Source organism: Barbus barbus, assembly GCF_936440315.1.
Source record: "Barbus barbus genome assembly, chromosome: 5".
Classification (NCBI taxonomy): Eukaryota; Metazoa; Chordata; class Actinopteri; order Cypriniformes; family Cyprinidae; genus Barbus; species Barbus barbus.
Window position 1 is genome coordinate 40,738,748 of NC_136733.1, and position 144,179 is coordinate 40,882,926.

General features: G+C 39.6%; 3 protein-coding genes across 4 annotated transcripts; all 3 read left to right on the forward strand.

The window, feature by feature from the left end:
• Window positions 1–3,515: 3,515 nt before the first annotated feature.
• Window positions 3,516–59,906, forward strand: LOC306870145 (histone acetyltransferase KAT6A-like). Its single transcript, XM_079417250.1, has 17 exons — window positions 3,516–3,655; window positions 5,456–6,693; window positions 25,123–25,231; window positions 26,260–26,375; window positions 27,240–27,321; window positions 27,474–27,588; window positions 29,038–29,393; window positions 31,950–32,065; window positions 33,653–33,768; window positions 42,468–42,609; window positions 47,484–47,645; window positions 47,845–47,938; window positions 48,457–48,688; window positions 51,240–51,429; window positions 53,017–53,718; window positions 54,714–54,972; window positions 56,595–59,906. Exons 2-17 carry the CDS (start codon window positions 6,073–6,075, stop codon window positions 59,768–59,770), a joined length of 6,588 nt encoding a protein of 2,195 aa, XP_079273376.1. The 5' UTR covers window positions 3,516–3,655; window positions 5,456–6,072; the 3' UTR covers window positions 59,771–59,906.
• A 3,250-nt stretch (window positions 59,907–63,156) lies between these two features.
• On the forward strand, window positions 63,157–72,917 carry LOC306869255 (AP-3 complex subunit mu-2). Of its 2 annotated transcripts, none has more exons than XM_079415940.1 (9): window positions 63,157–63,240; window positions 63,569–63,857; window positions 65,017–65,188; window positions 65,274–65,411; window positions 65,542–65,627; window positions 66,545–66,678; window positions 70,095–70,302; window positions 71,139–71,283; window positions 71,962–72,917. In XM_079415940.1, the coding sequence occupies exons 2-9, from the start codon at window positions 63,585–63,587 to the stop codon at window positions 72,060–72,062; spliced, it is 1,257 nt and encodes a 418-aa protein (XP_079272066.1). In that variant the 5' UTR covers window positions 63,157–63,240; window positions 63,569–63,584; the 3' UTR covers window positions 72,063–72,917. The 2 variants fall into 2 exon arrangements, with proteins under 2 accessions (XP_079272066.1, XP_079272067.1); XM_079415941.1 differs by having other exon boundaries at window positions 63,167–63,240; window positions 63,333–63,857.
• A 3,318-nt stretch (window positions 72,918–76,235) lies between these two features.
• On the forward strand, window positions 76,236–118,580 carry LOC306870146 (methylcytosine dioxygenase tet3-like; the record flags this gene model as incomplete). Its single annotated transcript, XM_079417251.1, has 11 exons — window positions 76,236–76,604; window positions 86,996–87,052; window positions 103,448–106,370; window positions 107,960–108,050; window positions 111,078–111,171; window positions 111,603–111,811; window positions 112,253–112,403; window positions 113,925–114,014; window positions 114,264–114,401; window positions 115,356–115,704; window positions 116,531–118,580. 11 exons carry the CDS (start codon window positions 76,236–76,238, stop codon window positions 118,237–118,239), a joined length of 6,180 nt encoding a protein of 2,059 aa, XP_079273377.1. The 3' UTR covers window positions 118,240–118,580.
• Window positions 118,581–144,179: the final 25,599 nt, after the last annotated feature.

Here is a 144,179-nt window from a genome sequence, read left to right on the forward strand (position 1 = left end):
GTTTGACAGAGGAGTATGGGTCTTTTAAAAGTTCAAGTACATACTAACAATAGGTCAGAGGATGTTTTTCTAACCTGAATTGTGCTCGCAGTTTCTCAGTGTATGGTTTGGAGCCTAGCAACACAGATGACCCCCAAAATAACATCATCTTCTCTAAAAGTATGTACAAATTGCAAAGGTCTGCTCTTTTATTCCACTACAAGTTGTGTGCTTGTTCTTCTTTTCATTTACCAAACAAACATGCTTTGATCCTAGTTAACACTTCATGCTTATCACAATGGGACTGACTCAACAGTTAAACTAAATGTTTTAATTAAACTGTGATGATCTTTATTTGATGAAGTCTGTGCTGCAGGGCAACTACAGCTCGCCCACATGTGTTATGAAAGTCTATCAGATGCCATTGCTTCCTCCTCATAGTACAGCTTTATTTATTTATATATGTGTGTGTTTCTATAGTGACAGTGCTGGTAGCGCTCGAAAACAGGACAACCCCCTCATTCCTTGAGAATGTTGACATGATGCTGTATTCACACTTTCACCAGCATTCAAATATTAGAAGGACTCCCAAAAATTGAGGATTTATTTCACATAACATTAATCAGGAAAAAGACTACCAGAATTTTAAAATATTACTTTAGAGGTGAACAACCCATAGGCATCAATTATATAATATTTGGTTGTTTTCGAATACTTCAGAGTATTAATAGTTCACCCAACAATGAAAATTTGTTGAAAATATACTCCCCCTCAGGCTTTCCAAGATGTAGATGAGTTTGTTTCTTCATCAGATTTGGAGAAATGTACCGTTGCATCAGCAATGGATGCTCTGCAGTGAATGGGTGCCGTCAGAATGAGTCCAAACAGCTGATAAAAACATCACAATCACCCAAATCGCCTCTGGCCAAAATATCACTACATAATCCATAATAGCGCTTCCTCCAGTGATAAGTCTATCCCCTGTTGTCCTCTTACATCAGAATCCACCAGCATATTGGTTTAGATCTGTTTTCACTTGTATGCATTGCCTGATCTGTGCAGATTTCTTTACTGATTCAGAAGAGTTTTCATTTTTGGGTGAACTATACCTTAGAGAACCCATTAAACATAAAGCCAAGCAAGAAACCAAAGTTAGCAAATACTGAAGGCTTAAAATCAACAACAACAACAACTTTAATCTGGTCAGATTGGTGCTTAAATGACTGTTTAACAGCACAATTGTTTACAGTGATAAGCGTTACTTAAGTCAAATTTACAAACAAAGAGTCAATCAAAGTTACTAGGAATTCTCAAATAAACTTAACTTAAAAATTTATATTTAAAGCTACTAATAATATGTTTAGGATTTTACTTGTCAAATTTGTGTAAATTAAAGCCTTTTCTGAGTGAAAATTGTTTCCAAGCTATTTCAAGTACATCCTACTCCAGTTTTTTTACAGTGTGGTTGAGTTATAGTACCTCTGAGTCATGTTGGCACAAATGAACCATGAAACAAGTTTATATATATATTTTTTTTACTGCAAGCGTTTAAAATGAAAGGAGAAGATACTGTGTGTGCTTTTCAAAGCATCATAGTGGTTTTAGTATGTGAAATTAGTTTATATAAATATCAGTGATATATTATTCAAAACGGAGTATGTGTTGTACAAAGTTATTATGTGCATGATGTCTCATTGAAATGTATGTTGAAGACTTCTCACACTCAACTTCCTTTTGGAAAGTTCAGATCTCTTCCTCATTTTCATCTTGTCCACCTTAAACACAGTGATAAAAAGAAAGCATATCTATTCCACTATATATGAGAAACTGCAAAGTGGGCAAATCTGTCTCCTTGACTGTGTATCAATAAAATGTCTAGATGATACTAACAGTAACAGTTGAGCATGGCGCTAGCGATGCAAGGTCATGGGCTCAGTTCCCAAGGAAAGCAAAAGCTGAAATAAAAAATTAATGCAATGTAAGTCACTTAAATGTGTCTACCAAATGCATAAAAATGTCAAAATGGAATCGTTTAATTTCTTTCAAAAGATAAATGGTCACAAATAGCTTAAATGTGATCTTTCTTTAATACAACGTCATCCAACAGGTGAGCCAAAAAGCTTGATTTATAAATACACACAAGCCTTGACCAAAACCTGATTTAAAATTCTGAATTCAGTTCCCTTTTAGTAGTTCCTGTTCTTAAAACAACACACCTGCCAGCTACCTCTGCATCTGACAGCTGTCCTTAAAAAGACTGCAACATTCAGAACTTCCTGACTGCTGTTTGTAAAGATGTATAAAGTATACACATTTAAAGCTGGCTGTCTAGATATCGTTCGAGTCCTTGACACCAGTGAGCCACACAGCTGCGGGGTGCTTTTCAGGAAATAATACATGCAAACATATGATATGAACATGCATTGGTCCACTGGCTCACGATGTGAGTTCATGGCAAATGCACCAAGCACTATTTTCTAAGATTCATTTTGGCTTTCATTTACATGTTTTGACTTATCATAGCATATAACACTGGTTTCTGCCATGGTCATGTATTTACAGTCAGCACTACAGTTACAGGTGATGTATCAATGCATGTCAACAATTAGAATGTTTTACATTTTAGAAAATAAATTTGAGGGAGGCATTAATGTCAAACTTATATTAAGTTTATATTTAAAACACCGAACAAATGGCTTTGATATGATGATCCATACAGAATTGTTTAATAGCCTAATACAGATGTGGCAAATAATAAAATCACGTTTATTACATAATCGCACTTAGGCTATTCTGAAATAATTACGAAATTCATATTAAAGTTTTCCTCTATTAAGATTCAAAGATGGTCTAGAGCATGCCCTGAATAGTAATTATGCATTCATAATATTAATATATTCACGCAGCTCAAACATTACAGCAATTACAACGCAGCTACATCATATCATAAATATTCTATTAATGACTTCTGATGGCATTATCGCAACAGATTCACATTTCCCGAGTGGGTGTTAAATTGAAAACATCTCTGGCGTGGGTCACCTGTCATCCCTGCCTCATACGGCACTGCGGGACATTTACATAAACCTCTCTATAGTGTCTCTCGCAGGCAACCCAAAATAAAAACATTTGCTTTGTCACGAGCGCTAATGCATTTTTCATTGCATTATGAGTCCTGTTGGAAACAGAAGCAGAAAGGCTACGCAGAAGCACGATGGGAGGTGTGGAGGGGCCGTCTTTGATCTTTAAATACCCTCTAACATTAAAATCTCACTCCGTCGCTTTGATTTCTCTCCGGCGGCTGCAACATTCAGACGCTCCCTAAGCGCGCCACATCGCCTTTTCTTTCTTTTTTTCTTCGCTTTACCATCTGTCCCTTTCTTCCATTTCACGCAGAAGCAACGGACATTCGCCCTTCAGATGTGTGCAGCCGTATCCCCCGCCTCTCTTTCTTCTCTCCTCCCGCTGCAGTCCCATCTCTGATTCGGATTCGCACTTCGCAGACGCTCCCTAGCGCCGACTGTTCCCCCTCCCCCACGCGCAGAGCTCCTGTTTCACTCAAAGATGGCGTCAGCTCTGGAGCCACTGCTCTCTGGCTGTATTTTTGGGCTTGTTGTTGTCTGTGTTTCGAACGCGTTCTGGCACCTTCTCCTCGTCCACTCGACCCAAAATCCCGGTGAGTACCACACAAGTACATGTAGCGATTAAAATGCTCTCGGTTAGTGAGACTCGTGGTTCTGTCTTTCAGGGAAGAAGCGGGAGAAGGTAGAGGGAAAGGGGGGGAACGTTACGCGGAGATGAAGGGGGAGGGTGGGGAGAAGCTAACGTTAACCGAGGCCTAACTACTTCCCTCACGGGCCTCGTCTGAGGAGACCGCAGATTTGGTTTACAGTAAGCGGGGAAGGAAGTGGGGGAGAAAAATGGTGGAGGAAGCGCGGAGAAGCAATCTAGCGTGAGGATTGTTATTTGTATCAAGCGCTTCTTCGAGGCACAGATTGAGGCAGAGCGAGGCAAGGAAGGATCTTGGCGATCTTTTTTTAACGGCTGAGGCGCGCGGTAGCCGCTGGCATTGTGTGTTCAGTTACACTGCGAGGTTTTTTAACGGAAAACAAGGATGGAAAGGTCTAGAAAAAGCCGTTTTCCGATCGTTATGATGTGAAATCTCAGGCTCTGAAGGGAACGTTGTCCTTATTCTCAGCTGCTGCACGTTGCTTGTGTTTTGAAGCTAACATCATCCGTCTAGTGCACTAGCCTCGGTACTTACTTAAAACTTTACATCGTTTGGAATTGAAACTGATGCTTAAATAATCGGCACTAAAGTATATTTTCACGTGTTTAGCCACTTTTACGCTGCTATGTGTAATACTGTTTACATTTTTTCCAGCGTTCAAGCTGTGTTGTTTACTATTAGCCATGTGTTGACATTTAGTGCTTTCCTTTTTGCAGTTTGACACGTGATTAGCACCTAATTTACACAGAATTTACCATGTCATAGTGTTGTGAAACTGCTAAACTTTTGTTTGAAGCTATAATAAGACATTGCATTATAACTGTGTACATTACATTTGGTTTCTGTTTGTTTTCATGATCTTTCATGCCTTTAAATTTTGGCAGACATCAACGACAAAATTATGTTAAAAGAATAGTTCACCCAAAAATGAAAATTAGATTTTTCCAGTGATTCTGTTTTCTCTCACTCATATAACTTTGTTTCAGGCACTTTGAGTTTTAGACATATTTTTAATATAAGCCTTTTGTGTGGAAATAGTGCATTTGAGTGTGTTCACAAGGCAGCTCTCTGTTTTTTGGGTTGCACTGTTTTAATTCTCTTGTTACAGTGTAATTACACATGTACTGACTAATATTAATTAACTACGGTGTTTGGTTTCAAGTTTGCTTTAGTAACATCAAATGACGCAATAATTAAATGCAAATAGAAGGACAGTAAAATAAAATGTATTGCTGATAATGGCTTTAACTTGTTTAAACTGTATTTTAACTGATTGTATTTGAATGCAGAACCTAACATGTGCATCAGTTGATGCATGTATTGTGAATATGCAATACTTGCATTTAAAATCATCTGTATGCTGTAATTAATTTCTGAAATTATATCTACTGCTACAGTTGACCCATCTTTAAACCTAACAATCCCACGTAACCTTTGCCTAACTTTAACCGTATCCCACCTCTATACCAGTAGAAGTGTTTAGCAGTACAACAAGTACATTGTACATAACAATTATTAAGGGCATAGTAGAAAAAGACTCCCAAACTTTTTTGAAGTGTAGTGTGGAGTTGTATTTCGCTGTTATTGTGCAGTAGATGCACGTATAATTGTTGCCCTTCTTTAGCGAGGCTTCTGTAGAACTGTTTTCTGCCCTTTCTATGGGCTAGATGATTAATATAGATGAGTGTTCAAAAATGTTAATGTATTTTGTATATTTTGTCTGATCCTTTCATGTTTTTCGTGCAGGTTGCAGGAGCTTCTGAAGAATACTTCTCTGTTGGATGATGGTCAGCCTGCGTTGCTTTCTGGAGTGAGGGATCTGCTCTGGACGGCTTGTTCCAACAGGTTCAAGCCAGACAGTATTTTCACACTTCCTTAAAAGAAAGTCTACAAAAGTGCTGCTACAATTCTTTTCAAAGATGCTCCATCTAAACGGATAACACTAATCGTCAGAATCAAGGATTCTACCAGACTGACAGCTTTTGAGACGGACGGATAAGACGACACCTAAGGCTCTTGCAACTCTACTTTCTCTTGGAGTAGTTGCTGTCTGTTGCATACCTCACCTCTTTGCTTTGGTGTGGCAGCCCTTCAGAAGGAAGGGTCACTGGGTTTGAGGGATCTGTTTTAGGTTGGGGGGGGGTTTAGGGAGCCTATGCTATGGTGATCGGCTCCCTCTCTAACAGCTCCTGCTCAGGCACAGAGAGACTTACTACACCTCCCCGGGACAAAGGATAGCCTCCTGGACGAAGAGAGAGGAGGAGGAGAACAACGACGAGGCAGCGCCAGGGCTGAGGCCACTGGGTGCTTCCTAACGGTTGTGAGAGTGTGTTGGGCCTCGGCCCATCAGTATTACAGCAGCCATGGTGAAGCTGGCCAACCCGTTGTACACCACCTGGATCTTAGAAGCCATCAAGAAGGTAAAAAAGCAAAAGCAGCGGCCGTCCGAAGAGCGCATCTGCAATGCTGTGTCAATGTCCCATGGGCTTGACCGCAAGACGGTCCTGGAACACCTTGAGCTCAGCGTTAAAGATGGCTCCGTACTCAAGGTGTCCAATAAGGGGCTCAACTCCTACAAGGACCCCGAAAACCCTGGGCGCTTGGGGTTCACAAAACCTCGGGCGGGAGGCAGTTCCAGCACCTCCAGCTCTGGTAAAAAACCCGGTCTGGACTGGAACAAGCTCATCAAGCGCTCTCTAGAGGGGCTTCACGAACGCGGCGGATCGTCCCTGAAGAGCATCGAACGCTTTCTGAAGTGCCAGGCAGATGTTGCAGGTTATCTGTCTGGCAGCGGCTCTATGGGGCCGGGCCTTTTCCACCAGCAGCTCCGACTGTCTCTGAAGCGGGCCGTTTCTCACGGACGGGTGGTAAAAGAAGGGCCGCTCTTCCGGTTGGTAAGCAGGAGTTCTCATAACGACGGGACGGGCTGCGTGTCTCTGGATTCTCTGCCTCCGGTTCGTCTGCTGCCTCATGAACAAGATCGGGTGAGTCAATGAAGCTGTTTCCATTGTTAGGTGGAAGTTTTGTGCAAAGCACACTTTCGGTTTCCCTGTCTGATGACCAGTATTTACATATTTCACTTCTGTTTCGAATAGCGGCTCTCACCTGTGACATGATTTGAGTAAGCAAACAGCTTTCCGAGACTCGCTAAAACGCCCAGAAATAATTGAAAGCAGGTCAAAGTGCATGTTAAATTTCTGAAATTTACTTTTAGGCCTTAACATGTTCACATGGCTTCCTAACAGACCAATTTGGAGTAGACGTCACAGTTACATCACTTGCATTGTGGCGACAGAAAAACACTGGTAACAAGTGGAGGGAAATAGGTAAAATCCGTGGAATAAGAAAACAAATATTTTTGTGTCTTTGGATGTCAGAATCGGAGTGCAAATTATTTTTGTAGACTACTGTCGTCAAAGACGCGACTTGAAGCTAAATGCAGACATTGAAATGGACAGACTATGGATGAAAACTGCTATGATTACTCTACTTTTAAAGCATAAATTTGATTTAATAAGTCTACATAATATATTCACACATGCAGTTCATAGGGGACATATTGTATTAGTCCTACAGTTACAGCATACAGCGTACAACCTATTTCTATTAACATTTTTCATAACATGCATCTATTTTATCTAACAATTCTGACTTTTTCTCGCAAATGCAAGTTTATATCTCCTAGTTCGGACTTTATAACTCAATTTAACTCAGCAATAGCGAGTTTGTCAATTCTGAGGGAAAAAAGGCAGAAGTGTGTGATATAAACTCATGATGCTGAGCCGAGGGGAAAAGAGAGAACGGCGAGCTGTTTTTCTTATCAGAATTGAGATATAATCTCCAAATTGTGAGAATAAAGTCAGAATTTCGAAATATAAAGTCAAATTTACCTTATTCTTGTATTCCATGGCTTCCATAGACTTCTACTTGAAAACTGTCATTTTCTGCCACCAGATAGGCTCCGCCCACAATAAAAGTCATCACTGTTTGCAAACACCGAATTGATCTGTAGATTTCCAACATTTCATGTTCTGAGTCTCGGAGTACTACAGATGTCAGTCTGAAATGTAGGGCTGGGCAATATGGCCAAAAAAATCATATATTGGTATTGTTTTAACTGAAATGCTATTATACGATACATCTCTGTATTTTCTACATTTTCTATTTGGATTAAAAATATTTATTTATTTTAACATCCTGTCCAATGAAACAATGTTAATATTAAAGGCAATGAAAACAAATATTTTGAAAGTGTAGGCTATGCTGTCCATAATGTGCAAAAAAGGGGCTAAAATCAAGCATTGTACATTTTAACATTGTAACATTACAGTCTAAAAACAAAAATAATGCTTTTTAAAGCAGAAGCTTAAATCACTAAACTAAAAATGAAAGCAAATAATCACAAGAGCACAGGTTAATTGCATTATATTTTGATTACCCCGTTACTGCTATCTGCCATCATAAAATACAACTTGGCACATGAGTCTATCAGAGCATCTGACGGCCCGAGCCGCTTTAAACTATGTTAACTATATCTTACGAGTAATTTTAAAGCCCTTAATATAAAGCAAGTCTCATGCTCACTCCATGTTCTCTGTTATTATTCAGATGCGCTCGCATTAAACTACTGTACTACTGCCTCTTACCATATCGCTTAAACTCGATCGTACAAATTCGATATACCGCCCAGCCCTACTGAAATGCTTTGAGATGGTCTGAAAGAAAACATGGCAGAGATGGTCAAGAATGGGCGGTCACGTGAGTTTTGCTCCCTGCCGAGGCTGCCAGCTGCAAGATGTGCCGCTGTTGGTGGGGAGAGACAGAGAAAGAGACCACGTGTGACTGAATGAGAGGGCGTGTGTTCGTTTGTATGTTTGGAAATGTAAGAAAAAACAAGGGCTTATGTGTTAGACCAGATGGGAGAGGTGAACTGGAAGTGTGTAGTGGTAGACTCCATACCATCCTGCACGAGATGGAGCGAGGGATGAATAGAGAGAGAGAGATAGATAGATAGAGGCTGAACTGCAGACATACAGGAGGCAAGAGCAGCACAATACACACCCACTTTTTTGTAACCTGATAAATAGCAGCTCTGCCTTATGCTCCCCAGAGGCTAAACACACACGCATTCACACCCACCCACCTACCCCTCCTATCACATCTGATATGGGTCACATCCATGATGTGCACTGCAGGGTGTTGCTGTCAGAATGATGCCATGCTAAATTTGAGCTCGGTTTGCGGCTGTTCATGTCTGTGTTTTGATTCGGGAACTTGATGTTGAAGTCGTTACGTGCAACCAAGGTTCTCCAAGTGTGTTGTGTCTGGCTCAGGATTCAAGGCTTCCACAAGTGGCCTGAAGTCACATGACAACTCCAGGCGTCTGCAGTAGAAGAAAAGGCTTAGAATTTGCCAATGGCTTGTTTTAGATTAGATCACTATTGTGATGACAAGTGTTTTAAGATGCATGCACAGGATGCATTTTTTAGGATGCACGGGATTTTACATTTATTGTAAATCAAGAATTGCAGGAAAAAGTAGAGGAAATGTTGGGCCTAGTTGTTGATGCGATTTTTATATTTATAACATGGAACATTTTAATACTTCTGGTTGTGCGTAATTTAAAGTTTGATTGTCTTTCTTCCTCCTGCTGGTTTTTCCAGACGTCTGTGCTTTCTTCCCAACTGGGATGTTTTTGTCATCTATATGAGTGTTATCAGCAACTGTGTTATAGCCTTTGCCATACATGGCATAAAATGGCATTTCTAGGCTATTTGCTTTTTTTTTTTTTTTTTTTTTAAGTTAAGTTAAAACTGTAAAATGTTATTGGCTAAATATTCCTCATCACGAGTCCAATCTCTACTAAATGTTTAAAGTCATTGTCCAGCAGTGAAGCCTGACAGGAAAAGTCATTGAAATTCATTGGTCAAGAAGATTGGGAACCGTGAGGTTCATTAAAAGAATAGAACAATAGTCACGTCACTATATCTCATTATATTTTTGAACACAATCTGAATGCTGTACACCCATGCCTGCAGTGAAGCTGCGTTATATGGAGAGAACATTATAAGATGAGAATGTGTTTAAGAATTGGCATTGGGTGATAAGTCCCACAAAATATATGTAATCGCAGTTTGAATTCATTTCATGTTCAGACCAGATAGTTTTTACATTGTATTGCAATTCACATGCAGCGTTTGTCATCATTGCTTTTTACGCAGCCTTCACTAGGGTTTTTAGGTTCATCTGGATCCAGGTTAAAAAAAATAATTTAGTGCAAACAAAACACTTTGGACATGTTTGCTTCTCAAAGTTGTACTTTTACTGCAGGAATTATCATTTGAGGGCATTGAATTGTTTGTGATGCACCTTTACATTTTATGCTTGAATTTAGAAGAATGCACTTGATTTTTCACCAGCAGGTGTGTGTTTGTCTAATATATAGGCGGCTGTCAGTGATGCTGTTTCCAGCTTGACTGTTTATTGTCGTATATTGCTGACTCTGCCCATGCAGCCAGTATACGATCATTGAGGGTTCTGCTTCAGTGCAGTGAGGAAGGGAGCAAAACAAATGGGTGAGCACTGGCTGTGACCCCGATATAGAGGAGAGATTTGTGTAGTCAACACACGAATGACACACTCCTCCATTTAAACATGATCACAGACTCACTCACATGTTCTTCCTCTAATAGAGGGTCATTGCCAGGGCATTTGTGGGGAGTAAGGGGGGGCTGGAGTCAAACAAGGGGCATGGAGGTATAGATGGGAAATCACAGAGCTTTTGGGGGGTTATTATGGGAGCGTGTGTATATAAGACATTAAGTGGGCTGGTCCTGATGAGAGGGTTTTGTGTAAGAGTCAGCAGTAAGAGGGATGGGAGCCTCGTGTTGCCCTTTCACAGCTGAAAGCGCAAGGGTTGAAGGAAAGTTCCTCGGGCGGTCATTCTGGGGACGTGTGAAAATTCAGATGACGCTCTGGATGTGAACTTGCCGCCTGATGACGTTCAGTTCATAGTCAGCAGCATAATGTGAGCATAGACCACTGTAATGGTGCTCAGGGTAAAACCTGGACATTTTTCTTCCTAATTATTCCTAGTAAGTGTGTTTTCTGCTATTCTAGTCAATTAAGTTGCCAGAAATATAATAAAAAGCAGTCTGCACTCCAGGATTTCATTGTAAGGTTGTCATTTCCAGGTCCAAATTAAATCTTTAGATATTTTTCACTTATTTTTGTGGAAAATCTGCAGAATTTGTTCAAATGTTTTAAGTTGGAGCTGAGTGTACTGCGCTCGTATTGGAACCTGAAAGCAGAATCAGATTATCCAGAAATATTTAATAAACAAAACACGATGGCCGAGTCCATGTATTAAACCCATCACCCACGTTATTTTAACTGTACTAAAATGGTCTGTTATGCTGCTTGATATCGCAAACTAGTATTTGTCATCATATTACTTTATTATCGTACTTATGAACACTATTTTTGTGATGCAGATAGTTTTACCGTTTACTGCACTTTGTTGCAGTTATTTACTTACAGCAGAAGTCTTCAAAGTCTTAAACATTCACAGAAAATAACTTGGGTGTTGCATAATAAGGTGGACACTCCCTCCAATCCTCTGGACAGCATTGTTGAAATGACATCAGTACATATAAATGTGTACTTTTTCACCTTTTTCTTGTTTCAAAGTGAAGCTGTAGAGAATACAGGAGACGTGCATACAAAACAGCACCGGACATTGATTATGTGTCAGTGTTAAGGAAGGAAGGTAGGTAAGGTAATCAGTGTTGGCCCTTTTGTCCTGACTGCCCTGGTGTGGCACGAGTTGACCAGAAATGCTACTAGAATGTAAAGAGGCTCACAGGACTTGAATGTTAACCATTAGCAATACCATTATCCCTCTGTATAGGTCTAAGAACACCTGAGGCATTAGAGCAACAGAATAGTTGTGTAACTAAACCAGGCTTTTATAGCCTTGTTTCTCTATCTATAGTTAAATTTCATTGGTATGAAAGCTATTTTTAATGGTATGCTGATGCAGTCTGGCAAATTATGTAATCTCTGATAAATATAAGGTGATGTAATGACAACATATGAGATGCACAATATTTGCAAGGCTATTGGTAGATTTTGGATCTTTTCTGTTAAACAGCCAAAATGCACGGTTATGAGCGGACTTTGCTTTCTCAATAGTTTAAAATCCAGCTGCATGTTGTGTATTAAACATCAGTTGTGTTCTGATTGTCTGTGTTTTGTTGATTTGCTTGTCTTGTGGTGGGGTGTAAGCAAATAGAAAGTATGTATTGTATTTGATGGTTTTGTTTCACGAGTTCACATTTTTTGCACCTTGGTTTCTGTACCACTTTACGCTGACCCTTGTATGACCTTATGAATGTTATGGTCGTCATGTCCTATGATGGGTTTGAGCTCTACAATGTTGAATGTGATTTATCACACACATGTTCTCTGCTTCATTACTCCCAGCTGTAACGTATTTGCAGCTGCATGTTGTTTGTGTCACTAGCATGACCTCCCTCACTTTAGTTAGTCTAACAGGAACGGTCTGCGTAGAACAATGGATTTTGGCTTGTTTGCCACTTCTGTTTGTGAAGCCATCCTGAGACTTGATAAACCAAGCAGTGGACTTCACTTCTCATTTCTTCTCAAGTCAGACTCAGCAGGAAGCTTTTTGTGTTGCACCTGATCTGAAAGGTGTTTAATTGTTTGTATTGCCATGAAAGGGCTTTTTTAGAAATAGATGAAATACAGAATCTGTCAAGAATTTATCCATCTGTCATACTGTTGTTGTTGTTCGATCTATCTTTCATTACATATATCTATCTGCACAGAAATGAAAATGCTTGGCTGAAGTCGAACAAAAGAAACACTGGGCCGAAGGCCGAATGCCAAACATGTTTTTTCTCCCATATATATTGCCTTTTTTTTTTTCCACCATTGTATAAATTAAATAGCCAAAATGTGCTATTCACTGGTTTGTCTAGCTTTTCAAAGAAAACATCTTAACACTTAATTTACTTAACACTGAACATTTTTTAACATTCTAGCAGACACTATACCAACAAAGCACAATTTAACTTAAACAAAACAAAATATAGCCAACACAATAAATCAGTGCAAATAATTTTAATAAAGCTCAAATAGTTTTCAGTCTACACTAGTGCGTGCTCGTTTTAAAACGCATAGCTCAGACAGAATCATCATTTCTATTCATGTATTCTAGGTTGTTAAAGACTTCAAGAAATTGAAAATCTTTATCCACTTTCATAAGTGGATGTTTTATTTTCTTTCACAATATGTTTTATTGTTATTAAATTCTATGTTGTAGTAGAGGTGTGCGATATGACGATTTTTTATCGTATTAAAATCTGCTTTTGAAGAAATATGGTAGTATCGTGCTACAGCACACATTATATCAAATACAGTTCTGGTCTCCGTCTCTATATACTGTACAACACGACATACAGCAGTAGAGTTACTCTGACAGGACACTGCACTTATTCACGATCGCAAAAGTACATTATTTGCACACAAGCCTTGCTGGTTAAATGTTTAATTCACGCGCTGGTCTGACGTGCGCTTGTTCTGAGCGCATACACCTGAAGCACACTAAAAAGCCTGATACTTTAGATAGATAGATGCGCTAATACTGTCAAAACACACAAGGTTTATATACAGACTCAGTTGGTTATCTCTAAAATGAAAGTAAATAGTTAAGAGAGAAACGGATGCGTGTCTGTATATTAGATGTGTGCAGCTCTTAAAGGGACAGGACACTAAACATGCTGTCGACTGTCATTGAAGGGATAGTTCACCCTAAAATGTAATTTCTGTCATTATTTACTCACTCACATGTTTCCCAAACCTCTATTAATTTCTTGTGCTGAACACAAAATAAGATATTTTGAGGAATGAGGGTAACCAATCAGTTGCTGGTCCACATTGACTTTGATAGAAAGAACAATCCTGTGGAAGTCACTGAGGACCAGCAACTGTTTGGTTTTCCACCTTCTTCAAAATAGCATTTATGTTCAGCAGAAGAAAGAAACTCATTCAGGTTTAAAACAACTTTTGAGTAAATGATGGTATAAAAATAAAACATTATGACAGAATTTACAGACAGATGACTATTTAGTTTTGGGGGGAACTATTAATTTAACGTTAACAAAAAATCAAACCGCAAAGAGAAAAATCACTCACTATTCTTGACTGAAAAACTTTAATACAGTTGCTTTAGGAATCAGTCTATCTAGTGTTTTATTTTTATATTTGTTCATTTAATTTAATTGAATGCTCTGCTAAATACACCTATTGTACCTGAAAATAAAGCACTGTTTGTGTTATTTGTATATTATGTGTATTTGTAATTTGTATCTTTGGTCTTATTTTTTAATAAGAAAGATAAAATGATGACAAAGATTTTTTTATCTTCGCCCACTTTGGCCTAAATATCTGCCATGTATCTTTGTCTTTCTAGTTTGGCTGTAATGCTCAGACAACTTGTAAAACCAAAATAGTAAATCTAACATGACAAAGAATCGTGATAAAATCGTGAATCGTGATGTTTCTAAAAAACAATCGTGATATGATATTTTTCCCATATTGCCCACCCCTATGTTGTAGTATGTCTAATTATTTGAATGCATAAAAACTACTTAGTTTATTCAAATTGATTCTTAAAACAGCTTTATGAAATGTTTTCTTTTTCCTCAGAAATTCTGTGTTCTGTATCTGGTTTTCAAATGAAGGCATAAAACATTAATTTCATTTTTCTTTTAAATTATTGAAAATAAAACTATTTATTTTGGCAAACAAAATTTTACTATTAAAATTAAAACATGGAAGAAATGTTGTGTGATCATTAATTAAAAATAGAGTTTTAATAATTTTAATAGTAGCAGTATGTACACTCTGCTGAACAATATTAATATATTTCTGCCGCAGTGTCTTCCAAGTTAAACCGAACTTTTATTTTGACGGGTTTCCGGGAATACCTTTACAGTTCTGTGTGTAGATGATGTGACGTTAGTTTTACTCAAATCAAACGGTAAAATGCTCATGAAGTGACTCTCAGAGCAGTTCTGGAGCTGTTGTTCATGTGTTTATGTCCTCATTTAGTGAGACGGCAGACGCTGAAATGTCCCGCGAGCTTCAGTCTGTGTCAAGTAAGCGAAACCACGCGATATAGAGAGCAGACTGCTCCGTATGCTTTATAATCGCTCTCGCGGAGGTCAAACACTGATCAATCAGCACCGCGCCGCTTCTAGTCAAACACACCTAGTGCTGCAGGATTATTGGCTCACTGACGTTAATGAGATTAACCCCTTAGGTATCCAAATTTGGTACCGAACGACAAGACGTTTTTCGATACTCTGTGGTATCGAGGCAATTCGGTCGGTGCCTAAAAAGTATCGAACTCGATACCCAGCCCTAGTTGATAGTGACATTCAAGTAGAAGTGTTGTATTAATTTCAATTGTCATGTGTAGCTTGAAGCTGATTGTAATTTCTCCGTTACCCATATACGATTATATTTCATTATGTATTTTATCAAAGCACAAGGCTTGAATTTCGGCGCGGGATTGCGGGGATCGCGCATAATTTAAACCATTCCCGCAAATTTAACTTTTATAATGCGAGAAATTCCCGCACAAAAATATTTGCTTCATCTCAGATTAAATACATCTACAGACGCGAAAAAAAATAAATGACTGGTTCAAACAGCCTGTCTTTTTTTTAAACAGCGCTGCACCGGCCTTCTCTGTCGTTGAGTCCTGTAGCAGAGCATCGGCGTGTTCTCCGCGGCCCGCGTCGCACTGATGCACACAAGGCTGTGTAACGCGCTCTAATATTCTGAGTCATAATGAGTTGCTTGTGAAGATGTTATCGGCTTCCAAATTATATTATTTTAATCCCGAAATTCAAACATCAAATGCTGTTTTGCTCTTTATAGTGTGTGAGTGGATAGAGCGCGCCCGCCGACTCAACACACGAGTAAATCATCATCTCCTTGTCTTAAAATGCGCATTTTATCGAAAGTTAATATGAATGAACATAAGAAAATAGACTCCTGTTCACTGATCGTCATCATCTCTCACGTAACGACCCATGTTTCAACGGCGAGAAGACGCCAACAGCTTGGTAGCCTATGCATGATATTTGTCCTTGTGTTATTTAATTTATGTCGGAATAAAGATCATTCACTGAAATGGTTTTTAATCTTTGTAGAGCTTTTTTTCTTAAATAAAAACAAAAATAATACTCTGATTAGATTATTTCACAACGCTTAAACGTTAGGGGGAAAAAAAATATTTGGCTATAGAAAGAGGAGACATTTCTTTTTTTATTCAGAAGGCACAAAAATGAAAGCCATCATCAAATGGAAAGAGATGAAGAGGAGACGACAGAGGAAAGAAGTCACAAAGTCACAAGCAATGGAAAAAAAGTGACTAAAATTTAAAAACTGAAACATGAAAGACACTGAAACTGAGATACATTAATATATAGTTTAAACAGTTCTTAACGTTAATTTGAAGGAGAGCATGACGTATTTTGTATGAAGTTTTGAAAAAGCAAAGAACTGAACTGATCTGAAACCCATGAAATACACTGAAATTGAGAGACCTTAATATATAGTTCTTAATGTCAGTTTGAAGGAGAGCATGGTGTATTTTGTATAAAGTTTTTTTTTTTTAAAAACAAAGAATTTGAACTGAAACTGGAATATACAAATACAGTGATTCTTAATATATAGTTTTAATACAGTTCTTAATGTCAATTTGAAAGAGAGCATGACAAATTTTGTTATAATTCTTTGAAAACCAAGATACATTAAAAACTGTAGTCATAAATAAATGAAGATGATTAATTTAGCCCGATGTGTCAATTTATCCCCCCCCCCAAATAACCTTTAAATCCCCCCCATGTGACCCATGTAAGGGGGGAGTTCCCCCCCAGTTTAAAAACCGAAACTCAGGCCCTGAAGCACATAAGTTTGTAAGAAACGGTTTAATTTTCCAAAAAGATGTTTAATTATAGTAATATAATGTAGCACGTGCTGATCAGAGGGATGTGGGTGGGATGTAATGCCAGAGTAAAGTAAAGCCACAAATTACACATCAGTGTTCAGATCATCTTTTTTTCCTGACAAAATCAATATAATGCAATATTTCTATCTGCTGAATGCAAGCTTTTCCATATTCCAAGCTTGCCTGCTGCACTGGGGACATCACATCACATCGAGTCGTGAAAAGTATAAAAATAAATTAGGAATTATTTGATTGTTTGGTTTTAAATCAGCGGGGTTGAGGCATCAAAAGTAACTAAACTGTTTTATGGATGATAACTGTAATATTATTACTGAAATCTTATTAGTTACACTACTAGTTACTGCAAAAAGTAATATTATTACAGTAACTAAATTACTAGTAACTAGTTACTGCCCAACACTGAAGTTCACACCTCTACAATCAGACCAATCTATTTTGCCTCAGATTTTGAAATCATGTTTTTTTTTTTTCTAGTTATATAAGGTTAAACTACATATTATGCTTGTAATTTATCTAAGGTCTACTAAAATGTGATTCCAATTTTTTTTCCTCATTTTGCGATATAGTATCGATACCGTCTGGACAGTGGAAAATACCGTGATATGAATTTTAGCTTGTATCGCCCACCCCTATTACCAACACTCTTCAAAATATCATCTATAAAGTCCCTTTTAGTTTAAAACTTAATCGTTGTAATCATAATAGCAATACAAATGATATCCAGTATAATTAGTAAAAAGTAACATTTCGAGTTTACCTTTTGTTGAAGGTACCATGCAATGTGGTAAAAACTCTTTAAGGTCAAGGCATATTCCCATCCAGAAGACATACGTATGCAGAACCAGTGGGGCTGTAAGAGCTTGTCTTGCCCTGTCATTTGACAGTACTGTTGCATCTGCATGTCTGCCATTTATTGTTTTCTTTGTTCCTTTCTCTCACCTGTTTGTGTTTGGGTGTGTTTTTAGTGTGTCCCGCTGTCTCCCTCTGTGTGTTGATCAGGGAGGTTCTTGCACAGGGTTTGTGGGTGATGGGTAAGGAGCTACACAGTCAGGTGAATGCAGAAATGAGTTTCACATGTTAATGAGAACCTTGATGGAGCCAGAGACAAGGACAGTAGGTTTTGTTCTCCCTTCCCCTGCCATTCCTGTTGTATCCTGTGTACTCATTCAGGTTTCCAGTGTCTGATTGCCCACGCACAACATGCACTCAGCTTTGCGTACATTAAGAGGAAATTGAAGGCTGCATTAGAATGGGGAAAAACTAGCAGATTGATGCATGTATGCGAGTGTGTGTGTGTGTGTGTGAGGGGGCGGCTTTTGTCCTGTCAGATGTGCTTCTGTAAAGAATCGTTTTTTCTCTCCTACATTAAATATTTTTAGATTTCCTGCGGTGGTCTTCTGCTTTGCAGCTGTGCTTTCATTTTGCCTTGTGAATAGTTTGCTCATCTCATGAGTTGTTGTGCTGGTCTTTATGAAGAATGAAAGAGTTGTTGTATGAACGCAAGGTGTGTCCACAAAACTGCCCGGGTTTCTCCACTAGTAGTGACTTGTTCTGAACAAAAACAATTATCAAGTTGTATTAACCCTTTAAGACCGGCTGTGTCGTCGCCGACACACTAAACCAAGCTGTATTCATGTTACCGTAACTCTTCAACCGTTTGCACCATCACAATAATTCAAATTGCTCCTGACAGAAAACTATATGCGCTTTTCGGCAATATATTGCTTATTACGGTAATTTCTTGCGCTCCGTCGACAAATGACGGCTGATTTCCGGGAGAGCGGGGAGGGAGAATTTGAATGGAGCGATAGGGAGCGCGGAGTTTTGGATTGCATAAAATAATAAACGAAACAAACAAAAACATGGTGAAGGAGGAGTAAACAGCACAGGAGTCGATTGGGATGATTTTTGATGAGACTTTGGGAGCAGTCTGAGTGAGACTTTTTCACATGTAGTGTGTGCATCGCTATAATGAGTCCGTGCGTGTAAATGTATGGGTGTATGCATGTGCACGCATTTACATGCATGTATAAATGTATGCGTGTATGAACAAAAAAGCCTCCTGAATGAAAACTGTGCAACCCAGTGTCCCAAAACTACTTGTATATATGTAATATAGTTGAATTTTGAAGTAAGAAGTGTTGGATTATTTCGATCACGATTTTTCTCTTTTTTATAAATAAAAAACAGAAAATATTTTACTGTTGTTTTTTATTTTTGTCTATTTAAATTCTGTTTACAAACTCAACACACGACATTAATGGTCAAAAACTGTACTTTTTTGAAAGCCGTCTGTTTTCTGAAAAAAATGACACCTTGCACTTGAAAATAGCACATTCTGTTAGAATTTTACAGTCAAATAAACAAAATATGTAAAAATGACCTATTTTACCCTTAGGTTTTAAAGGGTTAAGGCCAATACAGGTCGCAAGCTATCCTATGCTGTGCAGGTGTGTGTGTGTGTGTGTGTGTGTGTGTGTGTGTGTGTGTGCGTGTGTGCAAACTTAAAAAATAAATAAAAACACTACTGTTCGAAAGTTGGTGTCAGTAAGATTTTTTTTATTAATACTTTTATTCAGCAATCATGCATTAAATTGATGATAAATTACTATTTTAATATTATAATTTAATTTATAATATTATAAAAGATTTCATTTCAGATAAAATGGTTGTTAAACTTTTTATTCATTAAAGAATCCAGAAAAAAGTTTCCTTAAAATGTTAAGCAGCACAACTGTTTTAAACAATGACAATTAGAATAAATAAAAATAAATAAATATATATATATATACATACACACACACACGGCAAAAATCATATTCCAGTTTTGGGATGGTCGATATCTTATTGTTTGCAATATACTAGGGCTGAACGATTTTGGAAAATAATCTAATTGCGATTGCGATTTGATAATTGCGAATTTATTTTTGAAAGCTTTTTATAGTCTGTGTTATTCAACAAAGACAAGTAATAAATCATTGCATAGTATGCAGTGTTGGGCACGTTACTTTAAAAAAGTAATTAGTTATATTGCTAGTTACTTCTCACAAACAGTAACTGAGTTACATCATTATAAAAGAAACTAATTACCAGGGAAAGTAACTGTTACTTTTTTTTTAAATGTTCAAATATGTCAAATAACTTGGATGCCCCCAATTTTAAATATGTTAAATGAATGAAATGGTCACTAAATAGAATAAATTATTATTATAAAACATTGTACAATAATCTACACTATTTTAATGTTTCTGTGGGACAATGTGAGAGACACCGATCAAATTTAATTGATTATTGATAATATTATCAACCCTTTTCTTTGCAATTTAATCTCCATTGGCTTGTTTGGAAAATGGCACAGTTTTTTTTTAAATGTCTCACTTAGCATCAGTCAGTCAAACATTATATGATATTATGATAATTTAGCATTAAATGATGATAGAGCTTTAGTAATTAGAATAATCATGTATGAATGCATATTTGTCATGTTGACTGAACTTCGGTCTGGTGGTGGTGCTTAAGATATTGTTTGTCATTTAGTGTTTCTATAAAAAAAGGGGGGGGAAACTACAAATAATACTGATAAGATAAAACTACTATGAATTCTACTACTAATAAGAACAATATAAAACACTAAGGATTATTGAGCTCCTGGGTTCATGAATATTAATCAGGTTGTCTGCGTTCGCTCGAACTGATTCGCTGAAATCAAAACAAGGAGGATAATAGGTGAGCGCCAGCCAATGAGATTGCAGTTTGCGCATTAGTCCCGCCCACTACCGGAAAACCCGGCAGTTCTTAAAAGCTGAAGAATTCCAAAGCAACTCCGTTATTTTGACAGGAAAATACAACAAAGGATATCGTTTACATGTAGCGCGTTAATTCTGCATGAAATGTAAGACTGCAAACTGCGGACTTGGCAACATAGCGTGCTAACTTGATGCTTCCTCTGAAGACTGCTTAGATGTGTTGGACTTGAAGCAGCGCAGCGAGACCGATCGCTGTGTGTCATCAAATACTGCGAGAGCTATAAGAGAGCGGGCGTCTCCTTATGCTTCCTCTCGCCCTACTTTGATGTCATACACTGATCAATTTACAAGTCGAAAACACCTCTTTACTCTCGCGTGTCACGTGACCGAGTGTAATCGCAGCCTCTGCGGTTGAAAAAAAGCTCTCCAAAGATTAAAAACCATTTCAGTGAATGATCTTTATTCCGACATAAATTAAATAACACAAGGACAAATATCATGCATAGGCTACCAAGCTGTTGGCGTCTTCTCGCCGTTGAAACATGGGTCGTTACGTGAGAGATGATGACGATCAGTGAACAGGAGTCTATTTTCTTATGTTCATTCATGTTAACTTTCGATAAAATGCGCATCTTAAGACAAGGAGATGATGATTTACTCGTGTGTTGAGTCGGCGGGCGCGCTCTATCCACTCACACACTATAAAGAGCAAAACAGCATTTGATGTTTGAATTTCGGGATTAAAATAATATAATTTGGAAGCCGATAACATCTTCACAAGCAACTCATTATGACTCAGAATATTAGAGCGCGTTACACAGCCTTGTGTGCATCAGTGCGACGCGGGCCGCGGAGAACACGCCGATGCTCTGCTACAGGACTCAACGACAGAGAAGGCCGGTGCAGCGCTGTTTAAAAAAAAGACAGGCTGTTTGAACCAGTCATTTATTATTTTTCGCGTCTGTAGATGTATTTAATCTGAGATGAAGCAAATATATTTGTGCGGGAATTTCTCGCATTATAAAAGTTAAACTTGCGGGAATGGTTTAAATTATGCGCGATCCCCGAAATTCAAGCCTTGTGACAGCACCCAAAATACTATCAAACACTCAAACGCAGCTCCATTCTTCACGAAAGATGGATAAAAAGGCGCACAGGAAACAAAAACCTTGAGAAAAATGATATTTGACCCGCCAAATGCTGGCCAAATTACAGACATGGCCGATTCGCACGGGATTAAGATCACAGACAACCTCCGCAATTATTACAAATGACTGGAGGTCACCAGGTAATACTAATCCCGTGCGAATAGGGCTAATGTCAGTAAAGATTACGGCGACTTTTACCTTTTGTAAAAAGGTCCGGAGAAAATACCTCAGGTAATACTAATCCCGTCCGAATAGGGCTTTAGTCATTTGAGTCTTTCATAATTTTAGTCTAGTTTTAGTCTACGAAAAGTCATTGCATTTTTGTCAACTTTTAGTCAAACTGCAGTTACCAACATTTATTTTGGTAGCTATTTTATATGTAGTATTCAAACAAAAATACTCATAAATTCTTCTCTCTTTAGACCAAATCAATTAAGTTTATGAGAAATTTGAATCAAGGATTGAATTTGGAAAAACTGGAATAAATTTTCATTTTTTGGTAGATACACAAATTAAACTAATTTTTCAGACAGTAGGTTTACTTAAGTATACATTTAATATCTTTTGTTGGTTAGGCTAACGTTGATGACACAGATAATTAGGAATGCGGTCTATTTAAGACAGAAGGGATGCATGTAATACAGACACATTCAGTTTTCATCCACCTGTTTGCGCTCACTTAATCCCCCAATTTGAGTGATGGGGGAAGTCATGGCCTAATGGTTAGAGAGTCGGACTCGTAATCCAAAGGTTGCGGGTTCGAGTCTCGGGCCGGCAGGGATTGTAGGTGGGGGGAGTGAATGTCCAGCGCTCTCTCCACCCTCAATACCACGACTGAGGTGCCCTTGAGCAAGGCACCGAACCCCCAACTGCTCCCCGGACGCCGCAGCATAAATGCTGTCCACTGCTCCGGGTGTGTGTTCACTACTGTGTGTGTGTTCACTGCTGTGTGTGTGTGTGTTCACGGTGTGTGTGTGTTCACTGCTGTGTGTGTGTGTGTGTGCACGTTGGATGGGTTAAATGCAGAGCACGAATTCCGAGTATGGGTCACCATACTTGGCAGTATTTCACTTCACTTAAGCCATAACTGACTGTATTTACGTGAGGTACTCTGACTCTATACGATAGACATGTGGACTGCTGTGTGTGTATTTGAGCACTGAGAACTGATCGCGCGCTGTATGAGAACTGAAGAAGTGGAGCCTGCGAGAGAGAGCACTTCTATCAGCGTGATTCCGCCTATCCCGGCTTCGCTGACTTTAAGTTAAACGAATTGTGACTCCCAGGAACAACTGGACGTCTGGTCACCCACTCCCTAACCCTTCGGTTGCTGAGGCCATTTTTTCAGATCGCTAGTTCGCGTTTTGGTAGCCTATCCGTCCACTGCTGCTGCCATACTGAGACTAGATATGCAAACGCCCCTTATCCAACGACGCACATTTTGAAAGACAAGACAGTAAACTTAACCTATAGGATGTATTTTGAATGTCCGGTAGTCCTCAAATAACATTTTAGTCCTGTCTCGTCTTGTTAACGAAGACGCGGCATACATTTCATCATAGTTTTTATTATCAGATATTAGTTTTAGCTCGTCAACGTCTCATCTTAGTCACAGAAAAATTTTTTGTTGACTAATATTTTTCGTTGTTGTCTTTGTCGACGAAATTAACACTGAAACATGCCTATATTTGTCTGGCGGTGAGTTAGTTTGATACCCTATTGTGCAGATTGTATTATGTTTGTCAGTTAGTTATACACTGAACAGTTAGATCTTAATATATTATTTCCTCCCCAATGATTTTCATTCTTAATGCAATAACAGCAGATGTTGAATCAAAACAATTTTGAACCAGGACAGAGTACTGCAGGAAAATAAATTAGACCTTGAGTGACATTTGTTTTCGTGGGTGAATCATCTGTTGTAGATTGTTCCTGATTATAAACTGTGCAAAATCTTTCTAGCTCATTCTCTCTGGTGGATTTTGATTTTGTTCATCAGACATTAAATGGTTGAAGTATACAACAGTATTCTATGTAACCTAGTTCTGATAATGTCTTTTGGCTTGGAGAAGTGTGTGTATTGGGTTTGGTTTTCTTTCTTACACCCTTGAGTGTGTGGACCTGAGTCAGAGGAAAATGAACCCAATAAATCACACTGTCCTCTCTCCTCCCTGCCTGGACCTGCTTTCTTACACACACACACACACACACACACACACACCTTAGAAACACCCTCATATGCGCACTGACCTTTTTTTATCCCAGCCTAAATCTGCCATTTCTTAATTCTTTCTGCAGCCAGTCAAGAACACAATATCCTTGCGTCTTTCTTCACAGCTCCTCTTCAGCAGAACCTTTTCCACACATCTGTCTCCTTTCATTCACATGCATGTGTTTGTTTGTGCACTGTGTGTGTGGTGTATGATGCATACTGCGTCGTGGGTGGGTCTCTCTTGGACACACTGAAAGATTAATGGTGCTCCAGAAGCAAATGTCAGATGGTGTGGCTTAGAATAAGCATCAACACATGCTTTTGTGCCCACACCCTGACAGTAAACCCACCTCTAGCCCCACACATTCACTGTGATCACGCCCAGTACAGCCTTTGATCCTCAAAAATTGAGCCACTCTGGTTTGTGTTAGTAAGGTCTTTGGGGGCTTTTTGATGCCCATTTATCGACTGACTGAGAGCTTTAAAAATGCCTTAAAACTCCCATTGAGTGATGCCACTTTTTGTTGTAAAATTGTTGTTTGGAAAAAAATAAAAATCTAGTTTTGGGTGTAAATTTACCTTTAAGCACAATTTGTAACATTTATGCACTACGGGTCAAAAGTTTGGAATAAGATTTTTTTATGTTTTTGAAAGCCGATTATACTCAAGCCTGTATTTATTATAAAAAAATATCTGATAATTGATCATTTGGAAGAAAGAAAAAAAAATTGATTGTGCAGTAAATCAGTATATTATTATGATTTCTGAAGATCATGTGATGCTGAAGACTGCAGTAATGATGCTGAAAATACAGCTTTGATCACAGGGAATGCTTTTCATATTAAATTGTATTAATAGAAAACAGTAAGCTGTAATAATATTTCACAATATTACTTATTTTACTGTGTTTTTGAGCAAATAAATAGCGTACGAGACAAAAACCTTATTCCAAAATTTTGACTTGTAATGCATGCTGATTTTATATATTTTTTTCCTGAACCAGAATGTAAAATTCTGTCTTTTCTTCAGGATTTGCTAAATCTGTGAAGAGGTATTAGTCGTGTCCTCAGCTCAGAATTGAATGAAGCAGGCCTTAATACAGTTAATAAAGGGCAATTAATTCATCCAAACTGTCCTCAGTTACACAATATTCAGAACTCTGTTTTTTCACCATATTATTTGGATCTGTTTAGCCAATAACTCTGTCTTATTTGCTCTTTATCCCTGTTTTTCTCTCTCAGCCTGTGGCAGAGCCCATACCCATCTGTAGTTTCTGTTTGGGGACCAAGGAACAGAACCGCGACAAGAAACCCGAAGAGCTCATCTCCTGTGCAGACTGTGGGAACAGCGGTAAGGAAGTGGTCAAAGTTCATTCAAACTTAAAACATTTTCATTATTCATTTATATAATAAGACATTAAGTATACTATAAGATGTCACAGAACTTACTATGCATGTTTTAAGTCAAGAATATTTGCCAAAATCATGTTCCCTGCATGACCTTAAAGTTGACATGTTTTATCATGTTTTAATGTCATAAGACGGTACAACAAAAGTCTTGAAAGTCAAGATGCAGACACATTCTACTGGCTCAAAGTAGTTCGCAAACCGTGAATACCACACATTTATGCCAAGCTTATGATCTGCTGGTAATGAATTATGACTCTATTTACTTGGTCTTCATGTTATAATGTTGTAGATGGATGTAAGAGTGCATATTTTTATCCTAGTCTTTTTTTTTTTTTTTTTTTTTTCTGAATGAGCAGCTGGAAGTAGTAAATTAGAGACATTTAAAAATAAGACTCCCAGTGCATATTGGGCTTGTTTCTAATTAAAAGTCCCGCATTATAATATCTTTCTGGTTGTTATTGGTATTCTGGTTACACGATAAACTGTATGTGGCATTTAACGCAGTATAATCTCTTGTAGCTTCTCTTGGGGCCGTTCTGTCATAGGAAGGAAAAACATTACCACAGTCAATAGATTTCCAGATTATGGCACGATAATCTGTTTTTTGCTTTTATTTAAACTCAGTGTTGTTGAATCAACAAAATCCAATATTGTTTGGCCTCTAATTTGTATGTACATTGGTACATTGGTACGTAAACCAATTTCAGTGCATATGTATGTATTGAATAAAATATGTTTAGTTAAGTGAAACAATTGGAAATGCATGACCTATTATGGGTTTGTTCTGAATGGACATAGTGTTCATTTTATTTGTGAAGGTCTTAAAAGTTCTAAAGTCTTCATTTAGATTTTAAACTCTGCAGATACACTGGAAGTAACTAATGTGGGAAATTAAGAGTAGAGAAGTTGTTATTATTGGGATGAGGCTTTATTGTAGTTATTTAAGGCTGTCTCGTTGTGTTTTCTCAGGGCACCCATCCTGTCTGAAGTTCTCTCCGGAGCTCACAGCACGGGTCAAAGCTCTGTGGTGGCAGTGTATCGAGTGCAAAACCTGCAGCAGCTGCCAGGACCAAGGAAAAAATGCAGTAGGTTTTTTTTTTTTTCTTCTGTGGCCTGTCTTATTGTTGCTGCCAGATCATGTTAATTTAGGCTGTGTCCTCATTTACACTACCGTTTAAAAGTTTAGGCTTGGTTTTTAAAATGTTTTTGAAATAAGTCTCTTATGCTGAACAAAGCTGCATTTATTTGATCAAAAATTCAGTAAAGTAATATTGTGAAGTATAACTACAATTTAAGATAACGGTTTTATTTTTTAATGTTTCAAAATTATAATTTTTTCCTGTGAAGGCACAGCAGATCGCACCAGTCTCATGCTAATATGATTTAGTTCTGAAGGAACATTTCTTCTTATTAATTTTGAAAACGGTTGTGTTGTCTAATATTAGTAGAAACTGATTTTTTTTTTTTTTTTTTTTTTTTTTTTAATGAATGAATCGAAAGTTCAGAACAACAGCGTTTATATAAAATATAAATCTTTTTGTAACCATGCAAGTCTTAGCTGTAACTTTTGATCAATTTAATGTATTTTTGCTAAATAAAAGTGTTAATTTATTTAGAAAAATATCATTCTGGACATTTGAAGGGTAGAGCATATGCTTACATTATGCACATCAGATATGTACTGGTTATGGGGACACACTTTTCAGTGTGTAGTACAATAGTGGGTCAATGGGGACGTACTAGTACTACAATGTCTTAATGTCTCCTAATACCACAGATGTTTTTTTTTTATAATGCAGTTTACTTTTAAAATGTATTTTTTATTACTTAACTTTAGCCCTGCGATCCTCATCACTTCTCTTTAAGAGCAGTTATAATCTCCTTTAGTGTTCAAAATACATAATTAGTGTCCTTGACTCTTGTGTTGTCTGTGTGTTTGTATTTTACAGGACAACATGTTGTTCTGTGACTCCTGTGACCGAGGTTTCCACATGGAGTGTTGTGACCCCCCACTGATGCGAATGCCAAAAGGTGACTGTCCACACACTCAAATGCAAGCCTATTCTACGTCGTGTAATCATTGCATTTGTCTCTCGCACTCTATTAGCTGTATATTGTGTTGATGTATTCATTTACACAAGAATTATAGTTATGAGTAAGGATTCTTGATTGCTGTTCTGCAGGCATGTGGATCTGTCAGATCTGTCGACCAAGAAAAAAGGGAAGAAAGCTCTTACATGAAAAAGCAGCACAAATCAAGCGACGATATAATGCACCACTTGGGCGGCCGAAGGGCAGGTATTATAAACTGTTTGATTCTGTTTACAACCATATATGTGTCCCTGGAGCACAAAAGCAGTCATGAGTAACACAGGTATATTTGTAGCAATAACCAACAATACATTGTATGGATCAAAATTATACATTTCTCTTTTATGTCAAAAATCATTAGGATATTAAGATCATGTTCCATGAAGATATTTTGTAAATCTCCTACCGTAAATATATCACAACTTCATTTTTGATTAGTAATATGCATTGCTAAGAACTTCATTTGAACAACTTTAAAGGAGATTTTCTCAATATTTAGATTTTTTTGCTCCCTCAGATTCCAGATTTTCAAATAGTTGTATCTCAGACAAATATTGCCCTATCATAACAAACCATACATCAATGGAAAGTACCACATGGTGAAATTTGACCTATTATAGGTGTTGATGCCATATAAAAGCTGGGTTCATGCCATTTCCAAAACTGTTTTTATTTTTTTTTGGCTTGAACGTAACAAAACTTATGGCTATCTGAAGTTGGCTGATCACTATGATTTTTAGGAACAGAATTTTGAGAGAAACTGGTTTAAAGAGAGGCAATGCAAATAAAAGCACAACAGTCAAGTATCACTGTGGTAAAAGACTTGTTTTAGTCACTGTACATGTAAAAGATACAAAATGACCCTAAGGAGCACACAACACTCGCAAACATTTGAAAATTAAGTGTATATCTGTTCATATAACCTCACAGATTACAGCATGCAGCTATCTCCAATTATTCTCCTCTTCTACTACTCTGGATTTATAATACATAACCAGACACAGTTAAGAACTGTAACTTGTTTTGTGTTCTAAATTTGTAGTTTTATTTCACGCTGTCACCGTTTGAACTAACTGAAAGTAATACATAGTGTTAATATGAAAATGGTCCTGGCCTCTTTAAGAGCGCTATACTGCTTCATTACACAAGCAGACTAGCTAACGTTACCCCAAACTTTGCATGCCGTAGTTCACACAGGACTAGCAGAAAATTGGCATTGCTACACCTTTATTATATACGTTACATAGTTTATATTGATTGGTGAACTGTCTTTGTTGTGTTAAGGAAAAGCACCTTCACAGCGCGTGTTAGCAAACCGGAGAAAGACAGTCTTTTCTGCTTCCCACAAATAAATTGTGAATTTTGCCAAGATATTTTCAGAGATGATAGACAAGATGTCATAGTATAATAATTTAATGAAAACCCAATTTGACAAAAAACTGACTTTAAACCTTTTTTTTTTTTTTTTTATCCTGAAAATGTCCCCGCGCGATATCCGACGGGTTTTCCTAGATCGCATCGTTTATTCAGCTTTCAATTGATGAATACATCTCAATTTCAAGAAATTGTCCCTTATCACTGGTTTTGTGGTCCAGGGTCACATTTGCAGAACTCTGAAATTATATGCAAGACTACTACAAGTTCTCTTGTCCTCAGACCGGGCCGTCCCTTTAAGAAGCTTCGAGGTGGTGGGCGTGGCAGAAGAAGGCGGGGTGCTGGAGGCCATGACCAATGCTCACAAGGCTCCTCCTCCCCACACTCCTCCTCCAGTTCCTCATGCGAAGGCTATCCCGGCGACGATCGCATGCTGTTCTCTCTCAGAGAAGACGATTCTGAGCATGGTGGCCTGCGTTTTAACAAGAAAACAAAGGGTCTGATCGACGCCCTCAGCAAGTTCTTCACGCCATCCCCGGACGGACGGAAAGCCCGCGCTGAAGTGGTGGACTATTCCCAGCAATATCATATACGCAAGAAGAGCAACCGCAAGGGCGAACATGATGACCGGATAGGAGGTGAGACGAGTAAAGACCTAAACCTAAACTGTTTAGCTTTCAACATCTGTATTAGGTGATCCATGCTTGCGTGATAAGGAAGGTAAATGCACTTAGCAATGGGCATTTCTTCCAAAATGTCACGTGTGTGGTGAGATTAAAATTTAAATGTATTTATTTTTGTGCTTTACAAACAAAAGTAACACTTTTGCATGAGTGATATACATTACTGTTCAAAATTGTTTATTTTTTTGCTAGCAGTCTCTAATGCTCACTCAAGGCTGCATTTATTTTATCAAAATGCAGTAAAAACTGTAATATTATGACGTATTACAATTGTTTTTTTTTTATATGTACAGTGCCCTCTAAAAGTATTGGGACCGTGAGGCCAATTCCTTTATTTTTGCTGTAGACTGAAAACATTTGGGTTTGACATCAAAAGATGAATATGAGAGGAGAGATTAACATTTCAGCTTTTATTTTTATTCACCTTTTGTTTGAACCCACCCATTTTTCATGTTACCAAAAGTATTGGAACAGATAGAATGAACATAGATTAAAGTGAAAAAGACTTAATATTTAGTTGCAAATCAATAACTGCATCAAGCCTGTGATCCATTGACATCACCAAACTATAGCATTCTTCTTTTGTGATGCTTTTCCAGGCTTTCACTGCAGTCTCTTTCAGTTTTGGGGGGTTACTCCCTTCAGTCTCTTCTTTAGCAGGTAATGCATCCTCTACAGGGTTTAAGTGTGAAGATTGACTTGGCCGGTCTAAAACCTTCCACTTCTTGCCCCTGATGAACTCCTGTGTTGTTTTAGCACTATGTTTTGGGTCATTATCTTGCTGCATGATGAAGGATCTCCCAATCAGTTTGGTTGCATCTTTCTGTAAATTGTCAGACAAAATATTTCTGTAGACTTCTGAGTTAATTTTGCTGCTGCCATCATGTGTTACATCATTAATGAAGATTAATGAGCCTGTCCCAGAAGAAGCGATGAAAGCCCAAGCCATTGCATTACTTGTGTAATGTGTACTATAATGTACACCTGTGTACACTGTGTTTCAGATGAGCTTGTATGTTTGGGATCATGAGCAGATCCTTTCTTTCTCCAAACTTTAGCCAAAGTTAGCCATCACTTTGGTTCATAAAATCAGTCCATAAAACCTTGTCCCAGATTTTCTGAGGCTCGTCTCCTATTCTTCTTGCTAATGAGTGGTTTGCATCTTCTGGTGTAGCCTCTGTACTTGTGTTCATGAAGTCTTCTGCGAACAGTAGATTGTGATACCTTCACTCTGCCCTCTGGAGGTTGTTGCTGATGTCACTAACAGTTGTTTTAGGGTCTTTCTTTACAGCTGTCACAATGTTTCTGTCATTAACTGCAGATGTTTTCCTTGATCTACCCGTTTGAGGTGTTACTTAGTACACCAGTGGTTTCTTTCTTCCTCAGGAGATTCTAAATGGTTGTATTTGCTATTGCCAGTGTTTGTGCAATGGTTTGATTGATTCTTCATCTTCTCTCAGCTTCACAATTGCTGGTTTTTCACCCATAGATACCTCTCTGGTTTTCATGTTGGTTACACGTCTAACTAACTATAAATGCAGTCTGCACGGATCTGAAACTGAGCGCAGACATTCAGTGCTATTTATTGTTTGAACACACCAGGGCAACAAAACACACCTGTCAGTCACATGTTCCAATACTTTTGGTAACATGAAAAATGGGTGGGTTCAAACAAAAGGTGCTATCTTCTAAGTTGTGTATCAGATCCAGATGATACCTGTAATTAAAAGCTGAAATGTTAATCTCTCCTCTCATATTCATCTTTTGATGTCAAACCCAAATGTTTACAGTCTACAGCAAAAATAAAGGAATTGGCCTCACGGTCCCAATACTTTTGGAGGGCACTGTATATATTTTGAAATGGAATTTAGTCCCGTGATGGAAAGCTGAATATGTTTTTTATTATATTTTTTTTATGATCGTTCAGAAGTCATTCTGATAGGCTGATTTGGTGCTCAGGAAACATTTCTTATTATCAATTCTGAAAACAGTTGTGCTGCTTAATATTCTTTGTGAAAATAATATTTGTTTTTCAGGATTTTTAAATAGAATGTTTAAAAGGACAGCATTTATTTGAAATAGAAAATATTTTATGGTAACACTTTATTTTAAGGTGTCCTTGTTACACACGTTACATGTACTTTCTATTATAATAGCAATAAATTATGCATAACTTCATATAAGTAACCCTAATCCTAACCATATAGTAAGTACATGTAGTTAATTAATATTACTCAGTACTTTTAAATTAATAAGTACACTGTAACAAGGATTAATAAAATAAAATAGTGTAACCTCTTTTATAATATTATAAATGGCTTTACTATCATGTGATATTTGAAGAAAGATTAAATGGAAACCTCGGACAGGACATAGTGTAAAATGAAAAGCACAAATTAAATCTGAATGTGCGGTCTCCTTTATTAGCGTTTTTGCTCTGTAGCTTCATGGTTGTGCTCTCACTCACTCTTTGGCCGTTTTAACTGTCTTGGTGTTTTTTCTGAATCACAGACAATCAGGAGTGTGGAGACAACTGGCGGGAGGATGAAGACAAACTGCCAGGACACGAGAACCTAACTGAGAAAGACGTGGAGCTCTTTAGGCACATTCAGGAACTGGCACTACAGGTACAGAACGGGACATTTTGCCACACAAATACCAATTAATTTGCTTTTGTGTAATGTCCCATCTTAATTTCATTCATAAATAATCCTTTTTTAATTTGCTGAGAAACATGCTCCTTTATGGACCCGTGTGTGAGAGACACTTTAAGTTTGTAAAGTCACACAGAACAGAATGATACTGTTATAAAATTCAAATTTAATAAATGCATTAACAACATCAAAATTCAGCGTTAAACATATTTAATTAAACGCATATGCTAATGTGTAACCTTTGACGGATTTTAACATAAACAAAGTGAATCCTTCTTGTGGATAAACCGTATGCTTGATGGTAGTGGTGCCTGTTGTTTGTTTGCACTCACTGATTTTCTTTTGCTGTATTAGCAAAGACTTGGAAGCTGTGAAGGCCTTTATCTCTGTAGAATGTAATGTGGGGGATTTGAGAGTTTCCATTATCTTGACAGCTGGTGATACACACACAATGGTGCCTCTCTTAGTGATACACACACAAATGCTCATGTGAAGACTGATTGGCTGAGGTGTGTGTGTGTGAAGGTCCCAGCAGAAGCAGCCAGTGTCTAACTGCCTGAGGCCATCAGTCTAAGAAAAACACTCACTAACCCAGAGAGAGAGACAATCATATTCGCACGCAGCATCAGACAGATCCAGCTTGCTTTTGTTTAGCAGCCAGAAAAGAAAGATACCATGCTGCAGTCTGACAGTATTAACTGAATGCGGGCTCTATAACATTTAGGACATGTACACACTGCAAAGTTTACAGAGCGATAGCTGCACTTAAATATGGGATTGAATCACCATAAATTATTATTCTGTATGTGCATAGAAATATGAGTCATTCCCGAACTTGCGATGGCAGCAACAATACAACTTTAGCAATTCAAAAATGAGAGAGATGTGCAATACCAGCTCCAAAATATTGTATTGTATATTGTTATTGCTGTTATTAATATTGCAACAAATACATCTTGTAGGCTATTCGCTGAACATGCACATACACAAACTATTTCTATTGATCCATGTGCAGCCTGATTGCTAGCACTTGTTATATCAAGTGTGGACCTGCTCAGATTTGCCTTTGCTTTCATTTGTGTGTGCATGTTTGTTTCCTCTTTAACAGCACAGATTGCAGTAATTATTTTTGAACATGGAAATGCTACAATTCACAAACATTTATATTTTTAAAACCAACATGGCATGTTCTGAACGACGGTTCGTCACAAGCTGTTTCACCTCCACTTTGCGTATGTGTGTGAGATGCAGAGCAGTGTGTGATCACTACTGAGTGTCAGCAGGCTGGCAAGTGGCAGATGCTCTGAATTTCCACTTGGGCTGGGGATAAGAGCTAATAATAATCCTGTAAGCTTGAGTGTGGCACTGTATGCTTGTGAGAAACCGTTTGTGATTATTAGAACAAAAGGCAGAGCCTAGGCGTATTTCTTGTGTGAAACCGTTTTCTTTTGTGCGTGGCCTGATGCTCTGGGAAAAAGGCATAGTGGCCTAATAGTCTCTAAATTGTAAACGTACCCACTTTATCTGTCTTAACTCCTTTTTTTCCTTCATCTCTTATAGAAAGTCGGGGTGACTGGTCCACCGGATCCCCAAATGCGCTGCCCATCTGTTATAGAGTTTGGGAAGTATGAAATTCAGACGTGGTACTCTTCTCCATACCCACAGGAGTACAGCAGGTAACCAACAGCATGTGTCATAATCGTCCACAGACATTTTTTCATAAAAAAAAAAAAATAATATTCCCATTTAAGATAATATTGTTCATTGCAGCTTCAGCGTCTTAGGGTGCGTTCAAACTTGTAGTTTGGTTTGTTTGGTCTGGACCAAGAAAGAAAATGAGACATTTGGTCCTGGTCAGCTTAACGTTCACAGTGGCATTTTTGACAGCAAACCTAAAGATACGGAACCTAAAGGCAGAGTCATACATTCACAACCTGATTGGTTGGGTTGAATGATGTGTATTTCGTGCCGGAACTTACCGAACACCCCAAACAATAAATGTGTTTGACTTAAAGCGGTGCTGTGCAGACCGGTCGGTAGTGATGGGCGATACAGGCTTACAAATATGTCGTCGTTGTCATATCTGCGAGTCATCTGTGTCACGTCACCTGTAGCAGGAATGGACCCGTCCTACTCTGCCTCTGATTGGCTTAAATTAATGTTCTTTCCCTCATCCAACCAATCTCACTCCTGAAGCCTAACTTTTAGATGCTGCAGGCAATTGTCCACGGAATGCATTTGTATCTGCTGTAAATTATGGTGTTCCAGTTTAAATGGTGGTTATCACGTGAGGCTGCTGTTTTTTTGTTGTTTTTTTTGCGAGAGGCTGCTGTTGCGATATGAAGATTGTATGTTACGTTATCAAGATTCAAGATTTTTATTTGTCACATACACAATTATACAGAGTATAACCAGCAGTGAAATGTAGGTTCAGGTCCGCTCCAAGGACAGTGCAATTATATAGAATACAAATATTAAGAAAAAGAAAAGTAGAAAAAAATAAAAGATAAGATAAAAAATATAAATATAAATGTGCAGGTCAGTATGTTGTTGACTTAAATAGTAATAAAGAGGAATGTGCAAAAATAAGTTGTACAGGGTATTTAAATAGCAGCAATACGAGGTAGAGAAAAATTATGAATAGCTTATTGATATGGTGATATTTACATGGAGTCAAGTGATGTTATGACACAGAGTTAGAGTTTAGGAGCCTGATGGCCTGGGGGAAGAAGCTCCTCCTAAGTCTCTCAGTTTTTGCCATCAGGCTACGGAAGCGCTTACCAGATGGAAGCAAAGTGAATAGACGGTTACCAGGGTGATTAGAGTCCTTGAAGATTTTGACAGCTCTATTTTTGCAGCGTTTGAGGTAGATGTCCTGCAGAGAGGGGAGAGCAGACCCTGAGATGCGCTCAGCTAAGCGCACAACTCTCTGTAGAGCTTTGTAGTCCTGATTTGAGCTGTTTCCATACCACACTGAGATGCACTGAGTCAATACACTTTCTATGGTCCCTGAATAGAAAGTTTTCAGGATTGCTGGTGAGACCCTGAATTTCCTCAGCTGTCTCAGATGGTACAGTCTTTGCCTGGCTTTCTTAACCTGTGTTTGGATGTGTGTAGTCCAAGTCAGGTTCTCGGAGATGTTTACACCGAGGTACTTGAAGCTACTCACCCTCTCCACAGGTGTCCCACTGATCATAAGAGGAGTGTAGGGCTGCTGCTGTCATTTCCTAAAGTCCATGATCAGCTCTTTAGTTTTGCTCACATTCAGAGAGAGACAGTTGTCCTGGCACCATGATGTGAGTCTCTCTACCTCATCCAAGTATGCGGTCTCATCGTTGTTGGAGATGAGGCCCAGAACCACAGTATCATCAGCGAATTTGATGATAGATGTGGAGCTGTGAGAGGACACGCAGTCATGCGTGTAGAGAGAGTAGAGCAGGGGACTCAGGACACAGCCCTGTGGAAGTGAGGGCAACTGGGCGATAGTCATTCAGGCAAGAGGGTTTATTGTTCTTTGGCACAGGGATAATGATGGATTTTTTGAATGAGGTGGGAACCACAGAGGTAGCAAGGGACTCATTAAAGATGGAAGTGAACAAACCAGCGAGCTGATCAGCGCAGGACCTCAGAACACGGCCGGTTATCCCATCAGGTCCGGCTGCTTTCCTGATGTTCACTTTCTTTAGCGCCCTCTGAACCTCATCCTCTGACACGGTGATTACAGGATCATCGCTGCTCTGCCTGCTGCTTCTTGACGCGCTGGTCGGCAGAGACGCGCCGCCGCCGTTGCAATCGAAGCGGCCGTAGAAGATGTTTAACTCGTCGGCCAGCAACGGATCTGCTCTCACCTCCGCGGAGGATTGTTTCCGAAGGCACAGATGGTCCTCAGTCCCTGCCACATCCGTCGAGAGTCATTGAGCTGGAAATGAGACTCAATTCTCTCTCTGTATCTGTGTTTAGCGGCTCTTACTGCGCGTCGGAGAGCATATCACGATGCTTTGTACTCGCTCATATTTCCAGACAGAAGAGCCTCATTGTAAGCGGCAGTGCGTGTCTTAACCGCAGCACGGATTGTTCTGTCCACCCCCGTTTCTGATTAGAGAATGTCCTTATCGTTATGGTTTCTGTAGCTTGCTCGGTTAGCGTGTTTACAAAGCTTAATGCTACATCCGTGAACTCGCTGACGTCAGAAGAACTCGCCCGGAACATGTCCCAGTCGGCGTCATCAAGAGCCGCCTGCAGCATAGCTTCTGAGTGGGAGGACCAGCGCGTCACTACTCTCTGCACCGGAGGATCCTGAACGAGCCTTTGTTTATATTCCGGTGTGAGGAAAATGGCGGCATGGTCCGTTTGCCAAAAGCCGGTAGTGTGCGGGCTTTGTAGGTATTCTTGAACTGAGTGTAGCAGTGATCCAGTGTGTTTGGTCCTCTAGTTGGACAGGATACATGTTCATAAAAGTTCGGCATGACCTGCCTGAGGTTGGCTTTGTTAAAGTCTCCCGCGATGATAAAGGCAGCGTCAGGATGTTTGTTAGTGTAGCCGCTGAGCACATCGTGAAGTTTAGACAAAGTCAAGCCGGTGTCTGCCTGTGGTGAATGTATACAGCAGTAACTATGATCGATGAAATCTCCCGGGGCAGATAAAATGGGTGGCAGATAATCGAAAGATGTTCCAGATGAGGCGAGCAGGAACGCGACAGAATGGAGATATTCCTGGGGTCACACCATTTCTTGTTGATCATGAAACACACACCTCCACCCCTGGATTTACTGGCCTCTGCTGTTCTGTCCGTCTGAAAAACAGAGAGGTTATCACTTGGCATAACAGCAGTGTCCGGGACCATGGACGAAAGCCACGTTTCTGACAAAGGATGTTACAGTCCCTAATGTCCCGTTGGAAACTAATCCTGGCTCTAAGATCGTCCATCTTATTCTCCAAGGATTGGACATTTACGAGCAGAATGCTCGGAAGAGGAGGATTGTGAGCCCTTTTCCTGAGTCTGTCCCGAATCCCAGCGCGTTTCCCGCGGTGTTTCTTGATCCGTCGCCTCGGGGGGGGTTATTGTTTATCTCCGCATTCCGAAGAATCTCAAGAGGACACGCTGGATTCGTGGCTAAAGTGTCCTGGAACAAGTTGGTGTAGCGGTTTCCAATGTCCAAAAGTGTTTCTATGTTATAGGTGATCAGTGCTGACGTGAAATGTGTAAAAAGAGAAAGTAAAAGTAAAAAAGTAAATTAAAGCAAAATCTAAGCGGAGCGTCCTGTACGGCGTCCAAACACAGCGGCGCCATTTTTTATTTTATTTTTTTTCCTCTACATTTTTATCGCTACATTAGTTCGCTACCCTTTGCAAAACTGCTCCTCTGTCTCGACCTTAACATTTGTCTTACATATCAGTTAGCTATTACTCTGACATGAAGTCGATTTTGAGAGCTGTTCGACCTACAAGTAAAGCATAACGTTTAATGTACAGTAATATTAGTATCAAGTCAGGCGGCGCTAAGCCATAGCTAGTAACAGCCTGTTTCAAGATAGAGAAACACCTCGCGTTTAGCCCGTCAGCTGCTTCAAAGATTCGAGTGCTGAAATGAAGATTTACAGTGGTTTATTTCCCCTGACTAAGTTCATGTAACATCTTGACAACAATCTTTGTTGAGTGTAGACCGTAGTTGTCGCTCAAACCAGGGTTCGTACAAGGTGCTTGAAGTACTTGATTATGACTTTTTGAAATTTAAGTCCTGGAAAACCCTTGAAAACAGCCATATTTATGAAAAGGTACCTGAAAAGTACTTGAAATTTTAAAAGGCAGTATACATGAAATTAGTGTTCATATTAGTTTTCGATAAAAACAACATTTTCACGCAACATTAACAATACTGCGTGTGTTAATTATTACCATTTCTCCCGGCTTTTGAGAGCGCACGAGATCTCGCGATATTTCAGCTTGCATTATATTGTCTTTTATTGCATGATTAGTTTGGCACCTTTTTCCCTCCTGACGAGTTTGCACCCCTGTATCTGTGCTCAAGCAATATTGGGTATTTTTATGAGGATAAAGTATATTTATAATGCAATGCTAAATAATGGACATGGCCTTCATCACTGTAAAATAGTATGGTTTCTGCCTCATTCTGTGATATGAAATCACGTCTGATCACAAAGTTATTTCAAACACTCGACTTTAGTTCATTTGGAGAAAACTCCTGTCAGTAAATATATTTATATTTATTCTATATTTGTTGGACAACAGGTTTGTAAACAGGCTCATGCACATGTAAAACTGTATTACACACATGCTACTGTAGTACATTTATTCATCGCACAGACTGATTTTTATTTTTTTTGTCGCAGTGTACAGTCCTGGCCAAACCAGTTCCAGATTGTAAAAGGAACTCCTCAGTTTAGGCCTGTCACTATAACAACTTTTTGTTGTGCGATTATATTGCCCCAGAAATAATTGCGAGAAGCGATTTTATTGTCATTTTAAGACCATTTTATTCCACTTAATATATAATCATAGTATAACAGCATAATAATGCAAGAAGGCCTACACACTTTGAAATGACAACAAACTTTTAATTCTTAAGACTATTTAGATCATGGAAATTAAGGATCAAAATATTAGATAACTTCAACTTGAACAAATAGTAAATAAACATTTTCTAACAAAAAGTGCAAAGTAACAAGTAGAAAAAAGAAATGCACAAAGAACTTGTATGGAGATTTTTCCATCTACAGATTTTTCCCTGACCTTCTTTTCTCTGTTTTTCAACAATAGTTTGCACCCTTAATTTACAATCACTATAGCAGTCAGATGTCCGTATGCACAAAGGCACAGATCTCTAAACAAGGCCATATCTGCAGATGAAACTTTTTTTGTAGCATTTTTAAAATTTACATAACTTGTAGTCATGAGGTGCTAGTTCAAGAGGAGCTACAAAAGACACAGGCTCAAATGGAATGCAAAAAACATGGTGACATAAATTTTTATGTAAATATAATGGGCAATATATTGCGTCACCAAAAATGATTGAGGTATTGTGCGATAAGTCGATATATTATTGCGACAGGCCTACCTCAGTTTCACATCCGCCTTTCGCCATGTCAATCCGCACAGTTGCACATAGAAATATGTTAACAACTAGACTTTATCGATATCGCGGGAATTCTTATTGTGGGGAGAATTTTTACCGGTATATCGCAAACTATAAGATATCGCCCATCCGTATCCGTATGACATCAAAATACCAAATTCACCAAACGGTCTGCACGGTGCCGCTTTAAGTCGAATACACCTAATGCCGTCCACTGTTTTTCAGCAACTGCTAACTCACGAAGAGCTCATAAAAGGCACTTTACTTCCTCGTTTCTCCACGTTTGCAGTCTGCTCATTTTGTTTTGGGTACACCGCTCGTTCCATGTTGTCAAATCATGTTGCATGCTCACATCTTGTCATTACATCCTATTTTTGGTTGGTTTGTTTAATATTTGGTCTGTGTTGCGTTCATATTTCATTCGAACTGCACCAGAGCAGACCGGGACCCGGGATCTTTTTAGCAGTCTCAGTCTGCTTGTTTTTTGCGCAACCAAGGTTCGGACGGCAGCGTTCAAAAGGGAAAGGGAAGTGGTGTGTGGCCAAGTATGGTGACCCATACTCTGAATTTGTGCTCTGCATTCCCATCCAAGTGTACACTCAGTAGTGAACACACACCCGGAGCAGTGGGCAGCCAATGCTGCAGCGCCCAGGGAGCAGTTGGGGTTTCAGTGCCTTGCACAAGGGTCTCACCTCAGTCGTGGTATTGATGGTGGAGAGAGTGTTGATTATTCACTCCCCCACCTACAATCCCTGCTGGACCTGAGACTCGAACCCAGAACCTTCGGGTTACAAGTCCAACTCTCTATCCATTAGGCCACGACTGCCCTTACTCAAAGCTTACTCAAATGAACAGCACTAACAGAGCAATCGCACTAGCGTTCGTTTTAATCGAACCAAATATGACAAGTCAGGGTTCGAAATGAACTTTTTTACTTGGTAGCACTGGTGCTCCCAACTTTAAAACGTTAGGAGCACCGGCAAAAGTTTAGGAGCACCCACCAAAAATGAATGAGCACCACAACTACAAATTATATATTAACAGATTTCATCTTTACATTCTTAAATTGAATGCAGATTTTAGATTGGTAAATATTAGCTGTCACTAATCACCCAGTCACTGCTTTCCGCTGTCAGGTGACAGGGAGCTAACTACCTCGGGAAATGCAAAGGGCTGTCGAAGAGAGAAAATGAGAACACTGACAGATTTCCTTCGTAAACCACCTAAATTAATCTGAGTTTGGTTAAACGCAGAGAGAGAGAGCTCCTCTTTGGCGAGGGTTAGGATGGTGCGATATTGACAAAATTATATCTCTATTTTCTAGGATTTTATCAATAACGTGTGTTATTGTGCTGATCTTAAGGACTACCGTGGACAGTTTGATATTATTCATATTCTGTGTGGTGGTCAGTTCACAGCAGTGATAGAAATGAATCTTTTCCAATAAGTCAAAATTGATTTTTACCTTTTATGGTAATTTTACTATTAAGCCAATTTTTTTTTCTAAAAGTGTGCATCATTTGAGTCAAATTCTTACATTTAATCAGTCAATTAGAATAGTAAGACATTCGGGCTGTTATCAAACAAATTAAATCAGTATAAAAAAAAATTAATCTTTAAATTTGAATTTTGAATTTCTGAAGTGGCATTTAGATGATGATGATAATAATAATAATAATACATTTTATTTATGCGCCTTTCTTAAACTCAAAGCGCTACAACATATACAAACAAAATAACAAATCAACCAAAACTACATAATATCAAAATGGAATCACAGTAAATAATCATAAATTAAAAGCTTTACTAAAAGGATTGTTTCAAGAAACTTCTTAAAACGCATCTAAGGAAGCAGCATTCCTAATGAACACAGGTAATGCATTCCATAGCTTAGGCCCGTTATAAGAAAAAGCCCCCCATGGTTTTCAATTTACAACCAGGCTAATACAAGGAGAGACGATCAGCAGAGCAGAGAAAGCAAGGAGTGGAAATAGTGACCAACTAAGTGTGTAAGATGCATTTACACACTGCTTAATGCAGGACATGAATGCATTTAACCTGCGGTTACACATGCATATGTAATGTTTTAATACTGTAAACATAAAACGTTGAATTTGAAATTATAAAAAAAGGAAAACAAAAAGAAAAGATACTTTGAATGTGAAATTAAAACCACCAGCAGGTGGCACCAATCACTGTTAATAAATGAGTCACTGCGACTGAACCGAATCATTTAAATGGTTGATTCATTCAGGAAAGACCCGTCATGTTGCGCAGAGACGCAAAACAGTGCCGTGGCTTTGTTTGGAATTATTTTTGTTGTCAAAATAGAATAAAAACAGGAAATATGGTGTCTAAAACGTAAGTCTCTTAATAATTAACTTCTTGTTTATTGAACTGTTGCATAAAATCAATATCACATTTGTAATCATGCTGATTTTTGGAGGAAGAAACATTCACCACGATCGCTATCACCAGCATTATTTGTAACTTTAGGTGGTTTACAAAAGAAATCTGTGTTTTGTAATTTTCTCTCTTCTGCAGCTATTTGCATTTCCCGAGGTTACCGTAGTTAGCTCCCTGTCACCTGACAGCAGTGACTGAGTGATTGACAGCTAATATTAACCAATCTAAAATCTGCATTACATTTAAGAATGTAAAGATGTTATGTAACGTTTGATAGAACGGCAGACTGGTCGTAACGCATAACTGTGAATGGTTTTTAGAGAAATGAAAACCGGTCACACTACAACAATTATATGCACAGATGCTCCTAAATATATTTTGAGGTCGCACAGATTAAAGTATGGGAGCAATTTACTACCAAAATGGTCGCAATTTCGAGCCTTGTAAGTGTGAACACAGCCTTAATCTATTTGTGTTCAAGAATATACATACAACAGTAGTGCTAGAAGGTCATATATTGGCCAGGTATGACTGAATCCTATTTGACCATTTAAAATTTCTCCATCAGCCAATAGCCATGTCCACTTGTCTGATTGACAGAATTGTTGCTGATGTGTCATGTCCTAAATCAGATAGTAATCTTGGATGAGGCACATTTTATGACTTCCACAATATATATATATACTACTGTCAATTTAACATGGTAGTTTAACAGTGATGTTATTGTTAAAGGGGTCATAAAATGGAGAATCAGTGTCAAACATCTTAACATCATACTATTTTTCTTGTGTTTATATGCTCTCTCAAGAGAGATGTGCTTGTGCACCTTTGATCTTAGGCTGTAAAAACTGATGTGTGATTGTTTGGATGTGACAGGCTCCCTAAGCTCTACCTCTGTGAGTTCTGTCTGCGCTACATGAAGAGCCGAAGCATTCTCTACCAGCACATGCGAAAGTGCAACTGGTTCCACCCGCCTGCCAACGAGATCTACAGGAAGGACGACGTGGCCGTGTTCGAGGTGAGGAAAAGAAATCTCCGCCCAGATTAAAACCACTAACACACACAAGACACTCGTGCACACTCGTCTTTGGTTATACGCACTTGGCAGCAGAGACATATGCTCGTCGACACTCTAGTCATGCACACGCTAATGTGTGTTTTCATACGTTCTGAGCCAACAAAGGAAATCTCATTCAGATTGATATGTGCGCACACTCCCACACTGGCTCAGGCAATAACATCCGCCCGCTTACCGCCCTCACAAGGTGTTGTAGTGATGCCGTTAGCAGGGTAATAAATGTAGAACGGTAAGCTCTCATAGTTTTAGAATCACTAATGATGATTTACTACATCCTTCGTGTTTCTATAAAATACCATTTAGGTGTAAACATGACATGCAGATCTGAATAGGTGTGGTCTAAGTCTATGCTGCCAGACCAGATTTTACTGAGCTTACATGGGTACGTCTGGAGATTGACAACCCTATGTGACCTGTGCTAAATTTTAAAAATTCCTTTTTAAAATACTTTGTCAATGACTCGCAAGTCAGACAATTGTATTTACACTGCAATAAATGGCTTACCTGTTTCCGCTGAAAATAGCTAAAAGATGTTCAAATTACATAAATTTGATTTGAGTTGTTTAAAACAATTGAAATACTGTTTGGTCAGTGGAAATAATGAGGTCAAGTATATTCTAAAATAGGCTATTTATCTGAGAACTAAACAGTTTTGTTTTTATGGATATTTTGATATATTTCAAAATATTCTGGATGATTTTGGTAATAAAAATTTATGTGGCACAAATGGCATTTAGTCTGTATCTCATATTTCCTTAACGTCTTGCACCTTTGACGGTGTTAAACATGGTGTCTCGTGGATGGGAATATGCATGGAAATGATATGCAGATGAGGTTATGCATCGTAAAACTAGGCGTTGTACGCTCCATATATGGTGATTTCTGGGAGGAGACGGGGTGGAGATGCACGTACCCACAATCTTCCCCTGACTGGGATTTATAAAGGGATTTTTGCGCATGTTCTGGTGTAAATCTAGCTTTTGTGCCTACGTACATTTTTAGGATGAAATCTACGGAGAGTTTTATACATGAGGCCCCAGATGTGTAAACCTGAAAGTTTTCCCTCTTTTCCTCACTTTCCTTCATTTTAAATGGCTTGTAAAAGTACCGTGCACATTTTACTTTCACTTTCAAATTAGCGGCAATTCAGAGTGAATTGCTTGAATTCAATAAGAACATAGAATACAATGTAGAATATTAGAACTTTTATTAACAAAATGAATAAAAATACACCATGCTATATGCATAATATAAAATAACAAATAACTTACACAAGGTTTAGGTATACAAAACTGAAGATCAGTAAACACTGTGGAACCAAATAAATAAGAAACGCATGTTTATTAGCAAAACGAATAAGAAAGCTTGGAGACACGGCATACTTGATCTAAATTGGCGTTTTTTTAAATACACCATTTAAATAAAAATCCGCAAGCGCTGTGGAACCAAATAAATAAGAAACGAATGTTTAAAAATAAACTTCCAATATCACCTTAGATAAATTGCAGAAGCCAACAGGCTTTTTAAAATCCAAAATATTTTTAAAACAGGTGCTTTTGCATTGAGTTTTGAAACTCTTGCCTCACTCTTCTTGTCAGCTTCTCCTCAGGTGATGAATGAAATCTGATCTGTGATGCGACTGTCGTTCGGCACGCTGCATTGGGCAGCCATGTTCAGTTTTTTATTGTAATGTCTGTTCTCTAACTGAACTAAATGATGAAAACAATGGTGGTGTCGTGGTGGGCAAGTGACATAATCGGTGTTGCAGATTCACACCAGTAAAACCATCAACACAGTCTATCGCAGCAACCCTAATGTGATGTAACCATGTTTAACCAACTCTTAACTGAACCAGTGCCTGTATCCTGCTGCTGCGTGACCATAGCCTGTATGTTCCACATTAATCAACACTGCTTTGTTGTCAGGTGTGTTACTGCTTGCCTTCCTGTTTGGCCAGTTGGCTCTAGAGGCTCAGGTTTCAGTCTGGTCCTGACTCAGCAGGATACCTGTGGTGGCAGCACTGCTAAAACCTAACACTGTTGGCATTCAGCCCATTGGAAAAGCAGCAGCCGTGCAATTTATCACAGCCTCTGCTGTGGAGCGAGTTTCGTGCCAGTCTCTGCTTTATGACTTTTTTCAAAATGTTGATTTAGTATTTCGTAATTGAGAGTCTTACAGACATTGCATTTTGCAAATATGAATTATGAATGAGATTTAATTGTTAGTGTTACAGTATCTGAATCCTAGCAATGTCACTTCAGTGTTTCCCCTAGGTTTATGGCTTTGGGGGGGGTGTTTCCGTTTTTTCCGGCATAAAATCATTCATTTAATTTCTTTTAATTAATGAAAATTAAACATTTCTTTTTTTTTTATAAATAAAGGGGATTTAATCTTACAGTTAAAACATTGAAGACATATAATTATTCCTTAAAAATAAGGTTTTAATCATTTTAGTAAGCTATTATGTACATTCTACTGAACAATAGGAATATATTTCTGCCGCAATGTCTACAATTGAAACCCGAACTTTTATTTTGATGGGTTGCCGTGTATACCTTTACATTTCTGTGTGTATATGACATGAGGATAGTTTTACTCAAATGAAACGGTCAAATGCTCATGAAGTGACTCTCAGAGCAGTTCTGGAGATGTTGTTCTGTATTTATGTCCTCATTTAGTGAGACGGCAGACGTTAATATCACCACAAGCCTCACGCGCGCTTCTGTATGAGTAGCAAACAAAACCACGCATCTGCGCTATACATTAATTAACACAAAGACAGGCAGAAGTTGGGAGGGCGAGCCGCCTCCTAAGATAATGGCAGGGAAACACTGCACTTCATGTTGGCTACGTTTACATGCAACCAAATAATCCGCTTGTAATCGGACTGAAACGCCTTCATGAAAACACCTTAACCGATCCGATTTAAAAGGCGTGGATTATTCCTTTTCTAATACGATTGAGAGCGCATGCAAATGCCTGATCTGATTGAAAACCGAAACTGAAATGACTCTGCATGTGAAATAACGTAGAAATAATGACATAAGTCGCACGGAACGAGAGGTTCTTCTTTTTGAATAAAGTGTTGTATTAATGCGTGTCCTGTCATTATAAAACTGTCATTTCACTCGGCAACTATGAAGTGGACCGGATAATGTCCCACCAGTCCTTGTTTTGGACATACGACTGGTTTTGGGTGTGGGGAGGGGCATTTTTACTGCGTGATAAATATAAACAGCACGGCACAGCAGTTATGTGCTTATTTTCACCAAGATATGACCAGAAATAGATATATTAATTCTGCTGTTTAAAAAAAAATAAAGAAACCGTGTAGGAGAGCGGTTATGTGCAAACAGCAAGAAACTCTCTGTATCAGGGGTCTCCAACTTCATTTCATTCAGGAGCTACTTTTTAAAAATGCAAGCGGCTGAGAGCTAACCATATTACATAATACTTAAATCTCTTAAATAACACATCAATCCAAACTGTTATACATGGCATTGTTAAAATGTGCTGGAAATTTTTTAAAAGTACCGATAAACACACACACTGAAATCATTTTACCAAGTTTTATGCCTAAAAAACAAATCCCGCACACTAACTATGCAAAAGGTATCAAAATATTTATTAACGACGTTTCTGTCACATGACCTTCATCAGGAATTTTTCAAACATGACATCACAAAGTAAACCACATTTAAAAACAGATTCATGACCAATCTCTGTAAAGATCCATTGATTAGTAACAACCCACAATAAGTACATCATCAACTTGGAAAAAAACTAGTTTTATGACAAAAGCCAACAAAAATTAGCAGCACTATGCACTTTTTGTTTGCATAAACGGTGCAATAAAAACATTAAAAAATGATGACCAGATTTTAAACCAGCAAAAAATATTCATAACATGTTATCTACTGACATGTTCAAATAAAGTTTTGACCAGTTTTAAAAAATAACATTTCAGCCTTAAAATCTTTTTTTCTTTTTTTCTTTAATAAAAAGGATGAGTCAGAATGATAAATTAAATTTTATCTGCTCCATAAACAGTTCTGCATAAGTTAATATGCATTCTAAAAATCTCAACACTTCTGATAATAAGGTAGCCTATTTTCCATCGACCGGTTAAGATTTACAACAAAAAAATGTGGTCCGGGTTTTTTTTTTTTTTTTTTTTTTTTTTTTTTTTTTTTTTTTTTTTTTTTTTGCATCGGTCTGATCAAAAAAATGACAGACTGAATGAATTTGTAAATCCACAGTTTGACAGCAGGTGGCGCTTATGAGCAGCAGAACAGTAACCTCTGTAAACAAAGGCTTCTAAACACTGCGTTATTATGCATTACACGGAGGGAAGATGGAAAGCAAATGCCATCGAAACATTTCTGAAGACAGTCGGTTTTCTGTTATGCATTCATACAAATAATTCAATCATACAGTTCATTCTTTCATATAATTTCCCTCAGCAGTCTGCCTGTGTTTTCACACAAAAAGAAACTATATTCTGCGTGAGACTCTTAACTATGATTAAAGCTGAGCAGTATTTACTGTGAGTTTTTCAAATAGCTCGTGAGCGACGTGACCCATGCTCTCTATATGCATGTCAAAATTAATTCTGATTTGAAGCTTGACGCACACAAACACGCACTCTTTATTTAGCGTTCATGTAAACACTGCATTCAGATTCATCAGCCGTTCCGAGTCCAGTCTGGTTGAAGTTGTGCATGTAGACATGGCCATCGTCGCTTGATTTCATCATGCCTGGTTAGGACACAGTAAGTCAACCAAAGGCTGAAAATGTCTTTTCTACACTCCAGGTGGATGGAAACGTCAGCACAATATACTGTCAGAATCTGTGCCTGCTGGCCAAGCTCTTCCTGGACCATAAGACGCTGTACTATGACGTGGAGCCCTTCCTCTTCTATGTGCTCACACAGAATGACAGTAAGGGCTGCCATCTCGTAGGATACTTTTCAAAGGTGAGCTAAAACTTTTTTGAGTTACTTGACAATGTTTAAATAATTAAGAACTGTATTGACAGCTGTGTATGGTGTTCAGAATACAGAAACCGAATACGATCATACCTGACAAATACATTGTGTGGCACATGGATGGAAATGTATTTGTTAAATTTGCTGTAATTTTACCAATTTTTTTTTTACTTTTTTTAATCCCCAGGAGAAGCATTGTCAACAAAAGTATAACGTATCCTGCATTATGATTCTTCCACAATACCAGCGCAAGGGCTATGGGCGATTCCTCATTGACTTCAGTAAGCACTCTGCATTATCTTTCCACTGTTTACTTAGTCTGTGCTCTTATTTATTCATTTATTTTTTCTTTTCCAGTCTTAATAAAATCATTATTGTTATTATGGTTTTTATTATTAATCTTGTTGCTAATAACATTAGCTGTCTTTCCTTTTTTTTCCCCATTCTTTTTTTTTTTTTTTTTTTTTTTAATTATACTAATATCGGTTATTAATCTGTTAAACTGTTTCATTTGTGTGCTTCCTCCCCCACCCCTAGACACATGCTCACAGACACATGAATGCAAATACAGCAGCTAATATATGTTTGTGTGTCCAAGTGATACATATTGTCACTTTCTTTACTTAGCCTATGTTGTTTTACATATGTTTTATGTTTGGTCCATGGGATTCTGTATTTGGCACATGTAAACATTTTCACATTCTTTACTTGAATAATTAAAAAAGAAAAATTAAGAATTTTACTCCTTCAGATAGTGTGATTAGACACTGAGGATAAACGGTTATGATTGTCTCTGTAGGTTACCTGCTGTCCAAGAGGGAAGGCCAGCCGGGCTCACCAGAGAAGCCATTGTCAGACCTTGGCCGGCTATCCTACATGGCATATTGGCGTAGTGTAGTGCTGGAGTGCCTACATGAGATCAGAGATCGACAGCTCACCATCCGCAAACTCAGCAAAGTCACTGGCATTTGTCCCCAAGATATCACGGCCACTCTGCTTAATCTGAATATGCTGGAGCAGAGAGGAGACCGGTGAGAGAGATGCTCGCACACTACAGCGGCTGATTTTCATTGATTATACAGGGTTTAGTGCTAACACGAAATGAACACAAGGATGCACCACACTGATCAAAAGTGACTGAAGAGACATTTGTTACAAAAGAGTTCGGTAACACTTTATTTTAAGGTGTCCTTGTTGCACATGTTAAATGTAATTTAATAACAATAAATTATGCATAATTACATGCAAGTCACATTAAGCCAAACTCGGTAGCACTTTATTTTACAGTCCTGTTCCTCATGTACGTACTATGTACTTATTATTGATATTACAATAACTAGGTACTAACCCTGAATATACCTCTAAACCTAACCCTACCCCATTTAGTTACCTTATTACCATTACTTTCTTAGGTAAGTACATGTAAGTACACATACTGTAAAATAAAGTGAACCCCAAACTCTAATCCTAACCATTTAGTTAAGTACATGTAGTTAATTAATATTAGTCAGAATCAGAAAGAGCTTTATTGCCAAGTATGTTCGCACATACAAGGAATTTGTTTGTGTCACAAGCTTCCAGTACACAGAGACAACACACAGATAATAAAAAATACACACATGTGTGTGTGTGTGTGTGTGTGTATATATATATATATATATATATATATATATATATATATATATATATATATATATATATAACAAACAAGAAATATAAAATATAAATTGAAAAATAAAATAAATTGTTTGTACATGTGTGCTATAGATAAAATATCATATTACTCAGTACTTAAATGTATAATTACACTAGGACACCTTAAAATAAAGTGTAACCAAGAGTTCTGTTACAAATAAGTGCTGTTCTTTTTAAACTTTATATTTATCAAAGAATCCTGAAAACATTTTTTTAGTTTCCACAAAAGTATTAAGCAGCAGAACTAGGGGTGTGCGATATGATGATGTTTGATCGTGGATGATAAAAATGTCTCCACGATCTGCTTTTGAAGAAATATGGTAGTATCGTGCTCCAGCACACATTATATCAAATACAGTTCTGGTCTCCGTCTCTATATACTGTACAACACCACATACAGCAGTAGAGTTACTCTGACAGGACACTGCACTTATTCACGATCGCAAAAGTACTTTATTTGCACACAAGCCTTGCTGGTTAAATGTTTAATTCACGCGCTGGTCTGACGTGCGCTTGTTCTGAGCGCATACACCTGAAGCACACTAAAAAGCCAGATACTTTAGATAGATAGATGCGCTAATGCTGTCAAAACACACAAGGTTTACATACAGACTCAGTTGGTTATCTCTAAAATGAAAGTAAATAGTTAAGAGAGAAACAGATGCGTGTCTGTATATTAGATGTGTGCAGCTCTTAAAGGGACAGGACACTAAACATGCTGTCGACTGTCATTAAAGGGATAGTTCACCCTAAAATTTAATTTCTGTCATTATTTACTCACTCACATGTTTCCCAAACCTCTATTCATTTCTTGTGCTGAACACAAAATAAGATATTTTGAAGAATGAGGGTAACCAAACAGTTGCTGGTCCACATTGACTTTGATAGAAAGAACAATCCTGTGGAAGACACTGAGGACCAGCAACTGTTTGGTTTTCCACCTTCTTCAAAATAGCATTTATGTTCAGCAGAAGAAAGAAACTCATTCAGGTTTAAAACAACTTTTGAGTAAATGATGGTATAAAAATAAAACATTATGACAGAATTGACAGACAGATGACAGAATATTTATTTTTGGGGGAACTATTCATTTAACGTAAACAAAACAACAAAACACAGAGAAAAATCCCTCACTATTCTTGACTGAAAAACTTTAATACAGTTGCTTTAGGAATCAGTCTATCTAGTGTTTTATTTTTATATTTGTTCATTCAATTTCATTGAATGCTCTGCTAAATACACCTATTGTACCTGAAAATAAAGCACTGTTTGTGTTATTTGTATATTATGTGTATTTGTAATTTGTATCTTTGTTCTTATTAAAAAATAAGAAAGATAAAATGATGACAAAGATTTTTATCTTCGCCCACTTTGGCCTAAATATCTGCCATGTCTTTTTGTTTGTTTTTTATTACGTTGAAAGGCTTTGTCTTTCTAGTTTGGCTGTAATGCTCAGACAACTTGTAAAACCAACATGACAAAGAATCGTGATAAAATCGTGAATCGTGATATTTCTAAAACAAATTGTGATATATTTTTCCCATATCGCCCACCCCTAAGCAGAACTGTTTTCAGTATTGATGATAAGAAATGTATCTTGAGCAGCATATTTGATTTCTGAAGGATCATGTGACACTGAAGACTGGAGTGAGTAATGATGCTGAAAGTTCACATATTACAGTAGAAAACACTTGTTTTAAAGTGTAGTATTTCTCCATATGGCTCTTATTAATTGTTATATCAAAGGCAGGCTTGGTGAACATAAGAGACTTCTTTCCAAAACATTAAGAAATCTTACTGTCCCCGAACTTTTAAATGGTATTGTATATTTGTTGCATTTGTATCGGTCTGTATAGTAGTTTCCTGATTTGTCCTTTCTTGTTACAGAGTGATTATCCTGCGAAGAGAGAAGCTGGTGTCCTCTCACATGACCCGACTCAAAGCCAAACCTCGGCTCCTTGAAGTTGATCCGGACTGCTTGCGATGGACACCTGTTATCGTCACCAACACGGTAGTATCTGAAGGAGAAGAGGATGAAGACGAGGAAGAGGAAGGAGGAGAGGAGGGACCTAAAGATGTAAGCGTCTTGACTTTTTTTCCTAGGTTCAGTGGATGCAGTGTTTGTGTACCAGTTACAGCTGCACGATTAATCATCAAAAGATTGTGATCTCGATTCAAACACCCATGCAGTCTTATTTCTAAAATGGAGCAAATCGCCTTTTGAAAGTAAATTTAGCTTCAAATAACGTTTAATTACAATGTTGATTACATTGTTTCACCACTAGGTGGCGACAAGTGACTGGTAAAGGGGACCTATTATGCCTCTTTTTACAAGATGTAAGATAAGTCTCTGATGTCCCCAGAGCATATATGTGAAGTTTTAGCTCAAAATACCCCAAAGATACATTTTTATAGCTTGTTAAAATTGCCACTTTTAGGGTATGAGCCAAAACGTTCTTATTTTGAGTATGTTGCTTTAAATGCAAATGAGCTGTTGCTCCCGGAGAAGAGGGCAGAGCTTCAAGAGCTCAAGCTGGAGCATTAGCCTTTGCAAATAAACATTCCACTATTAATACAAGCCTGTTATCTTTACAGACAATGTACTCTGTTTCAAAGTCAGTCATCTGATTATACTGTGCATAATAAATTCATGTTTATGAATTATACAGACGGGGAGCACTGCGGGATAAAAATAACAACATAGCTGGTCTCATGCTATCACAAACTTTATAAGTCCCACTTCTGATTATGAGCTCGGCAACTTCAAGCGATCGACTCGCATTGCTTTCATACACAACTTTTAACTTCCTATTCACGATCATTCTGATAGCACTTGAAGGCAGCATCAGTGAAAACAGGCAGAGACAATGATAGCTTTAGCAGTTAGCCTTAAGTGTCAAGAAGCTCTTTCAAGAAAGGCAGTTTGGAAAACAAACGCATGACACTTACTTTGTCTGGAGCTGACGTTCACGCACGAAGCGTTGGTATTGATTACTAAACATTTAGGGGACGTTACCGAATTTTTTTTTTTTCTTCCAGGATATTTAACCACAGTGTCCTCGGCTCAGGGGAGATTATGGCGACTCCTATGTTCATTAGTGCATCCTAAAACACAACACTTGTAAAGCCTCTTTGGCGCTGGCATTGTATATATCTCCAGTAATGGCGGACCGCAGCTTCTCACTCAGGGCTGTTTATGCTAATAGGGCAGAGTGCGTCACAAATGGCCGGGATTTTTTGCCCTCGGTGACGTGAACAGAGGGAGAATCTGAAACGGCTCGTTTGGAGATACTGTTCATGATTTATTGGTTTTATAAAAAAACGAGTTGGTGGATTTTTAACATTATAGGCTGGTTGTTTTCTCACACTGTGGCCACACAACTGTGTTCAAACACCTAATAAGTGATCTTTGCATAATAGGTCCCCTTTAAAAAATGCATTTGCCATTGAATCATTCATTCAAGAGATTTGTTCAAAACTGCTGATTCATTCAGTAATGGACCAATTGTAATAAATTACATGTTATTTTGCTTAGTTCAGAGTCGTGATTTGTGATTTCTTTTTAAAACAAAAAAAACGTGATTCTCAATTTGTCCAGAATTGTGCAGCTCTAGTACCAGTACATACTGAAGCTGAACTTCTGTTCTCTGCATCTCTCCTATAGATCAAACCCAGCCACAAGAGCTCCCCGTTCTCTTGGCATATGAAAGGGGAACGGGAAAAGGAGGAAGAGAAAAAGAGCTTCCCAGCGTTCCCAAAAAAACAAAGCTCTCCTCCATCCTCTTCTGTTTGCAGCAGTGTTCTCAGTCCTGAACGTTCTCCCCTTTTTCTTACGGCTAATGGGGAGCGCAGGAGACCTGGCCGCCCTCCCAAAAACTGGTTATGGGGCAAGGTGAAGGATGTACCACGTACAGGACCAGGTCGACCACGTAAACTAAGGCCCCCAGAGGAGGAGGAGGAGGAGGATGAAGAGGAGGAGGAGGATGATGATGATGAGGAAGAGGATGAAAGAACTGGCATTAATAAAGTGACATCACCACCAATGATATTGGCCTTAGAAAATGAGCCTGACTCCACATCAGCCTGTCCCTTGGAGGCTTCTAGGCACCCCGCAGTTCCACAGTCACGCAGCAGAGGGCGGCCTCCGCGGAAAAAGCGTGGCCCAAAACGCAGGCTTATTGAGGAGCCTGAGGATGACCTGCCATCGTTGCCCCACACCACAAGGTTGAGTGAACCCGCGCTAGCCTTCATCAGTGAGAGCAGTGAAGATGAGGATGATGATGAAGATGATGATGATGATGAGGAAGAGTTAAGGAGTCGCTCACCACCTGTTCTCACCAAGCCCACAATAGGGCTTAAATGCAAGGTATGACACAAACAAGTCTGTTTTTGCTGCGCATTTCAAAACGAAGAGCTCACTTCGTTGAGACAATCAGCTCATGATCCGGTGTTTTCCGCCCCTCAGAACAGCTCCGTTGTCAGTGAATGAATGCAGTGAACTCGTTTATTGCACGTTCTGTGAGTTTAGTGTGCGTCTGGGAACACAACGGCCACCAGTTATGCTTATTTTCATGGCAGATGATTACAGCATTTCACTAGATTTGTAGTAAGATGTGTTTTTTGTAAGCCTGTTTTCACTGAAGCTGGACTTTCCCTTCAAAATTATAGCTCTACTGCAGTTTCCATCACAATAAAAGCTGTCTTAAAATTTAAAGTGTGGTATGAAGTGCTGACAGCTAGCGGTTTAAATGCAGTCCAAATGCAAAATATATCTTTCAAGTGTAGAAATTAGGAAAGAAGTATTGTAATTTTTCTACTGTAGTGTAAAGCAAAAATAATATACCTATGAAGTATTTATTTTACAGTGCAATTGTTTTGCAATATATGGCTATTACTGTCATAGGAATAACAGTAATATAAAATTGTTGTTATTAGTATATTCTAATTTGTTTGGCTTCCTAAAACATCAGTGTGAATGTAATTTAGATTGAGACAGTTTATCACAAATAAAAAGAGGGTAGAGTTCCCCTTAAAGTCAAGGCTTAAGTTCTCTTAGTTCAGAGCATGGGTTGGAGCTCTTAATTTTGAGCTCTCAAAGTGCATTAGATGGAATAATTTCACTTTTAATTTTTTTTTATTTTTTTGCCCGCCCCCCCCCCCCCCCCCCCCCCCCCAAGTCTTCATTTGTCTCATTGTCTTCATTTTTTGCAATAAATATCACACCGTGGACTTCATCAAGATATTATCGTATTGTGAGATTTTGATACCGTTACGTAGGATTTTTCTAAGAGGCTAGTAAAACCTGGAAATAAAAATGTTGTGGCTTATTCTAGAACTTTCTTTGCTTTCCTCCTCTTGTAGTCTCAAAAGTCCTTACGCAAGAGGCGTGTACGTCAGCGCAGCCATCCCCACAGCAGCGTCATTACAGAGACCATCTCGGAGACAACTGAAGTTCTGGATGAGCCATTTGTTGATTCAGATTCTGAAAGACCCATGCCCAGACTAGAAGAAGAAACTCCATTTTGCAACCCTATCCGACGCTACGCAGCAGCCCGCAAACACATGGGACCTGCCCCAAAAAGCATCAGCAGAGGCAATCTGACTGAATCGGATGAAGACGGTTAGTACAACTAATAGGAGTGGGAATCTTTTGGTACCTCACAATTCAAATCATAGCGATTCTTGGGGTCAGGATTCATTTAAAAAGTCGATTCACAATTTTTAATCCCGATTCACGATTTTATCAAGTTTGTTTGTGCACACTGGACGTTAAACGCACAGGATTTTGATACAAAAACACACCAGTATAGGTAGTCCTGATTCAAGAAATCAGTTTCCTATTAACTTCCTAATAAATCAAAAATATTTTACACTGCCCATTAGGGATGTGCCCGAATATGAATACCGTGTTTGTAAAGGAAATGACCTGTACTATGGAACCCATAAAGGGAATAAATACGAGATGGGAGGAAAAAAAAATATTTCAATGCTTTCTCTCGCAATTATTACGTTGGGTAATTATACTGTATATAAATTGCGGGCATCAGGGTGCCGTTATTAATATGCGGGACATTGACATCGGTTTTAAATGTGCGCTAGCTTTTTACTTTCATGTTCGAGATTCACGATCACACATACTCTTTGTATGTAAGTTTTGACAGGAACATAACCAGAAACAGAAACAAAATCTAATTTAATCGTTCCAAATTTAAAATTTTAACCGGTTAATAACGTTATTTTATCGTTCCATATGATATTTGAATTTTGCAGTCGATCAATAACAAATTTCAGTAGTACGGCCTAAGCAAATGTGATGTTGACGCATCCAACAAGTGAAGAAAACATGATATTATTAGTGGTATATTAACTAGAAAATCAATTTTTTTAATTTTTGAATCGATGCAAATCACTAGAAGACTGAATTTTGATCAGTGTTGGGTGTAATTAGTAAAGTAAGGGATTACTCTTATTTTTCTCTGCAATTTAATTACAGTTACTTATGTAATTGAACTTAATACTGTGTATATAGACTATAGAACATTTATATACAATACAATAGTGGATTTAACAATGTAAAGTCTAATCTTAAAATGCATACTTTAAATACTTTGAGTTAATAAGAATATTGGTAACACTTTAGTGTCCAATTCTCACTATTAACATGAATATTACTGGGATATTGGCTGTTTATTATTACTTAAACGCATATTAATGTCTTGTTCTGCAAGACCTTATTCTAAATCCTTAATCCTAGCCAATTCTTAAATTTAACTTTGCTAAGTATTAATAAGCAGTAATTAGGAGTATATTGAGGCAAAAGTCATAGTTAATAGTGAGAATTGGACTCTAATCTAAAGTGTGACCAGAATAATTTATAGTTTTTTTTTTGTTGTTGTTGAAAGATTTAAAATAACCATTTCATGTCTGTCCTTATATCATTAACTGGTTGAGGTTGATATAGGATTTAGAAAGTAATTAGTAATAAGTAATTAAATACTTTTTGGAGAGAGTAATTTCTACAGTAATCTAATTACACTGTTGAAGATGTAATTAGTAACTAGTAATTAATTACTCTTTTAGAGTAACTTACCCAACACTGATTGCGATACATGTCAATGGATTTTTTCCCTCCACCCCTAACACCCAAGGATGCCTGCTGTGGTTTTAAATGTGCAATCTTGAACGTTTTGTGCGATGTTTACTGCAATAGTGTGATTTCAAAAATTCTTCTCTTCTGTTCAGATCCCACTCCTGTGCTGAAGCCGGTTGCTATCCTGAGAAAACCTGAACCTTCAGAGGCCACACAGAGAACAGGGGCAACAGCTGAGATGCCTGAGGTTCCAATAAAAAGAAAGAAAGGCTGGCCTAAGGGCAAGAGTCGCAAGCCACTCCACTGGAAGAAGCGTCCAGGCAGAAAGCCTGGTAGTGGAGCCGGTCAGACAGCTGACACCAGTCTAGCAGACCCATCCTCGGAGGACCCACCACCTCCAAAGATCAAAATGAAGCCTGGCCGGAAACCTCGCAGCTATTACCTGCAGCGTGCACAAGAGGAGGCAGCCAGACAGCAGTTTGAGCAAAGCCAATTAGCTCTGGAGCAGCTAGACAATTCAACGCTGGAGGACAAAACTTGTAAAAAGACAGCCAGACCCTTAACATCCGACCTCAGTCCTGAGAAACTGAAAGACTCAGAAGAGGAGGACGATTTCCTTCAGGACTTCAGAGAGCCATCCAAACCCAAAAGGCGAGGTCGCCCTCCAAAAAATGGCAACCTCCCTCCCCCTGTACCCAAACCTCCTCCTGTGTCTGAGCCAGAAGAGGAAGATGAGGAGGAAGACCGACCCTGGTCAGTTGAGAAGATCAGCCGTCCTCCTTCTCGTACCATGTCGCAGTCTTCCAGTACAAGAGCTTCTCAGCCGAGAGCAGAGGAAGATGAAGAGCGGGATGATGAAGATTGCGATAACGGGGTTAATCGGAGAACAGCAGCAACACCCGGCTCAGGAAGCCGGCGCAGCGATGATCACGATGCCGACGACGAAGGAGATGGACGTCTCGAAGAGAAAAGTGACAGCAGCAGTAGCAGTAAAAGAAGAAAGGGCCAAGACTCTGAAGATGATGTTGAGGAGCAAGAGGATGAAGAAGAAGAGGAACCATCATCACCTGCTCGCTCTCCCCCCGTGAAAGAAGAACCCCAGAGCAGTGAGGGTTTTTTAGACATGCAGACAAACGTGGCAAGGGATTACGTCAGCAAACAGGAAGAAGTTGAAGATGAGGAGGAGGATGCTGAGGAAGTGCAGGAGGTGAAGACTAACTCTGCAGATACGGATGAACGCCGTCGACGAGAGCAGGAGGAATCTGCAGCGGCCGCGGCGGCTGTAGAGACTGTAACCGCAATCGCGGTGCCTTCTGAGCCGCTGGAAATGCATCCTTTACACGTCGAGGATAAGACCGTGCTCGTGATGGAGGCTGAGCATTCACACCAGCATCCCGACTTCAAAGATGACCTGAGCCACCAGCAGCACACACATCACCACAGCAGCGAGCTGGACCTGGAAACTGTGCAAGCTGTACAGTCTCTCACGCAAGGCGAGGCCCAAGAGGAGGATGCAGAGTCCCACGGAGCTTACCAGGATTGTGAAGAAACGCTAGCTGCTTGCCGGACTCTGCAGAGCTACAGTCACGGAGAGGGTGAGGAGGAAACGCTAGCTCTGGTGGAGGATTGCGGAGCCTCCCAGCACAGTCCCATGCCTAACCCACCCTTGCCTACATTACCGAACCAGTCTGTCCATTCAGTCAGCAGCCCTGGCATGACTCCTGGTCCTATGGATCCTGGATCAGGAGTGCCTGGTCCTACAGGAACTGGAGCAAGTGGAGCATATACCCAAATAACCCCAGAGCATCCCAGCTCTCTATCCGCTCCCTCATTGCAAAACATGGAGACCTCTCCTATGATGGACGTGCCATCGGTTTCTGATCATTCCCAGCAAGTGGTAGACAGCGGATTTAGTGATTTGGGCAGCATTGAAAGCACTACGGAAAACTACGACAATCCGAGCAGCTACGATTCAACAATGGGTGGCAACGGAGGAGGGAGCGGAAGTAACGGAGGTGGCATGTCCACAGCGGCGGTAGCATCTTCCTCGTCTTCATCCTCAAGTTCAACCACACCATCATCATCGTCGTCTTCGCAAGGCAGCAGCTGCTCCTTTATCTCCACGTCCTCCAGCACAGGAGTCGGCTCTCAGATCGCCATGGGCAGCTGTAGTCTTATCCAGCAAGCCGGTCCTGGACAAAACAGTGGAAACGGCGTACCACAACCTCCTCCGCCTCCGCCTCCACCTTCCTCTAGCACTCCAAGTTGCGGAATAAAATCTCCCCAAGGCTGCGTCATTGAAAGACCGCCAAGTGCTAGCCAGCAACAACAGAAAAAAGTCACACAGCCGACACAACAACAGCAAAACCCTCAACCGCAGCCTCCACCCTCCGCTCCTCCGCCACCACCTCCTCAACAGCAATCGCTCTCGCAGTGCAGTATGGGAAACGGCTTCGCCTCCACACCCATGATCATGGAGATTCCCGAGAGCGCGGGCAGCGCCGGAGGAGGCCGGAGTTTGTATGATCGCATGGGACAAGACTTTGGTGCCGGCGGTTACAGTCAACACTCTGCTTCTTTCAGTTTAGCCAAACTCCAGCAGCTAACCAACACCATCATGGACCCCCATGCAATGTCTTATTCGCATTCGGCTGCGGTCACGTCATACGCGACGAGCGTTTCCTTGTCCAACCCAGGCTTGGCGCAGCTCGCTTCTTCTCCACACCCACCTTTGCCCCAAGCTCAGCCAACTATGACTCCACCTCCAAATTTGAGTTCTGGCTCCATGAATCTCGGTTCCTCTTTGATCCAGTGCAACATGACAGGCGCCAACATTGGATTGCCTCCTCCGCATACGCAGCGTTTGCAAGGCCAGATGGCCACAGTCAAAAGCCACATTGCAATTCGTTCCAAAACCTCTCAGATTCCTACAGGCTCCCCTCACCAGCAGCAGTTGTACAGCCGAAGCTCTGGCGCTGTGACCATGCAAGGCTCTCCACGAACTTTAGCAGTGCAACGTGGCATGATGACGAACCTCATGCCTACCCCTGCTGCTTACAACTCCATGAACATGAATCCGCTCAATGCTGCCATGTCTGCTGGCTACCGAATGCCACAGCCCATGATGAACAGTGGGTACCACAGTAACCCGCCATACATGAACCAGCCAGCCCAGTACCCCATGCAAATGCAAATGGGCATGATGGGAGGCCAGGCTTATCCGCAGCAGCCTATGCAGCCCAATCATCATGGCAACATGATGTACACGGGCCCCTCGCACCACAGCTACGCCGGCGTCCCCAAGCAGTCGCCTTACATGAGCAGATGAGCGGCAGAGAACGAGCAGAGAGAGACGTTCCCCGCCGGACTCTGCATCTCTGTACTTCATCCATTTGTATCCACCACCCTCCAAAGTCTGGGTGAAACAGCAACAAGATGAGCTTGGTGGAGGAAGAGGACATAGAGACTGCGACGATTTCTTTTCCTTTCTAAATGTTGTCGTCAAGCTCTGTTCCTTTTAGGTTCATTTCCCAATTGCCTGAGCTGGGGAGATGATCTAATAGACCTTTATTGTGGCAAGTGTCATGCTCCCCTGTGTGGACCAACAGGGGTTGGTTTCCACCGAAATGTGACCGAAGGGGTGAAGCGTCAAAGCAGCTACAGGGGAAGTGGACCTAACTTTTCAAACTGAGAAACAAATATCGAACATACATCGAATCATGCACACAATCATTCAATTGACATAGGAAGCCTTACCTAAAAAAAGAGACAAAATAATTGTAGATGGACTTTTTTTTTCTTTTTTTATTATATTATTATTATTATTATTATTTACTTTATTTTTAATATGTTCTTGTTTTTTTCAATGACTGTTGAAATGCTTGTGTTTCAGTCTGACCTTCTCATGCTTTATGTGTGTGGATAAAGTGATTCACGCTCGCTCATACGCCCACTCATGAACACATTCGCTCACACAGAGCTCTATAGCCACTCGTGGAGACGCACAAGGCGTCTGAGGTCTCTGTAAATCGGTGTCTTCCCAGTACAGAATCGTGTATATCCAAACATAACAGTGGCCCAAACGGACGTCTGATAGTAGTGACCATGCATCTATAGACTGGACTAAACAAGTCCTTGGAAACTAGTTAATGTAAATATTCTGGTACTACCTGGTTCACAGCACAGAAATCATAAACACTCCACAGATGTCAATAGTGGGAAGGTCTTTAATGGCATACTGCAGCGTCCATGTAACGTTAAAGGGGTTAACCACGCCTGCAGAGCAGTTAGCATCGCGACTGTGCTCATCCAGTGATGTTAATGATTAAGAAGTAAGTAGCGCTCCTCGTACTCCAGCTGATCATGGGGTAGTGATGTTAGCTATTAGCCACCAGAGCGAGTTGTACAAATAAGTAGATCTGTGTCTGCAATGCACACACGGACAAATGAACACTCACACCCGGGATAAAGGTTAAAGTGCATGATGTCCTGAGATGGTTACTGTTTTAGGACAACGGGCAGAGAATTTCTTAATGTTCCAGTATTCATTGTCAATATGAGGAATCTTTCTCAAAGACCTGACGTTTCATATATTATTTGTGCGCTTTTGTTTTTCTGAATTTTATCAGACTGGGCAGCTTTCTTTTATGACGAGCTGACTCTTTTTGACTTTAGAAGACTTATTGTAGAGAAAATGTTTTTTCTAAAATATATAAAAAAAATAAATTCTGACATGGATATTGGTACTGTCATTTTTTTCACTTCTGTTTCAGGAAAAAATAATGCATATTTTTTAGCTCAACTCTTGGGGTAATATTATTAAGAAATTCAAAACTAAAAAAAATGACAACTCATTTTTAGTGAATTTAAGATGCCTTTAACCTTTCCATTCCATCTCATCTCTAGAGTTTTCTATCTTTGTGTAGTATATTAATGCTATTTTAAAACAAAAGGAAAAAAGAGATATCTAAAGGTCACTTAGCGTTATTTTCTGTTTCTTTTCTTTTTTTCTTGGTTATTGTGTGTGTATAGGACAACTTCCTTACATCTATGAGGCATGTAAAAATGAGCTCAGTATATTTCTGTCTGTTTATATTGCTTACCTTTTCGTATACTTTGTAATTGTACATGGTGAATTGTAAGCTAAGCGAGAGCCTGGTAGCCGGCGAAAGAGAGAGAGCCAAGCTGGGGAGCTCGGTGATGGTCGGAAGCGTCCACCTTCCACTCCTCTCTGTTTTGTCCTTGTATGTATTTCCATTTATTCGTTTCTTTCTTTTTTGTTTTTTTTCTTAGCAAGTACTTTCAAAGAACTCTGTACATTTTAACATGGAACAAAAATAAATTATGTTGAGCCATTTCACTTACTGTATTTCTTGAAAAATCTCTAAAGTAATGTTTTTTTAGTGCTGTCAAACAATTGTATCCAAAATAAAAGCTTTTATGTAATATATGCGTGTACTGTATATATAAATACACACACATACAGGATATATTGTGAAAATATTTACATGTATATATTTATATTAAATATAAATATATTTAATATAGAAATATAACACTTTTCTTAAATATATGCACGTGTGTGTATTTATAAAGCACATTTTACCAATTCCAAACCACATCAATCTTAACTACTATTGATTTTGTATTTAATCATTTATAAGTGATTTATAATTGCCCATGAATGCTGGAAGTGAAAAACTCCTTATGTTCAGGTTTGATTACATGATTATAACACCTGTGTATTATAAATACATCATTTTGTGCTGATTTATCTACAGATATCCAGTCTAATAATAGCTGATTAGTGGATACAATAGATATTAACTTAAAAGTTCATATTAAATGACATTAATAACATTGTTGATCAATTTTAAGCAGATCTGAAGCTGTGTGTCTCATCTATACTGTACTGTATAATGCTGAGACGCTTAGATTCACTCGAAGCATGCAGAATCATAGTGTTTTTGATTTATTTATATTTTGACGGATTTTCTTTGTCAATCATTGGTTATCTGCCAAACCAGGGAAATACTTGTTGGTTTTTAATTGGAGAATCTGTAAAATGTACATTATTTTATAACGTCGCAGCATAACTTCAGGTCTTTTGAATATAATGTCTAATACTGGAGTTTGATTTCTTAAAGTAAATCAAAGTTTTATATATATAGACCGAGAACAAATACCAAATACAATCTGTTGTGTTTATATAATGCATGGAAACACAGTATAATGTGGATAGGGACCGGATAAAAAGTTCTTTGTTGAGACCAAAATGTTTTTTTATTGATGTGCAAAGAAAATGCCTGTAATAACAGAGTAAGTTAGAATCAGCTTGAGAATAAGGCACATTTTTATTATGTAATTAAGTTTATTATGCCATTTTTAACCTCAATACAAATCTCAGAGGACAAGCTACCCTTGTATATTTATATCTGTAGACTGTTTATTTTTAATTTATTTATTTTTGGATGTGTGAATATAATTGTATATTTTTTTCTTTGTTGTAGTTCTAATAAAAAAAATATTTTAAAAAGGACAAGCTACCTTGAGCCAATAAAACTACGCTGTGCAGTGACGTTTAATGCCCGCTGTCCAATCAACTTCGAGGATAATAGTCCACTCGCTTCCGCACTATACACCAATTATAAGTGGAGTGGGCGGGGTTAACGTGCTAGGCGTTGCCTGCCATTGGTTAGAGCGAGTGTCAATCATATATTTTCTCGTCACAAAATAACAGAGAAGGAAGCGACATTTCTGCTTCTAATTAAAGAATCCTGGGAAGTGGCAGAAAAAATTGTAAGTATTAATTTATCTTTACAATACAAGCATACACACCTAAAGATAAAGACAGGTGAAAATGCGAATGAATGAAGCCTTTTAATCCGTAGCTTGTCACAAGACAGTCTTGTGATGCGAGAGAGAGGAGGATGATGATGAGGATGATGTGATCCTGCTGAAACCAAACCCTTTCATCCGAGCAGGCTGCGCTTTTAAAACGCTATTCTTCTCTCCGGTAACCGGATAGGGGTGTAGAATAACGAATGAACTCGGAGGCCTATCGGTTACCGGCTGTTCTGGACGAGTCAAGAGCTCTGCATTAGCTAATAATCTCGTTCTTACTCAGTCTTCCAGCTGCCAAGATGATCCACAGCCTGTTTCTGGTGAACGCGTCGGGGGACATCTTTCTGGAGAAGCACTGGAAGAGCGTGGTCAGCAGATCCGTCTGCGATTACTTCTTTGAGTCTCTGGAACGAGCCACGGAACCGGAGAACGTCCCCCCGGTGATCCCGACCCCGCATCACTTCCTCATTAACGTGCTCCGACATCGCATCTACTTCGTGGCCGTCATTCAGAGCGAAGTGCCTCCTCTGTTCGTCATCGAGTTCCTGCATCGTGTGGTGGACACCTTTCAGGTTTGATGCTTTATCATTGTTTTTCTAATGCACCACACTGTAAAAAAAAAAAAAAAAAAAATTGAGCCAACTTAAAATTTTAAGGCAACCAGCTTCAGCAGATTTTTGAGTTTTCTCAACTTATTGTTTTAAGTTTATCAGAATCCGAATCAGAATGGGCTTTACTGGGTATGTTTACACATACGGGTAATTTGTTGTAGTGACAGAAGCTCCACAGTGCAACAGAAACACAGTAACAGGACAGGACACAGATAATAAAAGAATAATATACAAAGTTTCTGCCTGTAGGTCGGTATAAGATGAACCAAACAGTGATCAGAGAGTCCTAAAGCTGCTCGTGGAACAGAGTGATATGAGTCCTTTATTGTTGTGTAACAGTGATCCAGTATCTGCTGTCTGTATTTTGGCAGTTCGCCGGAGAGATTTGCTTTATTTTAATCATTCCCGGGGACTTTAACAGAGTCCGGGTGTTGTTGCTCACTCTCTGTGATCAGATCAGTGAAATCTGACACCATGAACAAAAAAGTACTGTGGTGATACAGTGATGGTATCAGATGGTGAAAACGTGGTATACTAGTATATAACATACACTGTATGCATATTCATAGACTGTCAAATATCATGTTATTAATGTTGCATTCAGTGTAACATCATAGTATTTATTACGGACTTTGGTAACACGGCGTTAGCCGGCATTGTGATGAAGATAATTAAAGGAAATGACAAAGTTTAGCTGCTGTAGTATAATATTTTATAAAAACCATAGTATGTGTGTGGTACTCCCAGGGTATTTGCAAAAACACAAATTAATTGCCATGGTACATGAAGTATTTTGTAAAATATTTTATATGAACTTATTGTCGAATTTAATATAAAGTATTATCTCAAAGTGCTACCATTTCAAAGCATTATTTCTGAAAATGAAGAGTTCATTTGCAAAAAGAGAGAACTCTGTTTTTAACTATTTTCAAAAATCATGTTTTTTCATTGTGCATTCCAATTAATATCAGTTGGGTTATTTTGGTTAAAAAACAAATAATAAAAACAGCTAACGATCACAACAAAAACATGATTTTTGAAAATGTAATTTTGAAAGTTATCTGTTTTTGCAAATAAACTCTTGAAATGTTCAATAAGCATGTTGTGTGTCTCCCTTCAGGACTATTTTGGGGTTTGCACAGAGGCAGCTATTAAAGACAATGTTGTGGTGGTCTATGAGGTGCTGGAGGAGATGCTGGATAATGGCTTCCCTCTGGCCACCGAATCAAACATCCTAAAAGAGCTCATTAAACCTCCTACCATCCTGCGCACTGTGGTCAACACCATCACAGGTACTCTGTGTTAGCTTGTGCTTTATTAAATATCTGTCAGCCTTTGAATGCATAACTATTTATTCTGTTTCTTATCCGTGCACAGGAAGCACTAATGTTGGCGAGCAGCTTCCTACAGGTCAGCTGTCAGTGGTTCCGTGGCGGCGCACAGGTGTTAAATTTACCAACAACGAAGCTTATTTTGACGTGGTGGAAGAAATCGATGCTATCATTGACAAATCAGGTGTTCTTATATCTCATAATAGTGTACAGATCCAATCATGAAATGCAGATGTCTTTGCCACAAATCACTCACCTATGAGTCAGTAAATCATTCATAAATATATATAATGTATGTATATTTCTCCCCTAAGGTTCCACTATCACAGCAGAGATTCAGGGAGTGATAGACGCCTGTGTGAAACTCACAGGAATGCCTGATCTCACCTTGTCATTTATGGTAAATCTGGACATCTTTTCTAAATAAAAGCTTGTTTTGTTGAATGTTTTGAAGTCTTGTACAACTAATGACAGCTATCGGCCTGGAAGCATCAACATCACATACAGTGTTGTTATTCATAAATAAAATAAAGTGATGAAATAAAGTAATAATGAGGAAAAAAAGAGGAAAAAATAAATAAATGAATAACATTATTTATATATATATATATATATATATATATATATATATATATATAAACATGGAAAAACATGAACCTATTATATTAGGTTGAGGAAAAAAACTCATAAAAATGAGGGAAAAAAAAAAATATATAGGCCTAATATTAATAAATAAAATTTATAATTACATGGAAAAACATGAAGCTATTTTATTTCAGTTAGTTGCCAAGACAACAATTTTAGTATTCATTTTAAGTTTTTTAGGTACTAAAACTACAAAAACTAAAATAAATGTTTTAAATATAATAAGATATAATTAAAAATTTAAAAAAATAAAATTAAAAAGCATGTAACAAAAATACTAAAGTTAAAATGTAAACTGAAAATCGCTAAGTAATAGCGAAAAAGCTCATTCACAATATGAATATTATAATAGCATGTAACTAATACTAAAATAACACTGATTTGCAGGCCTACAGCTGGTCATGTGATCTGAACAAGATTCTTCAATACTTGGTGCATTCTGTAATGTTTTGACAGATTTACCTTTCAAAACGGCTATTTAGTTCTTTATATGTCAGACATTTTTAATTTGGCATTTTTACATTTATGCATTTAGCAGAATTTGCATTTATGCAATGAGGGACGAATTGCCAACAGCACTTTGAAGTTCAAACTTGTAATTTATTCTATATTACTGAATACTAACCCATTCCATTTTCTCGACATTTTATTCCTGCATCTTTGATTCTGTAGAACCCTCGGCTGCTGGACGATGTCAGCTTCCACCCCTGTGTCCGGTTCAAGCGTTGGGAGGCCGAGCGAATCCTGTCCTTCATCCCACCGGACGGCAACTTCCGCCTCCTGTCCTACCACGTCAGCTCTCAGAAGTGAGGACCTCCAGCGTATGACAGAAATAGTCTCATTTAGATATTCACAGTAGTGGGAAAGTCTCAAGAATCTTTTACTAATTCTAATCATTTTCTGTTGTTGATACCGTTGTAATTATAATAATAATAATAGGTTTTATTTATATAGCGCCTTTCCAGTGCTCAAGGTTGCTTTACAGGTGAAGATGCAATTAGAAAAGAAGAACATCAGGGTAACACATTATTTTAAGGTGTCCTTGTTACACGTTACATGTACTTGGGGAAGTCGTGGCCTAATGATTAGAGAGCTGGACTTGTAATCCAAAGGTTGTGGGTTCGAGTCTCGGGCTGGCAGGGATTGTAGGTGGGGGAAGTGAATGTCCAGTGGCTGCCCACTGCTCCGGTGTGTGTGTGTTCACTGCTGTGTGTGTGTGTGTGTTCACTGCTGTGTGTGTGTGTGTGTTCACTGCTGTGTGTGTGTGTGTGTTCACTGCTGTGTGTGTGTGTTCACTGCTGTGTGTGTGTGTTCACTGCTGTGTGTGTGTGTTCACGGTGTGTGTGTTCACTGCTGTGTGTGTGTGTTCACTGGTGTGTGTGTGTTCACGGTGTGTGTGTGTTCACTGCTGTGTGTGTGCACGTTGGATGGGATAAATGCAGAGCACAAATTCCGAGTATGGGTCACCATACTTGGCCGTATGTCACGTCACTTTCACTTACTATTATAATAACAATGAATTATGCTTAATTACATGCAAGTAACCCTAAACCAAACCCTGACCATATAGTAAGTACATGTAGTTAATTAATATTACTCAGTACTTAAATGTATAATTACACTGTAACAAGGACACCTTAAAATAAAGTGTAACCCATCAGTATAATAAACAAACATGACAAACATAAGCACAAGTGTGAAACAAAATATGGGGAGCAGGTGTGTTAAATTTGGTGTTATCGCTCTCACTCTCTCATACTGGTCACTGGAAGTTCAGCATGGCACCTCGTGCCAAAGAACTCTCTGAGGATCTGAAATAAATAATTGTTGCTTTACATGAAGATGGCATGGCGTAGGCCATAGGTCACTAACAGGCGGACCGCGGTCCTGATCCGGACCCAAAAGCCGTCCCATACGGACCCGTCTACAGCCAAAACAGAAGGTTGAGATTTAAACGTGACGGGGCGCTTCTATTTTAGCCGGCGCAGCTTTTTAAGTCTTTACGGTAGTGGGGTCGCCAACTGGCAGACTCCGGTCCGAATTCGTGAAGGCTTTTGACATAATGAAATAAATAAATACCAAACGCTAATTTAATAAATCAAATTTATATTAAGCACATCAAGGTCAGCTCTAGAGCCATTTGGGTGCAGTCGTGCGTGCAGTGATGAGAGATGCATGCGCGCAGAGATTAAACTTTCAGTGAGTGAAAAACGATGGCATTTTCAAAAATTAGGAAAGTTGACGCATCCTTAAAAAGTCCTTAAATGTGGGGACTGAAAGACAAGAATTGCGATTAAACTTAAAAAGGCTATTCATTAAATAAATATGATCGCTGCACGTTTCAGATTCAGCTGCTGCGCTGCTTTGTGGAGTCTGTCTCTTGGGCTTGTGTCCTGCCATTCCGCTGGAAGAGGATGATTTTCCATTTTCAATCAGTACGTCTGCTGTTGTCAAAGATCAATGTGAAAACAACCCATATAAGCAGCGAACACGCAGAGTTGTAAATGTGAACTGGTGGATCAACAAGAAGATAATGTGTTGTAAAATGTAACCAATTAAGGCAGTAAAATATATTTATATACGTTAATTAATATAATACTTTATTGTTTTTGTGAAAACCTGCATCTGAACTGTAAATCATGCTTTTTACAGTCATTTTATTTAATTTATTTATTTTATTTTTGTGCAGGTCTTAAAAAAGGTCTTTAAATGTCTTGAAATTAAGCTTAAATATCTTGCATATACCCTGGTCTGGCAAAAACCATCAATTGTTTTTTAGAATTGTCCGGACCTCGGCTGGTGGGGAGGGTTCATTACTGGACCTCAAGCCATTTTAGTTGAAGACCCCTGGCGTAGGCTATAAGAAGACCCTGAAACTGAGCTGCAGCACGGTGGCCAAGACCATACAGCGGTTAAACAGGACAGGTTCCACTCAGAACAGGCCTCGCCATGGTCGACTGAAGAAGTTGAGTGCACGTGCTCCGCGTCATATCCAGAGGTTGTGTTTGGGAAATAGACGTATGAGTGCTGCCAGCATTGCTGCAGTGGTTGAAGGGGTGGGGGGTCAGCCTGTCAGTGCTCAAACCATACGCCACACACTGCATCAAATTGGTCTGCATGGCTGTCGTCCCAGAAGGAAGCCTCTTCTAAAGATGATGCACAAGAAAGTCTTCAGCAAACTGTTTGCAGGCAAGCAGACTAAGGACATGGATTACTGGAACCATGTCCTGTGGTCTGATGAGACCAAGATAAACTTATTTGGTTCAGATGGTGTCAAGCATGTGTGGCGGCAACCAGGTGAGGAGTACAAAGACAAGTGTGTCTTGCCTACAGTCAAGCATGGTGGTGGGAGTGTCATGGTCTGGGGCTGCATGAGTGCTGCCGGCACTGGGGAGCTACAGTTCATTGAGGGAACCATGAATGCCAACATGTACTGTGACATACTGAAGCAGAGACTGGGCCGCAGGGCAGTATTCCAACATGATAACGACCCCAAACACACCTCCAAGACGACCACTGCCTTACTAAAGAAGCTGAGGGTAAAGGTGATGGACTGACCATGCATGTCTCCAGACCTAAACCCTATTGAGCATCTGTGGGGCATCCTCAAACAGAAGGTGGAGGAGCGCAAGGTCTCTAACATCCACCAGCTCCGTGATGTCATCATGGAGGAGTGGAAGAGGACTCCAGTGGCAACCTGTGAAGCTCTGGTGAACTCCATGCCCAAGAGGGTTAATGCAGTGCTGGAAAATAATGGTGGCACTTTGGGCCCAATTTGGACATTTTCTTTTAGGGGTGTACTCACTTTTGTGGCCAGTGGTTTAGACATTAATGGCTGTGTGTTGAGTTATTTTGAGGGGACAGCAAATGTACTCTGTTATACAAGCTGTACACTCACTACTTTACATTGTAGCAAAGTGTCATTTCTTCAGTGTTGTCACATGAAAATATATAATAATATTTACAAAAATGTGAGGTTTATGGAAACGGTGATGTTTTTATTTTTCTCAGAATTCTTTGATGAATGGAGTTTCACAAGAACATTTTTTTTGTCGTTACTGTCACTCTTGATTAATGCATCCTTGATAAAAAAATAAAATATTTTAATGTATTTATTAAGAAATCATACTGACCCCAAACTCTTGCACGTTAGTGTGCATACCTTTGCTTGTTATTTTGCAATGCGGTGTAGAGTTAGACCTGTGATTGCTGTTTTCTTCAGCCTGGTGGCCATCCCGGTGTATGTGAAGCACAACATCAGCTTCAGAGAGGGCAGTTCTCAGGGTCGCTTTGAGCTCACCCTCGGCCCGAAGCAGACTATGGGTAAAGCGGTGGAATCAGTCCTAGTGAGCAGTCAGCTGCCCCGCGGCGTCCTCAACGCCAGCCTCAACCCCTCACAGGGCACCTACACTTTTGACCCCGTCACCAAGGTAAACAAGGGTTTATTGTTTTCTGTGTTCATTGCTCTTCATCTGGTTCTGACGTTCAACTGAGGACAGAGTCTTTTAAAAGTCAGTGTTGTCAAGTGTGATATTTTTCCGCTTGCATAAAAATTTTCTATTTTATTTTTACATAAGCTAGGAATTTCTCTGTGATCAACTCATAATAATTAGTTTAGTGATGACCAAAGTTAAATGCATAAATAGCAGGTAATAATAATTTAACAGAAATGGGCTCGTTTGTTTCTACCTTTTGATTGCAACACAGCAAAATATATCATAATGTAAGTACACGCTTCAGTCTTCTGATTTGTGACCCTGGAGCACAGCAGTCATAAGTCGCTGGGGTATATTTGTAGCAATAGCCAACAATATTTGCATGGGTATGGGTCAAAATTGTATGGGTCAAAATGATTGATTTTTCTTTTATGCCAAAAATCATTAGGATATTAAGTAAATATCATGTTCAATGAAGATATTTAGTAAATATCCTACTTGAAATATATCTCAACTTAATTTTTGATTAGTAATATGCATTTCTAAGAACTTCATTTGAACAACTTTAAAGGAGATTTTCTCAATATTTAGATTTTTTTGCTCCCTCAGATTCCAGATTTTCTAATAGTTGTATCTCAGACAAATATTGTCCTATCATAACAAACCATACATCAATGGAAAGATTATTTATTCAGCTATTGTAGAATCTCAATTTAAAAAAAAATTGCCCCTTATGACTGGTTTTGTGCTCCAGGGTCACATTTGGTTAAATGTGAATGTTTAACTGGTGGTAGCTGCATACTAATGTTGCAGTGGATTGTTATTTGCAGCTTTTGTCTTGGGATGTGGGTAAGATAAACCCCCAGAAACTGCCCAGTTTAAAAGGAACTATGAGTCTCCAGACTGGAGCGTCCAAACCTGATGAAAACCCAACAATCAACATCCAGTTCAAGATTCAGCAGCTGGCTATCTCAGGTACCGTCCATCAGTGATTTCTCGATTGATTTCGCTTCGGACGTTACACAGGACATAACGTGGTGGCCCGTTGTTTACCAAGATAGTAGAATAACACAAATCACTTCTGAAAGCATTTCAGCCCTGCTAATTGTATTCAAACAGCAACAGTTATGGATTACATGTTTGCAAAAAAAATGCTTAGGCTTTCAGTTCAAATTTAATTCTGGTTGTTTTGTGTATTACTAAATTATGCACCATAGAATTTGCCACATAGGATATGAAATGCTTTGCATTCAAATATATAATTAGTCTATTCAAATAGCACATTTGTTTCAGGTACCCTGGAGATTTTCTTCTGTTAAAATAATTGTGAACAGATAAATTCACCTTCAGTCAGTAAATAGTTTCTTTAATCCCCTGCAGGGAATGTAATAAAGCACATTTCTGCATATGAATGAGCCATTGAAAACATTTATGACGATTGTATTATGTGGCCAGGAGATGGAGCCGTTCTGATGTGTTTTGAGCAGCTGTGCATGTAACATGGCTCTGTAGGATGGAGCAATGCAAGCTCAGGTTGACTGGTTCTTGATTTAGTGCTTTAGCAGTCACAGCCTTTCCCCAAAGACTCTCTTGTGCCAAATACACACCTGGTTTGCAACTGACATGTTTGCTTTCCGCTTTCTCACCCAACAGGTCTGAAAGTAAATAGGTTGGACATGTATGGCGAGAAGTACAAACCTTTCAAAGGCATCAAATACATGACCAAGGCCGGCAAATTTCAAGTCCGAACCTAGACGACCTCGTTCTTGGTTTACGGCGAAATGGGGACGAAGAAAAGAGAGGGGCCGAGTTTGAGTAAATACATCATCTGTGGAATGCATTTCAGGATCAGTTCAGGAAAATGTACGATAAGACTGTCAGTCATTAATGGAAGCATATCATTTCCAGAGATGATGTTGTTATGAACACTATCAAAATGTGCTTCTACAGGTCAACCCAAGTTAAAGGGGCAGTAACTACATATTCTTGTTTGATTGCGTCCATTTTATTTGCAGCTTCTCTGGATTATGGTTGCTCTCCTCTTCATAGCCTTGCTTGCTTGATATCTTATCAGTTTCAGAACGCTCTCCTTCACACTGTATCTTCATGAGATTGAGCTGCACTGTTATATTGATCTGTGCTCTCGTCCTCTGAGAAGCCAGGCGATAGGTGACTCATTTCTGCATTGCAGAACAATAATCTTATATTACCATTACAGACTGGCTTCGGCCAATGATTGTGTGCAAAGTAAACCATTTTTCAAATGGTCAAACACTGAACTCTTATCTTTCTTTACTGTGGTATTATGACCGTATGTATCTTTTGTTTTAATTATTGAAATGTGTTTCTTATGCTATTTATTGCCTGTCTGGCCATAAGCAAATGATTTGAAGCATAACTGACCACAACAATCCATAATAACCCTATACTTGATTGTTTAACCCTGAATGCAACATGCATTTAATAATAATGGACTTGATGCACAAAGTGCAGATTTAGAGATGATTATAGATACAGAGTAGGAAATATGTGAATTTAGTTTTTAGCTTCTTTTGATGTTTTCTTTCCTCCATACTGTTTTTCAGATAAATGACTGTTTACAGTGTATGAAATAATAATAAAAAATAGACAAAAAGGCTCATGTTCGGCAGCATGCTTCTTTAAAACCAGGCGAGCTGCAGAAACACTGATTAAAATGTGTATGATGTTAATATCTGGAGAATGACTTGTCACCATGTGGTAAGGGTGGTTTGTCCACGTGATCAGCATGAGATTAGAAGAAAACCGTTAACATGTTGCTTCCCTTAAATTCTGCTCAAATGACATCTTGTCACCGTCATGACGCAATTTAACCCCCTCGGTCCACGACACTCTCTGAACTCCATTCCGCGACTTACTTAAGTCTCTCGCCGCCTCTCCTTCCTCCTCCTCATCGACTTCAACTCTCAAACTTCCCTAGAGTACCTAGACGAGACACAGAGGAAAGTTAAAGGCTCTGTCCCATAATCAAATAGCAACTTTCTTCTTCTTCTCGTGTCATGTCTTCTTGACTGCTTGGCGGTTTTTAACCCGTGCAGCAAAAGAACTTCATGTTTCTCTCATTTGCACTGCATTTTAAACTAAAACACAATGACGTTTTAGTCATGTGGAGCTTGTATATGCATTTACTGTTTTTAAGCAGCCATCGTTTAAATCTAAATGGGATTTGACGAGACGCACAAAGAACGTGTCCATCTCTTGGTAAGTCATTATTATATCTTAAGACTGAACTTTTTCTGTTTGAAAATGAAAAATAAGAAGGGTATAAACTGCAGTTTTATAAGAATGAGAGTTGTGTATTGTCCTGTGAGGTGTTGTACCGTTAATGAGGTGATTAGCGCAATACACATCGATTACTGAGAAGTTTTTCCACTGTATTATGTGATGATGATGATGAGATATCACTGTAACAACACCAGAGAACACCTTGTTGTTACACTGTACTGCGCGCGTTATAAATGTAACATTCTATTTTCGCATATTGTGTTACATTTTAGTTTCTTTGTGAGAGTTCGCGCGCCGGGTGTTTTCTTTATGCAGAGGGGGGCTTGCTGATGTGTCGTTTCTCTCACCCTTACAAAGAAAACTGTCACTTGTTCGTCAACATAAATCGGAAAAGCTAATACAGGCGTGTCTGTGCCGCAGTTTAAGCGATCATCGCCGAGTTTAGCAGAATTTGCACCTTTTCCTCAGCTCTCCATTTTTGCCGCCAGTTAAAGCGCCGGCACGTGCTCGAGTCTCAGAGCGCGTGCGGAACACTGGACTGGCTCGGCTTTAATATGAGAGCCATTTAACAATAATGCAGGATTCCTCAGTACTCAACGGCACTGTATTAATACTTCTAATAGGGTTCAGACCGATTCATTAGCTCTTTGATACTCAGTCACACTAGGCTACACGTCATTCAAAAAATCGGTCATTAACCCTTAAATATTGCTTTATCAATTAGCTGAAGGAGTGAAGTTACTATGTTACCACCGTCCTCCTGTGACAGTATAAGTTATAAATATATGCAAGATCTGCAGGACAAAAACAATTCCACATGTAAGTATAATTTTACGGCAGTCTAATTTATTGAACTCGCTTTCATCTAAAAGTTAAAAAGCTCGAGTGACCTGCAGGGAGGGTTGTAACAATCTCCAGTGTTTTATTACTGGACTCACAAAAGCCTGCACGACCCTTTAATTAACCATGGTTTTACTATAGGAACAGTGTAGTAAGCATGTTTTTATTTTTGAGTATTGGTTACCATTTGTATGACCAGTTTTACTACAAATACCATGGTTAAACTATGGTTAGTGTAGAAGAACCATGGTTAATCTGTGGTCACTATGGTTTAACTATAGTAACAATGTTTTGTTGTAAAACCATGGTTAATTTTCTTAAGGAAAGATGTATTCTTGTGAAGAAAGCGCGCGCAACATTCTATGATCTAGTCTGTAATGCTTTTAGAATTGTTTAAATGTTTTATTTGCTGTTTTCTTCTGCTTTCTATATATTTACACAATTTTACATGGTTTAGGCACACTTTTTAGGCTATAGCCTATGTAAATTATGTGAGCAGATGAATGAATATTATATGAAAGTTTAAGAGCGAGAAGAGCACCGAGATCTGCTGACGCAAGCATTGCTGGATCTTGTGCAGATGTCATATGTGCATTAAAGAAAACACCCAGCCTTCTCTTCATATAGCACTTGAAACTATAAATGGAAAACACCCCATAAGGTTGTAAACGAGTCCTGTAGACTAGACTGTAAAACTTATATGTTAATATTAAAAGCCATACTCGCCATGCCTTAGAGAGCAAGAGGACTTCCAAGGTTTTTTAATTTTTGAGCGATGCTACGGTCTTAATCTACATTATTAATTACTCAAGTAGCCTATGTGAGAATTCATAATCCATCGAAGCATGAAGCGAGGCACCGAGGGAATTCCTCATTAAAGCGCTATTATCTCCACAAATACTTTACAGAATAAATAATACTCCATTGTTAAACACAACGTTTCGTTAGCGACTCCTCACGTATCTTAACCACACAATACATTAACAGCGATACACAAAGCGTGACCCGTGGTTACCGTTAAAACATCTGAGTTTATGGACGGTCCCCGAGCGCCGAACAAAGAGCGTCGAGCGAAAGTCCTGCATTGACTCATAGCAGAGCAACAAAGAGCTGTCTCGGGGGGATTCGCCATTCTAACCGTGCATTTGCTCACATTTCGCACGTAGTACCTCGTCATTCAGTACTTTTCTGTGTCTTGTATGGGTTTTCTTTCGCTTTGCACATAATTGTAAGAGATTTCACAATGATCATGAGATTTCAGGCTGGTATTGTCAATGACTTATGACTTTTGATAGATAGACAGGCAGACAGACATGCATATTTCTAGATAGATAGATAGATATACATTTATATATAGATAAATAGATATTAACATTTATAGATGGATATACATAGATAAAGATTGATTGATTATATTATACCAAAACTGAAATCTATCCTAAACCTGACTTTTTTCTCCCCGTACAGTCCCCAATCTGCCTTCACTGGCAACAACCAGAGCTGTTTTCTGTCTGCATCCAAATGACATCAGTTCTGTGTAACAGAGAGATGCTCTCCATCCCCTGCGGCCGTGTTCCTAACGCACCTGCACCTGCAGGTGAATGACATCATGCCCAGAACTATCTCCTCAAAATAAGGAGTTCCTCTTGTGCCCTTTAAGACCCTTTCCAGAAGTTTCTCCCTGTGGCCCTAACTCAGCACACACACTTTATGGACAGGTCTGTGCTGTGCTGTAAAGAACCTTATTTTTTACCTCGTATTTTTAAACCGTTAGCGGCCACTTTTACCGCTCTCTTGTCCCGTAAGAGAGCGGGACCCTCAGTATGCACAAGCTGAGGGGAGGCCCTGGCCCTCCTGTCCAGGACATATATGAATTCTCTCTGGACGAGGAGGACCCTAAAGTTTTCCTTGGGGCCAGGAGCACAAGGGTGGTGTCTCCTGCGGCCGACTACATCAGGTCCGAGCATGAGCAAGCCGGCATGTTCTCCTTGCCGCAGATGGAGGCAGACCAGGAACTGACGGAGGCGGTGGTACCTCTTAAAAAGAAGAGAAAGAGATGCGGTGTATGTGTGCCTTGTATGAAGAAGGAGAACTGCGGTACCTGCAGCAACTGCCTAAACCGAAAGATCGGACACCAGATCTGCAAACTGAGAAAGTGTGACGAGCTGAAGAGGAGGAAGAGCCCATGGGAGGTAAAGATACAGTATAGTTAATTTGACATAAAAAAAAATTACATTCTGTTTTTGTACATAAAAGCGTGTTATATTCATAGCTTTGAGTCACGTGACCGGCTCAAAGACTTAGAGGGCAAAACATCCATAGAACTGCAGCACAAGCGTGTCAATTTATCTGTTTCCCAGCCGCAAATATTTAGATCACCTCTCAAATGAATAAAACAAAGGTATTTCTGAACAAAATGCAAGTTTTGGCTATTTGCAATCCATATTAAGCACCCGTGGCAATATTTCAGTCATAAATAGTGTGACAAAATGTTGTAAAAACACTTAAAGTGCCGTAATATATTTAAAATGGTAATATTAAAAGATCAAATTCAGTAATCATCATATTAATGATGCACAGTTTACACAGGCAAGCAGATGAGGCCGGAGTATGAACGCAGTCCGCTTAACGATTCAGTGTTACCTTCTAATGGTTTTCTATGGGAAGCCATTTAATGAGAAACTTTGCACATTGCGTTTATATTCTGGCTTCATCTTCTTGCCTGTACAAAATATATATCATCAATAAGGTGTCCACTGAATCTCACCTTTTAATATCTGCGTTTTGCTACATTATTACTTGATGTCTGCGTAAAAATAGCTGGCGGTCAGTGGAGCAAAGCTTCGTTTTGCCCGCCAGGTGGGCGTTCCTATAAGGGTGTGACGTCACGTGAAAACTATCAATAGGCTAGGGCTGGGCGATATATCACATGCGATATGCATGCGCATCTTGTCAGTAAAAATGCGATTTTTCTCAATATTTAGATTTTTTTTACACCCTCAGATTCCAGATTTTGAAATGTTGTATCTCAACCAAATATTGTCCTATCATAACAAATATTCCATACATCAACGGAAAGCTTATTTATTCAGCTTTCAGATGATGTATAAATCTCAATTTTAATCTTATGACTGGTTTTGTGGTCCAGGGTCACATATATTATGTACACAAAAACTTTTATTTTGGATGTGATTAATTGAGGTTAATCCAGCGATTGCCCAGCCGGCCCTAATATCTTTCCATGTTGTCTGCTGGTGATTTTTGGAGGATTGAACACTAAAGGCTGGGCTACAGTTATTAGTTCCTGTTTACTAGCTGTTATTGGTCCTCCTAGACACATTCCTCTCCTGTCCTGTCTTGACACGTCTCCTTTCATCCTTCCATACTTGCCTAGATTGTAATGACCTGAAAATATGGCCAGTTTCTTAGAGTCTCAAATTAGGATCATCTTATTCTTTTTATATAAATAACATTTATGTCGATTTCGAACCTTTAATGTAGTCCTTTTAAGTACAAGACACTCACTGCATTCATTTCCATATATGATATTCAATATTTTATTTGGTAACACCGTTTCATTTGTGGACATTAGATAACTATCCCTCGGTTTCACAGACAAGGCTTAAACCTAGTCCCAGACTAAAATGTAAGTCGCTGTTTCAACGTGAAGAAACTTGCACGGACTGATCTTAAAATAAATCAGTGCCTTTGTTTTGTCTCATGATGCACAGCAGAATTTTTTTTTTTTTCCCTAAGGCATGTTTATAAAAAATAACTTAATGTCCTAATTGAACTATAGCCTAATCCTGGCTTAGTCTAAGCTAGTCTAAATTAGTTAACCTGAACTAACTATGAAAAATACTTCTAAAGGACTTATTATTATTACAAAATCAAAAGTTGTATCTGTTATTATTTAATGATCCTGAACAGTTGTTTTTATGGAACTAGCGTTATTTAATTAGTATGAGATTTTGATTTCTGTTACTCTACATGCTATATGAGATGTTTAATGGGAGTTAGTAGTTTATTACACTATACATGGCTTGCATTAGGAGGCTTTGACTCTGTTGTGGTAACTGCTGGCTGTTTGTGTGTTAAGGAGCATGTTTGTGTTTGCACATGGCTTTGGGAGGTTAGTTAAGGTATGAAAATCAGCCCAATGAGACTAAAAAGCATTGAAGAATCGCTCAGCTGCCCACAGCAAAGCTCCTCTCAACAGCTTAGCTAAATGAGCCTCTCTTTGTTTTATTGTTTACAGCGTGCTTTTTTAAGAAGCAGCTGCTGTAGTGTGTCTTTTTCCCACCAAAGATCACATACGACAGTGGCTGATCATGACTAAAGCTGGCTGCACATTTTCATGTTTTCTTCCTTTTTCTTTTTTCTTTTTTCAAAGAGCAGCTGTCTGTAAATCTGTTATTCTGACAAATAAATCAAGCACTTTTCTGCAGCAAATATATCAACTCTTTTCTTTTTTCTGCAGTGTAGCTTATCCCAGATCAAGTCTCTGCTTTAATAAGTATGTTTTTGATGCCTATTTTATTATTTGCAAAGACAAAGAAATGCAATTTCTCTTAATTACTCTCTTAAATAGTAATAGCACAGCTCTCCTCAACAAGCCGCACAATTTCAGGGATTATTCATGTCCGAAGCACAAACCGTGTGAGTTATGCACAGATGTATAATACTTATGGTTATGGGATTGTGCAAACAGAATATTGCCAATGATGCACCACTAATAAAATGGCTGGGGTTTCTAAATAATCTATTATCTTAAAGTGTTTAGGATCTTTTGAGGCTCACATGGGTTCCAGGTGTGTGTATATGTGTGTTTGAGCAGGTTTAGAGTCTCCACGCGGAGAATTCCTTTTGCTTACTTTATATACTCTGCTCTTTGACCTTTGACCATTGGAGGCGTGAGGGCTGACCTGTGGCCAAATAGAAGAGGAAGGAGATCGGGGGAGGGAGAGAGCGAGAGAGAGAAAAGAGAACCAGAAAGAGGAGATGAGAACCACTGAAAGCAAAAGAACAAGAGAAACAGTGGAAAGGTAAAGGAGAAATGCAGATAAACAGGAAATGCTGAAAGCGCAAAGGATGTCCATGTCTTTATGGGGAAATAGACAGAAAACAACAATACTTCCTCTCTGCTCTGTCTCATTTTCCCTCAGCCTAATTATTGACCATACAATTCAAGGCATGGTATGCAAGACTTCTGGTTACATTTTAGCAGAAAATAAACCGTTGGTGGATGTTTGACCACTCCAGATACTGAAAATTCATCCATAAGCATTCAATTTGAAAGTGCATTCTTCAATTCCATCATGACAGGGGATTTTGTTTTATAGACAGCAAGGTGTTTCTGAAACTCAACTGGTAGAACATAGCACTAGATTCTCCAGGAGTATATGGAAAATTGAGATGTTTTTAATGATTTTAAAAGTAGTCTCTTATACTGACCAAGGCTGCATTTATTTGTTAAAAGAATACCGTAAAACAGTAATAGTGTAAAATATCATCACAAGTTAAAATAACAGTTTTATATTTGACTATATGGTAACACCTATGGTAAAGCCTTTGTATCATTCATTATAAAGGGTTATTAAAGGCTACAATGCATTATGATTATTAATAATGTGCGTTGTAATACATTATATCTTGTCGGAAATAATAATTATAACCTAATTTAAAATGCATAGTGTAACAATGAATTGATAAGTGTCATAATGTATTAACTGGTTACAATTGAAGAGTTTATTTGCAAACGATTATTCCGATTACGATTATTTTTTTTATTTATTTTTTTTCAGAAATAAATAAATAAATTTTGGTGCATTCCAAGTAATATCAATCAAACTGCAGTTGGGTTGTTTTGATTAAGTAATAATAACTAAACAAATACAGGCAATTTACAAAATAAAAGTTCATTGAAAGTATGTTTTGTTTTTTTACATATTAAAAGTTTGTTTTATAGCAAAAGCAGATAATTCCACATTTCATATTTTAGAGTTATAAAAACCATTTGTTTAATCTTTGTAATCTCCTCAGATGAGACTGTAGATGCCTGACAAACGCTGTTGTTGTTGTGATCATAGATTTATGGATGTGGCACGGAGCTTTTCCCTCACCGTTGTAACGCGCTGCTTTCGCAAGGATCCATGAAAACGTTTCATTTTCCTTTTACGTCCTGAAGAAGATATCACAGGTTCATCAAGTTCGTCGAAGTTATCCATCCTCGATCGCTTTTAATCAGCTTTGACGAAACTCCTCTCAGCTAGCACGTCTTTTCAGAGTGAAAGTGGCCTTGTCACCTGACCTGAATACAGCGTGCTGATTCGCTAAAATGGACTTATCGGCTTCTGTTCAAAAACAAGGGCGCTTGTCGGCTTCTGCAGTAAAACATGAACTCACAATGCCTTGAAAGTGTACAATACAGGCTTGTTTAACAAAACGTGTTTAGGGTTCAGATCGCGCTATGTGTGGAGAATAATGTGCAGCATTTTTTTTTTAAAGTGGCGTACATAAATCTTTTATAGCATTATGAATGTCTTTACTGTTACTTCTGAGAGAAGTTTTACTGAAAATTCTTAATTGTAAACGTAAACTGTTAAGATCGACAGAGTATACAGAGTGCATGAAGTCATGTTGGAAGCAGAACGGATATGTGTCTCTGCAGCACAAAAGCAGTCATGAGTAACACAGGTATATCTGTAGCAATAGACAACAATACATTGTATGGATAAAAATTATACATTTCTCTTTTATGACAAAAATCATTAGGATATTAAGATCATGTTCCATGAAGATATTTAGTAAATTTCCTACAGTAAATATATCTAAACTTAATTTTTGATTAGTAATATGCATTGCTAAGAACTTCATTTGAACAACTTTAAAGGAGATTTTCTCAATATTTAGATTTTTTTGCTCCCTCAGATTCCAGATTTTCAAATAGTTGTATCTCAGACAAATATTGTCCTATCATAACAAACCATACATCAATGGAAAGATCATTTATTAATCTCTCAGATATTCGAAAAATGTACCCTTTTGACTGGTTTTGTGGTCCAGGGTCACAAATAAGTATGTAGTTTAACTTGTATATACTTTTGTATGCAAGCATCGCTATTATTATTGTGCGCACAAACCATTTTAACTAAATCATAACGCTATGTAGACTATTTGCCTTTAACATGTAACTGGTTCCTCATTGTATTTGCCACAGACATCATTATGCGCTAAAATGACCTTCACTCTTAAAAATAAAGGTGCTTCAAAAGGTTCTTCACAGCGATGCCATAGAAGAACCTTTTTTGGTTTAACATAGAACCATTCAGTCAAAGAACCATCTCTTTCTTACCTTTTTATAATCTGAAGAACCTTCTTTCACCACAAAGACTTGCACCACTTCAGATGTTAACGGTTCATCATGGAACCATTTAGACAAAAAGGTTCTTCTATGGCATCATGAAGCACTTTTATTTTTAAGAGTGTTGTTGATAAAACTAGTGAAAAAAACACATATTGAAGGAGGCATCCGGGTTGTATCTAAAGAGCAGAATATCAGAGACTTGGACTCTCTTGACTTGAGCTAGGAAGAAAGCATCTTGCAACCATCCAGAACACCCCAGCATTATGGTGGCTAACTTTGAGAGGAAATGCAAGTCGTTCTTGCCTGTACAGTTTCAAAACAAGTAGTAGTAGTAGTAGCATGGCTGTCAACAATATCCGTTTCTGATACCAGAGTTTTGTTTTTTTTAACTAGTCAAGACATTTTTTTAAAAGACCAGTTTGCTGTTTTTGTTTACTAGCTAAGATCAGACAAAGGATCAGGTGGATTAGATTCAAATGGGGTGTGTGTATGTTTGTCAGGGTCACCCATCCCCCTTTCCCTCCTCATCACTTCACTGAGCACATGAAGGAGACCGGCTCCAAAACCTACCCATGCAAGTCTCACATGTGCAGCAAAACATTCATTAATGCATCCCTGAATACTGAGAAATCCAGTAGTAAACCCAAATCCAGTTTCACGGAGCATTTTGACTTGGCATGTGTGCACAAAAACCTATTCTGAGCACCTGTGTATTTGAGATTGAAATTGGAAAGATATTATCTTTGGAGAGCTGGAAGAACAAGCCTTGCTGTGCTACAGTGTCCGTACTGGCCATATTTCATTGAGCTGACCTCTGCACTATACCACCGGCTGACTTCACTATTGCCTGGCAACCAAATCACATTCTAGCCTTCTCCACCAATCAGAGGTTTGCTCTGAGTCAGAATGAAAGCAGACCCAGCATGCATGACAGGTAGCAGCACTCAATAATGCTAATAAACCCCAACCAGTCACTGAACGGGAATAATTACTGTAGCTGCTGCTTGTCCTTGTGTTAGCAAAACGAGCAACATTAAGGGGTTTGGAGCTAAATTTGCATTATATTCGATATAGATGTAAAAAGGTGCATTTGAAATGAATGACAATGTTAAATAATGCAAAACTAAAGAGGGCTCTTCACAAATGACCATCAGAGCCCGTTTATTGATCCATTCACTGCAGTGTGTACAGCATATAGAGATGCTGCTTCAGTCGTGTGAGAGTGCTTTGGAGATGTTTCATCTTAAATGTAATGCATTATAGCATCATACAAATTAAAAGTCATGCAACACTTTTTGCATATTTTTTTCCTCACTGTCATGTGACACTGCAGTAATACTATGCAGTGTTGGGTGTAATGCATTACTAAGTAATTAATTACTTTAATTTAATTACATTTCCCTTGATAAAGTAAAGTAAGGGATTACTATTAACGTTTCTGTAATTTACTTAGTTACTTCTGATGTAATTGCATTAAATACTGCGTAGACTAGAATTATTCTATATAAAACAATAGTGGATTTAACATCAACATTTAACATTAAAATGTGTGTTTTTAATGTAACCTTCTCCCTTTAAATACTTCAGACAGTTCAAGATTAATTTATGTAATTTGATATCATTTATTTGAAAGAATTAAAAGAGCAGTTTCATGTTGTTCAACTAAGAAAAAATACAAGGATACACATGAAATAAAATTTTAATTCTGTGAAATATAAAATTGCTTAAATTGAGAAAGTAATAAGTAATGAAATACTTTTAAGAGAGAGCAATTAGTATAGTAATCTAATTACACTGTTGAAGATATAATTAGTAACTAGTAATTAATTACTTTTTTACAGTAACTTACCCAACACTGTATGCTTGGCTTGCAAAAGATGTTTGATTTAGTGATATTTTATTTAAATGATCCCTGAACATAATTAATTGCAAGCAATGACTGTACCATTGTATAGATGTTGTACTGCTTTCAGGGTAGACATGGTATCATGCGGACTGCAGCATCTTAGATTGTTTTTGTCAGTAAATAAATAAATAACTAGAAACTTAGCATACATTAGTTTTATTTAGGTGTGTGTGTGTGTGTGTGTGTGTGTGTGTGTATGTGTATATATATATATATATGTATGTATGTATGTATATTAGTGCTGTCAAGCGATTAATCACAGCCACAGTAAAAGTTTTTGTTTACATAATAAATGTTTGTGTACTGTGTATATTTATTATGTATATATAAATACAAACATATTATACATATTATATCACAGTATTTGTCCTCTTTTTATTAAAATTGTCATGAAAATATTGCACAATAACAAAAAAGTCATTATTTGTTGTCCTAAAAAAAGCTTTATTTAGCAAAATATAATTCTTATTTTATAATTGAGTGTGTGTGTGTGTGCGCGCACGTTTTTGTGACACATGAGGACACAAATGTGTATAATGACATGGGCGTGACATAGTTATTACAAGGAGAAGGTGATTTATGAGGACATTACACCATGTCCCCATTTTTCAAAACACTTATAAATCATACAGAATGAGTTTTTTTTTTTTTTGAGAAAGTAAAAATGCAGAAAGTTTCCTATAAGGGGTAGATTGTAGGGTTGGTGTAGGGCGATAGAAAATACGGTTTGTACAGTATAAAAACCAGTACGCCTATGGGATGTCCCCACAATTCACAAAAACAAACGTGTGTGTGTGTAGGTTCGGTTGTGTATTGGAGCTGGGTCTTAGAAACTCTGTGGATTAGTTCAATTTGGGCTGGCTATTGTTCAAGAAAAGGGGGAGGAGAGAGTTAATTAGGATTGTTAATCCTTCTGTTATTACAACGATGTCTTAACCCTCATTTAAACTCATGCAGACACGCACACACAGAGACCTTTGCAATTCTTTGACAATGAAGCCTTAACGATGTTTCTGTAGTCTCACTCCTCTTATTACGAGAACTGTGTGTGTGTGTGTGTGTGTGTGTGTGTGAGTGTGAGAGAGAAAGTGGATTGGGGGGGTCACAGGTAGGATTACGACAATTTTCTCACTGCCTTAAGGGGATTTGCTTTGATACAGCCTGAATCACCTGGCCTGTTACGCGAGAGCCGGGAAGGAGATTACTGACCACTTACGCTCTCGTGACAAACCAGGTGATTCAGCCAGTATCAAAGCAAACAGACGAGATAACATCAGGAAGATGGCAGTCAGTCCCAATGCATTTGCATCGCAGCCCAGTCAGTGCATTGCATTGTGCACATCAAAATGATGTTCGCATTGTTTCTTACGATGCCAGAAGCGTAAAAAGTGAAAAGTTTGAGTGCCACAGCGCAACCTTCCCTAGCCTCGTGGTTACTGCAAGCCTTCACGCAGATACACACACGCACAAACACGATGTTCCTGGAACTCCCACGCTGAGTAATCCGCTCTCATCACAACTGCTGCGTCACCAAACGTCCGCTGGTTCTTCGACAGCCTCCGTCTTAACGCGTCTCTTCAGTCGGCCACACTCCCAGTTACGTTCTGATCAGGGAGAACACAGATCATGCACTAAAATGAAATCAAATGTTGATCTGTTTATGACATGGAAGCGCGTGCGCTGCTAACCCTCATGGATGATTCAGCGTCAGTTTTATTGTAACGACTCGCTTGCATTTCCATCTAGCAGGCGTTTGTAGGTCTGTCCAGCAGAGGTTGTAGTCTACCATGTTTGGTTTATAGACTTTGAAAGACTGAAATCGAAGCTCTTATAGTGGTATTTTAGGCATGCACAGCTGAGTATTTAAAACAGCTGACATTCGACTCGCATTTGCTATGCCAGTTGTGTGTGAAATGCTGTTGCTTTCACTTTTTTGGTTGGAAAAAGGGAAATTGCGTGTTTTCAAACCACGGACTCCAGCTGATCGCGCATCACCTGTTTGGTGAAGAGGATCGCATGCGTGTTTCTCTGTCAGTGTGCGTCGTTGCACCACGGCGTGCAAATGCATGTGCGCAGTCCAGTCCAGTTGTTGCATGCAGCCGAGACACAGATGGTCTTCAGTGATACCACATTCCAAAGCCATTGTTTAAGGAAGGCAAGCCGGGTTAGATAATTGACAGCCACAGCGTGCATGAGAGAAACCCTTCCCCCAAGTCTGAAATGCACAGACGCACATGCACATGCATTGTTCATAGCACGCGCCCCCTTCTCTTTCTTTATCCAGCACATCCCGCCCTCGTGCTCTCTGCGTCTATGTCTCTCACCCGTTTTCTCTCTCTCTCCTCTTGTCTGCTTCACCCTAGCAGCAGTGCTCATGCTCGCCTCCGATTGGCCGGCAGCCGCTCTTTGTGAGCTATCAGTGGCGTGACGTTGCGTTAGTGTGTGTAGGTCGGAAAGGAGTATTCACATCACGTATTCTGTTAGCTTTTTTGTTTGGAGAGGGGGGAAGGGGGGTAGAGGAACAAGAAAAAGAGGGAGGAGGCTATAGTGCAGCAGTGATAGCAATCACACTGCCTTTTAAAAAAAAAAAAATGCTTCTGTGTGTATATGGTCGAGCCATGAATTGGAGGAAGTGAGAGAGAGAGAGAGAGAGAGAGAGAGAGAGAGAGAGAGAGGCTGGGAGGGCGAGAGCGAAAGAGCGTACGAGAGCTAATGTAAAACAGGATTAAGAACACAAGATGGCTTCCTGAATGGACAGAGACCAGAAAGAGAGGGGGAGAAGAAAAGAAACATAAAGAAAGACAGAGCGAGAGAGAGGTGGGGGGGACGCAGAGAGAATGCTTTGGGTCTTCTGATGGGGATACCTCTCGCCACCGACGAGCAAGACGCGAAGGCAGCGAGGCTGAGTAGGTAAATATTTATTAGCACAGGGGAAAAAATGACGGACAGTAATGGCAGATGGGGGGGGGTAGACTCTGAACAGCACCGGTTTATTAGAAAGACTGGGGTCAGAAATAACTAGCTGGCATTAGCTCACATTTAAATGTCTCTTTGTGCCATACTGGTATGTTTTAGATCATAATTGTCATGACTGTATACATGTAAAGGACAGAATTTGATTATGTATTTAGCATGCTCTATTTTAGGAGCTTTGCAATAATTTAAACCTTTCTGACTCATGACTTGAGAAGATAAAAATGATTCATGTCTTTTTTCACGCTCATGGATGATTGTGATGTTTTTTTATTGCCATTGATTCTTCTCAATCTGCTTTTTTCCCCTCTTTCTTTTTCCCACGATTGTCCTGGAAGGTGGAATATTTTGAAGACGTAAAAACCCAGTCCATAATCCCAAACCTGGCTAAAGAGGTGAGCTAAATACCCCATGTCCAGCTGTCTGTCTGTGTGTGTCTTGTTATGGCAGATGTTAACACTTTTTGATCTTCCTCTCTGATGGGTATGAATCAGGAACGGTGTGATGTTTTGAGCTGCAGTTGATGATTTGTGTGTTTTGCGTGACTCAACAGGCCCAGATGCGGCGTGACAGCTGCGTTTAGGCATCCACCTGTGTGCTGCAGGTGCGACTCAGTGTTTGTGGCCTTCGTTTCTGATCCTGTGCGCTTTAGTGAAGACTCTCGAGCGGGGCGAGAAGACGCTAGCCTGGACTAGGCCCCGGTTTAAAGAGACCCGGGCTCTGCGCTCATTGGAAGAGATGTAGGCGTGAGCTTCGCCTGGCAAACAGAGAGAAGAGAGGAGGAGGAGGAGGTGGCCTCTCTCTCTCACTTTCTTTTTGGCTCAGTCTGTCAGTCTGTCTGTCTTCCTTTTTCTCTGCGCTCTGTGTCAAGCCCAGGAACAGAGAAAAGAGTGGCGGGCGGGATTGCCAAAGTTTCCAGTCATCTGAGGTAAAGGGAGTAAAAGTTAGTGGGTCACATAAACGCACGCATTCGCGGTGACGCAGCGGTATTTGTGTGTCCGTATGAGCGAACACGTGGTGGAGTGTTTATGGACTGAGAGTAACGTAGCATCAGAGTTAAGAGAGACTCAACGGGCTTTGAGAGCTTTAGGTGCGAATTACCCTCAGCGAATATGCTGATTTACACGTAGGAGAAATCTGGATTGGTGCGACTGCTTTAAAATCAAGCAGACAGTTTCAACAGCACATATAATATGTATGTGTATGTGTGTATGTGTATATATATATATATATATATATATACAGTGCTTGAAGTGCAAAAAAAGAAGTGCCGGTACTCACCCCACCCCACCCTATTTATTTATTTATATTAAATAAATAAGTACTTTTTAATAATTCACAATGTATGTATAGTGCCTCAATCAATAATTAAATAAAAGTTTTCAATACAAATTAGCACAAGTCCAGCTGCAATACCAAACAGGACCACAGGGAGACGCCAAAGACCACTAAACCGCCTGCATTTAATATACGGATCCATTCAGAATCGCTAAAACTCTGAGCACCGCATAATCAGCGTTCATTATAAAACACTCTTGCTTTTAAGCCAAATACAAGCTGAAAATAATCATTTTACTGACATCTGGACGTAGGTCACTATTCTCTCCGTAATCGCTAATAAAATTGGCATTAGCGCTGTTTTGAGCTTATTGCTTGAATTTCGTTCACTGGATTCTTGGATTTTACGGTTTAAAATTATGTGATTGCCAATGCTTGCTTCTTTTCATTTTAAGATATGATTATAAAGTACTGATTCAAATTAGTAATCAATAATTAAGTATTATTCTACTATGCGCGCCTCCCCTGACATGCTCTCGCGCACCACACAATGAAGTAGACTGACTCTGTTTGCGTTCATTCACTTGATTAGTTGAGATGAGAGGTGATCCCGCCTGGGTAGTGTGATTTACATAGTTTCTATATAATTTCTAATCATATATGGGATCATATAGCCTAATCACCCAGACCCTGACGATTTTACTCTGAGGACCGGCAACATGTCAGAAGTGCCGGTACGCACAAAAAAGTGCAGGTACTCTAAAGGCTAAAATATAGAAGGTGGGTACCGGCCCACTGTGTGTGTGTGTGTGTGTGTATATATATATATATATATATATATATATATATATAAGAAAATATGCAGATAGAGTAGAAAAAGAATAGAGAAAGCTAGTGTTTGAGGCCATTTTTTAAAGAAAACAAAACAAATAGATTGTGCTAGAGTGTCAATCATTAAAAAAAAAAAGAAAGAAAACAAATAGATAAAATAGAATTAGAATAGAGAGTGCTAGAGTTAGAGGGTCAAATAAAGATGGAAGGGATTTTATATTAGCTGTTTTATCTTGAATCTGCATAACCTCACTCAGATGCATCGGTTTATCTTACTTGCCTAAAAGTATCGTCTCATAATTTTGTTTGCGGCTTACCAGTTGGCCAGCACACCCCTCGTCTGTCGCGCTTCGCTGTCACTCGGCCACAAATTGCCAGTTTGCCGTGAGAAGACTGCTTGGATCGCATGCTCATTTGCTCTCAAAATACTTTAGATCTGGATGACTGTGGATTGGCATTGTCAAGGCATTTTGCTGTGATGCAACACATGTGGTGACGTTAACGTTGTGGTGTTATAGAATTACTCTCCTCTACCCAGAAATTGTTGAGTGGTACGGACAAAATGAAGATTATTCGAGGCTCTTTGTAGAGTTGTTTTTGTGTAGTGTTTCTTTCCTTTGGCTTGGCTTCCGATTGACGTAATGTACTGTAGTTACGAGGATAACCAAAACATGAAACCGCTCTGCAGTTGACAATAAAAGCTGACGCTGCTCTACTGTAAGCGTTTGATCTGAGGGGTAAATGTATATCATCACCCCTTTTATTTGTGTAATAGGCTCCGAAAGTTGCATGGGAGGCAGCACCACATTAAAGAGCTCATGGAAAGTCTGTAGTAATGGCTCATTTGGAGGTGTGTGGAATCCCCTAACGTGACGGGAAGGGGTTAACGGTGACCTAGATTTAGCGGCAGCAGTGAGTGGCAGATGACATCACGGCTGTAATTATAGTTCAGACCCGCCCATGAGGCCGCTCACATGATGAGGTATCTGTGTGTATGTAGTATATGTGAATGTGCGCTTCTGAGGGGAAATGGTTTGTGAGCGTGAGCGTTTAAAGTTAATGCGAAAAGCAGGAAGCCGCTTGTTTTCGTTTCTCAAATAATGCTCTCGATGTAATTCGCTCTGAAATAAACCAGTTGTTTTCTACAGATGTCACTGTGAGTTAACTGGGACTGCAGTGCACTATTGAGAAAACAGGATGTCTGTAAACTATTTTAATTAGCTGATGCGTTGTCATCCCTCGCACACATACACACACACACACACACTCAAGCTATACTCAAAGCAAAGTTTGTGTAACATTAGGTCTGTTTTTCCCCGGTCTATCCACCCAACCAAACATTCCAAAGTCCAGCGAGTGATCTGAAAAGGATTCTGTTGTAAAGTATACCACCAGTTTAGAAGCACATACTTGGACTGAGTTTAGAATAACTGGAATGCATATATATATAACACAATACTGTTCTTTGTTTTGTTGTATAGCTACACTAGTCAACATTTGAAGTGGATCAAAACTTTTCATCAAAGTTGTCCTAAAACCAAAATGCGTTCTTGTGACAACTTTGAACTTTTTTTGATGCACTTCAAATGTTGACTACTATATACTAACCTTTTGTTGAGCTAAACAAATTGCACAGTGTAATTTTGTTAATGTTTTAATCGCTAACTGGGGTAATCAATATGCTTTTGTTGTAAGACAAGCTAGTTTTATAATAAAATCATCTTGTATAACAAGCATGTATACTGTAGATTAAATTAAATGATTTTGTCTACTAATGTAAGGCAAGCGCCACATGTTCTTGGAATTGTGTAATTCACAGGTGTTTTGAGTTAAACATGCAATGATTTTGCATTAAGGTAGTGATTTTTAAGTAAACCGTTCAACCAATTCAGTTTAACCTCAACCAAGTTAAAAAAAACACCTTTTTAAACCGGTTTCCCAAACGGTCCTCTTTTAGCGTTGTCATATAGTTTCTGTGCCAGGTTGAGACACGCAAACAAACAGAAATGTTTTGATACCGGTACAGTGTACTTTTTGGGGTATCAGCCTACAAATGACTTGCTTATTGTTGTCGCTACATATTAAGCTGGTATAGCAGAAAATAACTTAACTTCCAAATAAACGACACACTTCAGCAGACCATGCATCCTGTTTTGCATTTTTAAATGTCAAGTGAGCTGGTTTGTGTGTGTGTTAGTGTGTATGCAGAAAGAGCAGATGTGTGAGAAAGGTGTTTATATTGAACAAACAATGCAGGATTCTTCACAAAACAGGCTAAACATGTTCAGATTATCTTTAAAAGCGCCAGCTTCAACTACACACTTTTGATCAAAGTCAGGAGGTTGGAAACTGATACAGCTGCGATAAATGCTTACAGATCTTGTCTGTTTTTGTAAAGAAACTGCTCTGTGCTAAACCATCATGAATGTGCTGAAAACGTGCAGCTGTGTGCAGATGCTTTTAAGATTATACAGTCACCAATGCAACTTGGGTAGTTAAAGGTTGAAGTGGTCACGTTTGATACTAAAATACTCTCACAGCTTAATGTGCAGAGACAGAATACTGTTCCATAGTTAATGAATAACTACACAAGATAACGCAATATTAGCACTCTAGTAACTAGTAGTAACTAACAAGAAACTCTGATTAATGAATTAGTAAGTAATAGTGCTTAGTCAAATGTGGTAGTTCACTATTAGCTAATCAGTAACTATTATTTTTTCATACCTCCCTAAGAACTACTGTATACAGGTTCATAATTAATATGAATAATACATAATGTATAATTAATTTTAAAGTAAAGGTCATGGTAACCCACTAGTAATGATTGAAGTATTACCAAATTCTTCAGAAGGAATTACTAATTATTTGGATCAGTATTCTAAAGTGAAGATCGTGGTAACTCCCTAGTAATTACTGAAGTCATTGTAAACTTTTAAGGTTTTGGTTAGTAATTAATTTTTCTAGATTTGGTAACACTTAAATCATTACTAGTGGGTTACCGTGATCTTCACTTTATAATACTCATCCAAATAATTAGTCATTTCTTCAGAAGGATGTAGTAACACTTGAGTCATTTCTATCCAAAACCTTACATATATCTCAAAAGCTTAAAATGACATCAGTCAGTATTAGGGAGTTATGATGCTTTTCACTTTATAATACTGATCTAAGTAGTTAGTAGTTCCTTTAGAAGGATTTGATCATTCTTGAGTCATTACTAGTGGGTTACCATCATCTTCATTTTAGAATTAATTATACATTATGCATAATTCACATTAATTATGAACATGTACAGTAGTTCTTAGTATTTCTCCAGGATATATATAAAAATAGTAGTTATTGATTAGCTAATAGTGAACTACCAGTTTCAGCTGAGCACTATTACTTACTAAATCACTAATCATAGTTTCTTGTTAGGTAATAGTAGTTACTACAATGTTAACAGTGCATTAGTGACTTGTTCCTGTAGTTATTCATTAACAAAGGATCAGTATTCTAAAGTGTTACCATGAAGTCTCATACCCTAAAAATGTTGTGACATCTCAGAACAGCCACATTGACTCAACCAATGGTGTGAATTTGGGATCAGTGACAGATAGATGCAGTGTTTGGGCAAACCTGGTTGAAAACAGGCATTAGTTTGGTGACTCTGGTGGCATAATAATAAATAGCATATTAGAGGAGAAGCTGGTTGTTATGCAATGTTAGCAAGGAGTGATTGATAAGAGACCACTGCTTACTGGCCTAATACATTTTCTTTGTAACTAAAATACTGTCTCGTTCCAGTGTCTTTGAACCCAGTGTATCTCAATCTCAGTTGTTTGGTAAATCCAATTTTACATGCATTCACCTGTTTGCCCTTCACTTTGGCTTGTGGCTTTGCATCTCCTGAGGAATGGATGACTGCACTACTGCAGTTAATGAAAAATGAATGGACCGGATGTACTGTGGCACGTCAGCTGAGAACTAGTTCAATAACGGTGTTATCTCTCTCTGTTCATCTTACCCCTCATCCCCAGTGATTTGTCATTTCTACCTTAGCTCTATAGATATATTATGTATATGTATATAAAATATACGTATGCGCACAGATCTGTTGAGATTTTTTAAATGTTTTGAAAGAAGAATTCGATTTTAATGCATCAGTGTTTAATAAAATTTCTTAATTTTCTTAATGTATACATTTCTTAAAAAAAAAAAAATGTCACTGGTAATGCATGTGTGTATACATTTTTATCTAAATATGACCTTGCATGCATGAAAGGGAGATTGGCTGATAGCTGGAGGGCGTTTGTGCTCATTGTGTTGCAACTGCATGTGAAAGAGAAGCCGAGACAAAACAGCGCATGCAGTGCTGCAGTGTACTTTGTACCATTTTCAAAGAGACCCTGGCCCTTTAAGAGCAGCTACGCCTGACTTGAACATATGGGGAGCTAATCTTAGCCTTACTCCTGAGAGAAACAAGGCTGGCAACCAGCCACTGTGCAGAACTGGAGAGATAGTATTCTCTCTCTCTCTGTTACTGTTTCTTTTGTCATAGAACAGAATAGGGTTTTGGGGTTATTAGTGGCACATTTTTCCAAACATAGATTGAGTTCTGAGGTTATTGCATCTTTTTTTATTATTTCGAGGATTATTTGTCAGCCATATGAGAGCATATAGCTGAGCTAAACTGGGTTGTGGATCAGATTTCTTCCCATTTTGAAAGAGATCTGCATGATGTCGTCCATCTATCTCCTTCAGCACGATTGTCTTTCAATTCTTCTCTTTCAAGCCTCCATCTGCTATTTTCTGCTTTCCTCTCTTTTGTATCCCCCTCATCAAATTTCACCTGTTTTTTTCTCCTTTTCCTCCAAAACTTCTAGCACAAAGAGCACTCTTTAGGCTGTGTTATTCCTCCGTCTCATACCTCCTCCTTTCCCACCATATTATTGAGTGATGAGGGTCGCTCCTCCCTTCCCTTCCCCCTCTTTCCTTATGTCTTTTCTGCTTTGCTTCCCCCTCACTTTCTCTCTCTCCCTCTTTCTTTCTGTCTGTCTCTCCTTTTCCCTTTGTGAGTATTTGTGGGGTAAAATGAGGAGGGGTCTCTCAGCTGAGTGGTCTGTGCTGACTTGCATGTGCCATGTGTCAAGCAAGGCAAATTATGCCAGGGTCACACAGACATTTACATTCAACATCCTAAACCTCACAAACCTACCCTCCTTGCCCTAGAGAAAGAAGCATCAGGTCAGGGGATGCCAAAAATATGGTGCGTGCATAAAAAATGAAAAAAGAGGACAAGGATGGGAGGGGGGGGGTCAGAGAACAATAGATAGAACCAGAGAAAAGGAAATTACAAAAATAAAGACGTGGGAATTAAAGATGGGAAAAAATGGAAAGGTGAGTCAAGAGAAACAGAAGTGGATGTCTTGATAGTCTCAATGACTGTCTGAGCCATTCATGATCTGCCTCAGACCAACTGCACTCACTGACCCTGAGCTCATTTGCATTGGTGTGTACGCGTGCGCTTGAGTGTGTGTGTGCCCTCGCACGCAGCCGTATACATTTCTTAGAAAGCATGCTTGAAACTCTTCTGTGGTTTAGCCTGTAATTGGGCCCCTAGTTTAGTGCATGCACGCTTTATCTGTGCATGTAAAAGTGTTTCGAATCTGGACTAAAGAGAGAGGTTTAGTAAACAAATACGGAGAATGAAAGGGAGCAGGGTATGTGTGTGTGAGAGAGAGAGAGAGGTAGAAAGGGAGTGTAGATGGACTTTGTGAAATAAACAAAAAGACAGCTGTGTTTTAATGTAAAGTTTTATTCTTGTCAATGCTGGCCAAAAAAGATCAAAACAGTATCCCTGTGTATATACAGTACTGTGCACAAGTCTTAGGCTACTAGTATTTCCAGCAGCTAAAATATGGTTTCAAGTCAGTTATTTCTATGTTTTGCTGTAGTGTGTCAGCAGGAAATATCAGTTTACATTTCCAAACATTCATTTTGCCATTAATTGTAATAATCCAGTGAGATTTTAGTGCTCCACACAGAGATGTCTGTCTGGAATGACATGAAGAAACAGAACAAACTGAGACTAAATCCAGAAGAACTGTGTCTCTGCTTCTAGAAACCTCCTGCAAAGCTCCTGAGAAACTCTGCTCAAGTGCACCGAGGACAAAAGCTGCTTTAAACACAAAGCATGCTCACAACAAATGTTGATTTAGTTTAATTAAAGCTGCAGTCCGTAACTTTTTTTTTTTTTGGTTAAAAAATATCCGAAATCAATATTTGAGCAAGTACATAACCAGCCAGTGTTCAAAACTGTCGCCTTACTGTAGCCCGATTCACAACAGCTAGTTTATAATAATGTTTTCTGATTTGAGCAGGAGATTGGAGCATGGCACTGCGTCATTGCGTCACGTCTGTAAACAAACATAAAGCAGTTGTCCTGGCTAGTAGACTATCTCAGGTGAGGATCCTGCAGGTGACGGATCGTTTATATCCTCGTCTCACAGCAGCTGGAATAATTACATTTATCATTTTGATGGCAGATTGTAATCCAGAAAGGATTGTGTTTATGAAACACATGTGAACATGTGAATGAAATTAAATTATATTTCAGTTTTAAATGTGCTTCTGATTACAGATAGCCTGGGATTACACAAGTTTTGTATTCTAAAGAAAACCAGTTCGAAGGGAGAATAATTAGCTTTTTGGGTTAATTGAATTTCTTAATATGAAATTCAAATGGTATGACAATTAGATATTAGACTGTACAGAATTTGAAATCGGCACGCTAATACACACTATACTCACAGTCACGCAATGCTTATGTTTTTAACATTAATAATTTGAGAATAAAGTATAATAATACTTTGCACGGTTTGATGTGGTATGAGCTAACCAATCTCTAGATTTAATCACCATTAGTAGCGCGATTTATGCTAATGCTTTTTTCCTCAGTTTGGCAGAAGAAGCGTGGCAGACTTGTTACTTGTTCAGATGAAAATGCGGTGAAAATTCTTACTTGGGTCCTATATTCCAAGACGTAGACTAATCTGTGATTGCGAAGTACAGTAAATATCCACACCGGTGCGGTGACTGACAGCTACACATTCACCTCAGAACATTAGATTCATCCGCGCTGATGCCTTGCCAGAGTACAAACCCACGCAAGTGAGAGAATTCCGCAAGCAGCTTGCAATTCCAGGTTTTCAATCATAGATGGCGACAAAGAGGCAAAATTTACGGACTGCAGCTTTAATAGAAGTTAATTGATAAAGAAAATCTATTTTTGACAGCATCCTCATTTTACAGCATTTTTACACAAGTGCTTAAAACTTTTCACAGTACTGTAGCTTTGCAGGTAGCTTTCTTGAAGCGTTTTGGAGACACAGTTCTTCTGGATTTAGTCTGTCTCAGTTTCTTCATATAATCACAGACAGACTGGATGATGATCAGATCTCTGTGTGGAGCACAAAAATCTCACTGGATTACAATTAATGGCAAAATGAATGTTTGGAAATGTAATCTGATATTTCCTACCGAGACACTACAGCAAAACATAGAAATAACTGACTTAAAACCAGTTTTTAGCTGCTGGAGATACTAGTGGCCTAAGATATTTGCACAGTACTGTATATGGATTACTTCAAATGCAATGCTTAGAAATTATTTAATATAATGCAATAATATATGATATCTCCCATGTTCCATAAGTTATTTCACATAAATGATTGGTTTGCTTTGCGTGCTAATGCATTCGCGTGTTTCCTATGAGTGTGGTTTTCTGTAGGTGGTTTTGTGTAGGTGGAGGGGGTTTGGTTTTTTTTTTCTCTCTTTTTTTGTGAAAGTGGGTGATTTTAAGCTGACAAGAGCAGCAGATGAGTCAATGATGAACCAAAAGAAATCATGAAACGCTGTAACCGTGTCAGTCATAGTTTTTCTGAGAACTTCTCAAATCTGAGAGTAAACAGTCTGAGAGTTGTTAATCAAACATGAGTATTGCTTTAGAGATTGCTTGTAAGGAAACCGTTGTTTAATTATTAGTGCTGTTTTCCTAAGACGTGACAATGGAAATCAAGGGACCTGCACTTGAAGATCACTTTTAGTTTTGACTCATTCAGGTTTTTTCATCTAAACAACAGGGTGTTTGCCTGGTCAAGCTACAGTCTTACTAGGCAAGAACATACACTGGGCCTCATTTATCAGTCTAATTTATATGTTTATTAAATATCAGTACATATAATGAAACATTCACAAACATTATATACCTAAATACCTATTTAGTTCCTCCTCACTCCAAAACAAATCCTTTAAATTTAACAGTATTACAGAAAAAGAATGAAAAACTAAGTCGCTATAAAATGATATATTAAACTACACAAATTAGGCTATAGTGGCATTCATTATAAACAGCATACAAAAATCAAGCTAAACTGAATTTATTTAAAGTGAAACTGAAACGGCATTGTGCTTGACTCTCGCATTTGACAAGAATTCAAATGTTTCCATTTTTGCCATGTAACCTTTGGTTGCTAAACTATTATTTATTTTTCTAAACAAGGGTTTGTACTTCACTCATGTTCCAATATCCACCTAAACATCATCCTTCAGTTGCGCAAAGATTTTAGTTTCGCTGCACACAGTTTTTACAGCAGACCTTTTAAACTGAACAGTGTAACTTTTGTGATTGGTTGATTGTATTTTAGTTTGATGATGAATGGCTTAAATGTAATTGTGCGTGCATGAGGCATCTGCGCAATCAGTTGGATTTAATAAAATTAAGATATAAAGAAAACAAATAAAATGCATCGTGTCAAAAAACGAGCGTAGCCTATATTTGTCACACAGATTTTTTTTTCTTTTAAAAGAAATATATTTTGTGTAGCCCTATTCCTTTTATATGCTTAATTTCTGTTTTTCTCCGTGCACAGAAGTGCTGCAGAAGTGTGATGCAACAATGTGCGAATCCTCATGGTCTGTTGTTTAAACTGCTATTTTCGCTTTTTTTAAAGCTAAAGCCCTGAAAGAAAAAAAAAGACATTCTAATCTTAGTACCCAATTTTCTGTCATACGTTCATTTCGTAAATGAGGTCCAATGTCTAACTGGAAATTTGAAGGGTTAAAGAGAGGTGGTGTGTCACGTCTGCTAAATATAATCCAATTTATGTGTATACATACTGGACAAAGCTCAATCTATTAGTTTGCAAAAATTGGCCTGGTACAATTTAATTTGAATTAAAGCATTAACATGACATCTTAGTCCCAGTCCTACTCAATGAATGTTGTGCACTCAAAAACAGTGTCTGCCCATAGTGGTTTGCTTTGTTTAAAAGCACATTTCAATTTCAGTTCCTGTCTAATGGTAGTAGGTCAACGACTCCTATATCTTAAGCGTGACCTTGCACGTCTACTATTTTAAGGTTGGTTAAGAATTCAGACAAAACTTGCTCTGATGAGTAATTATGTTATTTTCTATCTAATGGTGACCTTTTTGTCTCACCGAAATGACAGATCTTTCCGTGCATTACCATGGTATTTCTGAGACCTGTAGAGTTTCACATCCCCCGTGTCTCTTGCTTTTGGATCGATGATCAGCTGTCTTGTGACACTGTGGATGTTTGTGGCTGGCTTGGTTAAGATTCCTCACATTTTAAAAGAGACAAGACATCTCAGGCATTTACTCTAATTGCAGAAGCAAAAAGTCCCCTTGTACATACTAGACAAGAATCAGGATTTTTATGTATGGATCGGTAGAGCTGATTATATATGGGCAAGGTATGTATCCTTTTTGTCTTTCAATATTAGCTAGTGTCACGCAAGTAACAAGAAGTGACAAGAAAGGGATAGTTCAACCAAAAATGAAAATTCTGTCATTACTTACTCATGTTGTTCCAAAACTATGAATTTCATATTTAAGCTTTTGTCATTCAAAGACCGTTCAATACTGTTTCACAGAAGAGAAAAAGTCGGCACGAGGTTGAATGAGGTTGATCTTTTGGGTGAACTATCCTTTTAAATGTGTGCATGCTTAAAAATTTGTGTCTGGTCACCTGATTTATGTGTCTCAGAGTACATGGTGTTAAATGTGCATTGTTCGCCAGTCGTGGCATAAATCGTTTGCCCAATAAATTAAGTACAAAGACACCCAGAGCTGTAACGAAAGAGCGTTGGTGGTTGTAATGTTGCTATGTAATCGTTATGTCAGCTCCGCATTGCTGTATACTATATTAGCGCTCTAGTTTTGCTCCTCTCAGTATTGATGCGCCTTAACATGCAACAGGAAGGGTGAGGTAACTACAGGGCACAAGAAGTGCTGCGTCACGCTGAGAGGAGCGAGGGAGCACGCTTAGACGGCGAGTGAATGTGTGTAAGGGGAGGCTCATCTACATTGTGTTATGACACATCTGCCCAGCCCTCTATCGCCATTGAATGACGCAACGGCGACGTAATAACGGTTCCCGCTCTCCGTTCTCCCTCTCTCTCATTCACTCGCTTCTCCTCCGCCAGTGACAGTGCACTTTACCTCTCCGCTCGGGCTTGTGTTTGTCCGTGGGGTTGCCTTGCCTTCACTGTGTTGACGGTGGCGATCCAACTGGCAGGAGTCAACAGAGAGAGCGAGGAGGAGAGAAAGACACTGATCAGAAGGAAAGACGACAAGACGAGAGAGTCGCGAATGTGGCGAGAGTTTAATCCAAATTGTGCGTCGTCTGTGTTCGCATCTTCATAATGCAAAAGCGATTCTACAAGGTGACTGTCAAAGATGAGTGGCGTGTTTTTCTCTCCTACTGAACATAACAAGTACCGAAATCAGCCCATGGAGGAAAGGGAGAGATAGAAAAGATGCAGAGTGTGAAAGACCCAGCTGAGAAGCTTCAGAGTTCGCAGAGATGGGTTGGCATTGAGCAAAGTGTTTGGGCAGGAAAGAAAGCGCAAGAGTGGCTCAGAAAAGTGAAGAAGAACTGCGAGACTGATAGCAAATTCGTCCTTCACACCGAACACTCACTTACCATCATGCTTTCTATATTCTACCCTGGACGCGAACATCACCTCTTCAAAAGCACCTCGTCGCTCTTCCTCGCTTTCAAACAGAACAAATACCATCGATGAGTCAAACTAGATGACCAGCAGAAAAAAATATATATAATTGTTGTCTTCTCCCTCGAAACTTCATGCTTCCTATGTCTCTGCGGTTCCCGTTAACCTCGCTGTACCTTGTGGTTGCTTCTGACAGTCGCTGTGCTTTCCTCCTCACATCCTGTGTTTCTTGGCTTCGAGACTCTTTTGCTGCTGCTTGACTCCTATATCTGTGGTCTCTATAAGCGCAGCCATGTATATGCTTCGTATATGTTGCCATTTTTACACATTTCTTTCCCCTCACGAGTTTGGGTTGACAGCAGCACTTGTGTATGTTTGGTCTGTGTGCATCTCCTGCCAGCCATCATCTGTTCGAAATCAACGTTAAAGCGCACCGTAATAAACGTTTCGAACAAACTGAAGCGTCGAGGAAAGCACAATAAAGGCAGGAGTAAACATATCAATTTCCCTTTCCTTGTTTGTTTTTTTGTGCCATTCTTAGTCATCACACAGCAGCTGCCATTTAGTGTTTGAGTAGACGTCTGCATTTAACTGCTGCAGCCTCCATCTTATGGAGCCTCTCAGAATTCACAGCCAAGACCGAACAACAAAAAAACGTCACCAAAACACCTCTACGATAACAAATAAATGCTCATTTTCGTTTTGCATGCTCGTAAGCCATAGATCTGTTCAGCCGGTCCTTTATTTAGCGCAGTAGCCAGCCAGTCTGCCACTTGTGCTCTCTCTCTCTCTCTTTACGCTTTGCAGCGGCTGTATTTCTTGCACGCTCCACCATTCCATCGTACGTGCCCAGTGTGGCTCAGATAATGGCCTCTCTCACTCTGCACACACAGACGAGAGAGGGGGAAGGAGGAGGAAAATGAAGGGAGGGAGAAAACGAGTGAAGGGGGAGGGAGGGAGCGAACGAACGATAGAGAGAGGTGGGGGCTATAAGGCAAAGCAGACGGCAAATGCAAAAAAGCAGAAAGAAAAAGGAGAATATAGAAAAAGGGAAGGGAGGCGCAGAGACATAATGAGAGAGGGAGAAAGAGAGAAACGATAGTGGCAATAGGAAGAGAATCAGAGCGAGTGTGTGTGCTTGGGGGAGGTGTGTATGACGGAGTGTGTGCGTGAGTGTGTGTGTGTCCGTGTGCCGCACTGCCTGGGTGCCTGAGAAGAGAGGGAGAGAAAGAAAGAAAGACTGAAAGAGAAAAGAAAGAAAACCGTAGTGGATTTCCACCGGCTGGCTGCTTAGTTTTTTTTTTTTATTTGGCACTGTCGCGAAAGCCGTATTCCATGCACTTTCTTGTCCACGTTTCCCACCTTTGTCTCTCCAGCAGGGTTATTGGGACAGCTAGACCACTGTGAGTAGACGCCGATCTGTTCGGTTCTCACTCTATATGCTTGAGCTTTGTATTTTGATCGTGATAGACACAGGAGCAGGGGGGGTGTTGTGCGTCTTACCGTGTTCAGCTGTCTACTACTACGCTTTAAACCTCATCTGCAGTCTCTCAGGTTTTTCTTTTTCTGTTTTTTTTGCTTTGTGCTGTCAACCTTTGAGACAGTTGTTAATTAACACTGTGGAAGCCGCATACGGTCTAAGTTTAAAGGGCACTTCATACTTCTGAGTAAAACCGGTTTTACAGTATCTTCTGGTTGGGCGTGTTAATGTTTTGGTAGTAGTTGTAGCTGTGACTAAGAAGGGAGAGAGAGAGTTTTGGCAGCACTGAAAGTCCTGGCAGGCCTCGTATAATTGCCTAAGCACGTGCTTTCTGCTGTCAGACAGGTGTGTGTATGCAGGTGTAAGGCTCTAAAGAATCTGATACACATCTTGCACGGCGCATGTAATAAATCAACTCTCTGATGTTTGAAATACAAACTATCTAGTCCTTTTTTGCGTGTAAGTGCATTCATGTGGTGGCACTAAGACTGTATTGTGAAAGTTTTCTGTGTGACGGTGTTCACGTGGGTGTTCATTGCATCACTGAAAAGAGGAAAAAGAGCCTGTTGTAACAATTGTGTGGTACGGCTTTTTTGAAGAGTTGGAGTGTGACCAGTGTTGGTAAGTGGAGTACTAACTCGCGCTCCACGTCTGACACATGTTTTTGAAAGACACACACACATACATAGTTGAATTTGTGGTTTACGGGGATTCTCCATAGGCGTAATGGTTTTTATTCTGTACAAACTGTATTTTCTATCGCCCAACACCAACCCTACACCTAAACTTAGCCCTCACAGGAAACTACTGGCGATTTTTGAATTTCATAAAACACTGTTTTGTATGTTTTTTAAGCCTTTTGTTTTACGGGGACACAGGAAGTGTCCTCATAAACCATATTACGTTGTAGTACCCATGTCATTATACACATTTATAAACCATAAACCATATATACCAGTGTACACACACACACACACACACACACAGACTGCTCAGTGGCTGGCACAGAAGCCCCACGGGGGTTTGACCAGACACCATCACAGAAGTATCTGAACAACTTGCCCATTAGTATAACCTATCAAAAGAACTGTCACAATGAATGCACAATAAGAGAGATTTGGACATTTAGTTACGGAGCTGTTAGATGAACTCTTAAACATGAAAGTCTTGTTTCAGAAATCTAAATGATTACATTTTATAAAAAAAAAGTTAAAGTACTACAGATGCTTTTACATAATTACTGCTTAAGGCAGCAGAATAGACAGTTGCATGTTAGCTTTAAATGAAAATGAATCATTAAATGGGTGATTCATTTCATTTAGCTGGCGTGATAAAACCACAAGGTCCTCTTTTCTAAGATATACCTTCATCATAGACAAAGCACTCTGTATTTCTCATCTGTGCAGCTAACATGTTTTTATTTCATCCACTTCTTCATGTATAAGAACACTGAAGGCATTACACACATCTTTCACTTTTGCCAATGATGATCAAATCATCAATTTGTGATAGTATTGTCTATTTTAGAGATACATTATGACCTAAAAGTGCCAGGAAGATGTTGTTCCACATCGATATTGCCTTTTCCCTCTTATCTGGAACAAGTTTCCACAACATTCGTTTAACCCTTTAAAGAAAAAAGCACAATAGATTGTTCAGAGACCAGTGGAGAGGATATTTGAAAACCAAGAACCAGGAAGAGGTTCTCAGTATGTTGACTTGGGCATTAACATACATAACATTTTATGTCATCTTTGCGGAATGTGTTTTCTTGAGAGCAGAGAGGAAAGACAGAGAGGGTGCAGGAGAAGAACACAAGAAGACCCAGGGATCTCCATGGAGCAAAGTATTATGTAGTCTTTTCTCAAATCAGGCAGCAACCTTACAGAGAATACCGAGATGAATCAGTCCAACAGGTCAGGGTATGTTGTATATTTAAAAGAGGTCAATGGTTATGTCGCAATTCCGGAACAAAATACTATGATCTTTGTTTGAATTAGACTGCAATTGATATATTAAAATAGTGTTTGCCCTATATTTTTGTATGATGTAATAAATGCATTACAGCTACAAATGGTTTACAAAGAGAGAGTGTTGAAATGGATGCATGAACTCAAAACGTATATGAACTGTTAATTTGCTGAAACATTGTCAAGTAACTCATGTTTTTGCTCTTCCACAGACTGTTTCTGTGGTGGGTTCAGTGGATGGCCCCAGAGGAAGAGGCCAGATGGAAATTGGGTCCCATGACCGCCTGGATGAAGGCGTGTTAAATCAGGAGCTGTCCAATGGGCTAAGCAAACATGCAGCAAATGAAGAAAATATCTGTGATGAAGAAGTCAGAAGCGTGACCAGGGTGCAACACCAGCACAACTACCACGAGGGAGCTGGATGTATTTCCCAGACACCAGGTTGGGTCCCTGAGCATGCTGTGAAGTCAAATCCTGAATCTCAACAGGGTGCTTGGAATGGCCAAAATGCCAGTACACCAGTGAATGATGTGGATATGGAGGATGCACGAACCCTGGTGGCCTTTTCTGCTACTGTTGGCTCACTGCCACCTTTCACCAACAGTCAACTTTGTCAGACGCCTACAGCTCAGCTGTACGAAAGGTTCAATCAGGAAATGTCTAATGGAGGTGAGGAGGCCAGACAGAAAGGTGTGGATGGTGAGATGTACCCCCCTGAAGATCTAAACACTCTTCAGGCAGCACTGAGCAAGGCCCGTCATGGCCACAAGCCACCTAACTGTGATTGTGATGGCCCAGACTGCCCTGACTACCTGGAGTGGCTGAAGAAGCAAATCAAAATAGTGGTTCAAAACTCCCAAGATAAAGGTTCCTGTAAGATTCCGGGTGCTCTTCCACAGCCGCATGCACAGCATCGTTATGCCCAGTCCCAGCCTCGACAATGTGGCGGTAACTCCTCATGTGTGCAAGACACAAATCCACATCCCCATGTTAACCAGCCTTCTGCTCCTAGACCCTTTGGCCCACCCGCACCTATTCCCTGCTCCCCGAGTGTTCTGTCCATAGCCAAGGAAAGAAATGTTAGCTTGCAAACAGCAATTGCAATTGAGGCTCTAACCCAGTTGTCTGCCACTGACCCGCAAACAGGTGTTCCTCCAGGCGCGTCTTCACCTGAAAATCACCATCAGCATCTGCCAACCTCCTACTCGCAGAGTATGCCACAAGTGGTCTCTTCATCATCTGGTCCTCTTTTGTCCTCCTCTGCTATGCCACAGTCCATCCCTCTGGGACATTATCCTCAAAAGGAGCTTTCATGGGATCAGCAGAGACCTCAGTCTCAGGGTGAGGCCCCTGCACCAAACATTTTGTCTAGCCCATCTCACTATGCTTCCACATGCCCATCCTCCAAGTCCCCTTTTACAAGCGTACACCCGTCGACCCCCAATCCCCGACCCCAGCAGTGGAACCAGGGCACAGCTGGAAGCTGCGAGAAAAGCTCCCCTCTGAACCCATGGATGATGGTGAACACTGATTCCCAGCCTCGTTTTGTAAACCCATCCCAAGGCGGTAGCGACCCAGTGTCTGAGCTAAAGCAGCTCCTCGGAGACACCAGCGCAAAGTATACCAACTTAGCCTTCAAGTTCCCATTTCCTCATCCTATCTTGCAGGATGGTCGCAAGGGCAGCCTTACTGGGATGCCTCACATCAAGCAGGAGGTGGATGCAAAGGAGTACCTGGGCTCAGGGTGTGCATTCTTGGGCCAGGAGGGGATGGTAAATGGCCAGCAGCAGTTCCAGGGTCAGCAGTTTTCCCCCACCATTAGGCACTCAACTCAGGCAGCACTACAGCAGCACCTTCATCATAAACGTAACCTCTTCTCTAATTCCCCCGCCTTCAATCCGTTAGCCCCCATGGCTTGTCAGAACCTTCGTAAGTGGTGGCCACAGACTATGCCCGAGGGTCCTGTAACCATCAAACAGGAGCACAAAGAACCCAAAAAGAAAAAGAGTTCTCCTCTTCTCAAGCAGCCAGTGGGTGGGCTTTTTGGTCCACTGGGCACACCTCTTCCAAAACCCAAACAGATTATTATCAAGAAGCATAAACAGAAAGCTTCCCAACCATCTTTCCTCCCACAGAACCAGATTATAGTATCAAAACCTCCCCTCGTTTCCCCAGGATGTGCACCATTCTTATCTCAGCTTACTCCAGCTCTTCTAGGCATGGAAGCTGGGCTTCTCCCCTCTCAGGTGGCTGAGAGCCACCCAGCTCCAGCTCAATCTCAGGAATCCATTTTGAATAGCAGTAGTGCACCTATCTCTGAAAACGCTCTTTCTTCTTTTACCCCCGTGTCAGTCCCAGCACCATCCACTCAGAAGGTGACAGCTTGCTCAGGCCCAGCTGGGTTAAATGATAGCATCTCAACAACCGGTATCACACCTCAAACCTCTACAACACAGCATACTCCTTCTCTTGCTGGCCTCAGTAACCTAGATCCAAAATTCGAAGAGCTTATTCGCCAGTTTGAGGAGGAGTTTGGGGACACCATTTCCTCAGCTTCTGCAGCAGAGACCCCAGAGAATGGCCCTGCTCAGCCAGCGGTGACCGAGTCACAACCAAACTCAGGACAAGCCAGACCCGAGTCACCATCCCCAAAGCAGCCAAATAACTGCCCTCCTTTTCCCACTAATGATTCTGAGCCCATGGATGAAGGTCGAAAGGACGGGACTGAAAGATTTAACAAAAAAACACCATGGCCATCTGAGGAGCTCTGTACCATCAAACAGGAAAGTAAGGAATGTGAGGTAGACGTGAAACCTTCTGGCCAGCTCCTGTCTGTAGCTCAAGATGCATTTCTGGAGCAACAGCACCCTTTCATTACACCTTTCTCCCCTCCGGCTAAACGTATAAAGATTGAGTCATCTGGTGGAGTGACAGTGGTCTCCACAACTGCATGTTTGTCTGCAGACAGAGAGAGGGCCGATTTAAATACTCCCACCAAGGATATGTTTCCTTCCTCCCCTTCACTTAAAGGTTTTCTTGAGTCACCATTGCGCTACTTGGACACTCCCACCAAGAACCTGCTGGATACACCTGGAAAAGATACCCAACCTGAGTTTCCCATCTGTGACTGCGTAGGTAAGTGAAAGAATTCGATCCAGCAAAATATACTGGAGGGCAAGATCACTCATATTCTCAAACAGGAATTGAATTGAATATAAAAGCACAAACAATTACGACATTTGAAATTTTGTGACAATATATTACTTCACATCACCCCACATCCCCTCACATTCTACTCATCATGAGAACATGAGAAGCGCTTAGCTAACTCACCTAGCATTTTTCAGCACAATTTATGTTTTGTTTTTTTTAAGATTTAGTTTTGGCATGATGCCAAAAAAGTGGGATTCGCTGGGAAAAGTGGGATTCGAACTCGGGACACCCGTAACACAACAGCGTTATATGTCGGTTTACTGCTCACTAGGCTATCGCTGCCGACAATGCAATTCATGTGTAATATAGTTTCACTTTCTTATAATAAATTGATTGATTATCAGAGTTCCTTACAGGAAGCCCCAAGTGTTTCTCTTTCAACATATAGTTTCTGCATCAGCACATTTCTCTGGGTAGTGTTGGGCCATGTCTGAGAATGCACGCTCTATCAGGGGCCTATGCATTGCATTGCAGTCTGTTCTCTGTGCCTCTTGCAGAGGAACAATAGATTTGAAGAAAGGAGCCCATTGTAATTCTTTGGGCCAGTGCAGTGCACCGCCTTCTGTCTATGTTCAGATGGTCGGTACAGTGAGTACAGCTAGTTTCTGCAAAGGAGGCATACACAATGAAGAGAGTCTGCTCATATATCATATGATATACTGTGGTCAGATATCAAAGAGGGGAGGGAATAGGGAGGACAGGGTGAGAAGAAATGGGCTGCAACCTCTCAGCTTGGGCCTCGTATCTCTTATTGTGTCACCTCAGAGGTTTGGTTAAGTGTGTGAAATTTGTATTAAACGTGATATATAAATATCAATATTCTTTGGCATAATTGAAGAAAGTGTGCATTTAAGGATAGTAAACTATGCCTGAACACTTGTTGAAGCTTGACTGTTGCTAAGAGCAAAGGACAATAGAAGGGAGGTTTCCATAGTGAATCCTTATAGCACTCTGTCAACACCACAGGGAACACCCTGTGTAATTTGATACTTGCAAACACACTCAAACCTGCCCCTAATGTAGCACCTTCAGTATTCTGCCATGAATATTTTTAGAATAGATTTTCTCCTTTTTTTTCGTCATACTTTGTGCTTCTCTATGTAAAGCACTAATTTTTCCCCATGCTGTTAGCTATTCTTACATCTATTGTTGGTGTTTTACTCTGCTGAGTAAGCAGGTAGTAAACAGCCACTAGATGTTTTTCTTCTCACAAACACTTTTTTTTTTTTAAGACTTACGTAGGATGTTCCCACAAATCATTTCCTGACTTTAGTCACGCCTTTATCCCTTCATACACCCTGAGTGGAATGTGACCTTAGATTGCCTCTTTCCCAGACAAGATCTCTGTCCTATTCTGTCTCTTGCTCACCCACACATGACTGACTCATACTGTCGTTCTAATGGCATTACACATTAACGGTCTAAACTGTTAATATCATTTGGATTATTAGCCTTTACTGTACAAGAGCGTGTCCATTCTTTAACCTGCTTTCACTCTCTGTCTCCCATAGATCAAGTCCTTGAAAAGGACGAGGGTCCATATTACAATCATTTGGGATCTGGGCGAGACATGGCTTCGGTCAGACAACTGATGGAAGAGAGGTGAGAGGCATTATTATTGGTTCAGATAGCATTCCATAATGTCACCCTTTTGACCATTCTGTTGACACTAGGTAACTTTGATTACCTAGTGTCTAGGGGGAAGTCGTGGCCTAATGGTTAGAGAGTCGGACTCGTAATCGAAAGGTTGCGGGTTCGAGCCCCCGGCCGGCAGGAATTGTAGGTGGGGGGAGGGAATGTCCAGCGCTCTCTCCACCCTCAATACCACGACTGAGGTGCCCAATTGCTCCCCGGGCGCCGCAGCATGGCTGCCCACTGCTCCGGGTGTGTGTTCACGGTGTGTGTGTGTGTGTGCATTTGTTCACTACTCACTGCTGTGTGTGTGCACTTGGATGGGTTAAACGCAGAGCACCAATTTCGAGTATGGGTCACCATACTTGACAATACGTCACGACAAAACGCTCATTAGAGTATTAGTAGGCTTTCTGATTAATATCTGATAACCCTAACCCTAACCCTACTAGTCTACTAATACTCTATTAACACTCTGCAACGGTACTTATAGTCAACTGAATGTGTTAAAGGGACCATCAAAATAAAGTGAAACCCAAGATTTTATTAAGCCAGACAGGAAAATCACAAAAAGTAAAGTGTGTGCCTATGGGATTCTTTCTTGATCTACTATTAGAACAGTATAATTATCTGGATAAACTATTTTGAAGGTTGCATTTAAAAGTCAGCTTGCTTTTTCTGTAGCAGTCACATTTCTGTCTTGTCCCTTTTTTTTAGTAACATGTTACCAAAAAAGTAACTAGAAGAAGAATATTCTTATACACAATGAGTATGAGTAACAATCAGATAAACTCAAGTGAAAATCCATTTATACTGTATTTTCTACTGTTTGAAGCATAGTTTTAAACTTCAAAAACCACAGAGGACTACTACTGCCCCCACATCATTTGCTTTAAGAGTTCCCTAGCGACCCTGTCATTGTTCTGCCAGAGTTGTTTGGAAGTTCAGGCAGTTGGATCCTGGCAACAGATTCTTAACCAGCTGAGGATAAGCATCTCTCTTTTCTGCCATTTGCTCTCCCTTCACCCCTCCTTCCACCTTCCTTCTCTACGATCTTGTCCCCAGGGAATTCCTGACCCAGAATCCAACAGGAGTAACAGGAAATATCGGCATCAGCAGATCCACACAGGGGAGAGACAGGGAGACAGACAGATAATGAATAACAGGGCAAGAGAGAAAGAATTTAGAGGAAATTAAAGATGTAGGAGGTGAAGTGATGAAAGGGGTGGGGTATATATTAAAACTTTAAGCAATGTAGTCTACAGTAGATTTGTTAATAGGATAGACGAGTGCTGTCATGCAGGCTGCATTTGTGACCCTGGACCACAAAAGGGTCAATTTTGAATAAATAAACTTTGGAGTATGGTTTGTTAGTATAGGAGGAGGATATTTGCAACTATGTGAAAATCTGGAATCTGAGGGTGCAAAAAAAATTTAAATATTGAGAAAATCACCTTTAAAGTTGTCCAAATTAAGTTCTTAGCAATGCATATCACTAATCAGAAATTTAATTTTGATCTATTTACGGTAGTAAATTTACAAAATATCTTCATGGAACACCATCTTTAATTTATAATATCCTTATGATTCTTGGTGTAAAAGAAAATGGATAATTTTGGCCCATACAATGTATTGTTGGCTATTGCTACAAATATACCTGTGTTACTCATGACTGCTTTTGTGCTCCAGGGTCACATTTGTTAAAATCACATATGCTGTAAATAAAGTTAATTTACCCTATATGAGAATACTTGACATATTCCCTGAGGTCTGAAAACTGTATTTACTTATTCTTTAATGATCCTGTAGAGGAATATGAAAACCTCCACAGGGTGTTTACCCCCTTTCCACTTTGTTGATCCATTTGGACAGAGTATCTCCACCTTTGTTGACCTCTGGTACACTTGTCCACTCTCGTTGCTTTATTTGAGAGCTGATTGAGGGCATAGAGTCTGTATTTCTATAGCCTGAGTCATCTCCTCTGAGATAAGGGGGAGCTGGTGGGTAGAGGAAAAACCTTCCCTTTGTTTGTCTGTCAGACAGTGACTATAGCCTCCTTAAGCCTAGGCTGACCCTTTTGTGGCCTTTGACCTCATAGCCCACCCCTGTGGATCTTTGAAGCTTCTCTTTCTAGACTAACTGAACAGTATTTATATTTAGCACATACTGCTGTCATGCTCGTGCATGAGAATTTTATTTGAGGAGACAAGCAGTTGTTGACTGAGAACATGAATGATCATATACACAGTATTGAAAGGTTATTATAAAAGGTTGCTATAAAACAGTTATCAAGTGTAATCGTTAACATTTTCATAACTAACTGTAATTTAACTACACATTTTTTTCTCAGTAACTGTAACAGATTACAGTTGCATTTATTTAAATTAAATTAAATTAATTTATTTTGTTACATGTAAGTTATAGGCATGCAAACTTTGGAGAAAAAAACTCAGGAAGTGCTTTTTCCCATTTTTGAAGTGTCCCAATTGAAATATAATACTTCAAGAATTGCTAAATACAACAGATTTTACTTATAGACCTACCACTCGCTGTGTAAAAATAAAATAATGATGCTGCCATCTTTCTAAAGTTATTTTTGCTCCCTTGTAATTTGGCTATAAATCTCATCTCATCTAATAAAATCTAATCTCAGGTGAAAAATTGCCATTTTGACCTCCCTCTAAAAATCTGTGGATTACTCAGTAAATACACATCCATGACATTTAATACTTTGGCTTTCTCATTCATTTACGTATTTCTTTACTGATAAAAATCTCAAATTTAAGCCGGGGACCTCTGGTTGACACAGAATGACCCAGTATCATAATTCCATCATTACTGAAGCTTTACCAAACTCGAACTGCTTAAATCTTTGATTTGATTTCTACAGGCATGCACCCAAATCTGTACTAAGTATGAGGTGACTTAAATATGGTGGGCTGTTGTTTTCAAACTGTAATTGTTTGTCACTTAACGTCTGTGCCCTCGTTATGGCAGGTATGGGGAGAAGGGCGAAGCCATTCGTATCGAGAGGGTGGTCTACACAGGGAAAGAAGGAAAGAGCTCTCAGGGATGTCCTATCGCTAAATGGGTAAGTGTGCAAAATAAAATACTTCTAAAAGCATTGGGTTACCTGAATGATTGGATGACCAATCAGGCTTAAGGAATTCCTGCATAATTATTTATTCCTTCCCTTGCAAGCTTGTACTTATTTGAACAATGCCTGAGACTTGGTGTTACGAGCGCTTCCTCTGTCTGATTGCCTCTTCAAGATTAATCGCTTTATGTATTCCCTAATTGTAAGTCGCTTTGGATAAAAGTGTCTGCCAAATGACTAAATGTAAATAATTAGGCCAGCAACAGCTAGTCGGAGTGCACTGTTTTTAACTTACAATATCACAGCAGTCAAAGTAGTCCCTCTGAATGATTGTGATTTCTGCTTTGCTGCTATAAACACACCTACAGCTCAGCATTTATAATATGCCATTATCATTACTGACTGTCTGTCTTGTCTCTCTGTAGGTGATTCGTCGCAGCAGTGACATGGAGAAATTGTTATGCGTTGTGAAGCAACGGCCTGGGCACCACTGTGCCAATACTGTTATTGTTGTTGTCATCCTGTGCTGGGAAGGTGTGCCCCGTGCTCTGGGAGATAAACTCTACAAAGAAATAACAGAAACCCTCATCAAACACGGCAACCCCACCAGCCGTCGCTGTGGACTCAATGACGAGTGAGTTTCCAACACAACTGATATGTTTTTGACTAATGTTGGGGGTCTGATATATCTATGCATTGGTCACATGCATCAGGTGTTATAGAGTTATACTGAGTGATTTACTGCCAAAAGTTTTTGTCATAGAGATTCTTTTGATATATTAAGTACATTATTACTTTGTTGCATTTTTCAAGAGTTTTCAGAGTTATAGTAAAATAATGAATAGTTTGTCACGTTTTTGACGAATATTACAAAGGTCTTAGATTATATAAATTACACTTAATCACACACTTTACACAAATGTGCTCCCTGAATGCATCTTTCATAAGACTTATGAAATCTCCCAATGCTTGTAGCTAATGTATTGTTCTCACAAAGCATGATTTATAGTAAAAAAGCTTCAGAGGATGTCATCCATTGTAATTTAATTAAATTCATTGTGGATGCCTTTTGCAGTCGAACCTGTGCATGCCAAGGGAAGGACCCAGAAAACTGTGGAGCTTCCTTCTCTTTTGGCTGCTCCTGGAGCATGTACTTCAATGGATGCAAGTACGCTCGAAGCAAAACCCCTCGCAAATTCAGACTGCATGGAGAGCACCCCGAAGAGGTTAGTTTCACATAAAAATGTGTGGTTATTTTTACAAGCCTAATAAAAATAACTAAGCTAATTTTACATCGCCCTAGTTTTGCTGTATTCTAATTGTATTAAATTGTATATAATAAAATATTTTTCAAATCAAAGTTTAAATATGTTCAAATATGAATGGAATAATTTACAACTACATTTCTCTTTGATTATAATTACACAATGCGTGTTACATTTTGTTTACTCACCGAGATAGGAGTTGCCATCCAAAGGTCTTAAATTTAGTATCTGCTCCCATCAGTGTCCTGGTCTGGGTGCCACCCAAATACTACACTCAACTTACAATAATAGGGTACAACGGGGCTAAAGGCACACCTTAAAAAAACATTTGCTATTCACTGCACCTAAAATGTATAATTGCAGAAAAATATATACGTTTGTATTGAACATTAATGGAGCAACAGATTTTGTGTAAAAATTAATCATTCAAGTTGTTTATTTTGTTTAAAAATATTATAAATGTATGAGGTGGCAAGGGGGGCCTTTTACCCCACACATGGCACACGGTACTGATACAAATACTTTAGTTAAAATAATGTTTTTTTTTTTAAATAATGTCTAAGTTAATACTAGTTCAAAACAATCACTTTAGCAAAGTTTGTACTATTTTCTGCTTATTTTGAAAAATAAAAGTATAAATTTTTGTTCAGTAAATATACTGTCGTTAAAATGTTAATATAAAAAATATATTTTAAAATACAGAAAAAAAATCATTTTAATAAGTAAATATTCTGAAAGCATTGACGGAGATCTAATAATAATTGAATATTTACAGTAGTATAAACAAATGATATTTTATTATATGATATGATTAATAACATGTATTTAAAAATGATGGTTTCATTCTAAACTTGGTGATTATCTCTTATATGGACACATACATAATATATGATATTTACCATCTGAATCTAATCATGTCATGTCAACAAATAGAAAAGTCAGCCATCTATTAATTATCATGTTAATTACTGTGCGCCTTTAGCCCCAACAGTAGGGGCGCTTTTTATCCCAAATACCATACTTTTACATATTCTTTCGTTATTTAAAAACTCTTGCTTTAATTATCTTAAACAAAACTGAAAATGGTTAAGAAAACCTTTGTCTCAAAATATATGCATTAATTTTAGTGATTCTAATTTGCTACTTAAATCTACAACATTTTAAAAAGCATAAAATATGTATCAAGTAAGCACAGAATCAACTTGGTGCTGCTGTATATCAGACACATTTTTGTGCCATCTAGTGGTTTAGATTAAAATAATATCAAAGGCACCTTTTACCCCGGGGTGCCTTTAGCCCTGTTGTACCCTACAATAAATAAGGAAAGGGGAGTTGACTTCATTTATTTATTTCAGTCATATAAGCTGTGATATGACCATTTTGAGTCACTGTTAATAAGTCAATCCCAAACCCTGTCTGTGTGAACAATAGTCTTTACTCGTCACGATAGCCCATGTAAATTCATTTGTAATTTTTCTACAGGAGGAGAATCTCAGGGATAACTTCCAAAACTTGGCCACACATGTGGCCCCTGTGTATAAGATGCTGGCTCCCCAGGCCTACGATAACCAGGTTTGTTTTATTAGAAATTTCACACTGCACTAAATGGTACACAGTTTTTACCATTCATTAGCATTAAACCAAACCACTTTTCTGGTAATTGTGGACTTTTAGGTTTGGTGGGGTTTCAAGAAGTTTGTGATTTTAATGTTTCAGAACTTTATTTGTGTACGGTGAATTATGCTATCAGGATGTGTTACAGAAACTGAATTAATCATTTGTTTATTTAAAATAATTATTTTATTTTTCTGTGTTATTCAGTGTTTAAATGAGAAGATTGCTTCAGATTGTCGGTTGGGTTTGAAGGAAGGACGACCATTTTCAGGAGTCACTGCATGCATGGACTTCTGTGCACATGCTCACAAAGACCAGCATAACCTCCACAATGGCTGCACTGTGGTATGTTTATTATCATTTTTGATTATATGTAAATAATGTGTGTAGTTTAGACTTTTGCATCATACTTATTTTCAAGTGAATGAATGTTCTCCGGGGATGTACTGTGGTCACGGTCAAGGGAACTACTATTACAGCACATGCATTCTAAATTGTTCCTGTACATATAAATGAAAAGGATTCACTGGTAAAATTTAGATTTGTGTTCATGTTTGATAAGCAGTAGGATATTTACCCTATATATGGAATTAGCTGGCCTAAAGCCCAGTTTACATTTAACCTGCAATTACAAATGCATAAATAATGTTTTGATATATTAAACATAAAACATTGAATACTGATATTTGAAATTATTTAAATAAAAAAATATACTTTAAATGTGAAATTGAAACCACCAGTAGGTGGCAGCAAGTCACTGTTAATAAGTGAGTCATTGCGATTGAACCGAATCATTTAAACGGTTGATTCATTCAGGAACGAAACAACGTCATGTTGCTCAGAGACGCGAAACAGTGCTGTGGCTGTGTTTGGAAGTATTTTTGTTGTCGAAATAGAGCAGAAACAGAAAATATGGTGTTAAGTCTCTTAATTAACTTCTTGGTTATTGAACTGTTGGCACTCTTCTTGTGAAATTGATTAACTATATGAAGTGGTAAAAATATATAAATTTTCTGCCCCCATGTTTTGAATTTGTGATCATTCTAAATGCATTTTAATAGACTGAATCATGCCCTGAAAGAACGCACTCTAAATGCGTACGCACACTAGTCTAGACTTCACGTGATGTGAAGTATGGGGTGTTTTGAATGTTTTTTGCAAAATACTAGTGCCCCTAGTGGACTCTGCTATTCTTTAATATTGACAACGATTTTTAGAACTATATCTTTATCATTATCTTTATAGTTATCATCTTTGGTGTGAATGGGCCTTTAGACTTCCTAATTTTGTTACTTCCAGGTGTGCACTCTTACGAAAGAGGACAATCGCAGGGTGGGCACAATCCCAGAAGACGAGCAGCTGCATGTGCTTCCGCTCTACAAGATCTCTTCAACCGACGAATTCGGAAGTGAGGAGAACCAGCGTCTCAAAATGCAGACAGGAGCCATCCAGATGCTCACTAACTTCCGTCGACAGGTTAGAAAACTTCCAGAACCTGCTAAATCCTGCCGGCAGCGTCGGTTGGAGGCCAAAAAGGCTGCGTCGGAGAAGAAGAACAGGAAATTGCAACTTGCAGAAACCCCAGAGAAGACGATTAAGATGGAGTTGCACCACACGGAGTCACCTCACCCTCAGCAAGGCAATAAAGGTCAGTGGTGAAATATCAGTTTGTCTCTATATGCATAAACCAGCTCATGTAAAACTCTAAAAGGGAGTTACTGATTAAGTAAAGGACTACTGATTTGGCTGAAGCTGGGAGTATTTTAAAGATGTGTTCTTTGTACTTTGTAGTGTCATTATTTACAGCGGTGGCCAAAAGTATTAGAACACTTGACATATTTAAGAGGTTTCAGTTGTTTTTGTTGAATTGGCCATTATAATACCGATAAAACGAACTATTGTTGGAACTAACTGCGACGGAAGCAATCTGCTGGAACATTGAAAATGATGGACTGGCCCACTCAAAGTCTGGACCTCAACCCCATCGAGCAAATTTGGGGCGAGTTAGAAAATAATCTGGACAGATCTATTGTACATTCAAGAAAAATCCTTTGGCTTGAGTTGCAGAAGGCATGGGATAACATTAGTGTTGAAGTTCTCTGGAAATATATTGACACTATGCCAGAGAGATGTGCTGCTGTAATCGCTGCAAATGGTGGACATGACCAAATACTCAAGTTAAAAGTGGATAATAACAGTACGACTCACTTCATCTGATATTTGTTGTGCTCCGAGCAACCTTCTGCATGTTTCACGAACATTATGAAATGAAATCAGATTTTGGAGGCAAACAAGTCAATATTTTCAGAACTGTCAGGTGTTGTAACAATTTTGTCCACCAGTGTAAATGTAATTTACCATCCCCATTTAAGGTGTTGAACTTGAGCTCTCTAAACTTATGAAACTGACACTCAGCAACTATAAAATACACATTAACTACATCATTTTTTTGTTGTTGTTTGTCTGTTATCTAGCTATTCCAAAACACGAGGTGAAACCAACCATCAAAAAAGAGCCTGTCGACCGCTTCCAGCCCTTCAATGGAGCCATACGTGGCTACCCAGCACTAGGGAACGGCAAGACATCCTCTGATCCCCGGAGCATGAACAGTTCATTCTCATACCCTGGAAACTATGCAAGAGGTCGCATCCCTACCAACGGCCAACCTCCTGCGCAGAGCCCCATCAATGGCTTTCACCCCAACCTCCAAGAGATACGCTATGGTTATTACAACTACCCTCCCAGTGCACTTTTTCCTCCTGAGATCTTGGGATATGATAATGGAGCCTGGCCCAAAGCTGGAGAAGCCTCTGCCGCACCATTTGACCAAAAGCCAGATGTTCAGTGTCTCCAAGCCAAGCTGGCACAGGCCTATGCCAGCCACCCACAGCAACAAATGGCTGATGCATCCATTCAAGGGTTCCCACACCCTTCTGAGGTTTCCCAGTCTCCTGTTCCACCTATTCGTACTCCATCCCTGGAGCAGACACACCGCCCTACGCCCATCATCAAGCAGGAGCCAATGGATGTGCCACTGTATGATGGCAGATCAGATGGGCAAGCTCAAAGCTGCCCATCCACTCCCAGTACCACACCAAAACCCGAAGGGTGGCCTGGGCACAAACCAAACGGTAGCCTTATCCCTAAAGGCTGGGATGGAAATATCAGACCAAGTCCGACCAATTCGCCTTTCTCTCCGGACAAGCTGAGGCTCCACCAGCAACATGAACACCCTCAGTATCTGCAGCAGCAACAATGGAATTCCTATTCCTGCCCTAACACTCCAATGCCATCCCCTTCCCCATCTCCGTCCCCATCCCTGAAAGCAGGTCCATCACCTGCACCTTCTCCACTCCCGTCCACCCCAAGACAGTGGGGTAGCCCTGCCCCAAGTCCCCAACCTAAATCATGGGGTCCTTATGGACCCATAGGTTACGGCGTTGGTGGCATAAGGCAAGGAAGTCCTACTGGTGCTTTCCCCGATAAAATGCTCTCCCAAGCAGGTGAGAATTGTGGCTCTGCACCTTTGGGACTCCAGGAGAAAGCCTGGAAATCTGGTGGCGGCTCAACAGCAGGGAACACACCATCTCCAGCTCCTGAGGGACGCTTGTTTCCCGACGCACTGCAAAAGTCAGATAATCAGGCGTGCTGGGACAGTGAGGCAGAGACCCAGAGTGAACGTGACCCCGAGGAGGAAGAGATATGGTCAGACAGCGAACACAACTTCTTGGATCCCAACATTGGCGGAGTAGCAGTGGCCCCCACTCACGGCTCAATCCTGATTGAATGTGCCCGGCGGGAGCTTCATGCCACTACGCCACTCAAAAAGCCTGACCGCTCGCACCCGAGCCGCATATCCCTGGTCTTTTACCAGCACAAGAACCTGAACCAACCCTGCCACGGTCTGGCTTTGTGGGAGTCCAAGATGAAACTCCTAGCCGAGCGAGCGCGACAGCGGCAACAAGAAGCAGCTCTTTTGGGTCTCTCACAGGAAGACATTAAGGCCTATGGGAAAAAACGCAAGTGGGCGGCTGGATCAGCGAGCCCGTCCCCTGGACAAACCAAGGACAGACGTGAGGGTATAGTGACACGGATGGCGCCCACACAGAATACCACCACCATAATCACAGTTTCACCCTACCCATCCACACAGCTCACTGGTCCATACAGTCGATTTGTGTGAACTCTTGCAGACTGTTGCCCCCTGGAGCCAGAGATGGGAATAGAAATGATAAGGATCATGAATCTGACTCCTTTACCATTTGCTTCCCCTCTTCTAGCTCCAACAGCTCTCTCAGGCCACCACAAGGGAGAGAGAATAGAGGACGGGGCACTTTTTTCACTTTTTTTTTCTTTTACCTCAGATTTTGGCAGCAGTTTGGGAACTCCCCAAACGGACATGCTGCCTATGGTGCTCTTGCTCTCTCCAACGTGGGAGGGATTTCCATAGCTACCCCTCCTTAAGTGAATTTGATGATCCTAATTATTATTGCTCTATTATCAATATTATTACAATTGCTATTGTTACTGTCAACGTTGATATTACAGGTATTGTTATTATTATATTATGAAGATGACTATTTTTTATTTTAATGTTATTGTTTTTTTTCATCATTGTTATTAATATTATGATTTTTTTTTTGCCCTCTCTTCACTAAGAGAGACCTCCTTTCTTCATTCTTCCTTGTTCGGTATGAACATGAGAACAAGCTAATCAGCATTTTTGTTGCGCTTTTTGCCTCTCCCACCCCCACCAACCTCTCTATATTAATGAAGCGCCTTCACATCATTGCAAGTCACATTTCTGTGATTGCATTAAGGCATCTTTGTGCTAGTCACTGAACACGTGACCAAGAAAGAGAGGACCAGACACCAACTTGGGCCTTTCTGTTCGGGCCACTGATGAAATCTGTAAAGTTTCTCATCCCTTCAAATGGTGCTTCTTTTCTGTCTCAAGTGTCTCTAATTTTGACCTCACAATATGGAGGCAGGTGCTGGACCTGGGTGCTCTTTAGCAGCAGATGTCAGTCATGTTCAGTGACAGGGACCTCACAGTCCTGGTAATTGGTTCAGCCTTCTATCGTGTCACCTGATTGGTGCTGACTCATTTGTCTGCAGTTTCATTGGCCATTCTTCACTACCCATTTGACATTTTCAAGTTCTCTAAGGTGCTGATAGTGCTAGCAAAAATCCACCTTGATTGAACCGCCCTAAAGAGCTGCAGATAACCCACCGTGGGTCTTAAGCATTTTCACAATTCAGACTCGGCTCAAACAGGGAATTCCAAAATCATCAGCCAGTTATTATTGGCTTGAAATTTTGCAATCTATTCATGTGTTCAGTAGAGTAGAGACTTGCACTGCAAAAAAAGATTTTCTTACTTGGTATTATTTTTGTCTTGTTTTCTAATATAAATATCTAAACATTTTTGAATCAAGATGCATTCACATGACAAGTAAAATGACAAGATATCAAGTCTTGTTTTCTAAAAAAAATATATTTTTTTGCATAAATATCTACCAACGGGGGAAGAAAAAGGTTCTTGTTTAGCCTTTGAATGAAGATATTGTTTCTTACCCCATTGGCAGATATTTTTGCATGTTTTAAGCAAAAACTTAATATCTTGAGTCACTTTAATTGTCATGTGAATGCATCTTGATTCAAGAATTTTTAGATATCTATACTAGAAAACAAAACAAAAATACTAAGCATGAAAGTCTTTTTTTGCAGTGTGGAGCTTGCGGTAGGTAAGAAATGGTGATTTTTATTTTATTATTTTTTTTAATTACATAAAAAAAATAATGACTTGCTGTAAAATTTCCATTATGGATGAGTATCAGTAGATTTGTAACATCACTGTATCTGGTTAGTTTTAGACACACAGGGTAAAAGCTAGAGGGCGACATGCCTAACTGGTTCCCTTAGATGCCAGTTCTTGTTTTTATGTAACACGACTGGCCCTGTGTAAACTGAACACGTCTTCCATGCCCTGATTTATCTGTAGTTACCCATTTGTGATGATGATGATGATGATTTTATTCGGAGTCTGATATTTTCTTACCCGCTGCTGGTTACACCCACCAGCCTAACAGACAGAGCACATTTCTTGGAGTTGGTGCTACCATGAGCCTTTATGCTCCTGTAAAGTTGCCCCTCTCGTTACAAGCAGCCCTCGTCTCTCGTTTTGCCCACCTATACCTGGAGTTCATGGTGCTGATTGGCAATGCATACGGTTTCAGCTCAGTAGTTTGTGCGGGTGCATGCATAACTACATAATGCACGTGTGTGTGTGCGTGTGTTTGTGGATTCCTAAACTGGTTAGAATGTATGTGAATGCCTGTCTGTGAGCTACACACAGAGAGCAATGCAGGGCTGCTGCTGGTTTACACAGGGCTGTAAGATGCTTGACACTCACAGAGGAGATCCTGGTGCTCATGAAGTGGTCCTAAAGCTCTTTACCTCATGTTGTACAGACACTGGTCCCAGTCACAACATGCTATAAACACACGGCGCTACAGACTGCAGGCTTGCTGCCTACATCCACATTCGTACCTACTTTTTTATTCTTATTTATTATATGATAACGATGATTATTGTTATTGTGATTGCTGTCGTTTTATTTTTATGATGATTTTATTTTGTTTGTTCATTTTAGAGAAATTGTAAATATTGAAGAGAGGATTTTATAAAAGCACTTTTAATCTTGATTTTAATGAGAAAAAAAATAAGAACGGATTATTGACAACTTGAAACCTAGTTTTTGTTTTAATGGAATTTTATTGGGAGGGATAGAAATGTAAATAGTTAAATATTTAGGTAAGATTATTTAACTGGTGAGGGATGATGGCCTAATCATGAATGATTCCTGAATTATTAGTCTTCAGTTGTCTGTATGTCAAGCCGTCAACAACAGACCACAGAGTCTACTCAAGATACTGCTGTCCTTTCTTTCGTGAGTACTGTACTTACACCAATACCTCTGTATTACCATTGTCACCGGCTTCCTTCCCCTGCATCTGATCCATATCTAGAACCCATAAACTAATGGAGAACAAAGAAACGAATGTGAACATGTTGACTAATACGGTTCGCAAGGATTCAGGACTCACTTTTTTTATTTTTGACGAAAGGATTGAAAGTATCACTTTTACATGAAAAAAAAACAATTGGCCATAGAACCGAAAAGAGTATCAGGTGTAAACTTACAGCAAATGTGAGCGCTTTCAGTTCAAAACTCTCGGTAGATCATGTAATGCTTATTATTATTATTGTTTATTTGATTAAATATTGTGTGGGGCGAGTCTTACAGAGCTCTGAGTCTGCACTGACATTAAAGTATCTAGATTGTCACTTGTTCTTGGAGATGTGAGACATAACCCTGAAGTTTAAAAAGCTGCGTTTCAAGGCCACTCTTGATGCCCGGTGCAGTTTTATTCACCCTAAATGGCTTTTGAACCATGGTGCTACCCCATAGAGTTCACTGTGGAAAAGACTCTTGGCAAACACTGTTGTGCTGCAGTTCTTCGGGCTCTTAAATTGATATGTGAACTAGTTTTGAGAGGAAACCTATATGGTGCTGATCATTTTTAAATCTTTGTATGTAGTTATTTCTGAAAACATTTCTGATGATCACGATTTAAAATAAGCACTCCAACTGATCCAGTTTCCCTTTTTAGCCATCACCCTAAATAACTGAAATGGTACTTGAAGAGCATGTTGGCAGGTAGAGGAGTAGGTACTCTCATGCTTTTGATGTGAATAGACTGTTAATGTAATATTCTGGTGCTACCTGAACTGCCCAGAGAAACCTTTTCACCCATTCTGCCACATTTGGTCATTTTATTGGATATTCTCATTCTTCTTCCTTTACTCACATCTACCTTTTGGCCACGGTGTCACATAAATGCATACAAACACACACACACACACACACAACACTCTCTCTCACACACACACACACAACACTCTCTCTCACACACACACACACACACACAACACTCTCACTCTCACACACACACACACACACACACACAACACTCTCACTCTCACACACACACACACAACACTCTCTCACACACACACACACACACACAACACTCTCACTCTCACACACACACACACACACACACAACACTCTCACTCTCACACACACACACACAACACTCTCTCACACACACACACACACACACACACACACACACACACACACACACACACACACACTACTCTGCCCCTCTATCAGCACTCACTGTTAAAAGTATCAATCATGCCCAGTTTTAAACATCAAAAGGACAAAATGTCTAAAGAGGAAAAAAACGAAAGAAAAAAAAAACTGGCAGCTACATTCCTTTATGAGTTAAAGATTGTTCTCGGTTCTATTTTTCATGTTGAGTATGCAGTATGTAAAAAGTGTTATCTTTTGTTTGGTCTCTCTCCTTGTAGCTGTATGGTGTATTATGTGAATACATAGTGTATGTGGTAAAAGCCACAATACTGTTTTATGTTCTAAACTAAGAAAAAAATTAAAAATATCAAGAAAGTTTGTGGTAGCGTTTACTCATTTATTGAACCGACTGACTGCCAAATTGCCAATCTTGACTGATCACAGAAGACTCTACAAATGTATGTTTTGCGTGAGACATTCATTTTAAAACCAGTCAGTTTTAACGCGAAATGACTGAAAGTCTAACCAGGACTGCTTTATTTATTTACAAAGAGGTGTATTTTGCTACAAGCCCACACGATGGCAACAGAGTTCATCGACGTGTGCTGAGATCTAGAAATGAAGAGGTTATTTGCAAAAATAGATAGACTTTTTAATATATATATATATATATAAACATAGCCCATTTTAGCTGACTTCACCCTATATATATATATATATATATATATATATATATATATATATATATATATATATATAGGGTGAAGTCAGCTAAAATGGGCCATGTTTTGGTAAATGACTTACACCATCAAATAAGCTATGCATGAGATCTAATGATATTTTTGTAAATTAGCATGGGTCCCTTAAATATATTTGTATTTTTTTAAATGTGAAAAAGTATAAAACTTTTAAAATGATGAGAGTTAGAGTATCAGCAGGTACCTTCTTGAGCCACGGCACAACATTCAGGTAAAATGGGCCAATATAAAAAGAGAACAACAGGTCATTTCAGCTTAAATCATTTTATTTTTAACAGTAAATTGACACTATTGTCTTTAGTGTGTCATAGCAACACCATAAATGCATTTCATTAAATAGAAAGTTAAATGAATATTTAATTAAACAATGCAATTAAAAATGAACTGATCATGTTGTATAGGTGTGTGTTTCTGTGCATTGGTGGTTTTGTGTTTATGCTTGTTTTTTTTTGTGTTTTTTAAGACTTGAAGATTTTGTATGGATACATATCTAGGCCTATAAACCTATTTCCACCCTCAATTTCTGTCTAAAAGTGTGTGTATGCAGCCCATATTAACTGAACATCATTGTCCATTTCAACTGAACTTTGTCCTTTTCTACCTAAAATGACTTTTTTTTCCACAAAAATCAAAGTTTCTTTAATAAATTAAACTTTTTTTTATTTGAAAGAGCATGTCAAAACGTTCATAAACCTTTGCTTTGTTGGTAAGCTTACTTATAATTGCTTTAGTACCCTCAATTTAGTACCCCCTGCCCACCTTAGCAATTATTGTTACATGCCAACTAGTGTTGAAGCAACAATGCAAGATCAGTTATTGTGATTTTCTGTAAAAATTTAAAGAGATATGATGCCTAACTAACCTTATTTGGCCCATTTTACCTGATAGCCCATTTTAGCTGACTTCACCCTATATATATCTATGTGTGTGTGTGTGTGTGTATGTTGTTATTGTGTTAGTTTTTAGTTATTTTTACTTAATCAAAATAACCCAACTGCAGTTTGATTAAAATTAATTGAATGCACAATGAATAAACATGATTTCTGAAAATTGTTAAAAACGGAGTTATCTGTTTTTGCAAATGAACTCGTCATATATGTAGTAAGTACACACCTCAATGTTGCAGGTCATTTTGTCAAGTTGTCTCAGTTAAAATGATTATATGATCTTTTTCCTGGAATAAAAACTACATAGATTGTTAAAGCTGTATAAAACAATTAGATCTAATAATTTTCACGCTCATAAAAATCCTGAATTGTTTTATTTTTATCTATGCTAATGATTTGCCTACAAATGTTTAATTTAAAACTAGCGTGACACTTGCACACAGCCTCATAGCTATTTTTTACTGTACCTAGTCATAAACTAAAGCTTTTATGCAACTTTTACGCAAATAGCTCTAAATTCAAAGCATAAAAACTATAAGCAGCAGAGAAATATGCAGACATAAATAAATAAAAACACTTGCACAACCAAAAACCTTTTTTTTAAGCAGCAGAGAGAAGTATGCAGACGTACATACATACATAAATAAATACACTTGCACACCAAGTTTTTATTTATTTATTTTGGTCTTTGTTCCGTCCGAGCCAGAGTTTCTGTTGGAGTCCTGAGTAAAGGTTTCCTTCCAGTAATAAAATATCACAAGCCACAGACATCTACCACCTAATTTATTAATTCCTAATTGTAGTTTAGCTCTGCATTATATTATTCTGTCTGGAGGCTTTTGCCTGTACTGTGTATCGCTGTGTAACAGCGCCCCCTGCTGGACACCTTTGATGTAACGTTGCACGAGCTTATATAGTTTTTATAGAGAGAACAAAACTTATTATTATTATACAGATACATATTTGTATTTTAAACTAAATTGTGGCAAGGCGCTAATACTAAAATAAAACTATTTTGCATGTGAACTTTGACGAGGTGAAAGGAGTGATGTTGCTCAGTAATAGGGAATGAGTGGATATGAGCATTTTCATGTTATGTGTCCAATGTCAAACAGCACATCTGAATATTTTTCTGCTGAAGTCTCTGTGCTTACTAACAGAACACTTTAACCAAGGTTGCTGTGAAGAATGTTTTTATTTTACAAGTGCTGTCATTTTCCACTTGATGTAGATTCTTTGAATTGCACTCTGTATAAAACGCTTGCCTGGATGAATTTTCCCTATGGAGTGTAAAAACTGGCAAATTCAATTTATAATATAGTTACCATTTGTTCAGCGGCGTCTGTGTTTTTCAGCAGAATAAAGCATTCAATAAGTTAACGCTGGATTTGACAGATAAAATGCTTGCTTTCACAAAGATAAGTTGTTAGCCTTTGACAAATTAAATATGAAGGCAAATAAATATGAGATGGAAAAACTAAGGGCATGTTTTCTCTGGTCTTCAGAAATAGAGAATATATAACAACACCTCCAAGATCATCACAAATCCCAAGGCAACTGCAAAAAAAGATGATGAAACTGTTTAGAGCTGCAGGTGGTAAAGGATGACAGAAACTTAATGATGCAACGGGGAGCACTGGATCAGCATTCTCGTCGCGCTCCCGGTCAACTCCGACCTGGTTTCTAGCCAGGATCTGAAGTTGCAATGATCCAACCAGCAGACCGAATTCTAGCATTGAATCCCGGTCACGTGCCACAGCCATCAGCAGATCCCTTTCAAGCCATTGGACCGGCACGAGTTCTACAACTTAACGTTGAGGGTCTGATGTCATCTGTCTGCAGGAGACACATGTAGCAGACCAGTCAGTGGGGCGCTACACCATTGGAGGATTTGACCTTATCTCGTCAACACCAGATGTCAGATTCGGCCATTCAACATATGTCCGCTGTGATGTCGCTGATGCCTCCCCAGTCTCCTCATCACACTTTTGTGACATTGTTCAGGTTGGAGGATTCAGAGTTGCCAATGTTTATAAACCTCCCAGGCAGCACTGGGACTAACGTGTGCTTTCAGCTCTTGTGCATCCCGCAGCATACGTGGGCGACTTCAATAGCCATCACCCGGAGTGGGGCTACTCAGAACCTGACGAGGATGGAGAGGCTTTGGTGGAATGGGCATCCAACAGTGATCTCACTCTGACCCATGATGGTAAGCAATGTGGTACATTCTATTCAGCAAGATGGCAAAAGGACTACTCCCCGGACTTGTGTTGGGTAACATCGATCGGTGACCACCCCCAGCCAGCTAGCCAGACGGTGTTGGGAGACTTCCCTCATAGTCATCCCAGGCCATTGCTCATCCACATAGGACTCCAACTGCCAATTATCTACGGCTCATCCAAGAAGTGCTGGAACTTTCGTAAAGCCGACTGGGGCTTGTTTAGTAGCAAGCTGGAGAGAAGTGTTGTGACCATTCCCTCTCGCTGCATCCCAATCGAGGAGGCTTACCAACGCTTCCAAGGAGCAATTTTCAGTGCTGCTACTACCATAGCTGTCAACCCTCCCGTTTTTTCCGGGTTTCTCACGTATTTTAGCTCTTTTCCCGCTGTCTTCCCGTTTTAGTATTTTCCCGTAAAATATCCCATATTTTTCCGCTCTGATTGTGTTAACTCAGAACACGCAACTATCTGTGTCTGTGAAGTGGCTTGCACTTGGGTTGCTAGACCAGACCTCCAGTAAAGCAGGTGGCAGTATACAGACAGTAGCTTAGGCTACTATCGAAGAAGACTGTTGCAGCGGCGGGCGGGAGGAAGAGGGAAAAAGTAGCGGGAACTTCAAGGAGAGTAACGTTAGAGTAGATGAGTGTGATGTGCGATGATGGATCAGGAGGACGCCGACGGCCAAAATCACAGAATTAACCAACCAAAACCGAGGACATTATGCCGATATTTGAGTAAATGAGAGACCACCTTCCACTACCTGACAAGCAGCCATGTAGGTCCAAATTATGCCCACTGCAAAATTTGTCGTTGTAATTTCAGTGTTGGTCATGGAGGGAAAAACGACGTTTCGCAACACGACAAATCACTGAAACACAAGCGCGCGAGTGAGTCAGCTAGGCACACAACATCTTTAGCAAAAAAAAAATCCCTTATTTTGGGGATGGATTCCGGGAAATCTCCCTTATTTTCAATGTTCAATGTTGACAGCTATGGCTACTACTGCCATTCCACGTGGATGTAGGCCAGTCTACACACCGTGCTTGGATGTCGAATGCCAAGCTCTCCTTGAGGTGTACGAAGGGTTTGGAAACCTCGACATTGCTGACCACCCAATTGAATCCCTGGATGCTGCTAGATGAATCTGATGGGAAGAATCAGTGGAAAAACTAAACTTCACCCACTCCAGTCGGAAGAGTTGGAGCCTCATTCGTCGATTGGATGCCTCCCAACGACCACCAGGACAGTCCAGACCAGCTGCCAATCCAAACACTGTTGCCAGCCACCTTCTCCAGGTGGCAAAAGCTCCACTGTCGAAATCGCACCAACAAACAGTGCGCAACGAGTGGCGGCAGTATTGTCGCTTAAAGACAGTCGGACTGGAGGGTGACTGCCCCCCGAGGAATTCACAGAGTTAGAACTGGATGCTGTGATCCGTACACTGAAGGATGGCTCTGCCGCAGGATATGATAACATCCTGCCAGAATTTCTTAAACATCTTGGACCCAATAAAGCATGGCTCGCTTCGTTCTACACGCAGATAATTCGAGAAAAGTCGGTCTATCCTCCTGGCTTCGACCTTCCTCGACGACACTGGTCAATGCTGAACTGATTCCGGACGGGACAAGGTCGATATGCAGTCAACCTTGTCCGGTGGGGCCAAGCCACCAATCCGAACTCCAGCTGTGGGGAACCAGAAACCATTCAAGATTCAAGATTTTTTATTTGTCACATAAACAATTATACAGAGTATAACCAGCAGTGAAATGTATAGGTCAGGTCCGCTCCAAGGACAGTGCAATTATATAGAATACAAATATGAGAAAAAGAAAAGTAGAAAAAAAAATAAAAGAATAAAATAAAAGATAAAAAAATATAAATGTGCAGGTCAGTATGTTGTTGACTTAAATAGTAATATAACAGGAATGTGCAAAAAAATTGTACAGGGTATGTAAATAGCAGCAATATGAGGTAGAGAAAAATTATGAATAGCTTATTGATATGGTGATACAGATGGAAGCAAAGTGAATAGTCGGTTACCAGGGTGATTAGAGTCCTTGATTATTTTGACAGCTCTATTTTTGCAGCGTTTGAGGTAGATGTCCAGCAGAGAGGGGAGAGCAGACCCTGAGATGCGCTCAGCTAAGCGCACAACTCTCTGTAGTGCTTTGCAGTCCTGATTGGAGCTGTTTCCATACCACACTGAGATGCACTGAGTCAATACACTTTCTATGGTCCCTGAATAGAACGTTTTCAGGATTGCTGGTGAGACCCTGAATTTCCTCAGCTGTCGCAGGTGGTACAGTCTTTGCCTGGCTTTCTTAACCATGCAGCACATTGTCAACGAATGTCCGCTGATTCATTTCAATGGCAGACTCAAGGCTCTCCACCTGGCTGAACAAGATGCTGTTCTGTGGCTGGGCATGCAATGCAAACGCTAAGAAGAAGAATGATGCAACTAAATGATGACATGATTTCTGCTGTTAATAATAAAATGTCATATACTCGCTAACACATTATGAATTTAGTACTCCTAGATATTGACAAACATTCAGAATATAAGAACACCTTGAAAACCATCTAAATTTCCCCATTGCTGACGTCAAAAGAAAGTGACAGAAACGGAAGGTCAATCGAGTTTATGTCCAGGGACTTTGCAAAGTTGCCGAATAGCTTTTATATATGAAAACGTTCAATATATTTTCAGACCAAATTGAACATGCTGTTGACTTCAGGAGAACCTTTGATCTAATATTCATGTCATGAGCTGAGACCATGTATATAAATGTGGTTGCCTTCATTCACTATGTAAATGCATTAACTCAGATCCTTTACATGATTTTCATTTGCTAGCTTAATGAGTCTTGACTTGAAATGGACTAAATCCTTTCATGTCATCTGCATTTCTATTAATTTTAGAAGCATTAGTGTTTTAACTATGATGTAGAGAACAGCAAGGCAGATTGCATGTGCATACTAATAACCCAATTTGTGAAAATCACCATTCCCACCTGGTTTAAATATTTCTTGAGTGCACAGTACAGGTTTAATGTGTATATATAAAAATGTATGCATGTGTGTGTGTATATGTATGTTTATATATAATTTCTCCTTTTCCCACACCCCCCATTTGACTGGAAGAGGTGGAGGTGCTGGTTTGCTCATCTCTAATCATTGGAAATTTACTCCTTTACCATCTCTCGGTATCAACAGTTCCTTTGAATCACATTCGGTTACTATTACCTACCCTCTTAAAGGGATAGTTCACCCAAAAATGAAAATTCTGTCATCATTTACTCACCCTCAGTTAGTTCCAAACCTGTGTGAATTTCTTTGTTCTGCCGAACATAAAGGAAAATATTTTGAAGAAAGTTTGTAACCAGGCTGTTTTGGGGCACCATTGACTTCCATACTAGGAAGAAGAAAAAAAAAAAAACTACTATGGAAGTCAATGGTGCCCCAGAACTGCTCCGTTTCCCACATTCTTCAGAATATCTTCCTTTGTGTTCAGCAGAACAAAGACATTCATACAGGTTTGGAACTACTTGAGGGTGAGTAAATAATGACAGAATTTTCATTTTTGGGTGAACTATCCCTTTAAAATCCATTTTGTAGGTGTTGATCGACCTCCAGGACCACTTGATAACTTTGTGGAAGAATTAGATATTTTGCTCTCAACCTTTCCAGAGGATGGTACTCCCCTAGTAATACATGGAGACTTCAAAATCCACCTAGATAAACCTCAGGCTGCAGACTTCCACACTCTGCTTACTTCTTTTGATCTCAAGAAAGTGTTAACTGCGGCTACTCACAAATCAGGCAACCAACTGGACCTTATTTACACACGACACTGCTCCACTGATCATGTGCTGGTTACTCCACTGCACACCTCGGATCACTTCCTCCTCACTCTTAACCTCGGCATGATTCCTGACACAACACATACCCCTCCACATGTCACTTTTCGACATAACCTACACTCTCTCTCAACCTCCCAGCTATCTGCAATGGTTTCATCTTCACTTCCTCCCCATAAACAGTTATCATCTCTTGATGCTAACAGTGCTACTGATACTTTTTGTTCCACTCTTACATCTTGTTTAGACACTGTCTGCCCCTTGTCTTCCAGGCCAGCCCGTACCACCCCTTCTGCTCCTTGGCTGTCTGACATTCTCCGCAAACATCATTCTAAGCTCAGGGCTGCAGAAAGGGTATGGTGCAAATCACAAAATCCTATTGACCTTAATTTATATGGATCACTCATCTCTGACTTCTCTGCTAATGTCTCCACTGCTAAAAGGACATACTATCACGACAAAATTAACAATTCGCCTAACACTTGCATGCTCTTTAAAACATTTTCCTCCCTCCTTTGTCCTCCTCCTCCCCCTCCATCAACTCTAACAGCTGACAACTTTGCCACATTCTTCATTAATAAAATTACAAACCTGACTGCATAATTCTCCATACCACAAACTGTCAAACACATCTAACTAACAAATATATACTCGTTCACATCCTTCTCTTCACTCTCTGAGGCAGAAGTCTCTAAACTCATCCTTTCCAGTCATCCTACTACTTGTCTGCTTGATCCTATTCCATCTGATCTCCTTTAAACTATTTCCTGCAGTTGTACTTGCACTCACTCACATCATTAACACATCCCTTCACACTGGAGTTTTTCCCTCAGCACTTAAACAGGCTCGTATAACCCCACATCTTACGAAACCCACTCTTAACCCAACTCTTTTAGGGAACTACAGACTGGTTTCCCTTCTACCTATCATTGCAAAAAACAGTTGAACGAGCTGTGTTGAACGAGTGTTTAACAAAGTCTCACACAGAACAACCTCCTGGACAGCAACCAATCTGGCTTCAGAAGTGGACACTCAACTGAAACTGCTCTCAGTTACCGAAGCCCTAAGACTTGCAAGAGCAGCTTCCAAGTCTTCATTACTTATCTTGCTGGATCTGTCTGCTGCTTTTGATACGGTCAACCACCAGATCCTCCTGTCAACCCTATTGGGAAAAAAAGTAGTGTCGTGACGTATTGTCAAGTATGGTGACCCATACTCGAAATTGGTGCTCTGCGTTTAACCCATCCAAGTGCACACACACAGCAGTGAGTAGTGAACAAATGCACACACACACACACACACACACACACACACACACCGTGAACACACACCCGGAGCAGTGGGCAGCCATGCTGCAGCGCCCGGGGAGCAGTTGGGGGTTCGGTGCCTTGCTCAAGGGCACCTCAGTCGTGGTATTGAGGGTGGAGAGAGCGCTGTACATTCACCCCCCCCACCTACAATCCCTGCCGGCCGGGGACTCAAACCCGCAACCTTTCGATTACGAGTCCGACTCTCTAACCATTAGGCCACGACTTCCCCCATCTCAGGAACCGCAATGCAGTGAGTCTTACCTCTCAAATAGGTCCTTCAAGGTATCTTGGAGAGGTGAGGTATCCAAGTCGCAACATCTAACTACTGGGGTGCCTCAGGGCTCAGTTCTTGGACCACTTCTCTTCTCTGTCTACATGGCATCACTATGTTCTGTCATTCAGAAACATGGCTTTTCATATCACTGATATGCTGATGACACTCAACTCTACCTCTCATTCCATCCTGATGATCCAACAATAGCTGCTCGCATCTCAGCTTGTCTAACAGACATTTCTTGCTGGAAGAAGGACCATCACCTTCAACTCAACCTGGCTAAGACAGAACTGCTTGTGGTTTCAGCAAACCCATCACTTCATCACAATTTCACAAACCGGTTAGGCTCATCAACAATAACTCCTTCAAAAACAGCTAGAAACCTTGGAGTTGTGATTGATGATAAGCTGAATTTCTCAGACCACATTGCTAAAACTGCCCGGTCCTGCAGATTTGCTTTATACAACATTAGGAAGATCAGGCCCTTTTTTTCTTGTTCAAGCTCTTGTTCTGTCCAGGCTGGACTATTGCAATGCTCTCTTGGCAGGTCTTCCAGCCAATTCCATTAAACCTCTACAATTAATCCAAAATCACCTCTGCAAGATTAATCTTTAATGAGCCAAAAAGAATGCAAGTCACACCTCTGTTCATCAATCTGCACTGGCTACCAATAGCTGCTCGCATTAAATTCAAGGCATTAATGTTTGCCTACAAAACCACCACCGGCTCTGCACCCCTTTACCTAAATTCATTACTTCAGACTTATGTGCCTCTAGAAGCTTGCATTCTGCAAGTGAACAACACATTATTGTACCATCTCAAAGAGGCACAAAATCTGTTTCATTAACTGTTCCCACCTGGTGGAATGACAGTGGAATGCATCTTTATCTAACCCTCTAACTCTAGCAGTCTCTATTCTAATTCTGTTTTATCTATCTGTCTTTTTTGTATTTATTAGTCTTCTTTGTATCTTTCTGACCCTCCAACACTACCTTTCTTTTTTATTCTATCAACTTGTTTTCTTTATATATACAGGTACATCTCAATAAATTAGAATATAGTTAAAATGTTAATTTTTTCTAGTAACTTATGAAAGTTTCACTTTTTGAAATATATTTTAGATTCATTACATGTAAAGTTAAACATTTCAAAAGTTTTCTGTTTTAATTTTGATGATTAGAGCTTACAGCTCATGAATGTCAAAAATCAGTATCTCAAAATATTAGAATATTTACATTTTAGTTTCAATTAATGACCATCCCTACAGTATAAATTCTGGGCATCTCTTGTTCTTTGAAACCACAATAATGGGGAAGACTGCTGACTTGGCAATGATCCAGAAGATGAACATTGACGCCCTCCACAAAGAGGGTAAGTCACAGAGGGTCATTACTGAAAGGTGTGGCTGTTTACAGAGTGCTGTATCAAAGCATATTAAATGCAAAGTTGACTGGAAGGAAGAATTTGGGTAGGAAAAGGTGCACAAGCAACAGGGATGACCGCAAGCTTGAGAATACTGTCAAGCAAAGCTGATTCAAACACTTGTGAGAGCTTCACAAGGAGTGGACTGAAGCTGGAGTCAGTGCATCAAGAATCTCCACGCTCAGACGTCTTCAGGAAAAGGGCTAGCAAGCCACTTCTGAACCAGAGACAATGTCAGAAGCGTCTTACCTGGGCTGTGGAGAAAAAGAACTGGACTGTTGCTCAGTGGTCCAAAGTCCTCTTTTCAGATGAAAGTAAATTTTGCATTTCATTTGGAAATCAAGGTCTCAGAGTCTGGAGGAAGAGTGGAGAGGCACAGAATCCATGTTGCTTGAAGTCCAGTGTGAAGTTTCCACAGTCTGTGATGATTTGGGCTGCCATGTCATCTACTGGTGTTGGTCCACTGTGTTTTCTGATGCTGATGTCCACTGGGGGAAGTCGTGGCCTAATGGTTAGAGAGTCGGACTCGTAATCGAAAGGTTGCGGGTTCGAGTCCCCGGCCGGCAGGGATTGTAGGTGGGGGGAGTGAATGTACAGCGCTCTCTCCACCCTCAATACCACAACTGAGGTGCCCTTGAGCAAGGCACCGAACCCCCAACTGCTCCCCGGGCGCTGCAGCATGGCTGCCCACTGGGTGTGTGTTCACGGTGTGTGTGTGTGTGTGTGTGTGTGTGTGTGTGTGTGTGTGTGTGCATTTGTTCACTACTCACTGCTGTGTGTGTGCACTTGGATGGGTTAAACGATGGGTTAACCATACTTGACAATACGTCACGACTTTACTTTTTTTTTTTCTGAAGTCCACAGTCAACGCAGCCACCTACCAGGAGATTTTACAGCACTTCATGCTTCCTTCTGCTGACAAGCTTTATGGAGATGCTGATTTCATTTTCCAGCAGGACTTGGCACCTGCCCACACTGCCAAAGGTACCAAAAGCTGGTTCAATGACCATGGTGTTACTGTGCTTGATTGGCCAGCAAACTCGCCTGACCTGAACCCCATAGAGAATCTATGGGGTATTGTCAAGAGGAAGATGAGAGACACCAGACCCAACAATGCAGATGACATGAAGGCCGCTATCAAAGCAACCTGGGCCTCCATACCACCTCAGCAGTGCCACAGACTGATTGCCTCCATGTCAACCCGCATTGATGCAGTAATTCATGCAAAAGGAGGCCCAATCAAGTATTGGGTACATATACAGTAAATTAACTTACTTCCCATAAGGCCAACAATTAACAAAAAAAAAATTTTTTATTTGTCTTATGAAGTATTCTAATTTGTTGGGTTTTTGTAAAATGTGAGCCTAAATCATCACAATTAAAAGTTTCACAATTTGAGTTGAATTACTGAAATAAATGAACTTTTCCACAACATTTTAATTTATTGAGATGCAGCTGTCTATATATATATGTATATTTATACATGTATATTTATATATACAGCATGTGTGTGTGTGTGTAAATGTACTGTGTGTATGTATATATATATATATATATATATATATATATATATATATGTGTGTGTATATATATATATATATATATATATATATATATATATATATATATATATACACTCACCTAAAGGATTATTAGGAACACCATACTAATACTGTGTCTGACCCCCTTTCGCCTTCAGAACTGCCTTAATTCTACGTGGCATTGATTCAACAAGGTGCTGAAAGCATTCTTTAGAAATGTTGGCCCATATTGATAGGATAGCATCTTGCAGTTGATGGATATTTGTGGGATGCACATCCAGGGCACGAAGCTCCCGTTCCACCACATCCCAAAGATGCTCTATTGGGTTGAGATCTGGTGACTGTGGGGGCCATTTTAGTACAGTGAACTCATTGTCATGTTCAAGAAACCAATTTGAAATGATTCGAGCTTTGTGACATGGTGCATTATCCTGCTGGAAGTAGCCATCAGAGGATGGGTATATGGTGGTCATAAAGGGATGGACATGGTCAGAAACAATGCTCAGGTAGGCTGTGGCATTTAAACGATGCCCAATTGGCACTAAGGGGCCTAAAGGGGGTGGTGATGGCGCAGTGGATAAGACACATGCCTTTGGTGTGAGAGACCCGGGTTCGAATCCACTGTGAGACACCAATGTGTCCCTGAGCAAGACACTTAACCCCTAGTTGCTCCAGAGGCGTGCGACCTCTGACATATATAGCAATTGTAAGTCGCTTTGGATAAAATCGTCAGCTAAATGAATAAATGTAAATGTAAAGTGTGCCAAGAAAACATCCCCCACACCATTACACCACCACCACCAGCCTGCACAGTGGTAACAAGGCATGATGGATCCATGTTCTCATTCTGTTTACGCCAAATTCTGACTACCATCTGAATGTCTCAACAGAAATCGAGACTCATCAGACCAGGCAACATTTTTCCAGTCTTCAACCGTCCAATTTTGGTGAGCTCGTGCAAATTGTAGCCTCTTTTTCCTATTTGTAGTGGAGATGAGTGGTACCCGGTGGGGTCTTCTGCTGTTGTAGCCCATCCGCCTCAAGGTTGTGCGTGTTGTGGCTTCACAAATGCTTTGCTGCATACCTCGGTTGTAATGAGTGGTTATTTCAGTCAAAGTTGCTCTTCTATCAGCTTGAATCAGTCGGCCCATTCTCCTCTGACCTCTAGCATCAACAAGGCATTTTCGCCCACAGGACTGCCGCATACTGGATGTTTTTCCCTTTTCACACCATTCTTTGTAAACCCTAGAAATGGTTGTGCATGAAAATCCCTGTAACTGAGCAGATTGTGAAATACTCAGACCGGCCCGTCTGGCACCAACAACCATGCCACGCTCAAAATTGCTTAAATCACCTTTCTTTCCCATTCTGACATTCAGTTTGGAGTTCAGGAGATTGTCTTGACCAGGACCACACCCCTAAATGCATTGAAGCAACTGCCATGTGATTAGTTGATTAGATAATTGCATTAATGAGAAATTGAACAGGTGTTCCTAATAATCCTTTAGGTCAGTGTATACACACATATACACACATACATATGTATATATGCAGCATACACAACTAAATGTACAGGTCTATGTACAGTATACTTTACTCAGCTATGTGTGCTTTTGCCCTTCCTTCAGCAGCTAATAAATCTCTGGAGGTCTGAAATGAACCCAACCAAACCTTATCTTAGATCGGATTCCTCCCATTTCATATACTGTATGTCTGTGGTTCAGCACTCCTGTTAGAAAATCTGTCTTTCTGACAGCGATTATTGGTTGTTTACACTGGAAAACTGGAAATTACTACCAAGAGAGCGAGTGCCTTCTGAAAACCCAGAATAATGACCAGCACCAGGAATAAAAGCCCAAAGGAAATGGGGCTATTTGTCATTTTTACCATGCTTTTTGAATAGCAGACCAGAATTCAGCTTCTTCAGGTTGAGAATTTAGCATGGGACTACTAATCTAAAATGTTGAAATGGCATTTAATTGGCTATGAATAATGTGTATGCTCTGAAAGGCTTCTCAGTGCATTCAATGTGTGATGTTGCTGTGTCATCCGTTTCAAATAGATGGGCAAAATTGCATCTGAACAAATTGGTCTGATTAAGTCTCTAAATGAAGGTTTTAAATAGATTTTTTTTCAATAGTCGTTATGTTCAGCATCATATCATAGTGGTCAGACCCACCAAGGTGGCCCTTTGAAGATAAAAAGACTTGAGTATTTATTTCTACCATTACCAGTGACACTATTAAAGCCACGCATCTCACAGATTATATGTGTCCTGTCTCGCACCGTTTGTGCTCTAGACGTGAATGACACCTCCAATTGTGTAGCTTGCTGGGAAAAGGTGTCCATTTTTCAATCAGATTTTTGCCTGCTGGGTTTTTCAAATGCCAGAGCTATATCTAGGGACACAACCATCATGGATGGACTGCAAAACAAAGCCAGGACACTCAAGCATCCAAACACTAATATGCTAAAAACACTTTGAACATGCTGAATGCTTGAATGCTTGAACATGCTTGAATTATTCAAAAACAATGTACATCTGAGGTGGCAATGCGTTGTTGTTTGCCATATTTGTTTGCTTTGCCAGTGTCTTTGTGGATTTTGGTCTATTTGCTGTTGCAGCTTGTAAGGACCTTTGAAATAACTGAATCATTATGCAAAGTGATATGAAACTGTAATGAGGTAGACAGATGTCAAACTACTTTATAACTTTGCATTCACAGGAAAATAACTGCACACATTTATCAACCAATCAGAATCAAGCATTCAACAGCCCTGTGGTGTAAAGCTGGATTGGTTTCAGAATTGATGAACTTCACACAGTTATTGACATGCTTATGTAACCCTTCTATTATGTTTTGGGTCAATTTGACCCCAGGCTGTTTTAGCTGTATAAAACATTATCCTATGGTCTTTTGATTTCAATTGCAATTCAATTGCAATCTCAGGGGCACTTCTAAAATATTTTGGAGCATCCTCTGCCACTGGTCAGGATGAGCCAACCACCTCCCCCGCTACACAGGCCTCTTCTGGAATGGTCTCGACCCTTCAGGATGAGCTACCATCTATGTCCTCAGCTACACATATGTCTCCACAAATATCCCCACAAATATCTGATATTGAGGATGAAGACCTCTTTGCCTCTACTTCTCCCCAGCATGAGCCTTCAGGTGTGCATATCGTGTGTGTGTGTGTGTGTGTGTGTGTCTAGGCTACAAGACAACTGGACAACTGCAATTTAATGTAATTTTAATATTTCTGATAATTTATGAGTAGGACTATGTGTTGTTTCACTGCTATGTGTTTTGAGTAATGTGCCAATATGCTGTCTGATAGAAATGCCTGGAGCTGAACCCCCACTGAGCCCCACTGGTGAGGATGAGCCTCTGTCAACCGACCCTGCTAACTGGCCCTCACATCTGACTGACAGGATTCAGACTGAGCTGGTTCGAAGAGGACCAAGTAAGGTGCCACCTGGCTTTGTTTTCCGTAGGAATGAGAGTGATGGGAGAAGTTGCCACCACCAATATTTTAAGAAGACATTAGTAAGTGGTGAAAAGATGGCAAGAAGTTGGCTGATGTATTCAATTAAGAACAACAGCCTCTTTTGCTTCTGCTGCAAATTGTTTTCCAAGAGGAACATCAATTTAACAAGTGCAGGAATGGCAAATTGGAAACATGCAACCAATTATCTCACATCACATGAAAACAGTCCAGAACACCTCAATTGCATGAAAGCATGGAAGGAACTGTCAGTGAGGTTAAAAAGTGGGACAACTATTGATAAGCTGGAGATGGCACTTCTGGAGGCTGAAAGGGTGAGATGGAGAGCAGTGCTGACACGTCTCACTGCTATCGTGCAGTCACTGGCCATTCGAAATTTGGCTTTAAGGGGAAACACAGAAACACTGTTCAGACCATCAAATGGGAATTTTCTCAAAGAGGTCGAACTTATGGCCAGGTTTGATCCCATCATGAAAGATCACCTTAACTGTGTTGAAAGAGGAACAGCAAGTCATAACAGCTACCTAGGCCATCATGTGCAGAATGAGCTGATTGATTTGTTGAGCTGCAAAATCATATCTGCTATAGTGGATGACATCAAGCAGGCAAAGTTTTTTTCAATAATTCTGGACTGCACCCCAGATATAAGCCACACAGAACAGTTGTCAGTGGTCATTAGAGTGGTGTCACTGATGGAGAAGCCCCATATCAGGGAACATTTTATGGGATTTTTGGAGGCAGAGGAGTCCACAGGCCAGCACTTGGAATCCATGATCCTGACGAGACTTGAGGAGTTGGGAATTCCTTTTGAAGACTGCAGAGGACAGTCATATGACAACGGGGCAAACATGAAAGGCAAAAATAAGGGAGTTCAAGCCAGACTCTTAGAAAAGAATCCCCGAGCTCTGTTTGTGCCATGTGGGGCACATACATTGATTTTAGTTGTGTGTGATGCTGCTAAGGGATCTGTTGATGCTTTAAGTTACTTTTGGTGTCCTGCAAAAGCTGTACACATTATTTTCAGCCTCCACCCAAAGATGGGCCATACTGAAGAACCATGTGAGCATCACCTTAAAGATGTGGGCAGAAACAAGGTGGGAAAGCAAGGTCAAGAGCGTCGAGCCCATGAGGTACCAGGGAGCTGCCGTGAGAGGGTCTTTAATTGAGGTGAGAGACCACACCAAAGACACTGCTATAAAGGCTGAGGCCCAGTCTTTGTCTGAGGAGGTGGGGTCGTACCGCTTCAGCATCTGCACGGTTGTTTGGTATGACATGCTATCTGCAATACTCATGCAGTCTCCTAACATGCATGTCGACCTAGCTGTGAATCTTTTGAAGAAGACTGAGCGAGATCTCCAGAGCTACAGGGCAACTGGCTTTGTTACTGCACAGATGGTGGCCAAAGAGATTTGTGAAGATATGAATGTGGAGGCTGTATTAAAACCAGTGTTAATTTTGGCAGGCATTTTTGATTTAGTCTTAGTCTTTATCTTGAGACGAAAATGCTTAATAGTCTTAGTCACATTTTAGTCATTTGAGTCTTTCATAGTTTTAGTCTAGTTTTAGTCGACGAAAAGTCATTGCATTTTTGTCAACTTTTAGTCATTACTTTTAGTCAAACTGCAGTTACCAACATTTATTTTGGTAGCTATTTTATATAGTATTCAAACAAAAATAGTCATTAATTCTTCTCTCTTTAGACCAAATCAATTAAGCTTAGTTATGAGAAATTTGAAACAAGGATTGAATTTGGAAAAACTGGTATTTTTCAGATACAGTAGGTTTACTTAACAAGTATACATTTATTTAACATCTTTTGTTGGTTAAAATTTATGACAGATAATTAGGAATGCTGTCCATTTAAGACGGAAGGTATGTATGTAATAGCCTACTGACACACATTCAGTTTTCACCCACCTGTTTAAGCTCACTTAAACCATAACGGACTGTATTTCCGTGAGATGCTCTACATGAGAGACATGTGGACTGCTGTGTGTGTATTTGAGCACTGAGAACTGATCGCGCGCTGTATGAGAACTGAAGAAGTGGAGCCTGCGAGAGAGAGAGCACTTCTATCAGCGCGTTTCCATCTTTCGCACCTTCACTAACTTTAAGTTAATCGACAATGAATTGTGACTCCCGGGAAAAACGGGACGTCTGGTCACCCACTCCCTAACCCTTCGGGTGCTGAGGCCATTGTTTCAGAGCACTAGTTCGCGTTTTGGTAGGCTATCCGTCCACCGCGGCTGCCATGCAAACGCACCTTATCCAATGACAGAGACGCACATTTTGAAAGACAAGACAGTTAATTTAGCCTATAGGATGTATTTTGAATATCCGGTAGTCCTCAAATAACATTTTAGTCCCGTCTCGTCTTGTTAACAAAGATGTGGCATAAATTTTGTCATAGTTTTTATCATCAGATATTAGTTTTAGCTCGTCAACGTCTCGTCTTAGTCACAGAAAAAAAGGTTCATTGACGAATATTTTTCGTCGTCGTCGACGAAATTAACACTGATTAAAACAAAAAAGGCTGAGGTCCACAAAGCGCCACTTCTCATATGAATCACATGATGAGCCTTTCAGTGATGCACTTAGGAAGTTGGAAGTTGGATTCTTCAATGTTGTCGTTGATGCAGCCACGTCAGCCGTCAAAGAGAGATTTTCCACATTGGAAAATGTGGGAAAGAAATTCAGAGTTTTGACCAATTTCCCAAGTCTTGCAGATGTGGAGCTGACAGATCAATGCGAGGCACTTGGCACCACACTGCACTTTAAGGGGCACTCTGATTTGGACAGTAGAGAGCTTGTGCTGGAAATTAAGAACTTCCCTGACCTGCCATCAAAGACCATGAGCCTCCTTGAGCTCATCACTTTTATGTATGATAAGGATCTATCGGAGATCTACCCCAACTTTTGGACTGCTCTCAGGATTGCACTTACTCTGCCAGTCACTGTGGCTCAAGCAGAGAGGAGCTTTCAAAACTGAAGTTGATCAAGTCATACCTGAGGTCCACCATGTCCCAGGAACGGCTCACTGGACTTGCCGTCATCAGTATCAATCACTTAATAGGGGAGCAGATTGCATACGATGACATCATTGATGATTTTGCATCAAGGAAGGCCAGAAAGGTCAGGTTTTAGTTTGTTTTCTGTTCTGGGCCTATGCCCTCTTTAGTGTTTTTTTAGTGGGGGGGGGCTCGAAAGGGGTCTCGCCCAGGGTGTACTTCAATGTAGAACCGCCACTGCTCTCCTTGGAGCGGACCTGACCTACATTTCACTGCTGGTTATACTCTGTATAATTGTGTATGTGACAAATAAAAATCTTGACTTTTGAATCTTGAGATACAACTATTTGAAAATCTGGAATCTGAGGGTGCAAAAAAAAAAAAAAATGAGAAAATCTCCTTTAATGTTGGAAGTTCTTAGCAATGCATATTACTAAACAAAAAATTAATTTTAATATACAGTGGGTACGGAAAGTATTCAGACCCCCTTACATTTTTCACTCTTTGTTATATTGCAGCCATTTGCTAAAATCATTTGTTCAATTTTTTTCCTCATTAATGTAAACACAGCACCCCATATTGACAGAAAAACACAGAATTGTTGACATTTTTGTAGATTTATTAAAAAAGAAAAACTGAAATATCACATGGTCCTAAGTATTCAGACCCTTTGCTCAGTATTTAGTAGAAGCACCCTTTTGATCTAATACAGCCATGAGTCTTTTTGGGAAAGATGCAACAAGTTTTTCACACCTGGATTTGGGGATCTTCTGCCATTCCTCCTTGCAGATCCTCTCCAGTTCTGTCAGGTTGGATGGTAAACGTTGGTGGACAGCCATTTTTAGGTCTCTCCAGAGATGCTCAATTGGGTTTAAGTCAGGGCTCTGGCTGGGCCGTTCAAGAACAGTCACGGAGTTGTTGTGAAGCCACTCCTTCGTTATTTTAGCTGTGTGCTTAGGGTCATTGTCTTGTTGGAAGGTAAACCTTCGGCCCAGTCTGGGGTCCTGAGCACTCTGGAGAAGGTTTTCGTCCAGGATATCCCTGTACTTGGCCGCATTCATCTTTCCCTCGATTGCAACCAGTCGTCCTGTCCCTGCAGCTGAAAAACACCCCCACAGCATGATGCTGCCACCACCATGCTTCACTGTTGGGACTGTATTGGACAGGTGATGAGCAGTGCCTGGTTTTCTCCACACATACCGCTTAGAATTAAGGCCAAAAAGTTATATCTTGGTCTCATCAAACCAGAGAATCTTCAGGTGTTTTTTTAGCAAACTCCATGCGGGCTTTCATGTGTCTTGCACTGAGGAGAGGCTTCCGTCGGGCCACTCTGCCATAAAGCCCCGACTGGTGGAGGGCTGCAGTGATGGTTGACTTTCTACAACTTTCTCCCATCTCCCGACTGCATCTCTGGAGCTCAGCCATAGTGATCTTTGGGTTCTTCTTTACCTCTCTCACCAAGGCTCTTCTCCCCCGATAGTTCAGTTTGGCCGGACGGCCAGCTCTAAGAAGGGTTCTGGTCGTCCCAAACGTCATCCATTTAAGGATTATGGAGGCCACTGTGCTCTTAGGAACCTTAAGTGCAGCAGAAATTTTTTTGTAACCTTGGCCAGATCTGTGCCTTGCCACAATTCTGTCTCTGAGCTCTTCAGGCAGTTCCTTTGACCTCATGATTCTCATTTGCTCTGACATGCACTGTGAGCTGTAAGGTCTTATATAGACAGGTGTGTGGCTTTCCTAATAAAGTCCAGTCAGTATAATCAAATGCAGCTGGACTCAAATGAAGGTGTAGAACCATCGCAAGGATGATCCGAAGAAATGGACAGCACCTGAGTTAAATATATGAGTGTCACAGCAAAGGGTCTGAATACTTAGGACCATGTGATATTTCAGTTTCTCTTTTTTAATAAATCTGCAAAAATGTCAACAATTCTGTGTTTTTCTGTCAATATGGGGTGCTGTGTGTACATTAATGAGGAAAAAAAATGAACAAATGATTTTAGCAAATGGCTGCAATATAATAAAGAGTGAAAAATTTAAGGGGGTCTGAATACTTTCCGTACCCACTGTATGTAATAAATTTACAAAATCTTCATGGAGCATGATCTTTACTTAATATCCTAATGATTTTTGTCATAAAAGAGAAATGTATAATTTTGACCCATACAATGTATTGTTGGCTATTGCTACAGATATACCTGTGCTACTCATGACTGCTTTTGTGCTGCAGGGACACATATTAGCTACAGTCCCAACAGGACCAATTATTGCTTGAATGTTCAAGTCCAAAAATAAATATAAAATTCAAAACATACAGTGTTGTGTTCCCTTATGTTGACAAGTAAGAGGAACAACTGCAAGCATCATGGTTTTCATCCATTTTGAAAGATATATACATTATATAACACACAACTGAAATATCATTATATTTTTGTTGGGTAAAACATAACAGTTATTGGGTAAACAAGTGAACAAAAAAAATTCTAAATAGTACAGTTACTGTTTACATTTTGCTGGAAAGAAAAAAGTAAGTATATAAAGAAGGAAGGAAGAAAGGAAGCAAGCAAGAAAGAAAAAGTTTAATGAAAGGTTGTAACTTACCCCATATAGTGTGAATGAATACTTACATTAAATATATTAGAATTATTCATGCATATACAGGTCCTTTTCAAAAAATTAGCATATTGTGATAAAGTTAATTATTTTCTGTAATGTACTGATAAACATTTACGGCCCCCATCATGTGCACCTTCTACAGAGGCACCATCGAGAGCATCCTGACTAGCTGCATCACTGTGTGGTATGGCGCTTGCAACGCATCCTGCCGCAAGTCACTTCAGCGCATAGTGAGAGCAGCTGAGAAGATCGTTGGTGTCTCTCTCCCCTCCCTCCAGGACATCTACAGCACCCGTCTCACCCGCAAAGCCCTCCGCATTGCAGGCGATCCCACCCACCCGACACACAGCTTCTTCAGTCTGCTGCCATCAGGGAGGAGACTGCGGAGTCTCCAGGCGAGGACCAGCAGACTGAAGGACAGCTTCATACATCAGGCTGTCAGGAAGCTGAACTCCCTCCCGTCCTTGCCCCCCCTCCCCTCTTTCACCCCCATTTAACACAGCAACACACTAGGAACTCTGACTCTGTGACACACACCCCCCCCACCGACCAACAACTGT

Excerpts from the sequence above, each read along its gene's own strand:
- LOC306870145 (XM_079417250.1), top strand. The coding sequence starts at position 6,073 with ATGGTGAAGCTGGCCAACCCGTTGTACACCACCTGGATCTTAGAAGCC. Across the intron at positions 6,694-25,122 it reads TGCCTCATGAACAAGATCGG|CCTGTGGCAGAGCCCATACC; the intron begins GTGAGTCAATGA and ends TTTCTCTCTCAG. Across the intron at positions 32,066-33,652 it reads TTCAGGAACTGGCACTACAG|AAAGTCGGGGTGACTGGTCC; the intron begins GTACAGAACGGG and ends CATCTCTTATAG.
- LOC306869255 (XM_079415940.1), top strand. The coding sequence starts at position 63,585 with ATGATCCACAGCCTGTTTCTGGTGAACGCGTCGGGGGACATCTTTCTG. Across the intron at positions 65,189-65,273 it reads TGTGGTCAACACCATCACAG|GAAGCACTAATGTTGGCGAG; the intron begins GTACTCTGTGTT and ends ATCCGTGCACAG. Across the intron at positions 66,679-70,094 it reads TACCACGTCAGCTCTCAGAA|CCTGGTGGCCATCCCGGTGT; the intron begins GTGAGGACCTCC and ends TGTTTTCTTCAG.